Source organism: Acomys minous, assembly GCF_964271855.1.
Source record: "Acomys minous genome assembly, chromosome: 9".
NCBI classification, from domain to species: domain Eukaryota; kingdom Metazoa; phylum Chordata; class Mammalia; order Rodentia; family Muridae; genus Acomys; species Acomys minous.
The window spans coordinates 95,006,798-95,150,976 of NC_140490.1; the positions used below are offsets into that span (position 1 = coordinate 95,006,798).

The 144,179-nt window shown below is 41.0% G+C and overlaps 1 long non-coding RNA gene across 7 annotated transcripts; it reads right to left on the reverse strand.

Annotated features, from left to right (window-relative positions):
* Positions 1–8,988: 8,988 nt before the first annotated feature.
* Positions 8,989–102,077, reverse strand: LOC311604725. 7 transcript variants are annotated; one of them, XR_014781624.1, is made up of 14 exons: positions 101,393–102,077; positions 98,882–98,941; positions 73,244–73,387; positions 72,553–72,695; positions 71,799–72,042; positions 71,034–71,214; positions 70,512–70,634; positions 70,012–70,130; positions 40,234–40,440; positions 22,003–22,222; positions 15,433–15,546; positions 13,425–13,589; positions 13,079–13,322; positions 8,989–9,249 (listed from the first exon to the last, which is right to left on the reverse strand). It is a non-coding gene; the product is annotated as an uncharacterized lncRNA (long non-coding RNA). The 7 variants fall into 7 exon arrangements; XR_014781625.1 differs by lacking the exon at positions 15,433–15,546 and having other exon boundaries at positions 101,393–102,074; XR_014781626.1 differs by lacking the exon at positions 22,003–22,222 and having other exon boundaries at positions 101,393–102,072.
* Between the last annotated feature and the right edge of the window lie 42,102 nt (positions 102,078–144,179).

Sequence of the window (144,179 nt, forward strand, 5' to 3'; positions counted from 1 at the left end):
AGTCATTCTTCATTAATCCTTAGACTCCTTCTAGGATCCTTAAGGAATTAATATTTTTTTCCTTAACAGAGGCTAAATCGCTTGGTCAGGGTCACACGCAATGACAGTCTTCTGAAGAAGTTTTCTATGTGAGCAAGAGGGATTCGATTAGCAAAGTGGCTGAAGGCAGCTGGGCAGCTGTGCTCTGATTTGTACTTAACCTTTAGAGGGAAGCCCTTGGCTTGCATATGTGGAGATAGGAAATATATTGTCATCCCCTCAAGGAAGGAGAGACGTGGCTGCTGTTTCACACCTGTCAGGAGAAATGGAGCTATACCTCCATTTTGTGTCACTGTGATAAGACATCGGGCCCTGCTCAGCTACTGAGGGGGGATCAATCAACATGGAAAAAGTACCTCCCTTTGGTTAAAAATTCCTTTTAACTTCACTTTCACGTGTGTGTGTGTGTGTGTGTGTGTCCATAGACTGAACTGCTTTGAATCTTTAAATAAAGTAGGGTATTATGTAACCCAGTGGGCTATGAACTCTCTGCATCCTGGTGTCTGCAGTAAGCAAGCCATGACCTTTACAACCAAGTGTCGTGTTTTAGACATCTAAGGTCATCAAAAGCTTATGCATTTGGAGGCACGGCCCTCAAGGCAACAGTGTTTAGAGGTGGGGGCCTTCGGGAGGTGATTCGATCACATTTGGTAATCAAGTTGATCAGACTCAATGGACCAATCTGCGTATGGACTCATGGCGTAATGGGCCGCTGGAAAGCTGAGATAACTAATGTTATCATCTGGATAGGATCTAGAGTCATCTAGAAGAAAAGCTTCTAGACATATCTGTGAGATAATAGCTAGATTCAATTAGCCTCTGACCACGCCCAAGGGACTATCTTTATTACATTATTGGTGGTAGAAAGAGGAAGAGCATCTCAAAAGTGGCCAGCACTGCTCTGTGAATTTGAGTCTTGAACTTCATATAGTGGAGAACCTCACTGAGTGCTGAATTCATCACTCTCAGCTTCCTGACTATGCAACATGCCTAGCTAGCCTTCTGCTCCTGCTGCCATGGCCATGTTAGATTATACATCTTTGGAAGTAGAAGCTAAAATAAACCCTTATTGTCTTAATTGGTTTTGTCCAGGTGTTTTGTCACATCAGTGATGGGAGTAACTAAGACAGAGGCAGTAGAAACTTTAGGTGGTAGAACCCACTTGAGGAAAGTAAGTCACTGGGCATGCTCTTGAAAAGTATGTTTTGTCCGTATTTTGTCCCTTCCTCCCTTCCATCATTCTTTTCTTTCTTCCTTTTCTTCTTCATGCTTCCATTTTCCAAGAGTTGAGTAGATCTTTTCAACAGCACGTTTCCTTCTCTTATAATTTGTCTCATAGCAAAACCCAAAGCAATGTGGACAGATCATCATGGTCTGAATCTGCTGAACAAGCTCATCTTGACTCCTTTGAAGCTGTTTCAGGTATGGTGTGTGTGTGTGTGTGTGTGTGTGTGTGTGTGTGTGTGTGTGTGTGTGTACACATGTGCACACATATGTGTGTACCTTTGTATGTGTGTTCAGGTGTCTATATATGCAAAGGTGAACATGTTCCTGTATGTGTGCACACGTGGAAACCAGAAGATGATCTTGGATATCATCCCTCAGGTGCTATCTACCTGTTTTTAGAGACAGGACTTTCTCATTGGCCTGAGCTACCAAGTATGCTAGGCTGGCTATCCAGACAGTCCTAAGAATTTTCTCATGTCCACCTCTTCAGGGGTGGGGTTACAAGCACTTGCCACTCTACTTGGCCTTTTTTTTGTGTGCAGGTTGTATTTATAGAACGCAGCTCTTCATGCCTGCAAGGCAAACGGTTTACTGGCTAACCTATCTCTCCAGCTCTGCCTCACAGATTTTGTTCTAAGGATAGAAAGCTAATAACACACAGGGTTAGATGTCACTTCTTCAGGATACCTTCTTAGACCTCCCAAAGGTAGCTCCTTCCCTTGCCTTTGAATTCTGCGTATCCATCCCACCCCACCTGCCCTGAATAGCCTTTCTAGTCTCACCACTTGTTCATTCTATTTCTTTCCATTGTGTCATTAGTCCCTCCTGGAGCCTGAACCCCCTCTCTTCTTGCCAGTCTCTCCAGCCTCAGGCACCAGACACAGCACGTGAATCAAAGCCTGAGCTTAGAATCTGCATATTAAATTTCAAATAAATCTCCTCTCGGCCTTGAGGACCAGCATCCTGGGTACAACTCAAATGGAATGACACGTTTGTATTTTACTTCACTTCGTGAACTAATAACTGTGCAGAAGTTACACGTTCACGTCCACAGTGATGTTGCGGCTTATCTAAAACATTTCAGGAGATTGGTGTCCCGAGTCAATGCTCAGAACACCTTAAAGTGGTGTGGATGGAAGTCATTTCTGGATGACTAATGCATTTGATGAGAGTAAATGACCTCGTGGACACACATCCAACAACGGGCAGAGTTGAAACTTATAGTCCTGTTCTGCTGTCTTGTTCCCCTTCTGCCATTGTCTCCTGTGCTGTGTGTTTTCCTATAGAATGTTCCCAAGGATCTAAAACAGCATTCAGGAGTTTCTGAAGTTTCTTTTTCCTTCCCTTGAGCTTTTTTATTTTAGAGCAGATGTACTATTCAATTCTAAACATCCTTTTAGAATTAGGATTCAGGCCTTCTACAATTAATTTTGCAAAAGGAGGTGGGGTTAAGAAAAAAAAAAGACCCCAAGAAGATCCATTGAATCCTTGTTGGCCTTGCAGGATGTCAGCAGACAGTGGGCCTTGATAGGGCCTCCTCTGCCTTCTCAGGAGCCATTTTGGTTTTCAGCGAACAGTACAGGCAATGGCTGACAACAAAGGTGGAAAGACACCGAGGGGTTACTGAAGGGTTTCGGGTTCCCCTTCTCTAGGTAGTGCCAATCATTAGATGCCATAAACACGTGGGTTTACTTATGAACAGACACAGTGAGGTATTGCTCCTTGATCTTAAACCACAGAAAAGGAGGAGAAGGGTCCTTGTTGTGTAACGGAAAGGCAAAACACACAGGCAGATTGGAGGTGAGAGATGATATCTTGAAAGCTACCACATTCAATAAAAGCCATGCCTTAGGCTTGAGGACTGACACCAGGGGCAATGTAGGAACAATGACAGAAGGAACTCAATTAATTACACACGGTATCTCAGAGCCTTGGTTTCCAAATCCTCTTATTTTTTCTTTTTTTCTTTTCTTTCTTTCTTTCTTTTTTTTTTTTTTTTTTGGAGCATATAAACCTGTTAGTGATGTTGTTGAGAAGATGAATCAGAGTCATGTGTATGAATGACATGGCTTTTAACACATTGTGGATAGACTGTTGCTTTCTTGGTGCCTATGCATATTGATGGAGAAGCCTGCAGAGATGGAGTGAGTGGTATTGAAGCTACAAACACTGAAAGAGAATGCTGATTTCTAGACTTGACAGACTGGAACTCTTGACAGTTATTAGGAATCCAACTATCTTTCATAGTTTGGATATGACAAAGCTAAGAAAACATGTGCTGAAAATACATCCTATAATTTTGATAAGAACAAGGCACAATCAAGAAATATATATTTAAAGCAAGGGTAAAATTTGTAGTAGTTTTTCAAATCCAAGTTGTTTTTTTTTTTCAGGTGCGCCTGTGTCTTTCTGCCCTTGAGTTTCAAATCTGTTTAGGTTCTTTAACCAAACAGGTAGAAACACACATGCACATGCACACACACACACACATACACACACACACACATATACATACACACACATACTACACACACAACAGACACACACACACACATACATACACACACATATATACACACATACACAGACATACACACACATACCACACATACACATACACACATACACACACACACACATACACACATATACACACATACACATATACACACACATACTACACACACACACACACACACACATACACATATACACATACACACACATACATACACACATACTACACACACACACACACACACACACACACACACACACACACCACCTGTCCACACACACAAGCATCATAAGACATACTTAAGTCATTTCTCATAGTTCCTGATGGAGTTATACCTGTCAGTTTCAGTCATTTGTCTTACCTGGGCTCTTACATTTTCTTTGGAGACATTAATAATGGTCAGTAAACAATATTGTGCTCTGTGTAAATAGTTTAGAGTTTTAGACCTCTTGCATTTAGTGCAGGCATGCAGGCTAAGACTTACATGAATACTCTGTGGCTTGTGTGAGAACACAGTGTCCTGGTTAATCTCTTAACTGTTTCATTCTTCATAATCTCCAGACACAAACAGAGCCTATTAACTGTACTTAAAAAAAAAATCAACCAGGTTAACTGCTATTTGGCCTTCTGCCACGACATTCTTATAATAACCTAATATATGAAAAAGATAAGGTCACCGTAACTGAAGAGAGAGCATATGAAGATGTGAAAAAAAAAATGGGACAAGGTTTGAAGATTTCAAAAAAAAAAAAAGACAAACTATAATTCCAAGTGTGGTGCTGATGTGTATTTCTTTGCATAGAAATGGAGGATTATGCATGTTTATCTCTGAAAACAGCTTCTGATATCTCTCCAACAGGGTATCTAAACAGACATGTGAGCTTAAATACTCACTCCTCCAAGAGTCTCCAAATTACAATTTTGCATTGACTGCAAAAAAAAAGCACAGGTTTTTCTCTGTAGTAAAAAGCTCCACTTATTTCCTGCATTTGAACTCAAAGGCGTGTGGACAACACTACCAGTGTCGTAGTTATCTTCCTGTGTTAGGAAACTCAGGAAGAAGATACATATGAAAGAGACAAGACGTGTAGGAGTCTGAGACAAGGAAGGGCAGAATTCATTAGCAGCAGAAACACATAATGTGGCTTGTGTGGAGTTACGTCGAGCGCACCATGAACACACTCCATCTCTCAGCATCAAGGGATAATTCTCTGGACACCGTGACATTCATTTTAATAAGGGCAGGCAGACACTGATGTTGGGGGAGGGGCTAACTGACACATGGTTTCCACCATTTTCAAGTGCTGACTTGAGTCGGCTATCCTAAGTTCCATCACTCTGAGTCCTGGTCGCCAGCAGAACGGCGACAGGCTACAACACCTCAGGTAGATAACAGGGGCTTCGGGGGGCAAGGTAGAGGGGTGCTAAGAAGTAATCTGTGACTTTCTTTGACTTCTGAAAAAAAATTTCTTAATTATTTCTGAATAATTTCTTAAACTGAGAAAGTAAATGAAAACATTATAACTTGATGGGTACGCCTACAGAAAATGAGTCAAAGGATAGAGCCAACAGGAAGATCGGGAAATTTGGCTAATTTTGTTGAAACCAGCATAGTGTTGGTATTTACGTAGTCAATGGGGATTCCCTGATATCTAACTTATCTTAGAAATGGAATTGGTTTATCACACCTGGAAAATAGTTTGGCCACAGTGTGAAGAGATAAAAAAATAGATATCTAATTTTATTTTATTTTTTAGACAAGAGCTTACTATGTAACCCAGTCTGTGTGAGCCACAAAAAAAAAAAAAGAGTATTAATGTTTTTAGGCAAGAACTTGATATGTAGCTCAGATTGCCCTTGAACCTATAAATATGGGGGTTCTCCCTGTCTCAACCTTTTAAGTGCTGGACTTACAGACATATGACACCAACCTGTTAACTTCTGATTCTGATCTTATTCCAAGAAGGAAATAAATAAAATCTTGTAGGCAAAGATGAATTAGAGCAGTGCTCTTAAGTGGAAAAAAAAAGTTGTATGTGTGACAAGATACATGGCTAATTCATGCAGCAAGAAATGTAAATACTTCATTACTGTACTAAATACTAATAGGATCTAGAGTTTTGAGGGTCAGGCCCTTTCACCTATGTGGTAACTTCATCAAATATTTCAGAGTCTATTAGATGTGGATATGATTCTAGGCTCTGGGGAAAAACAATCGTCAACAGAGGCAGGTTCATCCCTGGACTCCTAGAACTTAAGCTTTCCTCTTGTGAAACAGCACACAAACAAGGAAACAGGCAAATTGTAGTATACTACTAGATGGTGAGAGCTGAAGCAAGGTCAGTCTTACCCATAGGAAAGAGCCAGTTAGGATTAGGAGTCTGGAATCCAGAGAAAACTGAGACACGACTTAAAAAAAAAAAGACAGCCAGGGTAAAAAATATGACCAATGAGAGAATTGTTATTTTTACCTCAGAAATGACTGTGGGTAGCATAGGTAGGCATCCCAAAAGAGCAGTCAGGAGAGGGAGCAGCACCCTCAAAAACTTTGGAGTAGAAACCTATTTGGTACATTGCCAGAATCAGGCAGCATGAATACATGAGCTGGGAGACAGTGGCAGATGAGTTCAGAAAGATGCACGACTGCAGGCCATGTGGGCCTGTGAGTGACTACCGGGACTTGGAATTCAAGCAGGAAGTTAAGGTGTCAATGGAATCCCCATCGTGATGCCTGATTTTAGACTACAAGCATGCTGCTTGTATATTCTCTACTAAAACACACTCTGGTGTGGTTCTCATGTCCTGCCTAGAAGTGTTTTTTTTTTTTTTATTGCTCAAACACAAGAATGAGAAAAGAGTTAATGGACTCCGACAATGATGCTACCGTAAGCCAGCTCTATATTCTTTCTGATAAGGACTGGAGGTTAAGTCAACGTTGGGAAGGCCGGGACATCGCCACCTTTACCTATGTTTGGATTGCCACAAGTCTGTGAATTTTCTTCGTGGGAGGTTACAGGGGGAAGGACCACCTAGTTGAATGATGACAGATGTTCTTAAGCCTGACCCTTCTTCACACTGTGGCCATCAGCATGTCCACTCCAGGGGTAGTGTAATCTGCACTTTCGTGACAACCCTCCCTGGATTCTAAGCTTCGGTTCTGAGGTGGAAAACCTGGACCCCATGTTCAGGAGTCATGTTCATTGTTACACCCGGCATTGTGGGGTCCTTACTCTTCTGTGTGGATCGCCTTCTCAATATAGAATTGCAAAGCCCCCTCCCCCACCCGTCATGCTTCAAAAGCAAATGGAGGTGATGTTGGTGAAAAGGAATCATAAAGAGAACAAGACTCTCTCTCTCTCTCTCTCTCTCTCTCTCTCTCTCTCTCTCTCTCTCTCTCTCTCTCTCCTGTGTGTGTGTGTGTGTGTGTGTGTATGTGTGTGTGTGTGTGTGTGTGTGTGTGTGTGTGTGTGTTTTGGCAGTAGCCTCTTCCCACCTGTGCAAAGACAAGCTCCTAAGTGAGGCTCTTTTGTGATTAAACAGACCAGCCTCTGCTATGGGAGGCCTGAAGTCAGAGTTTATTATACAATCAAAGGAAAAAAAGAATTCTGAACTCTTTATTTATTTCATCTTCGTAGGAGACCCCCACAAACCCATGGCCCCATTTTTGGATTGTAATGCATTGGACAAGGTGTGTTTTCTTGAGCTGCCCAAACCCAGACCCACAAACCCATTCATCATTACGAGCTGGTAAAGCCTCTGACGAGGAGGGACATGTACATCCTTCATGCTTTCCCATACATGATGTGTCTCCTGCTGGGGCTAAGACCCTGGCAAGGTGGAGGCATTTAGCCATTCATTAGTAAATGAGATTGCTTCTCTTTGCAGCCTCTGCTCTATAAACCCCTTAAGTAAGGCTACCCGCTGAGATCGACGGTCAGTCCATAGTTCCAACAGGGCAGTGTGGAGTGAGAGGCTCTCCTTAAAGATAGTCACTTTCTCACAAACGATCTTAACTCCTCCAAGAATTAGAGTTTAGATACAATCACACAAAACCAACCAGGTGTGTATGTGTGTGTGTGTGTGTGTGTGTGTGTGTGTGTGTGTGTGTGTGTGTGGTGTCTGTGTGGTGTGGTGTGTACACACAAACACATGGCTACCCTTTAACTCTTGGGCACTCTGGCAGCTTAGACTCAGCCTCTCCTGCAGGGTAATAGCTAATTGCAGCCCACTGAGACCCAGCAGTAATTAATTAATCTAACAGTGTCCATTAAAATCCACTCTCTGCCTCTTATGATACTTGTGAAGATTTTTAGAAGTAAACATGTTCTCTAGGGTAGGATGCTTTGCATGTTGGAAAATTTTTCCAAGACTCATTCATAAAAGCTTTTCACAGATTTCTTGACAAATTAGTTTCAAGTCTTTGACTCTGCCCTATGGACAGCGGTAGTTGCTCTAGCTTCTAATATAGATTTCTAGGGAACTTCCTTCATTTAGACCCCACAATAAGTTTGTCTGTGACATTTATCTTGAGTGGCCTAGCGTTAGCTACTCTATTACAAACTTCCACTCTCTTCACTCTTGCGGGTGCTTTTCCTGCCTTCTTAAACAAAACATGTTTCCCACATAACTTAATCTCTTAGTCCTTTAAGGCCTCCCATTCTTCTTTTCCTCCTCCTCTCTTCCTGATTTCTTCTTTTGCCATTCATTGGTTGGCCAATGTTTGAATACCTCATACATATAAGCCATTAAATAAGAACTGAGGTAAGAGCAGGCATGGATCTAAAGGAAAAACTCAGCGATAATAACAGCACCCTGGATGCAGATCAGGTGTCTCTGGTTCTTACTATATTCTGTTTTGACAGCAGTGCATTTACTGTGGAGTTTTTAAAAGTTTCATTATGTGTGCTCTTTCAAAGTTGTTTTTTTCTTACCTACGATTATTGTACAGACTTTGGTGGTTTTCAAAGTCTAAATTTTAGTTATTTGAAAGATAAATGATCATCAGGGTTACAATTACCCTGGCATTTCCCCCGACCCCAAACTGACAGACAATGAACTATGAGGAAAAGGGAAACAGTCTCATGGAAGCCTTAGTGAGTGACTCCTAAGGAGAAGTCTCGCCCACCCTCTCACAGCAGGTGGACCCTTGTCGAACGCAGGACACTATCTCATTGTATAGAGGAAACCAAAGAGACAAAAGATAATAACACAAATAGGCTTTTATTAAACTTCTCTTTTAAAAATTCAGGATGACTAGGTAGTTCAACACTCAATATTAAATCAGTTCAAGCAAAAATAAATACACAGGAGACAGGAAAAAAAACCCGACAATAGTTGGATAGTTCATATTAAGCAATTTGGGTAAAAGGTAATTAAACCAGATGTAAAGGGGTCTTTCACTGAAGTCTTTTCTTTCTCAAAGGTCCAGCTTAGATCCAAAGGTGGTGTTCTAGATAGACTAACATCTGAAGAAGGAAAGAGTACAGGAGGGGGGAGAGAAAGGAACAGGAGGTGGGTGGGGGGAGAAAAACTAATATTTCATGAGCTTTTAAAAACAAAATCAAAGGCCAAATACTTTGTTAGGTAAAGTACAGATATATTAGTTCATTTAATCCTTATAACAATACTGGCACCACCCCCCCCTCCCCATTTTTAAAGAGGAGAGAGTCCAATAGTTTAATTCATATGACCCTGTCACATACCTGACTTGGTGAGCATATCAGAACCCAACCCCCAATCAAAGCTTTAAAATACCATACCTGTAGAGGGGAAACAACTTTTATGGGCCTTTGGATCTAGGTATGGAGCTAGCCCATGCAAGATATACCTTTATTTTTATTTATTTATTTTTAGATTGGGAGTAGAGAAATCTGGACCACACTTCCAAGAGGACAAATCTGGTTCGTCTATTTCATCTTTGTTTCAGAAGAAAGACCTCAAAAGTTATCAGGGGAGGCGGGAGAAGTCACAGAAGGTTTGAATGCTGCCTACAAATGGGTGGGCTATTAACATTCTCCCACAGCATGTTCGTTAGTAGAAAGAAGGAAGCAAGCAAAAACAAAAACACAGAGGGGAAAAAATGTATGATAGACGGAGATGCGCAAAGTCAAATGTGCATGTTAATCAGTGTCAGGAAGATGGAAAAACTCTTGCAACCTCCATTCCTTAGCTGTCAACGCCTAAGGATGAAGACACTCAAGGAACACCAAGAGAGTAGCAGAGATGTCCACTAGCTCACGTCTCCAGCACATTCCACAGGCTACCGTTCTCTATACTCACGGCCCCTTCTTAGTTGATGAATTTTCACAATGTATTTCATGGCTTCCATCCCTACATGAGACTTTATTACGATCACATAGGAATAAAAAGCCATAAAGCACTAGAGTGAATTTATCTTGGTCGGATGTAAAGCTTATTTTCTTCACACGACTTCACAACCATTTCCAAGCTAACCAACCGCTTCATGCTATGTTAAGGAACATTTGAAGCTACACGTTACGTGACACGGAGCACACTTAAGCTGTAACATCACAAATTAACAAGATTTTTTTTTATCCTTCAATGACATTCTTAGCTACAAGGACCAGAAACAAGACCAGGAGACACTCAGGAACATTCAACTATCGAATGTCATCAGAAAACAGAGGACACTGGGGGAGAACTCCTGAAGAAAAGACCATCACTTGGACATTGGACTTGGAAACACGTAAGGAGAGACAGAAGACAGACGAATCACCGCACAAACTCAAGCCAGGGGAATCATTTCAAGCCTCCTGTTTCTACTTTTTCCCACGGGATGCTTTCTTACACACTCCCTGTCTGGGTTCAGACAGTTCATGTGGTACCAAGTAGAAAGGAAGAAATTTAAGATCTGAATGTGTGATGTCACCATTAAGACCCCTACACCCAAATAACAAAAAAAAAGGTTAAGAAAAATGAAAGACAGAAAAGAAGGAAGGGAGGGAGGGAGAGAGGGATGGAGGAAGAAAGAAGAGAGAGAGGGAGAGAGGGGAGAGAGAGAGAGAGAGAGAGAGAGAGAGAGAGAGAGAGAGAGAGAGAGAGATCAAACCCATAGTATTAAGGGTCCACATGGGGTGCCTGCCTGTCCATAGCTTTTACAGATGTTGAGGGCATTCCCACACTTTTCTATGGAAACAATTTTCTAACTAAGCCAGAAACAGTGCTGGGTGCTGATGTCTCTCAAAGATCTAAGTAACACAGGTCCAAACTCCAAGAACACTTCTCATCTGCGTTCAAGTGGCCTTGTTCCTGCCATTATGAAAACACTTCCTAGTGGCCACACCAAAGCCCCAAAAGCTTGATGTTGGAAATTTCCTTATTTTTCTAACCTTTCAAAAATAAATCTGAGGTGCTTAGTTATCAACTCCAGAAGTAGCAGCATTCTGCACTGTTATCAACTACCCTCTGCGTTAGAAAAAAAATAAAACAAAAATGTGCTGTTCAAATTCGAATGCACAAAACCCCAACCACTTGAGTTTTTTCCCTTAGGGGTAAAATGCTAGGCAAGCTTTTTCCACCCAGAAATCACTATAATGAAGTTTTGGTTTATATGAGTCATAAGGAGACTGGAAATAGTTAAATGACAGGAGGTGCATACATAAATTCAATTATCATGCACGAACATGCAAACGATTTAAGTGCTGCATCTGAAACTCCGGTTGATCGTCATTAATCTCAGGTTGCACTTTTTGAAGGGGAAAGACATGCTAATTGGGTCCAGATTAATGCACTCCCAAACCTCTCCAATTTGTTTTTAGGTGAGGGTTAAATGATATGTATTAAAATAAACACAGCTGCTCATCTGCCTCCACCTTTGTGTCTCTGCTTTGCCTCTGCCTCTTCTCCCAGCTGGCTATCTCCCCTGCCTCGCTCCATTTCCCCAGCTGGCTCCCCTCCCCCACCCCCCACCCCCCCCACCCCCAGCTGGCTCACCTCTTCTCCTATGCTTCTCCTTCCCTTATGGAAGATATCAAAGAGCCCTGCCTGCCTTGTGCTTTTTGAAAACACATGGAAGAATGACTCTTTTCTCAGTCACTTCAATGCTTTCCCTTTCATCAGAAGCCCCCTGCCCTCCATCAAGGGGATCGTCTATATCTTGGACCCCAGCGATGCTTAGCTTGGGTACCAAGCACATACACCCATAAGAAAGCAGCCTGGCATTTTTTCTCAGATAATGCATTCTTTCTACAAGTCTGTGCCATGGCCCTTTGGGCCAGGATTGAAGGGTAGTTTGAAAGGTTCCCTCCTCAGGATTTGCTGGGAGCCAAAATCGCTTCACGTTGGCATGGCGATCCCTTGACTTGGTTGTGTGGGAAATCAAAGACTGAGACTAAAATGGGGGCGGGGCTAGTCTTTGCTGCATTCTTTCTCTGTGACTCACCAAGACACTTGACTGTCCTTACTCCCTAGCAAAATTAGTCTTACTAGAAAAAGAAAAACACTATCACTCATTTGTTTTCTTATCTTGATGAAACGTTAACTTGGCACACAAAGAAACAATGTTTGGGGGAGAATCGTGAGTAATGATGGTCTTGGAATAGTAAACTATTATTTTGATCTTTGGAAAAATGAAACAAAGAAGAGATACAAGGTGCTGGGGATGATTTCAGGGGCCCCTCCTTTAAAAAAAAACCATAAATATCAAGGGATTAGGGCAGCCATCATAAAGAAGGGGGCTTCCAACTAATTTGACACTGAAGGTGATATTCAATTTGAATCCTAGTTGCTTTGTCACGTGATGACTCATAGCCAATTGTCACCCTCCCTTTCAGTATGAATTGAACATGGTGCAATACATGTTTTCCCCCCTGTTGCAAAAGTCAAACAAAAGTCTTGGGTCTCATCTTTTGGGAATCCTATTGTTAGTCTAATTCTCCCAAAGCACACTCACAACAGAGAGGAGATGACAAGGAGGGCACACACACACACACACACACACACACACACACACACACACACACACATACACACACACAGGGACATAAACTACTGGACATGCCACACAGCACAGCACTGCACATGAAGACAGACAGCTAGTGACAGACGTTGCTCTCGGAGAGCCTTTCCACCCAGATTGATTTCTGCATATTTATAAATGTAAAATTAGTCTTCATAAATAACAGCAAGGGCGAGGCTGGTATTAAATCTGTCAACATTCTGACAAATGCCCCAAGCGTTGCTTGGATGGGAAATACACTTAGGATCGTATTCGCTCCTAAAAGAGAAAATGATTATACGCTAACCAAACCCTAAATACAAGCTAAAGATATTCACCTCATGAAGCCAGTCCTCAACTAGCCCCTTGGCACTCGCTGGAATTATTCGCAGCACGGTCTCTACTTTCTCATTTTCTGCTGTCTCCATGTGGGTAATTTCTTTCTCATGATTAAAAGTGAGCTTGGCAGATCCTTCAAAGCGTGCTTTTAGGTGTGGTGGAGCTCCAAGTGCATCCTTTGTCTAAGTGCAGGATTCTAAGGATGGACTTTTAGATGGGAAGGCCTCACCAATATTCACGTACCTAAAACAATCGTTGTTTTTAAGGCAGACTTTATAGATATCTTTATAGGAACATATTTTTGCACTGCAAACATGCAGCTGACAGATGAAATGAACTGTTTACCTTTGAAAGAGCAGGCGGGGGTTTGTCTCATCCCAAGAATCACTCCAGCCCTTTTGAACGTCGTCCAGAAGTGATGCTGCCTCCTTCGACTTATCCAGCATCTGAGGTTGAAAGATAACCCATGTTGCACTGGCCTCCTTCCCTGGCCCCTTCATTGTTAGCCTCCTGGTGGGTGAGATAGAGTACAGTGGCTGTAATAACCCTACTCCACACAACAGACTCACGCTCTCTCTCTCTCTCTCTCTCTTTTAAATTGAAAATCCCCTTATTACAAAACAAAGAGGTGCTCTTTTTTTCTCTTCTACCTTTAAGTAGGAATGCCACATTCATCGAGTCTTACAAAAACCGCAGCTGCTTTTTAAGCTACAGATAAATAGAATGTGTTAGGCGGTAATTCGGCTCAGTCTGAATGCATTATTTTCCAGGACACTTTGGCAAGGGGCTTTTTATTATAAAACTGGAAAGACCGAGGAAAGGCCTTTCTCTCCTAATTACGGATGCGTTTTGCTCCCCACTATTAACCTATGATGTCACATTGATCTTCTTTTGCTGCAGTCAGTTCAATAAATCAACCTTTTTTTTTTCTTCCCAGAAAATCAGAGGGCTAATGATTAAGTCTTCGTGAACCTTAATGATATAAATAAAATTAGCACAAGAGAGAAACAGATGCTGAAACCAAAAATACCACAATGGGCTATCCAACGAGACCAAGGGAACAAACCTTGTTTTGACACCCAAAGTTAAGAGCAACAGGACTGAATTGTAAACGTTAACTAATTTAATTTTACTAAAAGTAAGGCTTTCCAGCCATTTTGCTATGCTGGCTCAAGTTGAAGGGGGGGGGGGCGGAATACACAACTATAAGACTGCTATTTGCACATAAGAGTGCCATACCACTTGTGTTTATTGCGTACTGGTTCAATATGGGTGGCAGCTGGCAATACTGACAGCTACTCTTGTGTTTCAGTCTGGTCCATGCAGTGAACTAAAAAGCTAAAGCCAAAGAAACTCTGACTAAGTGATCAATTTGAGCTTCCACTGTGCTGCTTCAGCCCAGAGATGAACACTGAGAAAAATCATGAGTTCCTAAGTCTATCCAAACCACAGTCAAAACACTAAACCCATTAACCCAGGCTCTGGTTAAACCTTGATCCCAATGTTAATATTTCTGAACATAATATTACAACTGACTATGGCAACAGTGCTAGAGGTCTGTGTGGATATATTGCCTTGCCAAGGTGTTGAGGGGGGGAGGGGGAGGGGAATCCCACAGGGTGCCAATGGGGTTCCAATTAAAGCAAAATAAATACTGCCGCCACAGCCTGACAGCAAGCCGAAATTACCAGCAGATCACAGGCCATGGGCAGGTGTGCCACTCCGGAGCCACAGACTGAGCGATGCTGTCAGCAAGCAAAGTGCGGAAGATGAGCTGGGTGTAGCAGGTGGCCTGACAATGATTTGTTTTTGTTTGCTCATATGATTTTGAGTGTGCCTCCAAGAAGGTTGATAGTGACAATCAATGGGAGATCTTGTGCAAAGCACAAAGACGTCCCTGGACCCTGAACTAAGCCTGTATGCATATTTAAGAGACCTTAGACCCAAGGGAGGAGAGAAAGCAGGAGCAAGGGAGGGACAGGGACACTTTGAAAGTGCATTTGCATTTAAAGCCATCCTGACTCTTTGCATGTAGGTCTGTCTGAAGGTAAGTTTTCTAAAGGGGCGTGTGCGTTTCCAGCGAAAAGCTGACTGAATCTTCCAAGCACCTTCTTTAGGCCAAGTGTGCGCGCAGTGAAGGTTGGTGACAGCCTTCAAGATCCAACGACTCTGATTAGATTTGAGTCAATTTCCCATGCGCTGATATGCTTGGAGACACACAATGTGCTGGGCAGGTGCCCACCCTGGTGTAGGAGCCTGAGTGATGCTGTGCTAACCGAAAGAGCCCAGTTTGCCCTACTTAAGTAACGGAGCCCCGTCCCTGCGCCACGTCGTGAGGCATGTCAGACATTACCACAAGAGGAAAATTGAATCCCTGAGTGTCGATATCTCCATTGAACAGACAGCAGACAGAATAACAAGCGTGCCTTGGCAATGCAGAATGTTTGTTTTTATTGTTGCGGAGATGCTGGAAGCAAATAGAAAACAAATTCTCCACTGTATGTTTGAAGGAATGTAATATTCCCGAGATAGCCCAATAGACAAACATTATCCAAATAAAAACAGGTTGCCCCCTCATCTCTCCTTGCCCCCCCCCCAAATAATGCCTCTGAGCCACAGTCTTGCATCAAGTTGTTTCCCACACCTTGCCCCTTTTGACACTGGGTAGATGTTAACACAAACCAACATGGGCGAGGTGAATGAAAGCTTGTGAGGATAAGGCCTTCTGCTCCTCATATTGTTGTTCTAAAGTAATAAGAAAGGATGTGCTGACAACAATCTTCCAGTCACAACTTTTGGCCACCATGAAAGCTGGTAGCCTTAATGAAGGCATCTCTTTGATTGAGGAAACATGGCGGCTCTATTTTTTTTTTTTTTTAAGCCAAAGGGATGCTTCAGCAGTGTAATCTGGTTCTGTCCTCCCTTTGAAAAAGAGAAAAAAAGGGAGGAGAAACAAAGCAAGACAGAGGAAGAGAGGAGATACAGGGAGAGGAGAAAAGAGGCAGGAAAGCCAAAGGACCACTCAGCACCACAGAGTGACTTTTGTTCTTTCCCACGTAAAAGTATCCTCTTCTCATCTTCCTTCTGCCTCCTCAAAACAAATCTAGTTGTAAATCCTCTCAACCTCACTTCCTCCCCTCTGTGCGGAGGACTGTGGTCCCCCCATCTTACTGCCCACCTGACTGTCACGATCTTTTAAGAAGTGGCAAGCATTGGTGTTGTTGACATTGTTATCCGGGGTTCTTTTGTCCCTTGTGCCCCTCCATCTAAACGTTCCTTTCACATTTCAGCCTTCCAAAGGTCAAACGAATAAACAGTACAAACCAGTGGTGCATGCGCAACCACCAGGGTTTAACTCTGGTAGATTCAAATCACTTTACTATTTCAGTGGCAAGGCTACATAGTGGCTTCACTCTATTTATGGGTCCTGAATGTAGGAAAAGTAATGATGCTTTAGGACTGAGAAGAAGGCCACACCAAGTACAGGATGATGGCATGCACCCTGGGTTCTCAAAGACGAGGCACAGCTAAGTTTCCAATGAAGAAAGAAAGGGTGGGCATCCATAGGGAGAAGCTAGAATCTTTTGAAATGCTTGGTTGTTGCCTTCCAAACCCAATTGGAATGTTAGTATGCACGCCTCTCACATGGCTGCACACACATATACAGACGTGGATGTGGCCATGGACACCTGCATTTGCGACTCTTCAGGTGTACCATAGCTCCCCTCCATGAGGCAACCTTCTTTAATTACCACATTAAATTAATTTACTCTTCAATTGGTGAGAAGACACTAAGCTTATTTCAAATAGTGGGGAAATGCAAATTTTAAGAAGCTGTCATTCCCCCTTTTTACTTGGTGTCTACTGAGGTGCCAGCAAATCCTGTCCAGGCTATCAAAGGATATCAGGCCCGAAGGCCACTAATAAGATGGATGAAGTTCAAATGACAAAACAGCCACTTACACTTAAACCCAATCACAACATAACCCAAACAACATTTTACATTTTACCAGAAGAAAGCCATACTATGAAAGATGAACCTCGGCATAAGGATGCCTGGTCTAGTTTTTGGAAAAACAAACCCTGCTGCTGTAAATAGAAAGTCAGATTCCTTCATCCCTTTCCCCTAAGTCGGCTTCCTAAATAGGGTTCTTTGGAACTATCGAGTTTTAGGAAGCCATAGACCTAATGTGATTAAAAACCCAGCAAACGATTACTCAAGAAGGAATCGACTCTGAAAGAGGCACCTGGAAAAGGCCATCCTTAGCCTAATGGCCTGGTTACTTACTCATGAACTTGCCTCCCAAGTTAGAAGGAGGCTCTGGGACCCACAGATCATGTGGCATTGCAGCCAAGAGTCTACTCTCCTCAGAAAATAGTCTAGGAAGAGGGAATTGGACAGCTAAGCACAGTGTGCTGTTGGCTCTGGAATGCCCTGCACACCAGAGTTACACTCAGTGTGCAACACTGTGACTACTGGAGTCAGTCACAGGAGCTCTTTAACTGCTTGTCAAGGCTTCCTGACACCAGGAGCTTTCAAGGGGTCAGAAAAAATGTGTCCCCAGCTTCTCTTTTTGTTCTCCTTCAAGGAGCACAGTGAAGAAAGGGGCCACTCAGCTGCCTTTTAACGTGTCACACTTGGGTAATTCCCATCCTTTCCAGGGAGCTTGTCCCTTCCATTCGGACTCATGGAAGAAAAGCAGAGATCGATTCAGAACAAAAGAAACTCCCATGTCTTTTGGCCTCTTTTGTATTAAAAAAAAAAAAAGAGTTTCCTCGAGTGTAGTTAAGTTGAAGAAGTTTTATTTTTTAAGGCCACTGAGGCAACAAATTACATAGGTAAAAAATAGAGATTTAAGATAGAATCAAATTAAAAGCTAATTGGATCCAACAAGGACTACTTAAAGGGCCACGGAATCAAACTCTTGTCCTTCTAACATTTTGCTTTTGAAGAGGGTACTAGGAGGAAAGCCGGCACAGTTGTAGATTCCATACTGTGGTGAAAGGAAAAAAAAAACTAAGTTGGGGTGAAAAAGATGAGATGCATGGGTTTCTGTAGCGACTGGACGCCAAGGCCAGAATGCAAGGGATAGATAAGTTCCCGCTCCAAAGGAACCAAATTTGAAGGCAGGCAGTAAAACGGATTGAACCTTATTACCTCGAGTCCCTGAGAAATTCCCAAGACAGTTGGATGCAATTTGAAAAGGTCAGAAAAATATTTCCTGCCCAGCACTGCTTTGCTTCATGGTTTAAGGGTGTACAGCTGTGAGATGCCAACTCTAATCATATTTACTGACTTTGCTTTCTCCAGACAGACAGATAGACAGACAGACAGACAGTCTGGGAGACAAGACCAGCAGATAAGAGAAAGGCAATCTTACAAATGAAAACCGCTCTTACTGAGTCCTCAGGCTCTTGACTGTGAAAAATTCCAAGTCCTGCCCATTTGAAGAGACATCACTAAGTCTTCCCTCCGCGGGCTGACAAAATGGAAGGGCAGCCCAGGAAAGCATCCGTCGAACTCCAGTGAATCCATTTCCTTTGAACTGCTATTTAGTTCATTTCTACTATATGCTAAGAACAGGGAATCCCATCTGATACTATGCCTCAATCCCTGAAAATGATGAAGACGAAAGGCCAGGAAGCACAGCGGTGAGTGAGCATCCATTTTTCTCCTAGCATATCTTTTGAAGGTGGTTGTGGGGAAGCAGGAAACCCACAGAAGAGTGGAATTAAATAAAGCACACAAATGTCCAATGAAAATATTATACTACTCAAGATTTATTGTCATTAAAGTCCTCTCAAATACAACCGGGAAGACAGAGGTTTCCCTCTTTAAGGAGACTGGTAAGCTTTGTTAGCAAATACATCTGTGGGTCTTTTTCTTTGTCTGCCTCTCTCTTCTGTTTTTTTTTTTTTAAGTTGGCATCCAATTAGAAGTTAAAGCTGACTTTTCAATACAGAGTGCCACGGTCCTTCCCAGCCCCGCAAAGTTTTAATTAACATCTGACTTCTCTTTCTGTGGGGAAGCAAACACAGGCTGGCTCACTCTTGTTTAGCAGCAGAGCTAAACTTTTGAGTGGCCCCGAGACCTGTCTGCACGCTTTCCTAAGATGTCCTGGACCCACTGGGGTGTCTTGGCAGCTCACTAGAGCCTTTCAACCAGCAAGACGTCTTTTCCTATAGACAGCCTTCATGCCGAACAGTTCTGCAGCCCTGTTATCCACAGACCATCACAACCAGAAACGAAGGAAGCCAAGGAGGCTTTGCATAATGTCAAGTGCTCCTGACAAAGGCAAGAGCAAGCTCATTAACTGGACATCTGGGTTCTTGGCAGTGAGGGCAGGAAATTCTTCCTTGTAATTGCCTTTTTTTCTTTAGGTGTCACCTCAGTACTGGTTAGAGATAAACAACAAAATTTTGGTGGAATTTTAAACTTTCCACCTCATACAACATCTAAGAACTTTAAAAAATAAGAAAACTGATAGACCTTTGTGTTATAGGTCTCCCCTAAGTCACATTTAACGTATGAAGCTTCCTACATTTTTATCTTTATCATCTGTTTCATTTGCAAAAACAAGGTTTTTGTATCCTTTATCATCAGCAGCAATAATATCAAGAATCATTCATACTAAAATAGCAGTAATAATAGAAGATAATATTTAAGTATAGAGTCCATTAGTTGAACACTTATTATGTGGAACATCCAAATGATACATTATCTTATTTAGTCTTTACAGACAATTTAAGTAAACTGAATGTGCACATGGGGCTGAGAGAGGCCAGGCTCTTTGTCTAGATTTGGAAATGTGGGGGCTGGAGAGATAGCTTAGTGGCTAAGGGCACTGGCTGCTCTTCCAGAGGTCCTGAGTTCAATTCCCAGCAACCACATGGTGGCTCACAACCATCTATAATGCAATCTGGTGCCCTCTTCTGGTGTGCAGGTGTACATGCAGGCAGAACATTGTATACATAATAAATAAATCTTTAAAAAAAGAAAGAAAGAAAGAAAGAAAGAAAGAAAGAAAGAAAGAAAGAAAATGTGCTGGTATTGAAACTGGGACTCCGACTGAGACTTGTTGATATCTTACAAAGCTCTAAGCTTTGGTCCATGCTCCACAAGCAAGGCAGACCAGGAAGTATAGTCCAAGTCACACTGTACATGACACACCTTGGGGGCATGCTGAGCTAGCATTTCTGATCTACCAGACTAAGCCTGGGCCACTGAAAATTTACCTCAACACAGCCAATTGTAGGCAGCTGTGCATAGCTCTAGAGCTGTGAACCAGCTGCTGTTTTTAGATTTGTTTCCTGTCCTCATGGAACTTTTAGCCCACAAGGAATACAACACATTCATGGGCAGAATTTATCAGGTAAATTCTGGTGCCTAATGACACACAGATTGCTGCTCTTATTTGGGTTATCTTTGAATTATGCACTGAAAAAAAAAACAAGGAGATGAGGAGGAGAGAGTACCTCTAAACCATGGCTGTGTTAGGGCTAATGCGTTAGTTCAGTGAATCACTCTTGAGGCACAACTTTGAAAGGGGAAATGTGCCGCTATTTTGTTATTATCTCGGGTAAGTAGGTAGAATAAAAAGAAAATAATAATGGGTCACTGGAGTTTAGCACACAAAATACTACAGCTCTTTGACTGCAGCAAAATGTACGATACATCCTCAGATTTCAACAAAATGCTATTTTATCGTTACTTGAAAAACATCTATTTTAGTTGATTTATTAACTATATCCCTAGCCGTGGTTCATCTTGTTTATAGAGATTATGGCTATAAATGTCAAAATACTGCTTGGCTTTCTGGTACTTGTACCTCTCAGTCTTCACCTGCCTTGTGTTGGCTTCTTCCCTCAGATCTCCCTCTATCTGAAGACAGCTCCTCAAGGTATAAGGTCCCTTTACAGAAAGGGACTATTCCCCCCAGCCCCCACGTCAAACCTGAAAAGACAGTTTCCTATTGACAAAGGTGTCATGGAACTCAAAGACCATTCAAATGAGTGTGTCAATGGTAGATATACCAACATCTGGGCCACACTTCTGGGCAAAAGGATGTTATTTCTTAAAGGATAACAGTGAAAGCATTTAAAATACAGGAAGGCATTCAGGCACAGCTGCTGAAAGGTGCAAAGACGAAGAACCAAAGATGAGGCTGATCACAGAATGAGCTTAAATTTGCACGATGGTTACCTTCCCCCGAGTATTTCAGGCTCATGGCTTTTCTTCAGTACAAAGCAGGACTGAGGACAATATGGTGAGTGTAATAGGGGATTTTGGCACCCCCAAAGTGCATCGAAACAAAAAGAGTCCAATTTCCAACCAACAAGGAACGTAAAACACCATCCCAAATTGTCTATGTTCAATGCATTTTTGTCAAGGAATTATATATTAAGCCTATCTATCTTCAAAAGAGGAATGCCTTGAAAAATATTTCAAAGACAAGCTAATTGGCTAATTTAATTTTTTTCCCAAATAGCAATTTGCTCTTAAAACAAATGACAGTTTCATAAAGAAAACTTCCATCATGAGAGTGCTGGGAGAACCATCAGACTAGATCACTGTACGAGCTTCTTGATTTACCTGGTCCTTCCTGTGTGCACAGCCACAGCCACAGCCACAGCCACAGCCACAGCCACAGCCACAGCCACAGCCACAGCCACAGCCATCAACACTATTACAATGAACTGTTTAGAAACAATGTCAAGGAAAGACAGCACACAATTACAATGTGACGTCATAGCAAGAGAAGCAGAAACACATCCCAGACAAGGTAGAGAAATGAAGACCCGCCCTTTCCTCCTCCCTGGATCATGCTGAGTACTTCAGTGACTCCTCAAAGCATATTATTAGATTTTCCTTCTCATCATTCCTCCAACACTTCAATGTCAGAATGTTAAATGCTTTGTGTACCTGGCTGTCCTTCTCAAGAGGACTGGGGTAGGTACGAGAACAGAAATGTTAGCCCAGTCCATTTCCTGTGAATTAGAGGATTCTCTGGAGCATATTATTTCTTGGGTTGGGGGAAAAAGCGTGGTTTGAATTTTTTTTTTCCCCTGAATACATTTTCAAAATCAAATTTGAAAGTTTTCATGAGAGATGATCCTCCCTGGTGGGTGATGTGAAACAGAACCTGGGGGGGCAAACATGAAAATAATTAGCATAAAATGTATTAGCATATAGATGCCTTTGAAATAATAAACGGCTGAAAACCCAAATGCTTATCCCCAAAAGAAAGTGAAGAGAAAATACGAAATTAGCGTATTCTTCGTGCATGACGTCTCCAGCCTGAAAGCCAATATGAACACTCTCATTCTGTGAGGGGCACAGTGGCCAGAGAGGTGGAGAAGTAAAGTCCCAAGTCTTACCTCTCCTTCCTTGGCGTGATTTGGTCATTATGACCACAGGAATCTTCTCTACTTACCCTTTAGCCCATACTGCCCACCCCCTTTCTTCTTCAAACAGAAATAAAAAGCCAAATAGCATTCTTTTACTTCCTTTACAAGCCACCAAACACACGGATGTAAAGTCTATATTCTCCTTTTCCAACCCCCTCCTTTGATCTGTCTTTCCACAGTTCTGTAGATGGCTTAACAAATTATAGAAAGGGTGGTTCCGTGAACGAGAGGGCAGAGAAGCCTAGTTCTGAGAACTGGGATAATAATATTCTGTGTTTGTATTAACAGTGCTCCGTAAACTCGAATCAGTCCTTCTTTTATATTTGTAATCGATGTTCCTTCTGAGGCGGGGGAATGGTAGACTCTGGCATGGCAGCACGAGCGTGGGCTTTGGAGTCAGTTGAGCTAACTGTGAAAAAGATGACTTACAACCGACTCGGTCTTCTCTTTTTATAAAACAGTGATAATTCTGTGATGAGTCAAGGCTATGATGGCAAGTATAAGAAACATATGCAGCTTGGGCACTGTAGCTCTGTTCGCCGTCTTCAACAACACAAATAAAGAGTCTACAATTTGTGATTGATTTCGTTTTCTTTTAACTTTAGGATTTAGAAGGTTAAATGCCATACCACCTTAACTTTGCATGCATTTAGGTAAGCGAGTGGTCCTAAAGACATTGAGGAAAGATACCATAAAAGACAATGGATCCACAATTACGTGACATCATAAAAATTTACTCCCCCATCCAAAAAGCAGTCAAGAAAATAAAGATTCTAGAATATGAATTCATCCCATAGAAGAAAGAATGGGGCTTCCATATGAGAGCTTTGTAACAGCAGGTAGAAATTTATGACTATTTTATAGACTATAATATAGAGGTTAACGAGTCACTAATCATACTTTATTTATTTATTTTGGTTTCTCAAGACAGGGTTTCTCTGTGTAGCCTTGGCTGTTGTGGACATGCTTTGTAGACCAGGCTGGCCTCAAACTCACAGAGTGCTGGGATTACAGGCATGAGCCACTGCACCCAGCTTATACTTTAAATTACCTAAATGAAGTGACACGGGTGTATCCCTCTAGCAAGAATCATGTTTTATAGTCAAAACACAATGTATTTATATGAAGAATGTATTGCACTATTTTGATTTGTTTATTTATTTTTTGAGACAAAGTCTCACTGCATATCCAGGGCTAGTCTGAAGCTCTTTTTTTTTTAGCCCATGCTGTTTTTTGTTTTTTGTTTTTTGTTTTTGTTTTTGTTTTTGTTTTAATCTTCTTGCCTTTGGTTCCAAGTTTTAGGATTTAGAGATCTGTACCACCATGCCAGGGTGCTCATTTTAATAATTAGCTATTTTTGAAAGGTGTTAATACAGCACTTGGAACCCTAAGAAATAGTGTTTCCACCAAAATATCATTTGATTTTTTTTTCTTAATTTTCCTTCAATTTTAAACTTCTGGTGCATGGTAATTGCTTCACAGAAGAGTGTTTTGGCCTCTTGGCATACAGAAGGAGAAAGGAAAGATACATTTCCCAGTAACAGATTCTACAGAAATTGGAAAGGCAGCCTTGGTTTGCATCTCTGTCCTTCCTGTGCGGCTCATTCCTCAGACCTGCCTCTCCTTACCCAACACCGCCTACATTTTGGAGCTTGTTGTCATGAAAACCTACCTTTCTTGAGTACTGAGGTCACATCAGTACCACACACTCCTGAACATCAGAATGAAATCAAACCAGGAGAGAAAAGCCTGCGTTTCTGTATTTTTCCCAATACATATGCAGCTTAGCTGTGTTTATGATTCAAAGCAGCAGAGCAAGTTTTAATTCCCTTGTATGGTCAGACTCATGACTCCATTTACCTTGTCCCTTTCAACCTGAGCTTATGGACTCTGCGCCACGAGACTGGCATCACATGCAGGGCATTCCTGCCCAGTGTCATTCAGTGCTCACCTTTCCTCTCCACTGGACCACATAGAGGCCTAGTGTATTGCATTTCGGGCTAGTTTGAAAAGGAGAATGGCAGTAAACAGACCCCAAGCTAGTATTTCATTGGCTGTCAGGATGCACAGACGTTATGATAGCTTGCATGTTGCTGAGAAAGCAATACTATGGAGGGAAAGGGCCCGTGTCATGAGTTCACTAAACACAAATGTATATAAAGGCCCCTCTACACACTTTGCAAGTCACTGGGAGAGCGAGCACATGACTCAGATAGCAATCCAGGATCTAGAAATTGGATCCACAAAGAATACTCTGCCTTCTCACACAGGACTTTGTTTTAATGCTAATAATGTTCAGATATAATATAGTTGGCCTATAGTTGTTTTTTTTTTAAAGTTAGACCATACAAAAAGAAGAAAATAAAAACAATTCTTCCCAGGCAATCTCTATTCATTGTTTTTAAAATTCACTTGGTTGCCTTCAGGTTTTAGTTGTGATGAACCCAGTTTTGCTTTCTCCCCCCCCCATTCCCACTTGAAAAGTGCTCCCAGGTATTTAGGTTCATAAACCCACATGGTGCCCAAAGTAATCTATATATTCAGTAAGGTACCTATAAAAATTACCGTGATGTTTTCCATCAAAATGAGGAAAAGTCTTAAAATTCACAAAGTAGCACACAATAAAATATTCTCTTCATTAAATACAATGAAGCCACTGGAGACATTAGAACCCCTGATTTCAAGATGTACAAAGTTACAGTAACGAACACAGTACAGGGTTAGCAGAAAAAATGGACACTTAGGCCAATGGACTATATGAGAAAGCCCAGAAATAAACTAACACTTTTAACAGTCAACTGATCTTCAATAAACATGCTGAAAATACACATTGTGGAAAGACTATTTCTTTAAAATATGATGCTGGGGCAATTGGGCATTTATGTGCAGGAAAATGAAACTGAGTCTGTTTTTCATACCATACAGAAACTCTAAATGGATTAAAATCTTAAGCTTAGGACCCGAAGCCGTAAAACTACTAGAAGAAAAAGAGAAAAATCTCCCTGATACTGGAATGAGTTATGATTCTTATTATTTATCTATTCTTTGAAACGTTCACAGTTTAATCTATCTGTACATTGGTTTTGATCACATTCACACCCAGATGCTCCCAGGTCACCAACCCACATTTCACTCCCAATTACGCATCTTCTTCTTCCCACCCCATATGATGCACTGAGTCCAGTTCGTGCTGCCCATATGCACGTGAGTGTAGGATATGATTGTTTTATGGCCCAAAACTCAGATAATAAAAGAAAAATAGACAAAAGGAAATGGCAAAAAGCTTAAAAGCTGTGCATCAAAGGACCCAGTCAAGAGAGAAGGGACCAAAAAAAAAATAAAAATGTGATGGGAAGAAATCTCTGTAAGCTACACATCTGATAAGAAGGAGTTAATATATGAAGAACATAAGGACCAAATAACCCAATAGCAAGAAACAGGTAACCCAAATAAATAAGAGGCAAAAGAGAGGAAAGAGATTTCTCAAGAGATAATACACAGATGACTGACAGGTAAATGAAAAAAAAAGTGCCCTCCTATCATTAATTACTGATACAAATTAAAACCACATGGGGAAATGACGCCATGACTCTTAGGATACTCTTAACAAACGATAATGCCCTGACAAGGATGAGAAACTTTGTAGGCCATTGGGGGGAGCGTAAATAAATACAGCCATCTCAGAACCCAGTCATTTCACACTGGGTGCAAATTACAAAAATAAAATAAAATTAGTATGCTGGTGAGGTACCTGTAGGCTAGGCCCATGCTCATTGTAGCACCCATCACAATAGCCCAGAGGAAAAGAATCAACTTAAGTCTCATTCAACAGAGGTGTGGATAAAGAAAATGAGATATGAATGAAAACTGAAATGCCATCAGCCTTTAAAAAGAAGAAACTCTTGACATTTGCGATAGCGTGAAATAAGCCTGGTGCAGGGAGATCTCTCTTATATATTGAGTCTAAAAATACTGAACTCAAAGAGGGCAACATGGACCCGGGGGTTAGGGCACATAGGGAATATGGTCAAAAGATACAACATTGATTTTGGCTAAATATGCTCAAGAGCTATGCTGTGAACCAAGTGACTAGAGTTTGTAACAGCACACACGCAGTTCTGAAAATTACTAAGACTAGATTTTCAATGTTCCCAACACACAGAGAGACGTCTGTGGGGTAGTACATTGCTTAGTTCAGTTGAAGCCTTCTCTGATCTGTGCATATTTCAAAGCATCATTTTATATATAAAACCTTTATTCAATTAGATTATAATGGATGTGCCTCTTTTCCCAGTACTCAGAAGGCTGAGGCAGGAGGATGTTTTAGCCATTATTACATCCTATACCATGGTCAGTTTCTGTATCCGAGAGTTAATGTTCATCTGTTTCTAGGGAACTTACAATTCTGTTTTGGCTTCCCCATTCACCTGGGACAGAACCTACCACACCATACCTGTTCTTTGCTAAGAAACCAACTAAATGATTTCGAAAATAGACCAAAGCAACCCAACTGATCCGACACATTTGTTCTTAAATGCAGAGTGTGTGCTAATGCTTCTTTTTAAATCTCCTTGGTCTATCATAATTTGCGTCAAATGAATTTGACTTACTATGAGTAAGCTAAGATGAAACCCTCAATACCAAATTTTCCATTCAGCCTGTCAATATGCTTTGGGCTTGTTAACACACTATATTAACCAGCACAGAATCCCACAGTGGTAATTTATAGCATCAATCATGCTGGGTTTTTTTTCCCTTTTCTAATGAAGATAAGGCAGACAGGGAGATCAATGAAGAAAGCAATTCAAAACAGGGAATATGAGTGCCTCGCTAGATAACTGCATCTCAGAGTAAGACTGTTCTCCCTCCGCTGCTGGGTTGAACCGAATAGCATATTTAAGAATGACTAGGAATGAATAACTCATGCTCGTGATAGGTTTTGCTAATTGAAATGGTGGATAAATTCTTGAGATGACTTACAATGAAACCCCAGAGGCCACATTTCAATACCGTGTGATGTACGGTATCAGGCAAATGGATCTCAACCTGGCTGCTACACAGGATGTTGTTTCAGTGCCCTCATTCATAAAATTGGGAGAACTGTGGCCCCCCGCTTCAAAGGTTTCTGTTTGTGGTAGAGGTAAAGTCCTGAGAACAGTGTCTAGTGGATAGCAAACATCACAGAAGTGTTAGGTAGGCACCGTCTTCATCATTGTTTGCAATCACACAAGAAACTTCCTGCTGTGTTGCCTTCAGCATGAGGGAGAACAAAATACACCATTTCATTATCTCAGTCATTGCCAATTTACGAGTCATTGCCAATTTACGCATTAGTACATGCCAGACATTATAGGGTTAAGTGGCAGAGGAAAAAAAATTGTCCTTAGAGTTTATATTGTAGCAGTAAGGTAGACAGGGAGATCAATGAAGAAAGCAATTCAAAACAGGGAATATGAGTGTATTTGCCATAAGTATATTGTGGATTGGTGACTGCTATGGAAAACAACCACCCAAAGTTAGAAAAAAAATGCACACAGGCCATTCATCTGCCCCCACATTCAGCTCTGTTTGACAGAATGGCTAGGCACAAGGCCCTGTTTACCCCTCCAGAAAAATTCTCCGTGCTGACATTCTACGTAAGCCATTTCACTGAAATCCCAACCATTTGAGTGCAACAGAAAGAATCCAACATATGAGCCCATCCAGACAGACATATGTACACTAGCTTTCTGCAATGCAATGTGTATGCAATCTGCCGAATGGCTGCCTGTCATGTCCAGCTGGTCTCATTTCCCTCGCACTCGGATGCCCCACCAGGATGGGAACCCTAAAAACTAGGAAACGGAATGTAAACGCTCAAACACATGCAAGGGTGCGTTTTCCAAAGCAGCGGACCTCAAGTGAACACCGTGGCTATTTCATTAATATCTCGGCTACAGTGGAGAGTAACAGACTGAGCACAAAGGCCACAGAGCATAAAAGACATTCCATTGCAGACCTCATTAAGTGAGCTTAAGATAAGCCTGACAAGCTAATGACAAAAATCTAATTTGGATTTTTTTCTGTATGTAAGAAGCCGGAATGAGTCCAAATGCACCCCAACTCTACGCTCTATACTATGAGAGGGGGCAAAAACTCAGGGTCAATTAGTCCCATGGAGTTCATGAATCAAAGGCCCAGGTGTGGCTATGGTCCTATTCAACCATGTTGAATAGAAAATCATGCCCTGTGTGTTTTGTTTGGTTTGGAGCTCTGGTCCTATTTAAATTGCACAGATGTCATAGGTCCCTAAATTAACAGTGGTTACTAGGGAAATGTTCACAAGACTGAACCCACTAAACAAAAGAATGCCTTGCTCTCAGCACCACACCGTACAGCAAGTAAGTATCCTGGCTATTGTTTGCCCTGTCTCTAAAAGGCCTTTCCTAGTTCCACAGTCTAGCAGCCCTGTGGAATATGGGTGGTGTTTGAGAGCACTTATTTATCAACTATATTCACTGGTTGTGAATGTAATATGTGACTATTTAAGCCCTCCAAGTACTTTTCCATCCCCGCCCCCCAAGTGTGTGCTTTGTGGTAGAAAGCTCCTTCCACGTGTTCGTAATCCCTATGTCAATCTTATCACTGTCAACTCAAATTTCCAGACAAGCGAGCCAAAAATTCATATCATTTACCCTGGCCCCTGGTTAGGACAGCAGCACGGGTAGGAACCCGGGCCATCTGTCTTCTAAGCTTACATGTGTAGCCTACTAGCCGACACATTCTTGTTGAACGGATGCAGGAATGGATGATCCTGAGTATCAAAAGAGGCAGATCTTACAGCTCTACCCATCGTCTCCTTGAAGGATAGGTCAATAATCACAGCTGGGTGACTGCTAGTTTAGCATCCTTAGAGGCACACTGCCTCCTACCCCCTCCCCCACCCCCATGATTCTACAGTACCTTTGAAACCACTTCACAGATAAAGGGGGCTTAGGCATCCCTCTCCACTCTCTCCCTCCCAGGTTTTGCCATGAACACTTGAACCCTATCCTCCTGCTAGGACCAAAGGCATGGCTCCTACGCCTAGCTATGTGCTCATTTTAAAAGACATTCTTAGACATTTCCTTCCCCATGTTGAGATGCCTGGACATTTGCCCAGGCTTAAGGGAGACCTCAGTTCCTGGTCTCAACTTTTCCAACTCTGACCCAGCCCATTTCCACTCAAGCCCTAATCATAATACAGATACTACGTGTCTAACAACTGCAGATAACGTGAGGGTAGTTTGATACATGTGTATTGGAGGAGGAGAGCTAAATTTTCTGCTTGTCAAGGTCTGGTGAATTTTCTGTCTCCTGGACTCTGACCTCAGATGCAGGGCTTGTTTACAGGGAACGCCCCCATACACATGCCATGTGTGCTGATATCCAAACAGTCTGGGAAAAGACACCAAGTGTATTCTACCTCAATTCTCCCCTCTCCCCTCCCCCATCTCTCCCCACCCCTCTCCCCTTTCATCCTGCACTAGGAGGCCTGAGGTAAGTTGCTATGCTCCATTTATAGGCGAGAAAGCAATGGCTACTTGTCCTGACCTGTTGCTGTGAAATCACATAGGGCAATAGGTACAGAATGGGTTTTTGATCTATGAAACGCTAGTGGTTAAAAATTAATAGAAAAGCAGGAATCCTGAAGCTCATGTGTCACATACTTTCAAAAGGCTAAGCATTTGATTTTATCCTTTGTTATACATATTTGAATAAGCACACATAGACTTTCAGACGTAAGACATGCATATAAGTTTACTCCATAGAAGTTTAAGTAATTTAGTGAGTTGCTTTTGTTTCTCTCTCTCTCTCTCTCTCTCTCTCTCTCTCTCTCTCTCTCTCTGTGTGTGTGTGTGTGTGTGTGTGTGTGTGTGCACATGTGTGTGTGCGTGTGTGCATGCTTGAGTGCATTCATGTTTACACATGTAAATGCATGTAAGAGGCCAGAGAATGATGTTGGGGTGTCTTTCCAAGTCACTGTCCACCTTGTTATTTAAGACGAGCTCTCTCTCTCTGAACCCAGACTGAGCTCAGTTTGGCTAGACTTGCTGGCCAGCGAGCTTCCGGGGTTTGCCTGTCTCTGCCTCCCCGGTCCTAGGATTAGTGACTTATGCCACTGTGCCTGGTTTGCGTGGGTGTTAAGGATCCAAAATCAGGTCCTCAGGCTTTCATTTCACAGCTTTTCCGACTGAGCATTTCCCCAGCCTCAGCTCTGTTGGTTTCTAGTACAGAATTACTGCACTTTCCCTAGTGGGTACAGTTACCATTTTCTTCATGATACTAAGTTAAAGCATACATCATACAAACATCTGCGACCAATGCGCAAAGAGTTAATATTATCTCTGTTTTGCATATGGGTAAACTAGGGCCCAGAAGAGTTTTTAAAAATTACCCCCAAGGTTATACTGTTCGCAAACTGCAAGTTGAAGCTACCTGAGCACAGTCCAAGCCCCCTTTATTTAAAATGTGCACTAACCTAAGGTAGCAAAAGCCACGCTTATCTGAGTTCACATTACTCACATCTGTTGGGAAATAGGAGCGTTCCTTTGGCCAGAATACAAACTAATCAAGGCTTTCCAGCTTCTTCAAAGATCTGGAGGCTTGAGAAGTTTTTCAATGTCCCCAGAACGCTTGGCTCCCTAGGCTAGGGACACAGACCTTGTAATATCGTTACTCAGGGGTTACCAATAGGATTAATGGTCATGGTTCTTAATCTGGTAACCAATAGTCACTCCAAGTGCACTTAGAGCACCTACTGTGTGCCTACTGCCTCTTAGGAATAAAGCTGCATGAAGGGCGTGAGAAAGGCTTACTGAGGCAGAGGATTTCCCTCAGGGAGCCTTGAATCTACCCTTTGGGAAGGGAGCCCCTAATAAGTGAGTCAGTAAGAGTCAAATTAATCTTAGAATAAATTAGCAATACTGAGAAGTAGTCAAACTAAATCAAAATTTCTTCAAAGGATTAAGTCTTTCTCTCTTTGCCTCAGTCAGACCTGCCTCCCCCACATGCCCATTAGAGTTCAAAGAAAAGATTCATATACCTCATTTGGAGATCAGTTGAACCGTGGGCACATGTGATAAATCCTTAATAAGTCAGAAAGATAGATATATTTATTCTTAAAATTAACTGCTTTTCACACCAAGGTTAAGTGATTTGCCCCAAGACAATTTACTGGAATGTCTGATAAGACACCACAGTCCCATCTCTCATTTGACATCCGTGACCCCCTTTCCCTTGTTAAAAGTGCCCCTGCAGAAACACTTACATGTGCAGCCAGGGACTCAAACACAAAACACGCTCGTGCCTGCACATGGAAACACAGGAAGAAAAGGACAGTTTTCACTGAAATATCAGAGAGGCTCATGGACAAGGAGCAGCCCAGGTGCTGCTCTATAGAGAATGGGGAGCTCTGGGTTTAGGGGGTGCTCCTTCTTAAGGCTGCATCCTGTCTATCGTCCTGGGGTTTCTAGCAGTGTCTTTAGCAAACCCAGAAGTACAGAAAGAAAAAAAAATCCCTCCCAAATAATTGAACGAGTTAGTCAGATACAACATCCGAAGTCTTTGCTTGTGTAGTGTGTTTCTGAGTACACACACACATACACACACACACACACACACACACACACACACACACACACACACACACACTTTAAATCTGTAGCACTGAAAACTCTCAGATCAGCCATACATTCAGCAAGTTGCTTTCAGCCATTGGTAAACACCAGGCACCTTTAGAGAGAATGGTAGTTAGGAAACGGTCAAAAGCAGGAGAAGTCTAAAAATACAGCAATGAAAGGTTATCACTATGACACATATGGATTTCATTTGAAAGCTTACTGAAATTATCTGCATTAACTAGATTGTGAATAGCCAAAAAAAAAAAAAACCCGACAATTATATTCTAGCATTGGTATTGATATAGAAAATGGAACGTTTAATACACATTGTCTTCCCCACACCCTACATGCTTTTTGTTTAAGCCTGTGATGTTTTCCTGAGCTTCACAGCACTACATTTACATTTTGATAGCGAAACTGTAGCTAGAACAGAGTCATTGTTTCATGTTTTTTATTCTTCCCATTAAACTCCATTATAATTTTGCTATGTCTCAGTCTGCCTTAGAGAACCCAAATTACACAAAACTTTGGGGATAGAAATTAGCATAATTGAAATAATTAAATTTTTGGTAATTATAATTCTCACTTAAACCTAAATTAAATATGCCAAACTATAATTATGTTCAAATTTGCATCATGAAAATTATCCCCATTTTGCTCTCGGCATCTTAAAATATCTAACAGGGAATCTTAAGCCCTTCAGGTGGAGTCAAGAGGCCTTATCTGCACAGCCTTTGGGAGGACAAGATATCATGCATTAGGCACAGTCATTTAGCCTCTTGGGAGAGGGAAGATGGTCCATTGTTTCTTCACTGTGACATGTAGGGTTGGTACAATAATCTTCGTATACCTGAGAAGTACAGTGTCATTAATGAGTGCTGAGAGCTGTAGCAGACGGTAAAATATGAATGTTTTCTTTGGAAGGATGCCTTAAGGTCATGTTTTAGGACAAGAATAAACAAGGATAAGGAGAAGCAAAGTCACACACAAAAAGGCTGTAACATTTTGAACCAGACACCAGAAAAGAGCCACTGTTGCTTAGCCCCTTTAAAAGGACTCAAGACAGAGACCATGGACAGATAAGGACCACTCGCCTTGTAGACTAGGAGACACTCAAGAATTTTTTAAGAATCCTAAGACTGAATTCTCGTTATTTGGGATGCAAAGATAAAGGACACAAATAAAATGGTGTAAGCTAGTCTTTTTAGCTAGGCTTTTCTGTGCTAAAGTTAAATGAACTGAATGGTGTGACTGAACTTGCAAGATGGTATATTTCCCTTCCTCTTTGGAACAGTAGGAGGATATAATCTGTGAATATATTGGTCAAGAGAAAGACAAGGCTCTGTGTACAGGGTTGGCACACCGTCAAAGCATACAATGAGTTTCTTGCAAAAACATATGAATATAGCTCCAGTTGAGTAAAATATTCATGTTAATAAAGGAATAAGGCAGAAGAGGCCTGGCTGACATCCCATCTGTTCTTATGAATTAAATTTAGCAATCATATGTGATATAGACATTTCTGTCTGAATACCATAAAACCCTGACATATCCAGGCTTTCATTAGAAAGCTCTACAATGTGACTTGAATAACAATCTGTCTTAGCTAATTAGTATTTTCACTTTAGCGTATTCACTCCCAGACATATTGCTGTTTGCACATGGTAATTTAGGTAAACAGATCCCATCCACAGCTGCATCAATTAACACTGCTAATCAAAACTGAATTCAGGTAATTAGGCACATTTATGCAAAAAAATGTGTAATTTTGGGGGGAAAGCTAGATTCTTCAGTAATATGTCAATAAGTTTTTAAAAATTTCATTTTGTTTATGAAGATGATGGATGAGGGGAGAAAATCGTCATTAATATATACATCTTGTAGACAGAGTAAAATTCTGAAATTAAATCTCTGTCTTTAATTGGCCTGTATTTTCAGAAATTGGATCATATTTTTCATAAATGTTTTCCTCAATGTTTCCATATAGTGAGGTTGATTCATATCTGCCTAAGAGTACAATCACCATAAAGCAAGATGCAATGGTTAATGAATCCACAAGGATTCACACAACTTGAGGGTGGGGGCTCAAAGACTGAGCTCAAACCCGCTAATCTGTCTTGCCTCACACGTCCAGGCAGATCTCTTGGTGACTCATTCCACCATACACTGAAATCTCTCTGCCAGGAGTCCTTTTCTTTTACAGCTTGAGTCACAATCGCACCCCCCACCCCTCAACTTCCATGCCAATATTATTTCAGGGTTAGTTCCTAAATCTACACAATGCCCTTTAGTAAGGTTTTTGAATTTGTTTTCAAAATTGATACGGTTCGTTCTAATCTTGACTTGCCTCTTTATAGACTTAAACCAAACTGATAATTCTGAAGAACTGTTCTGATCTGTTGAGAGAAACTGGTTGGATTTTTGGTAAGTAATAAGTGGCTAAGAAGTGACTGAAAACCACCCACCCACCAGTGAGACCGATACTCCAGCGAGCGTCTCCCACATCTGTCCCTCCCACTATTCTCTCAAAGTCCTTTCTTCCTCAGACTGCGGTGCACTTCCGGAACACCTGCCCTTTCTAAGGAAGTCGGACTCCAGTCCCCTTAGCTTTATCTGAAAGGTACAGGAACTTTCAATTTAATTTAACTAACAGTTCCGTAGTTCCTGCCACGGATTAGGAACTTCCTAAAACCCTGAGGGAGGATACAAAGGTAGGCTTGGAGTTCTTATGCTTCTTTGGGCCAACTTCCGACAGTTTATGTACCAACAGAATCGACTTTCAAAGGTGGGCAAGTCACTAGGTAAAATTGTGTCTGTGCAATGCCAAGCTTGGAACTTTATGGTCTAATCTTACAGAGATTTGCTCTTTGTCTAACTCAGAGTAATTCTTTTTCTTTGCCCCTAATAATAAGTTAGAGAGTGAGAAAAACAAAACAACAACAACAACAAAACAACAACAACAAAAAAACACTCTCTCACGAAGATGCATGCTATCTTTTCTTCATGTTATAGGATTCCAGTGCATTTTTTTTTGCTCTTTTAATGTTTATCAAAATGGTACTTTTTCTCCCACATCGCCTTTAGATAAATTTATCATAAACAACTAGACAATTTCCTACAACACAGAAACATGACAAATGCTGTCCTTAGGACACAATTTCAGTAATGGGAGCTATCAAATAGAAAGGCACATTTATCAACAGATTGTCAGAACGCAATCACCAAGTGGTGTAAAGAATGCGTGGCCAAGACACTTCCTAGGTAAACAAAGTTACTTATGAGCTTTAAATGAAAGAGAAGTAAAGGCGAGCATTCTAAAGACAGCATTTCATCTGTGTGTGTCTGTGTTATATGTGTGCGTATGTTGTATGTGCTCAAGTTTGTATGTGTTTGTGTGTCAATGTGCGTGTCAAGCTATATGTTTGGAAGTCAGAGAATAGCCTTGGGTGTCAGACGAAGCCATTCTACTTTGTTTGAGACAGTGTCTCACGTTCACTTTCGTAGACCCCAGACTGGCCACATCCCATCTCTTGCTCCATCCTCCAGATAGGAGTGATCTGGTACTCACACACATTTGTGCCACTGTGTCAGTCATCTCAATGGTTTTCAGACATTGTAACGCCTAGGTTTTCAAGCTGTGGAACAATCTCTGTACCCCCTGAGCTATCTTCCCAGCCCTTGCAGATAAATTTTTAAGTGCCTACTGCCTGTCAACAAACTAAACAGTGGTAATTTTAGTACAAATTGCACAGACTATGTCAAATAGGCCACACCCACCTGACTCTACTAGGTCAACATCATATGAAAACTAGAATTAAGGAATTAATGACTCTATAATCTGAAAAGTTAATACGGGGTATTTGTTATTTCTTGAGTATTATCTTCTTTTAGAGTCTATCAAACAGATTACAAAAAATAGTTCATTTAAGTGCTATCAGCCAATACATTTACTCTCCTGTCTGTTGAAGAGAATAACATCTTGAAAAAGTTGTAGGTGACAGCATCTTAGCTATGGAAAGAAAATCCTGAAATCCCTTAGGTCTAAAACTTTCTGTTTTTCTTTTGTTTGGTAAAATAAAACTACTCATGAAAGGCATACTCCTGATTTCTGTGAATTTATGTTCCTGACGCAATACACAGGAAGGAGCAATAAGCAATGGATTAAATACCATCACTGGCTGCTATTTAAATGTCTGAGTCTTTAAGCAGAAGGACTCCAACTCAAATATGTAGTCCATACAAATATCACATGGATTAATCTTGGCTCCTTAATGGCACAAGACATTATTTCACAACTACAGAGGGAAAATGTCAGGGAAGAGTTAGATTAGAAAGGAACTGATTGCCAGAAAACAAAGGCAACACACACACACACACACACACACACACACACACACACACACACACACACACACATGCACACTTGTTGATTTGAGACATAACGACGTACAACCTTATTTTCCCTTCCATTTCCTTTTCTACCAATTAATTCTTCTATATTACAAAATGCACATTTCACCATCCCAGCTCTGATTTTCTTACACGAGAAAAGACTCCTGGTTATTAGTGCTAGCACAGTGGAAGACAGTGTCATTACATTGGCCCCTTAGCATTTTGTGCTCACAGAATGCTATTATGCTTGCAACAATGTCTCACATAAATCTATATTGGTTCATTCTCATAAGAAGTCAAAGGAGAATATTGCATTTATGTCTGAAGAGGGAATAGTGTGTATTGGGGGTAGATCTTAAATATCAGAGGGTTTTTTTTAAAAAAATAAGAATTCCTTTAATAAGCAAACAAGCATTAGCATAGAAAGAATAAAAGTTTAAACCTTTGACAGTTCAGTGTGCCAAAGCTAAGGCAGATATTCTGCATCTTATCAGAGAGTAAAGGACAACACATTTGTCTATAATTTATGGTCAGTCTTTGTCCCCATGATTAAAAATAGGAAATTATCCTCACAGCAAACAGACTCTAGTTAAACATATTGTTAATCTATGCCTTGAGGCTCTATAAGTCTCTGGAAGCAGGAGACCAGGGTCATTCTGCCAGTTGATTTGTCTCAGTTTCTTCTGTGATTTCCTTCCCAGGCCTACTGTGGACGCCTGTCTTTGAGAAGAAGGATGTTAAGTGCACACATGAAAAGCATGTGCAAATATAAATGATAACACCTCGGGCTTCTTAATTTTATACTATAATGCCTTGGATTTTTTTCTACCTTTACACATTCAGAGTGGATTCTTTGATGAAAAGAGAGAGAAATGAAATGCATACTGTACGAAGGAAAACTTTATTACCATTTTAATAGTTCACAGACACATAAAAGGGGGATACATTCACTGCGAGGAAGGACCCAACACTAAAGAGATCCACTGACTTAGTAATAAGAAAGCATGGTCTGGGGAAGCAAAATCGTTTTTGAAGCACTGTGGCTATGCAAACTTTTCCACAGAGGCTTCCAGAAAACTTACCAAAGGGAAATGAAACAAAATCATTTCATGGAATTCCAAAGAGATGGTGTTTACCTGGCCTGTAATGCTTTTCGACCCAGTAAAAATACTGACTACAGCCATAGTCTATAGGAGATCACAGGGCACAAAATTCCAGGCATCAGAACCCAACTTTCAGGACTGCTTAATCAGAAGTTGCGGGTTAAGGCATAAGCTTTAAAGAACCACTGTTTGTGCAGGGTTCGTTGCTGCTTTGGGCTTAGGGCCAAGATCTGGCTCTATGGAGAGCATTTATTTTCAGCTGGAGAGAGCTGGCCTTCATGCTCCATGCCTTGGGTGTGATAGAAACTTTTAGGTTATGCAGCAGATAGCTAGTACTTGGGACCTTCCCTCCGTGGCTCCCCCATTATGTATTCATTATTTCTAGATTTTTCTGCTTGAGCAATGCTCTTGCCAGGGCTCTGGCACTTTCCAGGCAGCATATCATTGAGATATGCAAAAAAAAAGAAAATTAAAATACAAGGGTTTTATTGTTATTATTATTTTAATGACTCGGGGCCTGCTTGATGTTTGCATTTAAATTAGACAGACTAATTCAGATGCAGCTTTTAATTTCAGAAAGGTTAATCACCCTACCAAAGGTCAGTCAAACTTTAATCTTCAGTAAAATTGCTATGGGCCCAATCACCTGCAGGACATTTATTATACTCCTATTTCCATGCGAAAGAACACATTTTATTCACTTTGTCTCACTAATCTAATATTCTCTTTACATTACCATATTCAATGAAAATATATTAAATTCTTTTGGAACTCTGACCAAAGTTCTTTTCTACATATTAAGAGAAAATCACATTTTTTTAAACAACCGCCAAACAAGGCTATCAGCTGAGAATGACTTCTCTACCCCTTTCTAAACTTTTAGATACATTTGCCACTCCTTAGAGCTCTTGTTAGGCTATCAAATCTCAAGTACACAAAGTAATGCTTCCATTAAAAACAGCACACACATAAAACAGTGTGGTCGTGGGGACTTAATTTTCCACTTTATTGTCTCGGACTGTGCTAATCATCTGTTAGGTTCTGCTGATGAAGTTTATTAGGAAGCACACTATGGATTCGGAGGAAGTACGTGTGAACCATATTTGAAGAAAAACAGAATTCTTAAATTCACTTAGCTCAGTACCTAACTGTGTGTTGAAACATATAGCGAGTGTCTTGTCTGTTGTGTGGCAAATCCAAGGGAAGAGGATTCGTATTTAAAGAATAAAAGGATCTCTGCTATGATACATTATACTGTGAAAACAATCCTCAGAACATAACAAAACAGTCAAAATCTTCACTTTCAGGTTTTCGGATCAGATTCATTAAGCTTTAGTGAAGACTTGAGAAAGCGTAAATCAACTTACATCACCATTTTGGTAAACAGTGCTTAAAGTTATCTGCACACTTAAATATCTCAAAACTCATAATTCTGTGGGGTGATTCATTCCCTATTCTGGTAATGTGATATTTTATTATCACAGTTTCAAAGCCGTGTACTGAGAGCATAATGCCTTTTAAGGCTAGGGATCAAATCATGAGAAAGTTGAAATGGGCACGTTTAAAACACATGTGCTGCGTATCCGTTTTTAAAAAGTGTGGTAGGCTTAAAAAATGCTATTCAGACAAAAGACAACTGTGATAGGCAAAAGTCAGAGTATTGGTTCTCATCATGATAAAATGGCCTGGATTAAGGTTAAGTAAAAGGAGCCTTAATGTACATCCCCCACACTCTATTGCATAGCAGTCACCGGGACGTTATGGTGGTGGTGTGTGTGACACAGCATAAATAACTCAAACTTGCCGTTTGCACAGCCTTGAGACCCTTCCCTCCTCCGTCTTCCTACTCAGATAACGCGTGCAGGCAGATCCACAAAGGCACATGGCTCTCTTCATCAATACTCAAACTCATTAATTAACAATATGTGAAGGCTATAGTTCGAGAAACATCCCCAGAGCTTGAATATTCAATCAAGCCAAGAAAATCACGGTGGGGGAAAAAAAATTGCAGGTAGGACAATCAAGGACTTGACTGATGGTGGAGAGTTAGCCCAGTGTGTCAGGGACTGTTCCGAGAGCCGCGGGGGGAGGGGGGGGAGTGGGACCACTCACTTCATGTGTGCTGTGTGAAGCACAAAGCCCACCCCCTCTCCTTCATCAAACTAGGATAGACTCCCCACACTCTGGGGCAGCGCTTGCCCTTCTGCCCCTTTTCTAACTGGGTTGACACATAAAAGAAGGTAAAACAATGGCTTTTATATGGCTAAGCAAAAACCTACAGTGTACCACGGTGTAAATATTTGATTGATAACTGTTACAAAATAGTTACATTGAAAATGATAAAAAAATTTTTTTAGTTAGATAGCAAAGGCAAAATATCATTCTATAACCCATCCTCGGTATCAAAAGCTAATTAATTATAGTTGAATTTTCACATTTTTGAAATATAAAATCCTGAAGCTTTTAGAGAACGTCATATAAATGATCAAAAAAAAAACCATATGGATCTTTTAATAAATCAGCCATGAAACAGGAAGAAGCCCACTGACCTACCATATAACAAAATCTTAATAAGACAGCCCTGGATGTAGAAGTATAAAGGAAACATACCTTTGGCTGACCAAGTTCACAATTCCTCATCTCAGCTACAGAGCCTTGCCGTTCCACCTGGAGCAGAAGTCCAACTCCGAGTCCCTTGTGATCTTGGTGACAGTGCCATCACACCACTGGTAAATTTTTCGATTAAACTTTGCAGATGTGGTAGCAACTTTGTTAATTATGATATTAGCCGGCTGGCAGGGACAATCAGTCACCCCGCTGTAAGGAAGCCAGACAAAGAGACATCTAATCATTGCAACCGGGGCAGATAAATTTTGTTCCCTTCTCACAGTCTGTATCCCTGCTGACCCTTCCCTCAGCTGCCGGCTGTCAAATTTAGATTCAGCGAGCTCCCGAGCTCCCCTTTATCCCTGCCTCAGATCTGAAACTCCCTGGTTATCAGGGAGACACGCTTCACTAGCTGTCTCAGCGCAGGAAAGCAATCAGGTGAACACGACTTATTATCTTGCATTGCTTTCCGAGGACTGACAAGATTGATTTGAGACCAAGAACATGTTCAGATCTCGGACATGTAGTTCTGAGGGTTTTGAGTTCAGACAACAAGCTGGGTGCAAAGTTTTAACAGAGGGAGGGACCCTCCTCAGCCCCGGTGCTAAGACTACAGGATGATACACATATAGCTGGATTAAAAAGCACCCATCAGAGTTTCCCTTTTCAGATGCCCTTCTGTTCTCCTTTCCTACCCTATTCTGCCTTTGGAACGTGTCTAAGAGCAGAGTTGTAGGGGGGATCTGGCTTCATAGCTGGGTAGCCTGAGACCAACCCCGTGGAAGCTATGTTCTGACATGAAGTCATCTCAGTCCGTTCTCTTTGCTCATGAGGACATCACCATGACAAGATTCAACGTCTCTACATTTGGTTTATTTAGTCTACAAGCCTAAGACAATAAGATCAAATATTTTTAATATAACTTAAAGTATCCGATGGGAAAAGGAGGATATATCCATTTGGGGTTGGGGGGAGGGGGAGGGGGGAATTCTAAAATCCCATCAGAATTAGATAGTAAGGACTCGGGAAAAAATTGAAATGTATTTATATATTCATGCCTATGTTGATCTAGGTTTCTTCTTGAGAGTACTATAATCTTTAGCCTTGATCTCTTGAGGCTGTCATTTTAAAAGAAATGAATCGTAAGAGGCAAAAGAACAAAGATGTCGGAGCTGCCAGAGGTTGAGGGTTTGTTGAGGCTCAGTTTCAAGGCGAGAAGCTTTGAGAGCCACTTCCACAATGCTTCGTTTGGAAGTGGGCTCCCACTATCCTGTCGCCTAATACAGCCCTGACAGCTCCTTGAGGTCCTAACACGTAGTATATACTCCAATCACATACGCTGATACAGAGTGGCTACTTAGCCTATGCGCACCACCTTAATAATGCAGAAGAAGTTCACTCTTCAGGCCCTGTACTGATGAACATGCATTAATTTATTTTTAAATTTATATTTATTTAAAGATGTTTTTAAAATGTATTTGAAGATTTTTTTAAATGATGAAGAGATAATTCAAAAAAAAGGGGGGGGGAGTTAAAATAGCCACTTTCAAAAACAAAGCCAAGTGTTTCAACAATTCTCCCGTGAAATGATTTGAACTCAGGAAGTCACAATTTGTCTAAAAGACCTTAACTCAGCCTGAGAACGTGATCTTTTCCCTCTTAGAAAATTTAAAGAGAATAAAAAATGCTACACGCAAATATTTTTCACTGCTGTAGGACCTATAAGAAATGGAATGAATTATATGTCCCCAAAGAAAGAAATTAACAAATGAATGTTGGCATTTGCTCATGAGGAGTCATGATGTGTCTATGAGGAAGACTGAGGAAATTGACTTTTTAGGATGAAAACTGATTTTCTAGAAGGAACAATGCCTATCGGGAACCAGAGCCTCCCTCAGCCACTCCTCATCAGTCATGGTGCAGGGGAGAGGGCTCGTCAAGAGCCACACTGGTCACGTCCATGTTTACGTATATCCCATACAACCCTCTACTCCAGACTCTGAATTATACTCAAGATAATTAATACACTGCAGGTGCCCTATGAAATATTTTCTGGTTTCTAATTCTGACAGCACTGCTCTGTCTCTGAATATCCCAACCCGTGAGTAGTTGAATTCGCAGGCACAAGACTGGCAGATGCGGAGCACCAAGCATGTTACAGAGCGTGAGGAAGGACTGCCTCTCACCACGGCAACCGCTCATCCTCAATGGCCCGGCAATCAGCTTGACTCTATGGTAGGACTTTGGTGTTCAAGCAGATAGTGTGTGTAAAATCTATTGCACGTGTTCCAATTTTCATTCTGTGGCTTATTATTACTCTTATAATCACCATATAAATCATTCTTACGTGATTTTGAGTTTTCTCTCAATCCCTATGAAGCTAAGTGAGGTATTTTAAAACAAGGAAAATGTGGCATTTTCAATCCGAAACACCATGCGCAGATATAACCGAGATTGCAAAACTTGCAAAACGAAACAAAAAATGTTCTACAGTAAAAATACTAATAACAGCTCCAAAATATACAAAATTTCATGGACAAATTATAGCATCCTAGACAAGTTATCAAGGGCACAGATCCCATTAAGAAGGCTGTAAAAGGTTGAATTCACCATGGCTGCCTTCGCCACGGACACGACATAGAGGAAACATGGCTGTTACACCACAGACGCGACATAGAGAAAACATGGCTGTTACACCACGGACATAACATAGAGGAAACATGACAGTTACACCACGGACATGACATAGAGAAAACATGGCTGTTACACCACGGAGACGACAGAGGAAACATGGCTGTTACACCACGGACACGACATAGAGGAAACATGACAGTTACACCACAGACATGACATAGAGGAAACATGGTCATTACACCACGGACATGACATAGAGGAAACATGGCAGTTATACCATGGACATGACATGACATGGAGAATGTCCTAGAGAAGCCACGTGTTCCTGTTCTGCTTGGCATTCATATCACCTCATTTGACACTTGCTGATCTCTGTTCCCCATGACCACAAAGTCCAACTCAGAACAGAGCCATCTGGTATCTCTCATCACGATGGGCTGTTGTTGTTACATAAACACGACACAGGGATGTGGGATTCTTCTAGAGGTTGAAGCAGTCAGTGAGAATGAATCACTCTCCATTTAAAGATACTCTCCTGGGACCCTTTGGGGTCTACACAGGCCACTAAGGGTGACTCTACTGTATATGTTCTTGCTGGGATGCCCTGAATCCTCTCCCATTGGCTCCTGGGACAGCTCTTTCTATTTAGCTCTCTGATGGCTTTTATATGCTTAATTCTCTCTCTCTCTCTCTCTCTCTCTCTCTCTCTCTCTCTCTCTCTCTCTCTCTCTCTCTCACACACACACACACACACACACACACACACCATATATATGTATATATACACATACACATATATATTGCCTTTGACTGAAGTTCAGTGAAAACACACACACATATGTTGCCTTCCAGAACATTAAGCATATAAGTAAATGCCTGGAATTCCCCCCTCCGGGGTCTGAGGTCCTGTCTTCTTGCCATTCTTAGATCTTAACTTATCACCTCTGAGACTTTGGGAACGTTAAACCTCATTAGGACTTAGTCAACAACCACATACTGTAATACTATGACAAAGGTTGCACATGCCAGCTGCTTAGCATACAGTTGGTATCCAATAGATGTCCCATCACTAACCCAGCACCTACAGAATCACTGGGAATCGACTCTGTATTTTAAGAACTGCAAAGGACCCAGGGTTAAGCTTCATGAATCGACTCAGAGGCTGTCTTTCTCCATTGATTAATACCAACAATAACACAAGTGATAATATCTAATTCAATGAGGAATAAGAATGAAAGGTGTAATTACAAAGTACCACATAGTAAATGATGTAGCCAATTATTATTGCTCTGCCTTCCAGGCTAATTGGTTAGTAATTTGCTGGTGTTTAACTCATTTCAGTCAAAACAAATAAGGACCTTTAAAGTGAAAACCTGGGAATATGCAGACACAGTGGATATATATGGCAGGTGTAGATGTAACACATGAGCTCAATCTACATATGTTCACATGTGGTTGGTGATACATGGGAAGAGCCTAGATGTAGGTTACTAAAATAAATTAAGACATTCTGAGATGAGGCTCTTTATATGATGCATTTTAAGGCAAAGAATGGCACAGAGCCATGCATGTAGTGTGCCGTTTTATTGTATAAGACTATTGTATAAGACTATTTGGGGCCTGTGTAGACCCCAAAGGGTCCCAGGAGAGTATCTTTAAATGGAGAGTGATTCATAAATATTTAATTTATATATTAGGAGATGATCTGTAAAAATTATGCCAGGAATTGTTTATGATGGATGCCTGAAAAGGGAAAGTCTTGGAATAGAAAGAATTACTTTTCTTTTCTTTTTTTTTTTTTTTTAAATATTTTTTTATTTAATCTTAAATTTATGTGCGTTGGTGTGAGGGTGTCAGATCTTGGAGTTACAGACAGTTGTGAGCTGCCATGTGGGTGCTAGGAATCGAATCCGGGTCCTCTGGAAGAGCAGACGGTGCTCTTAACCACTGAGCCAACTCTCCAGGCCCAAGAATTACTTTTCATAGTGTGTATATACTTCCCAGATGTACACATTTCAGATATAGATAGAAGATATAGATAGAGATACATACATATACATTTTGTGATAGATTATAGCTGCATACACACATATGTGTGGTTTTAAAAATATTAACATGTAAAAAATTGTAAAGAAAGGCCATTGTTCTTGCTTGAATAGGTAGTTCATTTCAATTTCTATATAAATTGTTCTAGAAATTTCCATTCCCATAACTATGAATGGTATTCACAGTTTGCAATGAAGAGTGCCTGAGTGAAGAGCAGGGCACAGAGCATTTTATGTCCACTTGTGCCACAACCACCTCACTGCCTCTTGTTTCCAACCCGCATTTCAACACTATTGTCAATGCCACTTGTTGCATGGGTTGGCTTCCTTCATCTACTAAATGTCAAAATGTTTACATGCCTGCATCATGTCCTCTCTCCAAGAATGCCTTTCTTAGACAAGATTTAATTCAGAGTGAGGGATTCAAACTATATTCCCATATTCTATCCAATTCTAGAATCATACCAAGTAAGGAGCTCTCTTCCTGTGTACAAACATACAAATGTTTGCTGTCAGAGAGAGAGAGACATCAGAACATCTAGATGCCAGAAGAATAAAGAGCTTAGGGCTTCTGGTGAGACAAATGACACATAACACATGTTCTCGGTACGCGATAAAGCGTGAAAGGGTAACTTCAAAACTTGGCATGCACTTAAAACCCAAGGCTTCCCTTGGTTTCCCAAACATGCAAATCTGACAATGTAACGCTCATTGCAAATATCATCTCAAGGTCCCCTGGTACTCACCTAAGAACACATCAAGGATCACATTTTCCACCATTCAAAGGAAAAAAAAATGTGTTTCTTAATTTTTAAAGGTACAACTACCAATTCAACTGCCTTGGGCATAGCTGGTGCTAACCATTGGAAGACCCAGATTGGTAAGAAGCTACGGCCTTGGGTAGCCCATTGCTTCAATTGTCTCATCGCAAAATATCTACAGGGCTTAAAGGAGAAAGGCTGTTGCTAAACGCATTAGTTCACAGTCGAGGTGATGTGGTCAATACCTGAGGGTACTTGATAACTAATGGGTTGTCGCGGCAGCAGTAGCAGCAACATTGCCATCATCCTCCCAATTCATTCTAAATATCAGTAGGTATTCGTGCCAGTGGTAGAGTATGAAAAACCGCTACGGCTTTCAGTTTTTCATTCAGAGAAAAACTCCACCCAAGAGATGGATACAGTTCCATAGGAACACTGGTGGTGCACATACCATTTACCCGTTCTGCTCAAATTTAAGTGATGACGGAAAATACTGTGACTATTGGTAAGGAGTGGATTTTTGACTCAGTAGATCTAGATGGAGCTTTACGTTCTACGTTCCTGCCAAGCTCTTGGGTGGCAACAGATATTCTTGGGGGCCATGGGTATCAAAGCTATATTCTACCATGGACACTACGGTGGGTAAGAGCGGCATGCCTGGTAGGTAACCAACACGTGAATGTTAAAGGATAAACTCATACAAGGCCAAAGAATATTATTTTTCTCCTTTCCCACTTACTTTGCTGAGCAAAACACAGCCATTTTCAGTCCTGAGATTCAGTGCAAAGGAAAGAAAAGTAAATGGTTATATAACTCCTAATGAAAAGAAGGGTCACATCTTCAAAGCTTTTTTTTTTTTTTTTTTTTTTTTTTTTTAACCAGTAAAGACACAATTTCTTTTAACCTGGATCTACTTTCTTCTTGTAACACAGGTATGGAGTTACAGTTTATATTCATCATGTTTGGCCCAATAACAAAACAAGGTATTAACACAATCCTTTCACCATGATCTCTATGCTTCTTTTATGCAGCTAAATATTCATGCCTTTTCTTTATGTAGCTGCATAAACCTAAGTGGCTTAATCAGTAAAACCATTATAAGTAGATGTGGCATAGCTTGTGATAATTCTAGAAGCAGTTGCCAAGCTTCCATGATTATTTATTTTTGCCAAGAGCTAATTCCCTTGATTTGCTGGAGAATAATTGTTTGAAAAAGAGAATGGTTGAAATAATACTCTAAATTTAAAAGTCTAGCATTAGGGTAAAATCTTGCAAGAGGGCATATAGTTTGATTTTGATTTTGTTCCCTTTTCAGGATTTCCCCTGCTGAAATCCATAAGAGAGCATTTATAATACTAACAAGAGTAACATAGACTCAAAATATATTTGTAGAAAATTATACCCATGAAGCAATACTTTGCTTCATATAAACAGTGCTGTCTGATATGTATAACCTTTTTATTACTTACTTTAAATTATTTAGTGGAGTTCAGGACTTCTGTTTCCATATGTGTCTGTGTCTGTGTGTGTGTTTGTCTGTGTGTGTGTGTGTGTGTGTGTGTGTGTGTGTGTGTGTTCATGAGGGGGCAGGTATTGCATGTATATAGAGGACAGATTGAGTTCAGGGACCTTGCTTGGTTTCTTGAGCTTGTATATTAAGGCAAGATCTATCATTTGAGTTCGGAGCTCACCATACCAGCTACTCTATTCAGCTAGTTTGCTTTGAGGATTTCCTTATCCCTGCCTTCTGAGCACTGGAAATACTGGCACCATCAGAAGGAGTGCTGGAATATGAACTCTGCCCACTGGGAATACAGGCAGGGCTTCACGTCCACCAGACATGTGCGTGGGTGCTGGGACCTGATTTCCAGCCCTCATGGATGTGTCGTGGGTACTTTACCATGTGAGTCATCTTCCCAGACTCACCATGACATTTTAACTGGTTATTCATATTTGTGATCTTAAAAATGACAAGCACTTGGCCAACTCTGGGACCTGAACCTGTTCCTCTGAAAGTTAATCACTACAAAAGAGGTCCAAAGAGTGACACTACAATGTGACAGCAACAGGACCGAAGGGCGTCTGTACAAGGGCACCCTGGTGCCATCCTTCAGGAGAGACCATCTCTTCATCAACAAATTTGATAAATATGTTTTCCCTAGCACCTTTTCCTGGAGATAAATGCAAACATTGGGAGGCTTAGAGTAATAAAGGCGATTTTCACTGCTCAGTTACTACTAGGAACTAATAAGAAAGCAAACGAGGCATGAAGTAGGTCAGACTTGAGTAAGCACATGGGCCTACATAGAACACTTTATCATTTTTTAATACAAATTCTAAGGTAGGAAGTTCTATTTACCTAAGTGTTACATCAATAGTCTGAACGGCCCTTATTCCAACATGCTCTCAAGACCATATATACAAGAAAGCACCACACACACACACACACACACACACACACACACACACACACACACAATCCCCAGTGACTTAATCTGTCTTGACCAATTTCACGTGGGGGAGGCCAAAAGTAAGCCTTTAAGATGTTCAAACAGCTGGGAATCTTTATCAGCTAGGATATGGACATGTCTTCTCACCATTCGAAAAGTATAGAAATCAGGTGTGTGAGTTATGAAACCAAGCAAGAAAAGGTGTAGGAAACTGAGCAAAACACTGAAATCACAGGTCTGTGCTTGACCAGGGCACAGATCTTTCCTCTCCAGGTGAAGCATTAATTGGCTGAATAAATAAAACTGTGTCTCGGTGGGCAGCAAGACGGACCCAGTAGAGACAAGAGGGAGGCTGTCTTCGGTGCGTCTCTGAGCAGTTGTGCCTACAGAAAGATTGGGTGACCTTTCACATCTCCTTCCTGCAGAGTTATCCTAAGACTCCATAAGAGAACTGAAAATAGCCTTGCAAATCTGCATTCAGACTTGGCAATTTCACAGGAGCTTGAGGGTAGACCACAGCTGAGAGAGCTATAAAGACAGTAGTGTAATCATGGGCACGAATCAAATTCTTTATGAGTTTTGTTTTATCGTCTAGTGTTTCTAAGGAAGATGTATATCCACTAAGAGTTATTAGTAGGTTTCATTCCCATATGTTGGGATAAATTCTGCGGTTAAACAGAGCAGACAGAGTGGCCAGCCACATCACCATCTTCCTCTCTGGGAGACATTTGCATAACGCTCAAAGGCCTCTGGCTTTTAGGAGACATCAATTCTTTGCTCAGCTGGAATTATTCTGACAGCTTCAACATGACATTATCGTCACAAGATCATGGAATACTTAAAGAAAAATGAGGCTCCACAAGGATTAAAAGTAAAAATAATACAAGTCTCTAAAAGGCTAGATTAATATCAAAGTTAATTCACATAAAAGTTGACAACTTAGAGATCTGCTAGTCATCATCTGTGTTTTCAGGGACATGACCAAAACAAAACAAAACAAAACCCAAAAACCTATATTATTTCTCAACATTCCTCAATATGTCTCTACTCCCACTTCATACCAGAACATACACATTTCACTTTAAAGATCTAACTTGGAAAACAATGAGCTTTTAACATCCTATCCTGAAACTGAGATTTCTTTGGATCATTTGTTCTGATTCAAATGATCTTCTGTGTACCCCAGGTTTCCTCATTCTCATAAAAAGGGGGAGTAAAAAATTTTTTAAAATTAAAAATAAAAATAAAAAAGGGGGAAGTATCCTTTGATCTTCATATTTTTGGGGTAAAATCTTGAAGTAGGCTTTGCTTTTTTCCCCTACAATGTGGTCGATTAATAAGCTTTAATGCTATTATACCAACTTACAAAATTGCAAAGACTGATGATTGTGATTTCTTTGCGTGGGACCTTACTCCGTCCAATACATACCTACCAGTTGGTACCTAAATACTCTCAAATCTGGTAGTCTTGTCCAGAGTAGTGAATTACATTGCCTTTTTTTTTTTTCAAAGAAAACTCATCATGACACAAAGGGGGAAACGGGGCTTTTGTCTGAGTTTTAAGTGGCAATGTTTGTTTGTTTGTTTTTGCTTTACAATTATGGATTTACTCAAGGAATGCCAGCTAGAATTGGAGTTTGGAAGACTGCATTAGGAAGAAAGATGAAACAGATGCGATACACAGCTAAGATCAAAGAGCCCCATCAATTCATTCCCAGAGTCAAAATCCAGCTGAGCCTTAGAGCCCTGTCTGCATAATAAGAAAGGTTGCCTAAAACATAAGGATTAAGCAGATGAGCTGTCTCCTGCAGAGGCACGGGAGGGAAGCCCCACTGAGACCCGAGTAAAGACACTCTGGAAGCTCACACCTGCTCCTCCCCAACCAACCAACCAACCAACGGGACCCTAATGTGGTCAAAGACATCACCAGCTTTAAAGAAAGGGAAAGCATGTCTGGTATACTTCCTTTTATTCTTCCAGACAATTTCATCCCCGGCAAATGACAAATTAATAAATTGCTTCCATTTCTCCAAGGTGACTCACTCAGTGCCTGACTTTCAAAATAAGAGAGAAAATAGATGATGAAACGTGCCTTGAAATCTTATTGGGAGAGGGCCACCTTCGTGAACTTCATCTTCCTCAAATGAAATGAGTCTGTGTGTGTGTGTGTGTGTGTGTGTGTGTGTGTGTGTGTTTAAGACAATCTTTTTTTTTTTAAAGATTTTATTTATTATTATGTATATAGTGTCCTGTCTGCATGAACATTTGCAAGCCAGAAGAGGGCATCAGGTCTCAGTATAGATGGTTGTGAGCCACCATGTGGTTGCTGGGAATTGAACTCAGGACCCCTGGAAGAGCAGGCGGTGCTCTTAACCACTGAGCCATCTCTCCAGCCCCGTTTAAGACAATCTTACAAACGTTGCTCAATAGAATTCCATTTTGCATCTTCAAAGAGTACTATTTTTAGTCACACGAACAAAACCTCAAATGTTATATAAATACATTGCCAAGTTCTTATGACAACACAAATCATGTAACTTAGTTATGCTCTGAGAATACTTCACAGGGATTAAAAAAAATTGAGTCTATGCCTGTGTCCTTTGTTCTAATGACCTTAGTATAATGTTAGCTTTATAAATCCTGATGAATTATTCTGAAAATTAAAATAATTTTCTTTGAAGAGGACTGAACCACTTTTAGAAAGTTCAGCAAGGTAGGTCTTTCGCAGTACAGAGTGACAAGTGGATGCTAGTACTGATTTATAAGATGAATTTCAAACAGCATCTAGAAGCTCCATCTTTGGTGCTGATTAACTTTCACAAGCACTGAACATCCTGTGATGTAAATATGCAGCTAGCACACTCAATAAAAAAAAATTGGCAAGCATTAGCTTTTGTTGTATTCACCAAAATAAGGAACGTGCAATTAGAGGCTAGAGCATCCTGGTCTCCCTGGAGTGGGACTGAAGGGCAGGCTTTGGCTTTCTGTGGACTGTGTCATTCCTTTTCTCATTCAACCATGTTTGTGGAGTGGACAATGTGAGGGACATAGAGGAGAATCCCACACACAACACAGGCAACAAAGTGAAACCCTGAATGCCACACATGAAACAAGAGACACTTAACAATAGTAGCCCATTGTGGGAAACATACAGTGGTCACCAGTAAGAGGTGAGATTAGGTTTAGGACTCTGTAAGGAAAGACAGAGGCTTTCCTAGTTGGGAGGGATAAAGATGGAGTGGACTACACTTTACATGCTATGAGCGAGTCGGTGACTCTATTTGACTAGGAAGTTGAGAAAGAGATGTGCTCATCGAAAGATCACAAACTTTAGTACAAGGAGTCTTCAGTACTCTACGGGCAAATTAAATTTTCTTTCCAAGTCTTTCTCAGTACACACACTTGGGATTCATCTGGCAAGCATTTTGCTCGGATGTTCAAGTTACAGGAGCTACTTCATCAATCAAGACTCTAAAGCATTAGAGATTAGAGATTTGAACACATCTACGGGATACTTTATTTTAATTTCTCTGAGGCAGCAGGAAACCTTAAGAGCATTTTGTAAAATGAGCACTAGAAGAGTGAAAAGAGAGACTCTGAGCAAAAGTTACAACCTAACTCCTTTCTTTTATTTAGATCTATAGTAGAAATAATTATTTTTGCCTAAAGTAAACATCAATATTTTCACTTTGCTTCTTAAAGGCATAAGCCAAAGTCTCATCATATTTTTTTTATATGTTTGAATGTTCTGGATTATTTTTAAGAATTTACTTTGTCGGTCCTATGCCTCCCGAGTGCTGAGAGACCCTGACACATCAACAATTGGGACTTCTGGTGTGTCAGTAATAAATTTTACCTATACCTCTCAAAATAATAATAATAATAATAATAATAATAATAATAATAATAATAATAATAATAATAATAATAATAATTACTTTGTCATTCAGCTTATGTCAGCAGAAATTTTTCATTAGGCCATATTTTAACAGAATATCTTCAATTCTGCTTCTCATAATTCTAGTTCAATTGCCATTTTCAGAAGCTATACCTTAATTATGACCATTCACAAAAATAAATGTTAGGTTGGGAGACTATTAGAAAAAATAGCAAAGTATCCATAACACTCTCAGGTGGTTATAAGAAAAGAAGTAATATTCAGTAGGGGTGAAGACTCTGGGATGGAACAACCCATGGAAGCTTTGGATGACCTATGACTTAAACAGTCACTTAAGATTCCCATTGTGTGTACTCTACAGCAGCAATAAAGCAGGGAGTCTCGCCCACATTAGAAAAGCAGCTACAGTGTCATATGATACAACACGATAGGCAGATAACCAAGGGTACATAAACATGTAACATGGGAGACTATTAACAAGTACAGAAGTATGGCAAGGGAGACATCAAGGCACACACCAACATTTAAAATCTATGCAGTGATAATCTCAAGTTCTGAAAAAAAAAATCTGTGCTACTGTGAAATGATGTTCAAAATAAACCATTGATTTGAAAGAGCAAATTACATTGAACTTTGCCGTGTGACTTTTAAGGTCCACAGTGATATGTTCTCAAGAATATTGATATCTGAGTTTTAGTTTTTCAGAAAATCCTCCACTCACAACGGACACAAAGAAAGGAGCAATAATAAAACGTACCACTGCAATTGCATACTACAATATCATTTTAATTTCTTAATAATGAAAAAATACTTTTGCCTCAAAAATAAACTTAAAAATAAAAACATGTTGAATTTCAAACAGTTTTATAATGTATAACTATTTGAAAAAAATTAAATTGTCATCAGGGACCTTCAAAAATTTCAGACAATTATGTCACAAAGATGAGTAGAAGGGGAGCCTGGCATCTCTTCCCTTTGTTTAATTAAGCCTTATATCCTAACGCAATTATAGCCTTTAAAAATCCTTTAGGAAAGTTAATTCACATACTGACTTCTACATTACAGAGAGCCTTTTATCCTAATTAATCTATCAGTCTTATCATTGATGGAAGAGACTTTGTGTTTATAATTCTCAAGAAACAGAATCTGAAGTAAATGCCTACGTATGGTGCCTGAATTCCTAGACTAAATTCTACCACATAACCATTTGATGAATAAGCTCACCCTCTACTCATTTCCTGACTTAACATGAGGAGGCATCTGGTTCTCATGGGATACTGTTGCTTGAACAGGAAGTAGTTAATAGCAATTCATCCTGAATAGGATGTTCCATAGATATCATTGAAACCAGTAATTCCTCTTGGGCAAGAAGAACCTTTCTCTAGACTCATCATAACAATTCTTAAAGAAAGATAAAAAAATGTGTGAATTTTTAAAGTTAGGAAAATGTCTTTGAGAATTTAAACATTTTTCATAAAGAATTTAATTCTGCTGTGAAACACTCATTTTTTTTTTTTACATTTTCAAGTAGTTGGTTTTAATCAGAGTTTAGTTTGACTCCAATGTTAAGAAATTTTGACTTAATTTACATCATAACTACTTGATAATTAGGTTTTCCTTCATGTTCAAGACAGGGACCAGCTTCACCATGCCTAATCAGGAAACACTGACAAAAAAAAAAAAAAAAAAAGGTACAATTTCACGGTTCCATAGGGTAGGACCACAATAAACACACTGCCTCAACATAAATTACTTTTAAAGTCATATTTTAAAATGTGGGCATACTTGAGCAAGTGCTCTTCATTCATTGAGTTATTGGATAAAGTTATTCTCCCGCAAATGTAAAACCTGAAAGTTGAAGAAAATGAAAAAGTAATAGCAAAGGTGTCTGTAAGCACAGGATAAAAGGAAATAGTCAACTCTAGATTCCGCCACAAATCGCTAACAAATTGATACCACATCTCCCTGACCTTTCAGAAAGTCTTGGAATCCAAAAGAAAAACCCTCTGATGTTTCTTCCTCCTGTACTTTCCGTATATATTTAAATATTTTTCAACCTCATCGACGCCCCTTTTTCTCTACTTATCCCAATCCTGGGGTTCATCAGATAAGAGCTGTAGCATGCAGCATCCCAAAGCACATATAAGTAGATCAAGACTCATCAGTGGCCGTGTGCTCTGCTAGTGGAGAGTCTTCTGAAAACTAAAGCTCAGTCACAAACATGTACAGGAACACGTCACTGCTCATCTTGAAGTCAGGTGACATAGTTTAATCTAATTTGTTCTTTCAAAAAAGATGGTTTATCTTGAACATAAGATAAGCCATTTCACGGTAGCACAGATATTTTTTTCAGAATTTGAGATTACCACCGCATGGATTGTAACGGTATGTGTGTCCTGATGTCTCCCTTGACTTACTTCTGTACTTACAAGTTGCCTCCTACGTTTCTGCTAGTGCGTGCTTATGTGAATGTATGCCTTTTGTTATCTGTATATTGTGCATTTTATGTAACTCTGTGGTTGCTTTTCTAGAGCTCACATTTGCTCACAGTCAGGAAAGTGTGTGCTCATTTAGCGGATATTTGGGGACTTGTACTATGTGTTGTATACTATATTGGGTACAATGCTAGTTGGTGAAGATAGGAAATAGATAAATAGGTACATTCCTAAGAAAGCATAGACAATTCTTTCCTTCCTTTCTTCCTTCTCAGAGAAAAGAAGGCTCTGATATCTCCTGTCAATGTTTCTCCCTCTACCACAGTTTGTTTCAACATCTCAAACACTATTTGCTTCTAATGTCTCTTTATTCCCTCCAGTGGTCTATATAACTTAAGTATACATTTTTTATGATATAAGCAATATCCCTTAGATGTTAAATTAAAGAACATCGAGCAGCAAGGCAGAATAATAAAAACATATTAATGCCCGGTCTAGCTCTACTTAAACTATTAAAAAAAATTAGAGTGAAAATGAGACCAGTTGAATTTTAAATGTATGCTGCATAAATCACATTAGAAACATTGAGTACTCCCCATAGGCTTGTAATATTTCAAATTAGCTTTCCATTGATCTTGATTTACTTCTGGTCTAACTGAAGCATGCTCAAGTAGGCTGGGGGCCATGTCATAGCTTGAGCTTTGAAGGCTATGACTACTAACTTGCTTAAAAGTTTTAACAAAAGCAGAACCTCTCCAAGTACTGAAATCTGTCTAGTTGTACAATGTTTGAGCTGCTGCAAAATGTTTCATTCTTTCTTGTAATATGATTTCTACTTCATCAGCAGCAAAAGAATTCATTAGCTTCATTATTAATTCATGTTTTATTTCATTTTTGTAAGGCCCATGTTTGTCTCACTGAGATCAGCTCTCTCACTGCGTGTGTTCCATAAAATATAATCAATCTCTATTATGGTCATGAAAATGGTATTTGTCACTTTGCTGAGGAAAAAAAAAATCAATATATCATCCAAGGCTGAACAGGCATTTAATGCAATGAATTGGAGACTATTAGAGAAATTTAGCTTGCCAAGAGTTTAGGACAAACTAATCGAAATCCAGAAAATTCACTCAAGGGTTTGCTGATGAAATACACAGATACGCCATAGAAATTACTCCCGGGCCATTAGAATAACCTGTCATTTCTAATCCGGGCAAGAAAATGGATTTAGACAGTCCAATCTCTAAGGACCACCATTTAAAAATTAAATTCACATATCATATACCCTTTTTGTGAACAATGCTGGTAAATAAGAAAAGGTTTCATTTCAGTTCTCTGTAGAATCTACTGGGCAGAGAGGTCATTCTAAAATTGCAGAACCTGAAATGCTATAACCTATATGTGTATTGTCATGTAGGAACTTGTTGGCTCTGGGGGCCTAGACAGGTGGGCTCAGTCAGTAAAATGTATTGTTATGCAAGACTGAAGAGCCTGAAATCCAGAGGCCACGTAAGAAGGTTGAGGGTGATGACGCTTGCACTCCCAAGAGCTAGAGGATTCCCATTGGTCAGCCCATCTAGCCTGCTTGACGACTTCTAAGCTAGCGAGAGATTCTGTCTCAAAACCAACAGAAGACGTCAATGGTACCTAAGGTATAGCATCCGAATTTTTCCTTTGGCCTCCCAAGGACGTGCATGCATGCACACACACATGCAAACCCATCCATATACCCAAATGTAATAATTAATTAACAATTAACTAATTGTCTCTGAGTTTTGAGAAGCTATACCTTATAGATCACAAATGGTCTTAGAGACTTGGAGACTCTCAGGCACACGAGGCCCACTCTCCACTCAGACACACCCTTGACCCCGCCCTTCTGCCGTTGACTTAATTACTTTCAGCAGAGACGAAGCTGGTTCCCCCTTAGACATCTTATTTACAGAATAACTCTTATAATCAGAAGAAATGTACCAATTTTTAAAAGCGGCTACTCCTTAATTCTACTCTTATGTTGTAATTTCAGAAACTGGGCCCATTACTTAGCCATTACTTCAGCTGCTAAAAGGCCCCAGTCAAGTGAGATTTCTCCTGACTCTTGATGGACGCCACCTGTCAAGTTCTTTCACCCACGACTTACAGACAATCCCGCCTTCCTCACATTCTTTGTTCAGGAAATTACTCCTTAAGAATCTAAACAAGAACATTTTTTTGTATGTGCTGGATATTATCTTGTTGGTTTAGATGAAGTTTCAATAGCTAGCGTTACATTAAAAATACATAAACAGTAGCGCGTTGAGCATTAAGGAGTGGCCTCCCTTAGGCTAGGCCTCCATCATGGATTCAGTCACTTTACATTTGTCGCTCTATAGAGCAGTGGTTCTCAACCTTCCTAATGCTATGTGACCCTTTATACAGTGCCTCATGCCATGCTGACCCCAGCCATAAAATTATTTCCATTGACACTTCATAAATGTAGTTTTGCTACTGTGATGAATCATAATGTTATGGTATTAGGCAACCTCTGTGAAAAGTTTGTTCAGCCCCCAAAGGGGCTGCGACCCACAGGTTGAGAACAGCTGCTCTACAGTTTTCAGCTCCAAAATAAACACCACTGTCTATAGGTTAATCAACTCTGGTTTGAATCTTATGGTAATCAGTTATTTCATTTGGTCTTCTAAATAGCAGCCATTCCTCCAGGAGACAACTGAGGCCTGGTAAGACAGGCGTTATGTCTTGGATAACATCATGAGGAACGTGTAAGATCAGGTGTCTTAGAATTCAAACCCTAAATTATTTTCTTAATGAATCTCCAGTGAGGTTTTAATTTGGGATCAGAAAGCATACACCAGACCATAATTAAAGTAGTCTTTCCTTGAATATAAAATAGAATAGAAATTATTACCATTATCTAGCATTCTTTGGTCTCCTTTTTAGAACCTTGTATTAAGAGTATTTTCTAGAAAACTCTGCTGTTTAAATAACACGAGGTCGGGTTGAGTTTTATGAATGAGAATTTATTTTTAAAATGAATCAGTCACCTGTGGTGAGGCTCTGCAAGTCCTATAGTCCTTTCACTAGTCCTTACAATTTTTCCTAGATCTTTGTAAGGTAGTGTGAGAAGCAGCCAGAAGGAAAGCCTTTCCTGAGGAAGTGACAATTTCCCTCAAAATTCAAACAGAAAAAAATAGAAAATGCATTAAAAAATTGAAAACCTACATATTTGCTTGATGGAAGTGATGCCAACAGACCAGTGATGAATTAAAATTTTAAGCATCTTTTCCATGTCACTGCAGCAGCTTTAGCCTACTCCTATTCAGCTGCGGGACTGGCAGGGGACACATGGAGTGAACATTCCTGATTAATATTGATCTCACCTACTCCTCTGCAGCAAGTAGAGCATGGTGGGAAAAAAGATTCAGGATATTCTAACTGAGGAATGCAAGCAACTGCCATTTGCGTGAAAACGCCCCTTGCAGACAGGGTGGGGGTGTACTGAGAGAAGCCCAATGGAGACTTTGAAAAATGGTATTCTCTTAATGATCGTGGAGAACGAGAACTTCTTATTAAATAACAGCTCATGATAGTCCATCTTTATCTGTGACAAATGCTGTGGCTGCTTGTTTCATTTTATGGCTTGCTCAATTACAAAGCAAATAAGTGACTCACAGAAATCACTCATTAGATGACAGTCATTTTTTCTCTGTGAGCTTCATATGCCTCTCATTTTTATAACCCGAATTTCATAACACCTTCATCAACTGCTGACACCATCAGAAAACTCTTCTTTGTGGAAGTGTACCTAGAAATTTGCACCAGAATTGATTGTTGTTTTCACTTATTAAGCCACGGAAATGAAATACATCCACTTAAATGAATTTCTTTATAGTCAACACGATGGAAAGTTACAAGAGCTCATCCTTAAATATGGATCCTTTATTATAAGACTCAGAGTAGCATTGAGTGTACGTGTATACTGATAAAGCTTATGCAAAAATCTTTACTGACTACCCTTTCTGCATCTGACACTATCCAAGATGGCGGGGACTTGACTAAATGCATCTTGATCCCCTTGTTCAGGTCACTGTAGCTTAGTTGGCAAGTCAAACTGAAAACCAAAGCTTCAGTACATTGGGATGACAATAGCATCAGAAACTGATGAATAAGCCTGACCTTACTAGCGTTTGTCTCCAGAATGATCTGACTTCACTCAGTAAGAGAGGGATAGCAGGGGCAAGGAAAGAGATGGAGGAAGGGTTCAGTAGAAGGCTGGGAAGGAAGTGAGGCAGAGGGAAAAGGTGGGTGGAACGCTTGGGTTGTTGACCTGTGAGGATATGATTGTCAGATCATTTTTTCCTAAGTGGAAGGCTCTCAGTCTGAATCTGGAGAAAAACACAGGTATTTTTATGAGTATTTCACTGAGGCTCTGAGGTACAACGTGGTGGTGTATTTGGATTTAAGTGTGGCATCTGCCACACTGTATCACACCGCGCAAATCATATTAATGGAAATTCTTTTTATACTCAAAGGCCCACAGTGGGATCTTCATAAGTAAATTGGTAATGACCTCTCCCCAGAGGTCAGTCCAGATTATCCCATACAACAGCACACAATGGGAGATGCAAGCAATTTCAGAGATAGCTGTTACCATAAAGGGTTGATGATGCCCTGGCTAAAAGCCTATTCAGAGGATGAATTTTCTGAGAATTCATTTTACCGTAAGATCTCAGAAAAGGTAAGCCAGAGACTCTTGCTTTAGTTCATCGATGTTGCCTTACACAATGAAGAATCTAGTAAAGAAAAAAAAAAAGAAAGAAAGAAAGAAGAAGAAAAAATGATTCCTGTCTAAATATTTGCCTTCTTTTAAAGCTGCCTTGGAATAAATTAAGGCATCCTGCCTACATCTCTGAGACTAGAGAAGGGGAAATTGGGGGCAAGCCTTGAGCATTTGTGTCTCTACTCACCACGGCATGCCCTCTACCTTGCTCCTCTCCTGTGTTTCTGTTCTGCCCCATTGTCCTTCTGCCCTGCTTCTGATGAGCAGCCCACTCTGGGTAAATTGACAGAAGCTCTTCTCTCTACTTCTCATGCCAAGCTACTCAATGATGCTGCGAGGAATGAAGTCCTGGCTAGAGGTTGCCACCGAAGAGGAATGGCCTTGGGTTTTAGTGTGACACTGCGCTACTCCCCAGGAATGGCTCCATTCACATCTCCTCAGTTCCCTTCTATGGCCCTGGTCCTCAAAGCAGATGCTACACAGGTGTCTGTAGTAGTCTTCTCAGGGCTCCGGCGGCCATCTTTGCTTCCTGCTGCCCGAGGACCAATGAACTCTAGAGGTAGATTTTTTTTTTAAATTAAATTTACCCACTGACAAATTTACCTTCTCTCTTCCTGTCTTGGAAGAGAGAGAGATAGTCCCATTTTCTTCCAAGGACCCTCTTCTAGCTCTAAGTAGCCATGCAGATAATGTGTGTTTCTTCTCCCATTCCTTTACAAGTACCTTTCTCTAGGATGGCCTCCTGTTTTTTCCAAAGGGCTTCCTTTGGGTCTTATCGCCGCTTAACACTCCCTCTCCTTTCTGTATTTCAACACCAGACTAGTAGAAACTGTAAGCTGCCCGCCACTGCTGACTCAGCTTCCTCAAGTCATGACATTATTCCGCCGCTTTCCACTAATTCACTTTTTCTGAGATAAGCATAAGCTATATCATTTCTCACCAAAGCCTGGTGCTACTTATGTCTGTCTTTTTACCACTTCTAACCTAGTGAACCTTGACACCAGAGTTCCTCTCAGCATAACAGCCATTTTTGTTTGGTTTCCGTGTTATAACTCTTGCCTAAGTCCCCTTTGGCTTCATTCTGTACCCACTGACATACTCTTTTATTTTATTGATCCCTTAGAACTGACAAGGGTTCCAACATTCCAACAGTGCTGTGGTGCATTCCTCATGTTCCTATTCATTCTCTTAGAGTCTGGGTCAAGGAACACATGGCTGGTGACAAGCACCAATTCCTCTACTCAGCAATGAGTTGGGAAGCGGAAATGAGAAAGCAAAGGCTATGTGCTGGTAATTCTTTTAGGAAAATGTCTTAATGCCATGCTGCAAATGTTGACCTAAATTAAGAAGCACATTTTTGAGAAAATGGATCTTCAAAGTTTAGAATAAGACTAACTGTTAAAATGCGTGTCTAATGCATTCATAATCAGGTACTAACATAGACTTCCAGTTAGCTTAAGATCCAGCGGGTAAAACCATAAACAATCAACAAGTTTTGCATTTCTTGTTCAGCTTAAAATTCCTAGCACTCCATTACAGAATTAGGCACGAGAATTGTAGTTGTCTGTTTGTGATTTGAAAGAGGTGCCAAGCATTGAGTAGCAAGAAAAAAAAAAACGAGTTTCAGAAGGTTCAATTTTTACATCAAAATACAGAGTGGAATGGGTAGATGGGTTGAGTGAGAAAAAAGTCACAGCCCACAGAACTGTGCCAGGCTCTGGCTTGGACCCCAAGGCTGTATATGAGGAGCTGCCTGAATATTTTAATAAGGAAGTGGCACATTCAGTTCCGAAGTCAGCAAATCTGGCTCTGAGGGTTGCATTAAATTTTATAGACGAGGGAGAAAAGATGAGAAAGTAAGCAGGTTTTAGTGAGGAAAATGTCTCAGCTGTCTAGTGAAATGGAACGTCAAGTCTACCACCCACACCACTCCGTGTTGTAGCCCCGTGTTCGTTTTGTATTCCAAAGAGTACGGTTTACTAACATGACGATGACAGTTCAAATGATGGGGGAATATATGACTGGCTTTCCCTTATTTATCTGTACCTCAAGGTATAGTATATTGGTTTTGGGTATGTATGTTTGTGTGTGTGTGTGTGTGTGTGTGTGTGTGTGTGTGTGTGTGTGTGTGTGTGTATTTCACGTTGATCCATAATTTTCTTGCTTGGTGTTTGAGCTAGGCAGATATATACCTGGACAACAATTTCAATTTATAGCTTTAACTTGAAATCTTTAAAAGCTTCGGCCCGGCCCACGACAGTGCCAAGGTTTTGTTTTAAAGGCAATGCCGTTTTAATGGTGGCAACCTATCTTGCCAGATAAAGAGCAACTGACATTGACCAAGGCCTGTTTATTTGCACCGTCCTGAGCATATCTCTATTTGTGTGAAACGTGTGGCCTTCTGGGTGGAGATGGAATATATGTCAAAACCAAACACTGACATTTGACATCTACCCAGCCTCCCTCTTGGCATATCAGGAGTTTTGCTGCCTTCACACTTCAGCTGGCATTTCCTTCAGTGTTGGTGTTTATGACTGAGTCTTTAATTCTGTGTGTGGATCCACAGGCAACATAGAATGGCTCATGTAGGCACATGTTAAATATTATCTCTTCTCTTTCTGGACCCTGACTGACTTGCATTTAACAGTGCCAACTTAGTCTTGATATCTTGCAACTTTTGCTTATTTGTTTGTTTGTTTCCTCCTTTTGTATTTGTTTGTATTTAATTCTCTCATCTACATTGCTGGGAATAAAACTCAAGATCTCTTGGGTAGCCAATCGCTGAACCACATTTTCCTCAGCTCCCTGAAATCTTTTTTTTTTTTAAAGAAAGAGAGGAGGAGGATTCAAATTATCTTATTTGCTAACTTATTTTCTTTAGACGAAATCCCCCTTTTATCAGATTGAAGTTGATTGAAGTCTGCATAAGCTTGTGGTTTGTTTTTTTTTTTTTTTTAAGTTAAATGTTAGCTACAGTACCATTTGACAGTTAGGAAATACTAACTACTGATCAAAGAAGAGGAAAATAAAAATAACCAGCAGGTTCTGAGTGTTTGAAACTAAAAGGAAACTGCCATTATCTGATATATTGATAGGTGGTAATCAGGTTACCTATACCATAAGTTAAGTTTATTTTTACCCACACTGACTCTTAGCAGAAGATGATGTGGGAATGCAAGAAAACAGCGTGAAAATTTCCATAAGCACAGCCACTGTGCTGGGTGACAGTCCCAGGGGACAGGATGTGCATAAAGTATCCATGCACAGTCATCTACAACTTGTTAGGTTCTTTTTTTTTTTTTCCTTTTTGTAATTTGGCTTAATGACAGCCTGTTGCCGAATCATTTCCTGACTCCAACCACCCAACTTTTGTCACTTCTACATTCACAGGGACAATCAGGGTCTGTAGGATAGCAAGTGCTGTGAGCGCTACCCTCGCCAAACACTCATTTATGGTGCTGAAAACAAGTGTTCACAATTGTAACTCACAGATCTTAACCCCCCACCCCCAATGGGACCTGACGTAGACTGAGTGTCCCAGAATCATATGATTAGTATATTTTTGTGTATATTTGGTTTCGATCGCAGATTAGGTCTCACAGTAGAGCAGGGTGTAAGAAAGGGAATGCATATGAATTTCAGGGTCCTAAAATGGTCCCTATATATATCTTTGGCCATCGTTTTTTTACCATATCTGACTGCAGAGGAAGCTCTACACTGACATGGATATAACACATGAAACACAATGAGGGGTCCAAACAGAACCTCCAGTCAGCTGTGTCTTCCTTGAATCCCACCTAAGACCCAGAGTATCCTTGGGATGGTGTCACACACACATAATCACAGCACTCGGGAGGCACGGGGCTAAGGGCAGAAATATTGCCACGAGTTCAAGGCTTGGTCCACACAGCAAGAACCCGTCTCAACAAAACAAACAAACAAAACCAGGAAAACAGAAGGTTCTCGAGGCTAGCACGATACCATGGATACAACATGACAGAAGTCAGTGGTGTGCTTAGACGAGTGAGCAAAGACAAAAGAAACTAAGCTACATCTTGACACCTAGGGCATTTGCTGCTAGATAAACATATAAGCATGGGGCTGCGACCTTTTTTTTGTTTGCTCACTCTTCTTCTCGTCAGTTTTCTGAGCACAATTCTGTAGATGGAAGGAACATTGGTACCTGCCCTAGGATCTATCTGTTCCATACTCAAGGAGATATGAATTTCCTATTTACTTTCATATTGCTTTGAGATTTGTTTGGGGGAGCGGTACAAAGGGTACAGAGGCTAAATGGTCTTGTTCTGTCCAGCAGTCCACAGCACGAGAGGATTTCTCCTGTCTTCTCCCATTGCTGTGGGAAACACCTCCAAGGTTTGCTTTATTTCCCATCTCTAGAAAGCACCTCCAAGGTTAGCTCTCCTGTCTTTGTTACCCACTCCTTTGAATTTCTTGAACCTTCCTAAATGCAGTGGGAAAGAATGTTAATTGAGCAGCAGGGCGGTGAGCCTGTCCTCAGAGAGGACAGCTATGTCCCTTCAGCACAGTGGCAGGCCTATTATCTCCAGGGAACTCATTTAGTGGGGAGTTCATTCCTGGGCTACGTGAGTCATGGGAGAGCAGGCCCTAATAATAGGCACACACAACACAAAATGAATTTAATTCTTACGAGTATACTTTTAAGACATCGTAATTAATTTTGGATACATTTAAAAAAATACAAAAAGTATGGAGAGTGAGTTCTAACTGTATTTTTTTTTTATCTATTTCCCATTTGGGTGTAACCCAAGTATTGTACCCAGCCAGCTTCTGCTGTAAATATTAAGTGTTTGTTGGGCATATGCCCACCCAAGGGTGGTACAGCTGTATCTTGAGGCAGATCTCAGCTTCCAGAGGAAGAGTGATCTCAATAACCGCTGTGCCCCTCCTACCAGTAAGACGTGAGCATCCTCCTTGTGTGTGCTCCCCACATCCTCACCAGTGTGTGCTTGCCCTTTGTTGTATTGGTTCCCACCACTCTGACCTGTGTAGGATAAAAGTTCTTCAATCGCACAACAGACAATAATATAAACGGAGTTTTGACTTGCATTTCCCTGATGGCTAAGGATGTTGAGGATTTCTTTTAGGTGTTTCTCAATCACTTGTGTTTCATCTTTTGAGAACTCTCTGCCTAGTTTTATAGGCCATTTTTTTAATTGAAATTTTTTGATGTTAAGGCTTTTTTTTTTAAAGTTCTTTATATGTTTTAGATACTAAGCCTGTATCAGATGTTTAATTGGTAAAGGTCTCTTCCCATTGGGTAAGGAGATGGGAGGGGTGTAGGAGGAATTGGGGGAGGAAAAAGCATGATCAAAATATATTGTATAATTTTTTTACTAAAAAAATAGGAAAGAACATTACATATATAATGTATGTAAGCTCTTATCAAACTCTTTTAAAAAGTTGTATTTATTGCTGGGTGCAGTGGTGCACGCCTATAATTCCAGCACTCAAGGAGGCTGAATCAGTCGGATCTCTCTGAGTTCAAGGCCAGCCTGGTCTACAAAGGCTACACAGGACAGCCATGGCTACACAGAGAAACCCTGTCTTGAAAAACCAAAACAGGTTTGTATTTTGTCTTTGCCATTTTAGCTTTTTAGTAATTTCATTTCATTTTGCTTGAAGAACATATCAATTTAGGGTGAATTATATTAGAGACAAAGGGAAAAACAAAACAAAACAAAAAAGCAACTGTAAAAGGTCCTTTCTGGGAATTCGAGTCAGAAAGGCAGGGGTGGTACGGAGTGACCTCACTGTTCCAGCTCTTCCACAATAAGCAACGGGAGCAAGCGACATAAATGCTCAATGATCTCAACTCTCAAATATACAAAATTATATATATATATATATATATATATATATATATATATATATATTTGTATAATAGAATCTTTGGGACATACTTAATAAGTGCTGATCTGTGCATTGTTTTTCTCTATCATATAAATATCACAGGTTGGATAAGGAACATTGATAACTCATATAAATTGGTGCCTATTTAATGCCCAATAAAAACCCCAAATTAGCTACACTACACTTACTATTGCTACATAACAGTGATTACTATTATACACGTCTCATATATGATAGGTACTCAATAGAAGTTAACGGTTATCTTTTCTCATTTGTGTAGAACATTTTGAAAACAGCATGTCTTGTAGCCTTAATGCAAACTTCAGAGTGGCCTGGGCACTGAACATGTGCGGGCCATTCACAATGCTGTGGACCCTGGTGTGGCCCGTCTGTTCACAGCTGGACAATTTCCCTCTCTTGGATAGCTGCTCATTAAGTACAAGTATTCTAGGGTAGACATTGGCACCTGTGTTTCAGGGTGCCACAGAAAAGCTATTCCAGGCAATGGGGGGATTTAAGGAGAGCTCATCCTACCTAGTTTTTACAAACTACCAAATACACTGACTCTTTCTGAGCCCTTTCTTAGAAACTACTTGAGAGGGTAGCTGATAGAGAAAAATAATTTTAGTCCTAAGTGTAGACCAGGTTGGCCTTGAACTCACAGAGACCCACCCACCTCTGCCTTCTGGGTGCTAAGGTGGAAGAGGTGTACTATTTAAAAACAAACTGGGAACAGTGTGTGCACCACTTTGGTGTCTACAAAATGCAAATGATCTGATTGGTTCTTACAAAGAGGGGGAAGGTCCTTTTATTCTGACTCCAGGGATAAACAAGGCAGTTAGTAAAATCTAAATAGGCTTATCTCTCCTTAAGTTGCCCCCATTAACAGAAAGGGCTTTTCTGTGGCATCCCATAACAAAGGTGCATTGGCCACCCTAGAATTCTTCCACTTAGCATATAGATGTCCAAGAGAAATTACAAGGCTATTGAAACATGAGCCTCTAGTGCAGTTGTACCTCTTAAACTCCTAAAATGTGCCTACAAATTGCATGAAAAACCAAAAAGACTATTTCAGAAGAAAGTGTCAGGAATACTGCCTGATGCATGAAAATCTTTCAACCTTGAACAAAAAAAATCTTTGTGAGAGAAATACAATGGGCAAGCATGAAAAAAACATGGATAGGATATGGGGAGGAAAAGACATTTATATCCAAACAAAAAGAATAATATTGGGGAAACTGTTGAAAGTTCTATAGCTTGTGCTAAGGCACAGCAAAATTCAAAACCCACAGTCATAAATGAAAAGTGTGTGTGTGTGTGTGTGTGTGTGTGTGTGTGTGTGTGTGTTAAAAATGGAAAAGCTGAAAGACATTCCTAAATGGCCCCAGGCTTAGAGAGAGGCTGTCTTTGAGAATGTCAGGCAAACCCCACAAAGTGCCCCAGCAGGCACCTTCAGCAGCTGAACTAACTTCACCCCTTGGCCCAGTTAACCATCCGGACTCTGGGGACCATTCCAGAGGGCAGGCAAAGACTGCAGTTAGAATAATTTCTCCAGCTGCTCCCTGTGCCAGCAATCTCCTTGGCTCAGTACTTTGTCCCTCATAAGAGGTCAATGACCTTTCTAAGGGCAGTATGGCAAATGTGTTCGGTCACCTCCACCTTTGTGTGGATGAACTGCAGGCTCTGACTCGAAAGAATCTGCCAGCAGAGAGGAACAGAGAGAGAACAGGCATTGGGCACTGCGACTGAGTAAGAAGAGGATGCACCTGCTCAGTGGAAGATGCCAATGCTAGTGGCAAGCAGTGCCTTTTCACGACTGACCCTCAAGATTAGCCAGTCTGCTTCAAGTAATAATGTGCTGTGTTGAAAAACATGTAGATGGGTTATATGTGTGCGCTCGGGCACATAATAAATGCATGGAAAAGGACTACTGATGTGCTTTGACCTTTTACCACACACTACACATTGCTCTTGGGTTCACTGTATCATTTACACTCTGTTGCCATGCTATGGGGGCAAGCACAAGGGTGAATAGCCTCATGGTATAGGTGAGGAAGCAGGCTTAAAAGCTTTTCATAGAGCTAATGACTAGAAAGGCAGGAATTCAAACACTCAAAAGTCATTTCTAGTTTAACCAGTACATGTGTGCACCAACACAAGCTGCAATGTTCCCTTTGGATTACACACATACAGACACACAGACACAGACTCACATGCACACACGTTCTAGATCGATACCAAGGAAGCCAAATCCCCCTATTCCAAGTTCCCTTTTTTTTTCTTGTTTAACGCAATCTATTACACAAAATTTGAGGGGCCAAGAAGAAGCTTCTGTATCTTTAAGATGCTGACAACAGAACTGCAACCTCCTAAAAGCCCAGAAGAACAGATTCAGTTCAACAGTTTTGCAAATTCCCAGGGAATTCATTTATACTGTATGAGGATGATCACCTGAAATATCTGGGTAGAAAAGTGTATTCAGGTCAGTGAGCATCATTTACAAGGCACCTCTCTGTTGCCAACTGTGTGTCACAACGCCGTGTCTCTCTAGTATGCATATTTTCAAACTTGAATAAAGTGTGTGCTCTGTGTGTTAGGATGCCTGGCATAAAACTACTTGGTGGAACGCGGGAGATACCCAACAAAGGTCTACCAGAGTCCAGAGGAGAGGAGATGTCAGGCCCATTTCAAACACCCAGCTTTGCTCAAAGAGAATCCCATTGAAATGTGTTTTAAACAATGAAGTACATGTGATGCAGCTAGAATGTGCCTTTCTAAAAATAAAGTCCAAACTTGAAATTTTAAAATGTCCTGTTTGGGGCAGCACTGCCAGACACTAGGGTCTCCCTCCCCTGCCCTTTTCATTACTTCAGAAAGATGTGCCCAAGGAGGTATGCATGAAAGCACAGGTGCAGGCATTTGACCTGAATCATGGGCCACTGGGATTAATAATTAGAAAGGAACCAGATCAAGGTGGACCGTTATCTTTATGCAACATTAGACAGCAATGGTACATCTTTTTAGATTCAAGTTCATTAACGGCTTATTAGCCTAGTGGGCCCTTAGGGACCATAAGAGATTACTCCTTCTCATTACAGGTGTTGTACACTGTATTTTATTCAACGATTTGATGCCAAAACAAAGACTTTTTCAAGCATTTTAAAAAATTTAACACATTAGAATTCAAAAATATTAAATAAACCTTTTTGACATGTTGCTTTTGCGTTCTCCCATTTCAAACCTTGCCCTCACATATAACTATGCTGTAAAGCCATCTTGAAAGCCAAAGAAATCAAATGAACAGATGTAAGGCATCCTATTGATAATAGAAAATGAAGTCACCACACGCCCTAGAGCACAGAAGAGATGGCCTTGTCTACTCTCTGAATGCATCATGCTACCTCCAAGGTTCTGTTGCCATTGGCAAGCAGAGAAGTAACTCTGAATTGTTTCTTTTTTGGTTTTTCAAGACAGGGTTTCTTCATATAGCCTTGGCTGTCCTGGACTTGCTTTGTAGACCAGGTTGGCCTCGAACTCACAAAGACCCGCCTGCCTCTGCCTCCCAGAATGCAGGGATTACATACAGGCATGCACCACCGTGCCCCACTTCTGAAATATTTTTTAACTTATTGATCCTGACCCCAGATCAAAACAGTATCCAACAATCCATGTGGACCCTACACAACATTTATAAATAGAAAAATAAATCTTTGTCGGCCTTGACAAATTGGCTAAAGGAGCTGTCCAACTGCTGAAGCAGAAAGGACCACATACCTTTGGCAAGATTCTAGGCATAGCCACAGTGCGGGCATCCATGTCTCATCAGATTTCAAAAAGGGGCCCTGTGACTTTTCCACTGGACCCACTGTTAAGATTTGATCTAATCTGAAAAGAAATATCTACAGGATGCAAAACAAAAATGCCAGTCAGACTCCAAGGTAGGATGAAGGTGGCACACGCACAGGTGATAACACCAGGAGAAGAGGCTCTGTAAATTGACTTCAATAGGCGTGGATTTGGACTCCAGTTAAGGGACTTTTGATTCAGAGAGAGTAATGGTCCCATCCCGGTAATCTGCCATATCTCAGAACTTCAGTCCTCCCACCATAAATGTGACAGCGTTACACTCATCTGTCCCAGGTGACTCGAAACGTAAAGATCTAAACCTAAAAGTATAATCAGCATGAATGCAAATGGATTTTCTTTATCCAAATTTTACCAGTCGTGGAGGGAACTCCCACAGTCTACTCCTGCTCAGGGAAAAAAAGCCAGTTTTGTTTCATTCTACCACCACACAGGCTCCTGCTTGCAGGAATGTTTAGGACAGGGGGTGAAAGGTCACACGGTCAAAGGTCAGCATACGACTGGCTTTGTGATGTCTGCTTGATAAGGAATCTTCACCCAACATGGAAGATGGCTCGTACTTACCACTTAAGGGGTTGTAATCAAGTCAATAGAACAAAGTGAAAGGTGGCTCACTTGCATAAATCACACACACAAGCCACACCATTGTGCACGTTAGGCACAGATAGACACATGCAATTAGTATTTTTACTCTGCACATTTAGTTTCTAATAACCCAGCAGCTAGCCGAGAAACACTTTGCAATTCTTCCACTATATTCTGTTTAGGGGGTGGTGAGAAGGAAGCGGTCCAATTTCATGCTTTGTGGAAGGGGAGGCCCATTTGAGTTGACAAAATTCACCATAGTAATCCTTAAAAGTGAAATTTTCGTATCCTGTAATCAGGAGTTGCGGGGCATTTGATTAAATACCCCAGGCACTTGATCCCCAGCTTACTTCCATCTCTCCCCTGACCGGCAAGCCAGAAAAATTAAACCAAAAACTCAGAGAAACAAAATGTATATTTTAATACAAAAATGCTTTTACCTGCCATCCTGCTGTGAATGAAATGGGCCGAGCTCTGAAAATGTTTGTCAGCTTAACTCGCAGTTGGTGGCACTGTGAAAATGTAGCCAGGCAGCCTTATTGCTACTTCTGTGCTTTAGCTGCCAAGTGGAATACAATAGAAACATCAAAGAGAAAGGGAAGAGAGGGGAGCCCAGAAAAATCCCCAAAGGATGATAAGAAACAAGAAATAAAATATTTCCAAGTCAAACACATTGTATTCTGCCATGTTGGCATCCCAGACAGCTCACACACTCGGGGTATGTATGCCTCAGTGAACTGCCACTCTCCCCAAATTATCTAGGAAATATCCACCTACAATAAAAACCCAGAAGACACACTTAACTGAGAACAAAAATGGCTGCATCATACTGCTTAGATATAGATAACAAAAATTCAGCATCTCATAAGAGATTCCAATTTAATGTTTTTGATAGACATAGAAAAAAATGTTTTCATTTTGGTCTACATAACATGCATACCAAGTGAAGAGATGGGTGCTGGTGCTCCCTGAATCCTGTGCACAGGCGTCTACAGTTGTTCCCATGCCCAGGACCTGCATTGTCTCACCTTGGTGGTTGTAGTCTCCTCAGGCAGACACTCCACTATTAAACCAGTGTACATATGGTTATCACACATCACAAGGTCTGTATTTCCTATTTTAACCTCAGAGCGCTTGAAAGGATGCAATTGTCTTTGGCTTGTTCACTTTGAAGAATTTATACACCAGTCATTAAATCTCAGCAAAGAGTAGAAAATGGTATGCCCTTTGCCCCCATAACATAAAATATACCATTTACACTTTTTTTATATTTTGCATGATATTCTGATTTATACAAGCTAGTGAAGATGAAAAAGAGTAAAAAAAAATCTGACTTCTATAACCATTCAGTAGACTAGTTTTAAATACTTCAAAGGAGTCTCCGTTCAGATAAGGCACAGGTACCATGATGAGACAGTGATGAAATCAGATGCAGTTTCATGGCACTTGATAAAAATCTTACCTCACTAAGTGGGAGATCCAAAGATTTTCACTGTAGGTTATTTTATGAATAATTCTGTGTCCTTCCAGTAAACCGTCACACACAGAACAGTGACATGAGGTACAGTCAGTGTCAGGATGCTGTCTAGGCAATCCAAGTTTGTACATAGCCTCCAGTGTTTCAGCTCATTTAAAAGTTTAGCCTAAGGAAAATAGAACAAATTGTGTTTGTTTGTTTCGTTTTGTTGTTTGTTTTCTTGCCAATTTAAAAAAAATCAAGATCATCACATTCATTACTATGAACTAGCAAGCCTTTTGTATTTTGACATTTTATAATCAATTTCTGATTGCACAAATGAGTTTGATTCAGACGTATCTCTTGCTAGCCAGATTAAAGTAGTAATTTGGCTATTTTTTTTTAATTTTTAAGCACAAATAACCCTTCCTGGATCATCAACTCTGCTCAAATTCATTATGAAATAAAAAATCTTCCACACCCCACTTCCCATGAGGAAGAGAACACTGCAGAACCCAGACCCCAGGAAAAAACACACAGGCACTGCCAGAGACAGACAAGCATGCCCCCGTGTAAGCCAGCAGCTTAGTCACTACAATTATGCTTTTAGAAAATAAATTGAGTATCTTCCGTTATAACTCGCAATATATATATATATATATATATATATATATATATATATATATATATATATATATATACATTGGAAGCAGTTTGCCCAACATGCAACATCCTCTGCCTCTTGCAGTCAGTTCACAATAAATCTCTTACCTTGTCGAGAGATGGAAGAGCAGCAGGCTCATAATAGGATGAGCGATGCGTAAAATGTTCTCCAGTTGACTTCCCACAGGATTTATACCTCCCAAACCAGGAACACCTCTACCTCTGCCTGCGCAGATGGACTGCTAGGCAATGTAGTAAAACAACCAAGGAGTTAGGAACCGGCTTTGATTTAGTTTTTGTTTTTTTTTTGTTTTTTCCTCTTCCCTTCTACCCCTCAGACATCCAGAAGAAACTGAAATGTAAACACACAAGCAAATGAGTATGTGTCTAAAAACCATAGTGCAAATTATATGGGAAACACGGTTTAAGCATGAAGGTTAGTGACAGGCTCCTATTTTTAAGTGAGACAACATGCATAATGGGGTTGTTTTCCCTAGAAACAGAAAGGTTATTGCATTCCTATTGGGAATGAAAGGGAGAGACTTCAATATTACATGACATAAATATTCCACCAAAAACAAATTAGCTGAATGTGCACTACAGATAAAAGGCCAAACGATTGTGCTTTGTCTTGTAAAATTACCAAGGGAAAAAATTTTAAAGCGAATCTAAGAAACCCAAAAGAGGGCAATTAATATGCTCATGTCATTACTACATTTCCACACTTATTGTTTGGAAAAGTTATTGCATTTTTTTTGTAAAGTGTCATGTTGCACTTGTTTTCAATCTAAATTTAGTCTCCATTCCTTGTGCCATATTTCCTCAGGCATGAGCAGAAAAAAAAATCAATGGCCCTACTCACCTTTGGAAGAATTTCACTGCCAAGTCTCCACGGTTCTATGGGATCCAATAATCCGTGGCTCAGCATCGATTTTCCTTTGACACCTGTAGAAACAGCTTCTCCTTCCTCTCCAACAAAACACAGTGACAGGGACTGTGTAGGTGCTGAACGAATTAAGCGTATAGGCTATTAAGCACAACTTGATCTCCAAAGGAGACACAGCTTGTATTTTCTGAAGCTGTTAACGTGGCTAGGTTTTTTCCTGAACCACTTAACAACCATTTAAAGATAATGTGAACATATATCTTTAAAGAGAATTTGGAGGTAATATTTTCCTTAGAGTTCTCACAGTTAACTCATATCGCCAATAACACTTTTTTTTTCCTCCCGGAGGAAATAGACTATTAGTTAAAAAAATAAAAATCAAAGTTCAAGTTTCAATTTTTTAAATATAGCTCCAAAATCAAGTTGTTTTTACATATGAAAAATATGGTTATGCTTTTAAGATTTAAAGCTCGGAAGCTTGTTGAGATATAGAGGGTCTTGGAAAAACTGAGTTGGAGCAAGTCAAATCCTTGGAGAGATTACTTTGGGTGTTAAGGTATGTTTTTAAGGCTTAAGCCACCAGCTTCCCTAATTTCCTTGGTGGGCCTAAGTATAAGAAAAGGAAATTTTTAGGCGACCGTTAAGGTTTCTAGCAGCCTTCACACACCTGATTTAAATCTGAGAGGTGGCTCAGTCACCCTGAGCAGCATCTCTGGGGACCGTGTCTGAATACACCCCCTGCAGCCATCCTGTACAGAGTGCAACGGCTGCTGTTAAACCACTTCCTCACCGAGGCCGTCAGTCTGAGAATCTGCAAAATAAAAGTGCAACTGTTAACAGAGGCAGCTCCTCTGCATTTGCTAGTCCCAAGAAAACAGAAGGAGGCGAACACAAGGCTGCTCAATTCTCATGAGGTAGGTGACATCTTGGTTAAAAGCGACGTGACCAGGCAGCACTCTGACAGGTTTGGTGTTAAGGCCTGACGGATATAAGCTGGCAAGACCCTCCCTGCCATGCAGAGTTAAGCTCACGGTGAAATCTTTGATTTGATAGTCCCTTGATTAACTTTTGCGGCACTCAGCGCTGCCCCTTTCAAGTTCATTATAAATCAGGCCCACTCATCACATTACAGTCAATTTAGGATCCATTTTACTAGAATGCGGTCATTTCAACCATCCATCAAACCTGTGCACAATTTTCAGTTAAAGGATCAGATCAATCCACTTTCCAGTCCTCAGGGCATGGGCTCCATTGTTTATCAGGCCATGTCTACACTGGCTGAGCAAAGCGCTCTGTTCAGAAGGAGAAGCGCCTTTGGCAGCTAGAGTCCACATAGCTGACCCATGGATGATCTCGAGGCCCCTCCTGCACCTAATTATCCAAGTGCAATGACATCACTAAGCATCACATGAGAGTGACCCACGACAACTCCCCCCCCCCCGAAAAAAAAGTATGGCATGATTGTTGTTCTAATGTATCCACAGTGCTATCATCTACAGTGTGATTCAAGGAACTAGACAAACACGTGCACATTGATGGCTACGGGGATGAAACCACTTGATGACACCATAATGGCTGATCATGCTCCTATTTTCTAACCAATACGGCAGTGGCACACTATTCTGTAAATAGTTAGGATTAAGTTCAGATTTTACATAGGGAAATCTTCACAAAAGGCAATTTTGCTCTTTAAAAAAGGACAAAGAAAAAAAATGGGATAAAAGTTAATCGGTATCTGGGATCAGTATTTACACCTTGATGACTTGTATTGTCAAGACTTAGTACCAAGTTTGGGGTGGCTTCTATTCTGGAGGCAGAGTGGCCTAGCATTGTCCGGAGTGCTGGGATTCTTACAACCAATTTTTAAGAATAAAAAGAGCGTTAGCAGAAATGCCTACTAATCGCTATGAATGTCTACTAAGAGCTATAAAATTATAGGCTTTCTCTCTCACCCACCCAAACACACTCCACTGGGTGAAATAACAGATATAAGACTAATCACCTTTGGAATTTTGCCAACCTTTCCCATTGGTGAGCTGGCAGAGTTGGCCAGTCAGCCTTAAAGGCATAAAGCATACCTCACCCCCATGAAAGCCCTTTAAAGACTTCCTGAAATACAATCTGAGTCTTTACAGAAAACAGAAGTGAAGACCTAAGTGTGTGGGAATCCTTCAGATCTACAAATGTCCCATACACTACAGTATTTTCCCAAGATGAATTATCAAGATGAAAAGCTACATTTTAGATTCTTAATCACTTGTCCTTTGCAGGTAGGAACATTACCAACATTCTGAAATATCAAGTGTGTGTGTGTGTGTGTGTGTGTGTGTGTGTGTGTGTGTGTGTGTGTGCGTGCGAGCGCGCGCGCGCGCACGTGCGCCTAAGAGCCTGTTCACCCATATGGTTGAATGTATAGAGGTTAAAGGTTAGCGTTACATATCTTTCTTAACCACCATCCCACCTTATTTTTTTAGAGAGAACCTGGAGCTTACTAATTTGACTGGGCTCCCTGGCAGAAAGCCTCAGAGACCCTTGTGTCTCTGCAACTCTGTCACTGAGATCACAGGTACATCTTCCACACCAGTTTTTGGGGATCTGAACTTGGGTCTTCACGCCTGCATAGCAAGCACTTTGATGACTGAACAATCTGCTCAGATCAACATTCAGACTTCCAAAATAAACTTTCAGTCTCTGTTTCAGTTAGAAAATCATGCAATTTATATGTTATGTTAAATCCCCTTTGGCTAGGTACAGAGTTGCAACTTAGCACAGTGGCAGGCAACATATTGGCTGATCAGTTTTTCATTTGCAACTTCAATGAGATAAAGCCAAAGAATTCTAGAGAGGTAGTTCTCAGCCTTGCTAATGCTATGACCCTTTAGTATGGTGCCTCATGTTGTGGTGACTCCCCAACCATAAAAGTATTTTGTTGCTACTTCATAACTATAATTTTACTACTGTTATGAAACATAATGTAAATTTCTGATACCTGATACGCGACCCCTGCAGAGTCGCGACCCACAGGGTGAGAACCACTGTTCTAGAGCAGCTAAAGAAAGGTCATAGTCAGTGACATTCATCTAACAGGAGATGCATTTTATATCTTCTGCTCTATAAAGCCCTGAGAGTTAAATACATAAAGCCTCTTCCACTGCCAGTATCTTCATCTCATCTCCTGAGAAGACCATGAGGATGACTGGAAAACAAGTACCCGTATAGTGTGCACTTAGCTCTATCGTAGGCACTATTCCAAATCTGCCTGCCTGAGCTCTTTGATAGCGCAATAGCCTTGTAGAGCGAAGACAATTACACTCACTGTACAGATGAGACAGAATCACAGAGGCAGCAAGCCTTTTGTCTGGGTCACATAGCTTCCAGGTGGTGGAGCTGGGATTTTAATACAGGTGGTCTGGCTCCCTGCAGTGTCTGTGTTTACACGGAATTGACATGTGCCTGTCTGAGCCATGGGTCACTGACCTTAAAGTTCTTGATTCCTGGAGACTTAAACAAAAATGGTGATTTTTTTACGTTGGCTCTTTTCTTCCCATCTGAATGAAATCAATTGGCTTGGGAACTAACTTTGATGCATCTGCTCTGACTTCCAGGCTTATTCGTCTATTTCTCATTCACATCAAAATGACTCAATGGAACTTTTGAGAAGACCATCGACCTAAATGTCGCCTATGGAATCAAGCCCCCTGAGGCCACATCCTGGCTCTGTCCTGGCAAGTTAGGTGTGTTATTTTACCTCCTCATGGATTGGCTTCCTTGCCTACAAAACAGGAATAAAAATAACCATACTGAGACTTAATCTGTGCTGAATGCTTCACTCAGTGCAGGGCACATTGGAGAACGTTCAGTTTATATGCATGCACCCCCAGCTTTGAGGAGGCACCTACAACGAAAAGCTGTCCTGTTGCTGCGAAAGCAGTACACACTTTTAGAAAAGGTGCATGTGGACACGGGGAATTCCTTTCAGCACAGGAACAACATGGCTTTAAAACTGTATCGTCATCCAAAGCCACACATAACTTTATTCTGCAGGAACATAGGAATATCATGGAAAATATGTCAAAATCAGCTAAGGATGCTAGACACTTATCTCACAAGCCAGAGGAAGCCGTATCTATATAGGAAGGGATGCTCTGAGGTACTGTGGCAGATGTTAGCACACAGTCACACAAGTCCATTTGGTCCAGATATCGGTGACACAATTTTAACCACTATTCAACTTGGAAGTGGGGAAGCTGCCTGGGTGCCCTTTATACCCATTTCTACACTGCTAGCTTCCCTTCCTGAAACCCTACGTCAGTGGCTCTCAGCCTTTCTAATGCTGTGACCCTTCAATACAGTTCCTCATGTTGTGGTAACCCCCAACCATAAAGTTATTTTTGTTGTCACTTCATAACTGTAACTGTGCTACTGTTATGAATAGTAAGGTAACTTTTTTTTTTGAGCTAGATTTGGCAAAGAGGTGGCGACCGACAAGTTGAAAACCCCTGCCCTAAGTGCTTGCACTTCTTTGAGGTCACGTTGATGTCTTCAGAAAGGCTGCCTAGGAACCTCAAATAAAATTCCATATCTCAAAGTAAGAGTAATACAAATTTTAGGAGAACATGGTAGATTTGGTGCCCATTTCTATGACACTGTACAATAAGTAAAACACACACACACACACACACACACACACACACACACACACACACACACACAGAGGAATGAATTCAACCTTCTTTCCTTTTGGTTCTAAAATGACATTACCACCAGAAAGCATGAAAAGCTCAAAGGCTCAGCGGGAGATCCAAAGAGAAGCTACGCTGAGGCCACACCCTCAGGATGCACCAAAGGGCTAATGTGGACTGCTTGCTATCAGATGAGACAACCAGTCCCTGGTCCCCAACAGGCTGACAGTGAGAGACCCCTATATGTAATTTTTCTTGCCTCAGAGACTAGACACTCTCTGATATACCTGAGAGAAGGAAAACCTGGAAGTACAAAGCATAATCTTGGTCCAGGATTATGGTTTTGATGGAGGGATGTGTGAACAGCCTCATCTGAGATGAGCATTGAAAAAAAGAGACGGTGAGACAAAGGCCATCCAGTCTCCGTTTTTATCCTACAGGCATCTCTGCACAAATTCCTCACCATCAGCATCAAGGTCCCTCCTCAGATAGAAGGGGCCTGTCACCTCATGTCCTAAAAGACTCTCGTTGTGAAATGAGGTCTTGGTAAATACTCAACCTTTAGTTTTCTAGACGAGGACCATGTGTCGCCAAGGTATCCAGCGGCCAATCAAGGACGGTTCTAAAATTAGAACCCTGGGGAGGTCAAGAGTGGCTAAGGTCTTAGGAAAACACTACGTTCCCTGCTCTTCATTTGGCACAAATACCTTAACCTGGCAGGTGATGACAGCATGCACCACTGGGAGAACAGACGGAGATAAGGGAAATGTCACACTGGGTGATGGGCAACCAAAAAAGTTGCAGTGAAGAGAGGTTGAGCCTCCCACCCAGTCTGGCCTCCTACTTGTAGAGATTAGTCATCTGTACCAGGCAAAGTATATCCTTCTTTTGATTCTGAGATAACTCGAGCCGAGTCTCTCACTTTATCTCTGCACATCACGGGGCCAGACATGACATAGCCTTTATTATTATCTTCAGAAAACACTGGTAGGTGCAGCCTCAACTGAGGCCACTTCATGACTCTTCTCCCCCTGGGTTCTCCTCACCTCAGCTTCACAAGATCACTAAATATGCTTTTTGGGTTTTCTTTCCAAACTGTGTAATTTTTTCTTTTTGGAAGTTTCTTTTTCTTTTTGTTTCCCCCTTTATTAACATATACTTGGACTCCATGGAAAGGTGTTGATAAACTTTATTCTGTCATTTGTTTTAAAAATTCTACTTGCTTTATCCCACACACAGTTTCAGACTAATTTCTTTAAACACCAAATGAAAACTCTGGGTGTGTACATGCCTTTGTGTGTTTGGATGTAGGCATGTGTGTGCATGCCCCAGTATATGTGTATATGTATGCATATCCCCATGTGTATGGATTTGTGTGTGTGTGTGTGTGTGTGTGTGTGTGTGTGTGTGTGTGTGTGTAAGCCCAAAGACATCTAGTGTCATTCCTCAGGTCCCACCCACCAAGCCTTTCATTGGCCTTGAACTCATGAAGTAGACTAATCTGGATAGCTAGTGACTCATGGGGTTTCTCCTGTCGCTGCCTCCTCCACAGTGCTACCATACCCAGCTTCTTCTTCTTCTTTTTTTTTTTTTTTCTAACATGGGTTCTGGGGATGGATAAGAAAGTCCTCATACTTGCAAAGCCATGACTTTATTGACTGAACTATCTCCCCAGCCCACCAAAAATAAAAAATAAAATAAATAAAAATAACAGAGAGCATGAAGAGGCGCTGTTTTACCTAGGGCCCTTCTCCCTGGCCACTGCATTTACCTGTTCCATTTCTCATTATTCATTTTTTTTTTTATGCTTCCACACACAAATTCAACCCAGGTGATTTGGCTCTTAACAAAATGAATGCGAATTAATTCCGGTCATACATTTTAATGAGACAACGCTTCAGCATCCCTCCGACGTCCCAGATGTAAAAGTCACCTCTTTTGTTGCTGACACTGAAGTTCCCTTTCTTAAGAAATCTGACTTGTTTAGGCTTTGCTCCTTTTCCATTATGAAAACGTTTGCACAGGAGCCAGGTTAGAGGAGAGGAGATGGGCACCGGGCCCTCAAGTGTCTCACGTCCGTCCTCACTCCAATGCCACTGCCACCCACCTCTTATTCCCCTTTGTTCTTAAGTTTTAATAAGTCTTACAGTGTGACATCAAACTTGATCTTGTCCTTATGCCTGACTTCAAAATTACACTATTCTAGAATAATGGCAGAATTCCTTCCATTCTCTCCCTCCCTCTCTCTCTCTCTCTCTCTCTCTCTCTCTCTCTCTCTCTCTCTCTCTCTCCCTCCTCTCTCCTCTCTCTCTCCTCTCCCCCTTTCTCCCTCCTCTCTCCCCATCCTCTCTCTCTCTCTCTCTCTCTCTCTCTCTCTCTCTCTCTCTCTCTCTCTCTCTCTCTCCTCTCTCGTTAAATGATAGAGTCATGCTTAAACAATGATGGTTCCTGGGCCACTCATTCAATTCTTTAAAGACTGATATCATGCTAAAATTTTATTCCCCTAATCTTCTCCAATTCTATTCCCGCTACACTTGAAATGTCAGAAATGATTATAAGTGCTTAATAAACACAGAAGACATTTCTTCCATTTCTTTTTAGTATTCCTGAGCAGAGAAGCACACAGCATTGCTTTGTTAGCAGCTTTCTACAAGCTGGCAATTTGCATGTGGAATCAGCGGTCCCTCATGAAAAAAGTAGAAGTCTGCCCAGTGTTTTGGTTTCCTCGAGCTCCGTGTGGCTTCCCGGGGACTGTTCGTTCCTTACACATAATTAATAACCCACGCTTGGCTTCCTCAGAGATGTCCCTCACCTTCTCATGGCGCCATGCAGATGAGCGCGTTCGACGCAGTGACTTTGCTGTGTCACCTGTTAATATCAGAATAGCTTGTTTAAGGACAGGTTCTGGTTAGATAGAGATGCTCATCCGGAGGCCTGCGTTCAAAGCTATCTCTTATTTCAGTCTCTCCAAGAAGAGCAGGCACCTCCTGTTCTGTTCATCAGACAAAGGCAGAAAAACCTGTTTTGTACCCAAGGTAAGTGAAGAACTCCTATGCCAGTTTTTCCTTTCAAAGCTTCCTTTTCTCACACATGGAAAAAAATGATTACAAAGGGCCCTGCCATGTCACGGTCTTGTTTCAACTCAGAATAAATAAAACCATCTCCACAAAACGATGCATTGGGTGGACCTCTCCCAAGGTGGGTGCACTGTAAAGGGCATCACTGGGCACTGACGACCAAGAGTACAGGAAGGTGCCTCTACCTCCAATTTGCTGCTTGACATTACCTCCTCTGACAGGCTGAAAAGGGCCAGCCTTCATGTGAAGTGAAGAGACTCGGGCTGGCTGAAGCTCCCAGCATCGATTTTGCAAGGCTAGTTTCTGACATGCCTGTGGTTGGACAGGGAAAGTTTTTGACTTGCGCGGTTGGGGTTTTGTTTCTCTGGCACTGATTAGTTATTTGGCTTTGAGCAACATCCTATGTTCCCTGGAGCTGACTTTACAAGACGCTGGGAGTGATACCTCCTGGGTCTTATCTGCTATCTGATCATGTATGTGGCCTCACATGATAAAGCCTCATAATGACACCCCCACCGCATTGTTTTACTTCTATAAGGGCATATAGATAATGAGCCAATAAGTCAGAATGATTGACATTAACCAGAAGCATAGGGGAAAGCCCCCTATATGATTTAATTGCATTCAACACTGAGCATATGACTTTCTTTTACAGAAATACTATCGTGAGAAGCATTTAATCACATGCACAGATCACATATATAGGTGACTGATTCTCAAGAAATGACAAGGCAGTAAAATCCTTGAAACTGTATATCAAAAAGACATAGACTACTGCCTCTTAGTAATTAGGAGGTATTTTATTGTCTTATGGCACCTGAGGGTCATAATTATGATTATCACAAGCTAATTTGCAAGAGAAATGGATGGAACCCAAGTGACTCTCTGATATAAGTGAGAATAAATTTTTGGAATTAATCCATACTACCCATTTTCAATGCTGTCGCATGTCTCCACAAAAAAAAAATAGCATGACCTCAATAATTTTAGTTATCTGATCTTGGGTTTTTAATGATTTGAATTATCTCTGGGTAGAAACTAACTGCTGTGTGCTGATTTCCACATATCACCCAAGTAGGACGGCCAAGCACTGTGCCTTCTGGGAGGTGTGCATGGCTGGTTTTCTCCTGTGTCTATGATCTGAGGTACCAGGTTTAGAAAGAACAGCAGGAAGTACCTGAGGGCTGGGACACACAGAGGAACTAATAAGGTCTGTGCTGGCAGATTGACAGCCTGTCAGAGGATGAAATGAATTAACAGGCAAAAAGGACTTTGGAAGTTATGTGGTCCTAGACACATGTAAGGTGTTATTATAACTAATGATAACCTTAGTCATTTACAATGGGTAAGTTATATATAGCTGGAATGAGAAGAGTTCTTTTTCAAAGGATGACACATTTTCTCCTTCGTCACCCAATTCTTGCTCTCTCAGCTTATCTCTCAGCCAGCGTGAGTGACACATTAGTCTACCCCTGTTTCTTCTGTTTTTGTCATAGTTTGACACAGCTGAAATAGATGAGGAGATCTCAGAGCGAATAAGGCTGCAAGCAAATCCTGAAAACGTAAAAATAACTATTGCCGAAGAATGGAGCTTAAAGGTGTCTGTACCCAAGAGGCTAAGGGTCCTTTGTTTATGTGGCTGCAAGCATGTAGCGATTACTATAAGGATGGTAGAATATTCTGGAAACTCAACATCTGTGCACAATCTCCACTTGGATGCCATTGTCACAACGGATACAATCAAAATGATCTCCATTTTGTGAGCTTGGCTATTTGAACTGTCCCCTGTATGTGTGTGTGCTCATGAATATTTGGTTGTATAGTTATAAACCTTTGTAATTATGCACAGATACACACCACCATAAGACTAGAGGGCATAGGCAGGAGAGTGCTGCAAAACTCTGCAATATCATTAACAATCACTTTTGGATCATATAAAAGTAAAATTAGTGTAATACAAAGCAAATAATAATTCCTTGCCGTAAGAAAGAGGGTTTTTAAAAATCTTTATAATTTGCTCATATAACGTCACTTAGAATATTGTCATGGGCACAGTACCTGCAGTACACGGTGCTCAAGCAGGAAGAACTAAAAGTGTAAAATGGTGATAGACAGGGCAACATCCATATGTAGAACAGGGGCATCTAGAGAGATCTGCTGGTGAGCAATTATTGAACTGCAAATGTTAGGTGGAAATGAAAATCAAGGAACATTAACTATAACATAGTGCCAGGTATACCTTGCCTACACACAGACAAGCATACATGTGGAGAAGTGTAAAACTTAAAAAGCAAAACGTTTAAGCTGTGCCTGGTGACACAACTTGGCGGGTCCCAACACCTGAAGAGTAAAGCCAAAAGGATCAGGAATTGAAGATCATCCTGGCCTAGATCAGGAGCTGAGGCTAGCCTGGGCTACATGAGAGTCCAAAGAGGGGGGAAAAAATCAATCTGTGACCAATCTAGGCTAGATAGTGAGCTTGAGGCCAGCCTGGGCTACATGAGAGTCTAAACAAAAGAAAATCAATCTGCTCACCTCTGTTTTAGGCAGGAAAAGAAGTGGAAGCAAAGAGGGAAGAACAGGAAGTAGTAGCTAAGTGTTCCTTTGTACTTCCTCATTTCCACCATGGATAGTATTAGCTTTATAATGACATTTCTGAAGCAACACACAAGGATTAGAGGGCACAGCAATTGTGCTCAGAGAACACTGAGTGTAACTCGAGTCCTTGGTTTACATCTGTCCCTGTGATCACACAGCCCTGTCAGGCAAATATTTGTCCCTGACAAGGCTAGAAGTGGCACTTTCTCTGGCCCATGGCCACTGACCCTTCACAGGTCCTTCCCAAGCTCCATCTAGAACATGATGCCCATGAGGACGTTCAGTCCAAAGAGTAGAAAATAGCAGTGAATTCACCTTACTCTGAACTCATGTTTACAGCAAATGGGATTTTAACCTACCATTAAAAAAAAAAAAAATCAAATACAAGAAAAGAAAATCCTAAACCCCACCAAACATTCCTAATCATTAAAGAATTCAAGTGTTTATTTTGAATAGTTTTACTCAAGGTGGAGTAAATATCTGTCTTCTATTTCACGACTTTAAAACCAAAATCTAAACAAGAGTAACTAGTGGAAGCAATGAGCCAAACGAGGAAGTGGCAAACGGCAACCAGGATGCTGTCTGTCTGTGTACATAAAGTTTTATTGGGACACATATTATGTATCTAAGCATCCCCTCTGTTTGCTTTAGAGCCACAGCAGAAGAGGCGACTCTTCACTGAAGAAACCACGTTCTCCATGAAAGCCAAAATGCTCACTAACTGTACTAACTAACTAACACCAATATGTTAATAATATGTTGATGAGGTGCTTTCAAAAAGAACCATACCCATGTGTCTAACTTCTTTCTTTCTTTCCTTCCTTCTTTTTTTTCTTTCTTTCTTTTTCTTTCTTTCCTTCTTCTGCTCTTTGGGAGAATCCTGTTTTGAAAGAGACTTCTAATTTTGAGTTCTTGAGGCATGAGTATGTGTCTGTTTCCCCTGGTACACAGAGGAACAGAAAGAAACAATGAATACATTTCATTTAAAAAAAAAAAGCCTCCGAAGGAAGAATGGAAGCTTAAATCTGACTCTTGCCACTTCATTTACATTCCTGTTGGTCCTAGACCAGAGAGTCTTGGGTTGAGCGCACAAAGGACAGGCCTGGGGAGAAGGACTGAAACCCTAATGGACCCTGTTTTATGTGTCCCCAAGTGCTTCTAATATTGTGACTACATCCTCAATTCCTGAATGCCCCAATTTTATCCTGAAAAGAACCTGGCCAAAAAAAAAATTATAATTGCTTAAGCTCAATTTTTGCAAAACATTTGCATGGATGGAGCAATGCAGGCTACCGCCAACGCTGCTCTGATTCCATTCTGCCTGGCAAGTTGGCTGCGTTTGTTTGGCATTTCATTAACAAAAAAAATAAACCTCACTTCTCTTCCTGAGAAAATAGCATGTGTAGTATTTTGGGGACAGCAACACTCAGTGAGCTCCTGTTTCATATTTTAAAAAACCATATTTCTGAAATGTGGATGAATAAAGCTTTAAAAAGCCTTTCTCTGGCATGGTAACTGGCTACCTTGGGAGCTCCATGTTCTAGGTATGTGACTGAATGAAAGTGTTTGGAAAATACCTTTAAATGTTTAAAAATCACAGAGAAGCAATGCCTTATACTATCAAGGGGACTGAGCTGGAATCCAGAAAATAGATCCCCATGAAGCTTTAATTATGATACTCTCTGCAAGCCAAAAAGCTAGTCTTTTTGGCACCTCTGAGAATAAGCCTTTCATCATATGTAGTGTATATGCTTGGAAAGAAGGTAGAATAAAGATAATTTTAACATGTGACTCTGTTACTATTCCTTGATGGCGTGAGAAAGAAAATTAGAGGTAAGTACATTTTTACATAAGCATTCTAAAATGGCTCATTTATCAGTAGAGGATTGGGCAAACATTGTTCCAGTTCTGGGGTAAATTCTTATTTAAGAAAATCTTGATTTTAACGAAAGGAAGCAAGTTGCTTACAGCTATCCAGACAAACTGGAAAGTCATATAATCAATGCACAGCCTGGGTTAGGTATAGTATATTGATAAGGCTTAGTACAGTTGGGAATGGTAGGAAGGCATGCCACATAAAGTGGAGGCCCTCAAGAATGTGACCACTGTGTCAACTAAAAGAGAGTTGGGCACAGGACCAGAAAGAAGGGTGAAAGGGGAGCTTGAAACAGCATAGACAGCAAATGCACACAAATAGTGTTCATATGGATAAGACTATATACTGTTGTATATCAGTAGAGATAAAAATTTGAAATAAGACCTGAGTGGTCAGAGGGAAGAAAAAAAACAACTAGAAAGATGCAGGAAGTGGTAGATTTAAGGTAGAATGTAGGTTGGAGCTAATTTGTTCTTATATCTGGCAGAGAGTGGGAACACTGAAGGCCTTTAGACTTGCCAAAGCCAATCTACCGTCGGTTCTGTATTGGATGGACTTGACACTAATGGATCAGACACTTAAATGGTTTAGATGTCCCAGCAGGAGACAAACCCCAAGAGGCAATAGTTCTGAACTACAAATGGTGATGATAATGAATGATTATTATAAAGGGAATCAAGAAATATTTAGGACAGAAAATTAACTAGTTCTAGCCCTTGATCTGAAGTTCAAAACAACAAAAATGGGGTAGGGAGAGTAAAAAAAAAATGACTTGTACTTCTACTTCTGATGAATAAGTGGACAATGATGTCACGGAACCCAACAGAAAAATGTAGAAAGGGAAACCAGGGGAGCCGTGATAAGTTTGTGCATAATTGAGTTGTGGGTGCCTGATGCCCAAGGCTGTTGGGAACTCAACTCCGAATTTCATGTGGAGGACTTGAGTGACATGTATACATTTTAGGAGGCTTGTAAATCGTGATGGAGGATGACAGCACAGGGCAAAAATGTGTGTGGTATGAAGGACCACAGGCTGAGGATGAACTTGGAGAAAGAGAGGGAGCCAAGTGCATGACAGAGACAGATAAGCAAGATCAACCCTTTGGATAATATGGTACCATGAAGGCCTGGGGAGTGGAAACTTTCAGAAGAGAATGGATCATCAGGACCAAACACATAGGGAGGGAAAGCTAGGGAGGAGCCAGCAACCCCAATTGGAATTTGCTATCCAGAAATCTAAGGGGCCATTCAGTGATGCCTTAGGATTAGGCAGGCACCAGGTCCTAAAACCTGCAAAGCAGCGATGAAGACATACCTCAAGGAAATAGACATGAAAGTTGCATGCTTAAATAAGATGGAGAGACCGGAATGATTATGGGGAGGAACCATGGCAATTTATTACAACTTAGTCGTGGGACCATCTCCAAATTCAGATTTCATTATAGCCATCAGGCTATCTATCTATATTCTTATTTTACTGATAATTCCCTCTTCCAAAATTTATAAATAAAGTAAAATAATGATAAACAGCCTAGCAGTGCATTATAAGAGCTAGGAAATTGAATACGAAAATGTTTCATAGGTAGGAAGCAACTACTGAGAAACCCAAGGGTCATAAAATCACAGTGTATGCGTAAGGAGAGTAATACTTGTTTATAATAATTAGAAAAGATAGCTCCATGCACTAGCTTTTCTTTTCCAAATGAAAAGCTCATTTGAATCTCACAATATTTGTCTTTCCTTTCAAAATCTACTATGAAGGGTCTGATGACAAATCAAAGCAGTATTGTTACAGCCTCAGTACGCATGCCAGCAACTCCAAAAGCAACATCAGAGTGACAGTATCGGGAGACAAGAATTCATTTCTGTCTCTGCTCTGCTCACTAGAACTTAACCACAGTAGAGATTCAATCTGAGATTCAGAAACACAAAAATCTATGCACTCAGTCACCACACAGACAGCTGTTTCCTCCTGTAGAATCCCCACAGACAATGCTGAACAAAACGGCCTCAGAGAACTTTAGAGTAAAGAGGCCAGGCAATTAAAAAAAACTGCTTTCAGCTTTATGTAAATTTGAGCAACACATACTTGGATCTTGGAGACCAACACGGGGGTAAATTAAATTGCAAGGAATTATCCTCATGTTCTTTCTTCTCTCTTCCACAGACCAACAGAAGGAATCATGGCAGTAAATATAATTGGTCCTTTTTCTAGACTATTCTGGAAGGTTGCATAACCTCAGCCAGTCAAGCAATTTTTAATTTCCTCCCATCCTTGGCTGCTTTGATCCCTGATTCTATAGTGTGCATCCTGCCAATGTTTTATGTGATTTTTTTTATCCCGGCCAACTCCTGAGTTTAGTTCTGTTTATCTTAAATTGTACCTATAGCCTCAATCCAAGACTCCTTGATCACTGCCTGGGTTCTTTTGACCTTTCTGTTTTTAAATCTGGTCCTGTACTTTCTGGGAGTTAAGAGACTTCCCTGGCATCAGTACTCTGTAGACTGGCAGAGTTATTCCCCAGGACCTCTCTCTGGACTCTTTTGGTGTCTACATTGGTATCTCTCATAGGTGGCTCTCCTGACTTCCCAGTGATGTGAGGACCACCCCACCTGTGCCACATCTTTCTTACCTCTTGCCCCTGCCATGTCTCTTTCATGCCCACAGCCCCAACCACTCTTCTCTCGTCTCTATTACCTCTCTCTGCCAGTATACATCCCGAGCGTGTAATGTTACCTTCAGCCTACTCAGCCTGCCCTCTGTTGCCCAAGACCATATCTGGTCTTTGATAGAAAAGTCAATCCTGTTAGAAATATCTGGAAAGCAAATACCCCATATTTTACTCTGCCCCTTTTTCTAACATTTAAACTGACCTTAGTATATAAATGTCCCACGCCTTTGTGCCTTTGGACTATTTTCTTTCTGTGAATTGGTTATGTCTATATCTCTTCCACTGGATTTGAAACTCGGGTGCAGAACCTTTTTGTATATTTAGAAATTTACATTTGACACTTCTAATTTTAAAATAGAAACTCTAATGGTGACAGTGAAATTAAGTATTATGTAAATTTGTCTGTTTGGTGAGGCAGGACACCGATGAATAAATCCACCCTGGTAGCCACATAGCTCTATCAGCTCCCCCACGGGCCATCAAAACACTAAGACTGTTTCTTACCTTGCTCTCTGTCCTGCGGAGCTAATCCAACCACAGACTTGCTTTTGAAGTCAACTGGAACATCATGCATGGGTGAGCTCCAGAGAGCACACAAAGGCAAGAGGAGAAAACTGACATGTTATTCTTAACTAAAGAGACTGACTGTGCTATTTTGGAGTTTCTGTACACACTTGGGCATCCCACAGACTTCAAGAGCCTGCAGATGCAGTAGGAGAAAACGGAGCTTTTAAAAGACCTGAAAATGGGCAACAAATAAAGCCACATGAGAATGAAAGATTTACATTTTAAGCAAATGGTTATCTTTCTTTCTTTCTTTCTTTTTTTCTTTCTTTCTTTTTTTCTTCATCGGATAATATAAATCACAGCCAGAGAAGTCTTTAAGGCTACGAAGACACTCTCTGGAATGCCAGGCTTTTCTGCAAATGGTAACGCCATCCCATCGTAGGTATAAAAACTGCCTTGTGGACTCCCATGCAGTTCCAAGCAGTGGACATTTGTCTACTACTGAGGCCATCAAGTCCGTCAGGCTGAGAATTCCATCAGCATCTTCACAAAGAAAGGCAGGAAGCAGCTCTCGTAGCACGCAGCCACAGCCACTTCAAAAACACATCCTCAGATAGCTTCAGTGTGAGGAGGTGTGGACACAGGGGTGAAATATGCATTCGGGTTTTATAATATAGTGTTAACACCACAGCATAATGCTAATCCTATACACAAAGGCTTAAACTAAGTGACAGTCTTGGAATAATTGATTTACATATGTAGCTTTTGATCCCATGGTTTTTTTTTTCCTGAAAGCAATGCCCACTGAAGAAAAAGAACCAAGTAATATGAATTTAACATGTAGTAGTTATCTGGTGGTGTTTTTCTTTACCACTCCAAGCCTCTATGTAGATACTTATAGATGGCATATAATAACATTCACCTCATATTACATATAGCTATGGTGTCTGACATGGAGGAACTGGACAGGAAGATGAAGCTTTATTTACAGAAAAGGGGCTTCTAAGGGCTGAGTCATGGTCCAAGGTAATAGTAGGTCTGGAACTCTGATTTAATTTGATCTGATTTTGAGCTGTAGCCATCATCTGGCCATCAACTTCCTGATTCTCTTTGAGTCTCAAAGTGAACAAAAAAAGGAACTATGCATGAGCTGGACAGATCCCCTACCATCATCACACAAGGACAGAGGCCTTCCATCAAGCCTGTCCTCAAAATGTATGCTCAAATTTAGGATATCAGGCTTTAAAAAAACATTTAATATTCTCAACCTAATACTAAAACTCCAATGTAAAAAAAAATGGCAGAAACCCCCATCAGTTCTTTCATGTTCAGAGAAAATGAACATGCCTGTGAGAATAAGCAATGCATTGATTACTGAGAAGAAATGAATTCACTAGAGGACCAAGAAAATTGCTCTGTGCTCTTGGACATTGACACAACAATTTAACCCGATTGCTTATTTAAATATTTCAAGATGAAGCCTAGAAAATTGCATTTGCCATTTAGAAGACTACTATTCAAAATAAGTCAGCTACATTATTGGGCTAAAGACCTTGATGGTGATAAGCAACTATGTCAAAATTAAATTAATGTGAATAAGCACATTGGAGACCCACCATAGTGGCTTCCCGTCTCCTGTGACGGGGCAGTTCGTGGATGCCTAACCCAAAACACATTTACTTCAGAAGGGCAGCACTAAAATTAAAGACGAACAAGAAACTGAGTAGCACAACCTAGTGAGGCAAAATAAAATGAAAATAACCGACTCTGTAAATTGAACACTTGACCCTTTTCTTCAAATACTGTTTTCCTCTCTCCTGATTTACAAATTTAAATACCTACCGTATTCTCCAGTGTAGCACTTGGGTGGGCTCAAGTTTTGGCTGCTATGATTTTTCTTTGCTTCAAATACTATGAGCCTAAAGTCGGACACAATGCCTCTTGCCTCTAATGTTTATGTTCTGTATCACCATGTGGGGAATAGAGATGTGAAGAAAGAAATCCCACTGAACGATTGATTTCTCCACTGTACCTTTCACGTTGTATAAAGTTCAAAGGTACCTTCCATAACAGCTATCAGAATGAAATACAACTCAAAGCAGATGCGAATGAGTGAGCATCTTTATGTGGGAGGCCCAGAGGCAATCTTAGTCATAGGCAGAAGGTGTGTCATGTCTCCGCTTAAGTATCTGTTTAGACAGGTAGACGGTGAACCTCGTCTCCTAAAGATACAGAGAGTCCATGTCCTAGAGGGTGCTGCAACCCATATTCCAAGTGGTCTCACAAAGCTTGCTTCTAAGTCTCCTTTCACAGAAAGGGACATATACTTTGTCTCTCCCCTAACCCCGAATAAAATGATGTTTGCCTTCATCTTCTTTGTTTGTTTGTTGTTTTGTTCTTGTTTTTCAAGACTGAGTTTCTGTGTGTAGCCCTGGACTCACTTTGTAGCACTGGCTGGCCTCGAACTCACAGAGGTCCCCCTGCCTCTGCTTCCCTGAGTTCTGCAATTACACCACCATGCCCTGCATGCCTTCATCTTCTTAAATAGCAGCATATGTCATCCGTAGATGAGTCACAAGAATAGGTGTGTTGTTTCCTGTCCAAACCTTCCCCTACCTAAGCAATGAAGACAATAAAAAACACAACTCTTCTCTCTCAAAATTGGCTACAAGGAAAAGATTAAGTCATTACTGGGTGTTTGCTTTTCAACACAAGGAAGCAAAGCCATACCTTTAAGTTTTTAACGAGCTTTTGAAACATTGTGGCTGACTAATTTTGATTTTGTGGGAAATTGTGACTCGTGTGCATATAAAGTCAATTTTTTTTACATCCTAAAATTTCATACTTAAGATAAAAACTAAGAATTCAAGGTTAGCTCTTAATTATAGTGGTATTTTTATCCAAGTGGGGTGAAAATAGCATACTATTTCTGCTAGAAGATGAAGGTGTGGATAGGGTATCATACATCTGTAGATTTTAAAAGGCAGTTTCACAGATTTTTCATCATAGTGTGTGAGCTTCTCTTCTCAAGAAGGAAAAGAAATTGAAGCATTTCAAACTGTAGAGACACCAGCAACCATGAAGAGTTTTTCAAACATTTCAATTTATATTTATGTCCAAACTTCTGAAGAATATCCTAAATTATAATTGTGGAAAGAGTCACTTTTACTAGCCCCTCAATCCACAACACACACACACACACACAGACAATACACACAACACACACACACACTTTTGTTATGAGCCTCCAATAAAGCATGGAAGAGCTTAATAATGAACAATATTACATAATTAATCTTGAAAGTTCTGATGAGACAGACATCTTGTGTTTTTGCTGGAAACATCAGCTAACAATTCTCGAGTCTATTTTCCTTCCTTCTTTTTTTTCCTTCCTTCCTCCTTCCTTTCTTCCTTTCATTTCTTTCTGTGTAGCCCTGGCTGTCCTGGACTTGCTTTGTAGACCAGGCTGGCCTTGAACTCACAGAGATCCACCTGCCTCTGCCTTCAGAGTGCTGGGATTAAAGACATGCGCCACCACCACCCAGTTCTCAAGTCTATTTTCAAGAGTAAGCCTTCCTTCTGCCTATTTGTATTGCCAACATTCTAACACTGAAGGCTACATTTAGTTGTTAATGCTGCTTTGTACCTGGGATGAAATAGCTCTTCCCTTCCTAGTGCTAAAGTAAATTGCTGGAGGGTAATTTCATTATATTAGACAATTAGTTTCTTAAGGTTCCTTTTCTCTCTCTGATTATTACAGTTGATGAAGGAAAGATCACATTTCCTCCTTACATAAAACTCTTCACATAGTCTTAGCAACACTAGTTAGATGAGATAACCAAGGAAGAAGAAACGTCAATAAAATGAGTGAAGAAATACCTATGTCTTCCAAGTCTATGATACCAATTGCACTTATTGAATCAGGGAGATAGCATTTGAGTAACCAAGGTCATACATGACACCAACTTTCTCCTTATTTGAAATAAATATTAAGTACTCTAAACCCTAGAGAAATGTTAAATTTTAAAAACTCCATTGCCGTTTATTTTTTTCTTATTGTCTTTAGCCAACAAAAAGGTAGAACAACAAGAGATAACGAGATGAAGATATTTATAAATGTTAGAGGCCCACGAGGTAGCCAAGTGAGCTCAAGTTGATGGGATGCCCCCGCATGGAATTATGGGATGCCCCCGCATGGAATTATGGGATAAAGATGAGGCCTATCGAAGGATCCAAATCATTTGGCTCTTTGAAAATGCTGGACTTCTTAAAATTATTTAAGCTGATAGCTTCCTCCCTAAAATGGTTTTATTCTAGAGTGTTTGCTCTTTGTGGAACATAATCAACACTGAATGAGAGCCACCATTGTGTCTCCACCAAGTGCATGCGCACACCTTGCAGGTAATCGCCTTGCCACTTGAAAAGTTTCACCATTCTCCATATATCTTTTAAATTAAAATTAAAAGCTGCTAACATAAACTATTTTTGTAAATGTCACCGCATGGGATTTCTTTTAAAGATCAACAGCATCATCGTTCAACACGCCTAAAAACAGGATGGTATTATACATGCGTCACTTCCAGCCTTTTTTCTTCCCTTCTTTTTCCATCTTAGTTCCTCATCCATCCCACAAAGTAGAGGCGGCAAGGAGGTTTTCTTGGTAATCTTTTGATAAACTAAATTAGCTATAAATACTGTATTTCTAAAGTATCTTCCTTATACTTGTAGATTCTAATTAATAGGCAATGTCACTAAATTTGTGTATTTTGAATTCAAACGAGAGATGATCAAAACTTCAGAGTGGCTGAGGGACTTCTGACCAACTTAACTCTTTGAGGATGCGCTGGGAAAACTGGCTAATTGAATATTTATTATTATCTGCATGTGGCCTGTCCTTATGGCAAAGTCACAGGGGCTAAGTATTGTCTGCCACCCGCTACTCCCTGTGGTACATCGAGGTGGCCGCCAGATACCAACAATCACACACTCTAAGTACCAGGCAGGGTTCATGCCTAAGATTAATGTCAAAATGAAAGAACCATAGGAAGCTGGGGCTAAGCAACCCCAAGTTCATCCTTTGCCCTTTATCAACATCAACACACTGTATGATGAGTGTATGGAGCACGGTTTGCTTTTGGAACCCCAGTGTCCTGTTCTGCGGAAGAGTCTCTTGTTTTTTAAAGCAAGGCCTTATAGCCAAAGTTTAAACATCCCCTGTTTCAAAGAAGAAGGAATCTCCAAAGCACATAGAAGTTCCATAGGCATGCATCCCTAAAAGTCAGGAAGGGTATATCTCATAATATAATATGCTCAAATTTTCCAGTAAAATTTGCACATGGTATATATGTATGTATGTATGTTTGTATGTATGTATGTATGTAGATATATGTGTGTGTGTGTGTGTGTGTGTGTGTGTGTGTATGTGTGTATCCTTATTCATATCAACATATATATTGGCTATCATGGGCACTAGAATAGCCCCAAAGCAGATAAGATACATTATCTTCTTTTAAAAATATCAATGCAATTTATACCTTAATAACTTGGAATGAGACAGCACAAAAATACAGAAGTGGGTCATTGTCTTCACGTGTCAAGGCTATTCTTTTTAATACAGTTGAAAAAAACCATAAATAAAATAACCTCAAGACCTGGTTATTAGTAGAGAAGATTTGCATAATGCCCTTGAGGATTGGATTTGACTTTTGTTGAAGGTAAAATCTACCATGAAGAGTCAACTAGAAAAACCTTATATCTGTTAAAGAGATGGCTCTTGGGTGAGTGTGATGGTGGGGAGTGAGGAGCAACTTTTATAGTAATGAAATATGCCCCAAATAATAGAGGAGTAATCATATACAGTGTAAAACCAGGAAGCCAGTGACATCAGTTTGTGTCACCTGCACTGTGGACTGAAAGACAGAGTACAATAGCATTGCCACTACTGCACTTTTCTCTTAGAGACAACAGATGTCCACCTGTATCAAACATATATGTTGCTTTAAAATGGCAGCTTATCCCAAGAAGAAACAAAATGTAGCTGAAGATTATTGCATTGTATATACCTGTACATTTTTTAATGCCACCAAGAAACACGACATAAACATTTGAATGCCTTTAAGGATGTTGAGTTCTGAATTTGAGATGCCCATTTCTGCTACATCTCCAACAGTGGTCAGTATCTCTTCTCTGTCTTTCACCCTCCCAACCTAGACAGGATATGTACTCAATTGCTCAGCACTGCCAGGCACTGTGCTTGGCAACAAGGCATTTAGTCCCGGGCTTTCCACTTTTTTTTTTCATTTTTTACTTTCTTCCTTTGCTTTACTACCATTTTCTTGAAGTCTCTGCCAACTTGTCAGCTGGGCAAATCCACAAACACGGACACCAGGGATGAGAGGGGCCTTCTCCAGTTTCGTTTGTTCCTCAGTTGTTGGAAATGTCGTGGGTCAAATGATGACAGCACATAAGAGGATTTGAGGGTTTCGTTTCTAAGATAGGCTTCTCGGGCTCCAGGAGCCTTTTCTTGGGCACTAGAGAACAGGAGGAACTGTTTAGGAGGAACTGTTTGGAAGGGCACTGGGAAAGTGTTTCGGGTGCAGGGATAATCAGAGAAAACGCCAGAGAGGCTTTACTAGGGCAATGAGAAGATGGGCCTTCTGGTGTAGAATTCCTGTTTAGAAACAGGCAATGATGCGGGTGGGAAGGAGGACAGAAGCTACATGGCAAGAGATCTAGAAACAATTGGCATTTCATAATTGCATTCGTTTGGCTCAAGGGGATCACTGCATGTTGAGGACATATCATCATTGCAGCAAGGTGGCTTTGAGGCACCTTCACTCTGTAGGCAGATGGGGCGACTGAGTCCAGGGGCTTTAAAGCCCGCTGAGTCTACAGCTTTAATTTGAGTGTCTTCAACAAGCTTAAGATATTACAGGGGCTCGGTAGTATTTGCTGAGCATCTAGAAAAAGTAACAGAACCCGGAGTGTCTGGTCTTTAACGTGTCTTAGCTGTTTATTAGCTTTGCGACTTTGGGGGAGGTTATTGAACTTTCCAACCCCCCCCCCTTTCCTCATTTGCAAACAGGAGTGATCTGACACCATTCTTAGAAAGTAATGAAGAGGATTGGACAATGAGAGAAAGGGGCTTAGAGCCTCAGATAGCACACAACAAATAGGTGTTAGCCATTAATAACAAGAATTCTAATTTCTTTAAGTAGTAGATTATGGTGTAAACTTTCAACATAGTGTAATAAGCATTGGAAGAGGACAGGAAGAAGAGCCCTATTTATTGTGTGCTGTATCTGGGAAAGGATGCTCTTAGATGATATGTTTAAATATACATCAGTAAGATGACCCTTTGAAGTGCATTCTGACTGACCTATCCATGCATTCTTCTAAACTGGTGTGTGTGTGTGTGTGTGTGTGTGTGTGTGTGTGTGTGTGTGTGTCTGTGTCTGTGTGTATGTGTATCTGTGTGTGTCTGTGTGTGTTGTAGTTTGTGTGTGTGATTATGGGTTTATTTGTATGTATAGTTTGTGTGTGTGTATGTGTGTGTGTGTGTGTGATTATGGGTTTGTATGTGTATGCTTGTGTGTGACATGTTTAAGCCATTTAAAACACCAACAAGAGCAATATGTTCCAAGATGATAATGTATAGATTTACTAAGGTCCTTATACTTATCAAAACCAGATAAAGATCATTGAAAACTTAATCAGTAGTGACACATAAACACAGTGTAGACACTTAAGAATGCTTTCTGAAGATACAAACACTTTCAAAATTCATTATGGAAGGGGTATTTTTAAAAATATGTCACATTTCCATGCTTCAAACTTCTAGTAAATTGAATTCTTCAAATACTTCCTGAAAAATCAGTATTTTAAAAAAATGTCTACAACAAATTATGTTCAAATCCTCGAGGTTTTCATAATTAACTACATGCCATATGCTCCTATTCACAACGCGTGACCTTCTCTCTCTGTCTCTAAGGAAACTCCTAGCCTACTAATTTATTTCAGGATTTGCATTTGAACTGTGAACTCTATTGTCAGGAAAAAAAATATGCAGGAAATCCAAGGATTTATATGTGACAAATGCACTGTGGCTAAATAATGTCAAGAAACATCAAGGACATCACTATGTGACTTAGAGACATTACCAGGGATGCAGAGAGGCTCTGTGTGCTATGGCGTATTATTAGAAAATCATAAACTCTAGCACCTTCAGAAGGACTCAAGGTCATTACAAGTGTATACAGGCCATCTACTAAGAAACAGATCAGGAGAAAGGAGTCACTTAATCAAATTAGCAATACCATTAACACAATCTATGCATTCCAAAAACAAACTTTCTTTCTTTCTTTTCTTTTTTAGTAAGTGGCAAACAGTTAAGCTTTGAATATAACCTTTATTTCCTTAAACCATCACAGTGTGATTGACGGCCTTGTAAATTAAAACCTGTTGTGGGATAACAAACATGATTAAATACAAACCAGTAGAAAAAAAAAACCTTTATTATGAATCCTTGTCTACCTTGTAGAACAGTGACTCGGATAATGTCTTCACGACCTATCCCAGAAGGCCCAGGCCCTGTTAGCTAACACTCTATAGAAAATGTGCTGAGTAATATTGTTTAGAGAAAGTAAACTGAGGTTGCTTAAGGAAGTACTTGATGGAATGACACAAGAAACTTCCTTCTGGCAGGAAAATGCATTTCATGGACCTTTTGAATAGCAACATCCTAAGGCCAACTCAGTCCTTTTAATAATTCAAGCTCTAATGAAACAAGTTTGGGGCTGGTTTTTTTTTGTTCTGAACTCTGACAAATGGGCTAGATAAATAGCTTCACAGTCAATACAACTTTCTCGAAGACAGGTAATAATCATACATCAAGGCAAAAACAAAACTAGAGCAGGCAAGGAGAAAAATAGCCCTTTAGTAGCCAGCTGCACTATGACGATGGTATTTGAAAAAGAGTATTATTTAAAAAAAAATAAAGCATATACCAGGGTACTTTCAAATACACCAGAAGAGTAGAATAATTTAAATCAGATACGAGAGTTCAATTCTACTTTGATGAAAAAAATAAAACTAATGGTGTATTGATTCAGCAGGATCATATTCTGACTTCAGATATTCACTCACATCAAGTTAAATTGTATTTTTAATTCCTAATTAGCATTTAGAACAATGCGGTTTGGAAGCAATTGACTTTGTGTAACTTGCACGGGAGAATTGATGTAAGGATTTCATTTGACTTCCACGAAAACTGATCCACTGTGTCACAACTTCAGTTCCCAAAGGATTTTTTTTTTCTGTAAAAGCTATGTGATTAACTCGACTTGTGTGTACAGCTCCCGAAAGAATTGAAATGCAAAGATGTCCCTGGTAACGTTAACTGTGATTTCATTAAGCTGATATATCTGCATTTACGTATTAATAAAAAAAAAGCATATGATGCCTGCATATCTATGTACATTATTTATTAGCCTAATTAAAATTTTTAAAAATATGTACACATCAGTTATGTCTTCTGTGTCCTCAGTCTCCTCTGACTTGCATGCCATTTTCTGTCTGTTCCTTAAGCCACTGGTTATCATCTTGAATATTCCTTTCTTTGAGACCCAACAAATCATCCTTAGGATATGATAAATGAAAGCAGATGCAAGCTGGAAATACTCACTGTTTCATCTCAAGAGTTGAGCTGAGATAAAGGCAATAAGACTATTCTGAGATAACTTTTACATAAGGATAAAATGATTCCTACACACACACACACACACACACACACACACACACACACACACACACAAAACAATTACCAGCCAACATTAATAGCATCAGAAAATGGTAAAGCTAGAATGAGCAATAAAAACGTAGCATTCGGAGTGAGATATTATTGAGTAGCTATTAAAATATCTTACTCAATTTCCATTACACCTTAAAATGAAAGTCATCAAAATGTCATTACAGGCCTTCCCGGCCCCCCCCCTCCCCGACTCTTTAGAGTGAATTGGATCATTTCTGGAAATTGAGTGCTATCCAGGATTCACTTTAGATCCTCTGAAATAACAGCAAAGCAAAAAAAACAACACAACATGAAATTTATGACATCTTATATTACAATACGCAATCCTCTCACATACGTACCAGGGCGTATTTGACTTCAGATACCTACAATTAAATATTCCTCATGAAATTAATGACTCACAGTAAATGTTGCCTTGGAGAAGACCTGAGGCCAGAAACCCTAGTAAAGGGAGCCAGAGTTCAATTCTGTAAAGCTGAGGTTCACAAAGCACACATAGAACAGAAAAGAGAAAGAGAACAACAACAACAACAAAAACCTTGTTGGGGGGGAAAAATCAAGTATTTCAAAATTAATTCAAGGCACCATGTATTACCTAGGCAAGGCAGCACAGGACTTCTGTGAGCTGAACAACTACAATTAAACAATTAAATCATCTTCACTCCGGCTTTTTGGGAAACTAGGACCCTCTAAAGAATTTTCAAGCCTTTGCCATACTGTAGTTCTGGTAGAAGTTTGCTAGCTCTAACAATGAAATCTACACACTTAAAGATTATTTTTACTGGCATCGTACACACACACACACCCTCCATGAGGATGGCCACCAAAGCAATCAGCCTTCCTTGATTCCCAAGGTTGGAAAGAAACATAGGAGGCACCTGATTGCATTGGTTAACAAAAGCTAGGCAGTCTCTTGAAAATGACTAACAATAAAATTCTTACTGGTTCTCTTCAAACCTTACACGCTAAAAGAAAACAATTCAAAAATTTAAACACTCATATTTAGAAAACAGCTTTCCAATACTCCTGGAAAGAAGCGCATGCAATGTTTGAAAAATGTTATTATTATTATTATTTTCTTTTACCTTTCAGTTCGAGGAGGGCATCACTTCTCCAGGATCCCGTTTTCCTGAGGATAGTCAGGGCTGGCCGATTTAGAATAAAAATCATTAGCATATTTAAAAAGAAAGGATGAGAAGAAAAAAAAAAAACTACCAAGCCGCTTTGAGAAGGAAACTAGTGGTGCTGGTGGCAACACATTTCCTTTCCTGATTCCTATTTCGCCCTCGCGGTGTCTGTTCCCTACAGCTTCCATCAATTAGTAGTTTTTAAGAGAGCAGGACCGTATTCGGGCTCATCTGCTGAGTCTCCATAGCCTCTGAATCACCAGGGCTCCTTTCTAACAACGGTCTAGAAAGCAAGCGACCAGGGACCATTCAATAGCACACAGATAACTTCCTGGGTATCGCCGAGATCAGACCCAGCAACTTTCCCTCAATGAGCCAGCCTAAGACTACTGGTCCCCAGAACGGAGGCACAGCACGTCTGCCTGGGTGTGTGCTTCAGCGCTTGGGCAAAGCGATGCTCTCTGCTCGCGAGGTTAGGGGAACTAATGCTGACTTACTCGGTCCTGGCGAATGAGGTTACAGGCTAGGCGGTCCCAGTTGAGAAAGTGAGGATGGCGAAACACCCTTGCTGGCTCCCTCTGTCCACCTACCGTTCTCATCATGCGACTCACAAATGAAATGCTAATAGACGCGAGGACTGATGCCAATTTCCTGCACTTTGCTCAGCGTTTCCGCGGCCCCAGCACAATAAAAGATAGCTGTTTGTGGAGAATGCCTTGTTCCATACCATTAACTCCAAACAAAACATATTTTTAGTGGGACAGCGGTGTTTACTCGTAAGAAATGATGGATTGTTCTGCACCATGTATCACCCGAAGACAAAGACGTTCAGCTACAGTTTTGGACATAAATCAAGGTACATGCTCCTCAATTAAAAAAAAAAAAATGACTGCTTAAGTCCCTCAAACCGCAGAGATTGAGGTCAGGCTGGCCATAGCAACCACAAGCACAACTTAGGCTTCCAGAAGGACCTAGCAACCGGTAAATTGAGTTCGGATCCCTTTTCATCTCCACTAGTGTGAAAGCCAAAATTAAAAAGATTAGATCACCCTGCACCCATCACAAAAGATGCCACAATGAAAAAGTCATTTCCAGCCTTTGGGTCGCATCAAATAAATAACATTCTTCCTGGCTATAATGAACAACTTTCAAAGTAAATTGAATCCCCATAGCTCCCCCCCCCCTTCCCTGGTCGAGCAGTATTTACATAACAATATATCACAGGAAGACCAGAATGGATCTTGTAAATGGGAAACTGGAGATAAAAACATCTTTAGCGGGGATTACTCTTGTGTTCGGACTACTTGGTGGTGCCTTTCATATAAACAGTGTCTTGCACCACCAGCATTAACCATGTTTTAAAATTGTGGGAAATGAAAAGTTCTTAGGTACATTTTTACATGCAATGCCTGGCCTCACCCAGTGAACTACCTTTGTGGGGGCACGAATGAAGACAAAACAACAAAACAACAACAACAACAGCAAACAACAAACAACAAAACCACTTACTGCCCCTTAACCCAGGCTCTACACTCATTTGGGGACAAAGAATTTTCACCTGTGTGGATCCTTGCTTCTTTGTTCCTACCAGCAATCTTAGATCCTAGATAGCTGCTGAGTTTTTCAACATGGCACTTCGAATAAAAACACATTTGCAGATTTTTTTTTTTTTAGTATGTGCCTCATTCATCATTTGCTGGTTTCCTCGAAAGTCTAAGGCACCCTTCCATTGTCATGACAATAACGTTTGTGAAGTTTTAGGAATGTCTCCACACAGTGTCCATCTCCAGCAGTCTAAACGAGGCGCGGCGTCTCCTGGTCACTAAACAATAAACTGAGGGCTAGTCTCCAAAATCACATAAACTCCCAGAAACTATTGTGCCCAGCATATGTTTTCAAATGGCATGTATCCAAACTAAGGCAGCCAAGTCTGTGGCAAAAATGTACTGGCCTGATCTTATCTCTTTGTGGCGGCTCACATAGATATTACTATTTGAACTCCACAGGGAACCTCATTAATTTTTAAAACTCTCTGACCTCAGTACGGTTGCGTGTAAAAATAATTACAAATTACGAAGGAAAGAACATCGCTTGAATTCTGCACAGCCATATGCTCCGCCTTGCATAAAACGTTACTATCGTCAAACAGAAAGTCTACCTTTTTTTTAAAAAACAGATATAGATTTAAACAGCATGATAAGTGTCACCACACAGCGACATAAAAAGCAGCTCACCCTTCCTCTGGTCCTACTCACACCTCACCTCTGAAGATCCTAGTAACACAATGCCCTGAGTGAACACAGACAGGTTCCACAAGCAAGGGACAGTGAGAAGATGCTCTCTCAAAAAAATATTTACCTATAAAGGCATCCTTTTTTTTTTTTTTAGCACAAATCTTCTTTATCACAAATAGTTCTTTCAGTCACAAAGATACAGAAATGCAAGGATCATATACAAATATTTTCTTACCTAAAACTTGTGAGAAGAATGGTTTTTGCCATAGTGGTCATCCCCTCCGGCTCCCCCTCTTGCCATCCTGGGAATTGGCTCGGAGATGTGGATAATTTTTCCGTGCCTCAGTTACAGCTGTGGCACACTCATCTGCCTGCATTGAACCTATGAGGGGAAATGAGAGAGGGAGGGCAGCAGAAAGAGAGAAAGAGAGAGAGAGAGAGAGAGAGAGAGAGAGAGAGAGAGAGAGAGAGAGAGCGCACTACAGAGAGACTAAGAGAGAAAGAAAGCGAGCGAGCACACAACTGCTGCCTTGAGACTAAGAACCTAAAAGCCTTAGCCAAATGAATCCTGAGCAAAAATTATCAAAGCTTTGTCCTTCATCAACAGAGTAAGACAGCTATTTTTTTTTCTCCTCTCCTCTCTGAAAAGTAGGACTGTCATTGGCGAGTCTCACCGGGAAGGCGCAGACAGAGGCAGACCTTCTCCAGAGCGCCAGTGCTGCCCATCAGCCCGTGCAGAATGCAGGTAGCTATTGTTGCAGAGACAGTTATGTAGCCAGCCAGTCAGCCTCTGACAGATCTCAGCAAACCAGCGAGCCTGCCTTCATTTTAACTCCTTCTTTCCTAGTGCCTTTTACTGAGAAGCAAAAACAGGTCCTCTCATCACTCATGAGAAATAAATGGGGCTGAGGCGGATGATCTCATGGCAGGAACTAAGCCTGCATCGTTTACAAAGAGGGACTCTAGCTACTAGTCCTGAAATGTTGCATTTGAAGGTAAATGCCTTCCCTCTCCCTCTCTCTCTCTCTCTCTCTCTCTCTCTCTCTCTCTCTCTCTCTTCTGGGAAGAAATGAAGTGTTAGGTCAGAAGAGGAAGACTTAGTGCATAAGAGAAAACCGTGATGTGCAACATGAGCCGGGCTGCCAATTTAATAAGGAAGAAAGATGAAAATCAAGGTTATTTTCAAATACCCTGCCTGTACATACATACGTCCCAAGACAGATGGGGTCCTCCAAACCAAAGAGTCCCAATCTTGGGCATAGGGGTAAAGCCCATTTAAATTATTCTCTATAAAATGCCAACCCAGTAAGCCTGTTTCCCTAGGGATGGAACTCTCTTTGCGCCTCCCCCCCCCACCCCCCGCCCTGTCCTTTTTTACAATAAACCCTGCTGCTGTCTCTAGACTCCTCTAAAGGTCTCTCATCTCCAGCTCCTTCCCAATGCCTAAATCTTGCAAAATTACAGAAGCTTAGAGGGGAAAAAAAAAGACTTATTCTCCATTCTTGTGGGTCGGTCTGAAGATCCAGAGAGAACATTTGATTCTTGAAATTCCTGGACCTCAACAGATCACCCTGTGAGTCTAGTTGTCAGTTCCTGTGTATTCACTGGATGGTTTTCTTTGACAGGGTGCAAGAGGAGGCTTTGCTTTTGGTTATATGACAATAATAGAAAATAGAGGCTTAGAACAGAAGAAAAGTAGCTTGCCACTGGGTTAAGGCAAGAGGTGAACCAGGGAAGATGCACTGTGTGCACTTGCCTTTCCGTAGAACGAACACCATTAATTGCTGCCAGGATTCCCCCCCAAGGGAAACTGTGCATATTCTGAAACTGTAGGTGTGCTGCAGAAAGCAGAGACAGTTATGAAGTTCCCTTTGTAAAATCCACACTCAGGCATCACTTTACAAAGCCAGAGGGGTAAATACTCAACGCAATAGAAGAAGGTTTAGTCATGCTTGACTCTTAATGATAACGAGACATGTAGAACACAGCTTTGCACTGCTGAACAATTTCTCCCAAGTAGTTAGGTTTGCTTTATTTATTTACTTTTTTTTTTTTAAACAAACCAGTACTAGATTGTACCAGGGTGTTTCAGAAAACTGCACGGGAGTGGGTGGGGGACACTAAAGAATACAATGTCTCTTGTCCTAAATTCCAGCATTTTGAAACCCTTTGAAGTCCTGCTGAGTTAACCAGGACTCTAACCAATTAATATAGGCTTTAGAAACCCCAAAGTTAAAAATTGCTTAACTTGGTGACATCTGAAAAGGCTTCCTTGTGCTCCCTGCACACGGAGAGCTCCTATTAGACTCAAGATGTCACTGACTTTTCCTTGAGCAAAGAGAAAAGGTATAAACACGTTACCAAACACACCTCATCTTAACGTAGTAAGCAAGAAGAAAACAAGAGGGTCTTGTAGCTCATTTTCCCCTGTGCATAATTGGATTACACACACACACACACACACACACACACACACACACACAAACACACACATTTTAAAGGATGCACTTTCCTGTCAATGGGCATCTTTGTTTCAACCATCTTAATAGCAGAATAGCAGAAGCCCATCCAATGAAAGCAAGGATGAAGAGTTACAGGACCTTCTACAGAAGAGCCCTGGATCTCAGTAGAGGTGACAGCAACAGTTCCCATGCCCGAAGGCTACAGTTTCAAGGGTACATGTAGCTTCTCACTCCTGAGCACATGAGAAGACTTGGGAGTAAACACGTTCACTTGGAGCATTACCCAGACCCCATCCAGATGTTATCTTTTATGCCCTCTCGCCTTTTGATCTTTCTGCTTCACTTCTGTTCTCTTCAGAAGAACTGAGCTTTGGTGTGCCCAACTGGTTCTTAAGCACTCAGCTCTTAACATGTTTGGATATAGACAGTTCTCACGGTCAGGAGGCATCATTCTCTGGGTGCATGTGAAGGGAGCCATCAACATTAATGAGAGTCATATGCACATGGAAACACAGACCAGACATGCCACGGAGAGTGTAGATGCATATGTGTGTCTGTTGTGCATAAATGGGTTTCGGTGTTTGTGCAGGCTACACACTTTTCTATGTAGAGGGGAAAAGATCTTAAGTGGGTTTTTTTAAATGACGTTCCCACTCCAGTGCCTCTGTCATCCTACAATCCATCAGTGTAGCTCTAAACTTATAATTCACACCGGTCTCCAATTTGCCAAATAAGTCACTTCAAGTAAGAGTCCAACAGGATGTGCCAACTGTTTTTTTAGAAGGCAAAACAGTCCTGTGCTGTCTTTGTAAAGTCTAAACAGAGGAGACTGTGGGGCCTCTTTACCATCCACAGAAGCCAGAGGTCCCCTAGGTCCTCTGATACTCCCTGGATACTTAACCCTTTTGTCTACATAGCTTGATCTGAGAGACTCAAAATGGAGTTTCCTAGAAGAGATGTGGAAGGAAACATAATGTCTTCATTATGTTAGGGAATATTCCACATTGTTAATAATCCCCCCCCAGGAAATGCCACAGCTACATTCAGTTATTCATTCCCACAATATGCCCCATGCTGGTGGAACTTCTGAGGGACTCTTCGGGGACCCTCTAAGTAACTCAACTCCAGTAAAGTTAAAAATAGTCTTTCTACAAAGTTAAGCATTATCTACATTCTCCATGCAGCTATTAGATACACAGAAAATCACCTCTGTGCACAATCTGCAAGTGGCTTAGATTACATATTAAAATTCTAATTAAAAAGTCTCCGTCTTATCTACACTGGCTGATTTGAGATTACAAAGCAAATTCTGATTTGGAGTGAAAACTTGTGAGGAATGGTGATTTCTGACGGGTGCACCTTAGTGGCAGAATTCTAGAGATTTTGTAGTAGGAAGAAAAGTAAAGCAAGGAACAAATTCGAAGAATCTCTTAAGAACATGACAACCTTAGCGTCCTGACGAGCCCCCGGTTACTTCCACTCCCCAGAACTTTACTCTCTTGAATGTTAGTGAACAACCGTCAGGAAAGCTATCATTTCCTCAAGACACAAGGGGGAAGCATTGGCATAAATAAGATTCAAAATGGGGGAAAAAAACCCTAAACACATGACTCTGTACTTCAGAGAACACGTAAGAAAGTATAGATGGAAACATTGCAGGGTTTCAGATCCAGAATGCAATATAAGCTGGTTATCTGGTGAACTCACAGATGAATAAAGACACTGTTTCTTAGAGTTTTGTTTTAAGAGGTCATGGATAATATAATGGGAAATATTAGGAGGTACCTGACACCCTCCAACGTGTGCACTCTTTCTACTAGAGGCAAAAATTACACATTTTGCCTCATTATTATTTCACTATACCACAATTTGATCTACTTTGTGGTGTGGCTGATCTATTCTCTGCCCGAGAGTTTAAATGAAATAACTGCTTGGCTTTAGAAAAGCCCTGTGAGATATTTTTATTCATCAGTTAGTAAGCAGTAGGATGCTTTGAAATAATGGCAGGGGCTCTTTTGCCTTCCTTCTCCTACAGTAGCTGCTGGAAGTCAGGTCTGAGAGCTCGCACACAGGCAACAGAATGTTCATGTTTTGAGTGGCAGCAAAAGGAAAGCATTTGCATTGTAGCCTGTGTAAACGAAACAATATGTTGTTCTGTGTTCCTGCAAATGCGTTTCCAAGTACTCTCAGACTTGCAGTGCCATGAATAAGAAGTCAACACGAAGCTGACTGATGAGAGTTGATACCCAACACAAAAGCATTTCACAGAAGTTAGGAAACTCCCACAAGGGGATTAGGCAAGGAGGGGAAAAAATAGAAAAGATTTTCTTACATTTACTTTGCATCTTTGAATGATCCCTTTTAAAAAGTAGAACATCCTAGAACAAACATTTCCTTCAGGAATCCCAATTTGGGCAGTTTGTCTTAATAGATAGCCATTACTCTATAGTCAGATCCTTGAGTGAAATAGGACATACCTGGCTTCTCCAAGAAAGAGCTTTACAACAGGGGTGTCCTAACATAGGAGGAGCCCCACAAGAAATGCTGCTTTCTTATGTTTCTGTCCTGTGCAGTCTTTCACATCCTTTGCTAAAAGTCAGGATGAGGCTTGATTTATGCATATGGCAAAGTCATTACAATATGAACCAAAATGTTATTGGACCTTCCCCTAGCCACTGCCATTTAAGGAAGTCTTTAAAAAAACAATTTCGTTCCATTCCACCCAGTCAAGTTTTCTCCACAGATAATTGACTTTCATTATATGCACAGAAAAGCATCAGTGAAGTCAGTATGCATGAGGCATTTAAATATTTTCAAATGAAAGCACGTCTGTATTTATGTTCCGGTGTCCAAACACGCTCTCATTGGATTCTGTGTAAGCGATCATTAGCACTCCTCTAATGTAAGAGAAGGCACCCAATGGAAACTGGGAAGGCCACATCAACTGCTGGGCTAGTCTTTAGTCAGAAGAGAAGTGTAACTGTTAGCAAGCAGTGTGGACTATTTTAAGCCATGTGCCTTCTGTAGTAATCATGCTGACTTTTTGGCAGCCTCCAACCTAGGAGAGTTCTGTCCTGATCTCTGACTGTTTCTTGTTTCCTAAGTACCCTTTTAGGATGTTAGGGCTTAATCTCAGGATACTCTTGTCCCATAAAGTGTGTTTGAGTGATGCAACACGTGATCGCTAATTGTCCAAAAGTACCTTGAAACATTAGATTAGTAATGTTAATAATCATTTAAATACAGCATGGCAATATGAAATCAATCCACTACCAGGTATATCAGTCTCTGATATTTCCCCACTGTAGGAAAATTGCCATAGGGTTAAAAAAAAAAAGCAACAGCTACTATTAGTGAAAATTAAACTTATGAAATAATACTCAAATGCAAACATTGGCAAAGTAAGCACAGTAGCTATGCTAAAACACATTCTACTTACTTACATATCCATTCTCTTCTGAATTAAGAATCTATCCTAGAAGTTGGAGATTTTCACCTTTTGAAAACTCTTCCACATCCTCTTGACCCCACTGTCCTCTTCCACTGCTGAGCTATTATATAATAATAATAATAATAATAATAATAATAATAATAATAATAATAATAATAATAATAATAAACATATTTCAATAACAATTTAGCTACCTTATGAAAGCCATCAAACTTGAGAGCACAGGCTTCTTCTATTCGGAAACTCCTTCAAAACACAAGTGTCTGCTGCTGTCCAGTGTCAGATTAGTGTCACCAGAGCTCTGCAGTCAAAATTCCATCCACCGTGCCTGTACCGTCTTCCAGGACACAAAATAGAGAAGGAAGTGGAAAAGCTTCTCCATCAGTGACTTTTCACTTGATAGGGAGGAGAGGGTTAGCAGCGTTCAATACAAGATCAAAGCCTGCTGTGCAATGGGAAGAAACAGCTTTCTAAGTTAAATTTGGGTACCAGACCTTTATTTCTCAATGAATAAACCAAAACAAAAGGCAGAAAAGAAGAGATTTTATGGACACCATAAAGGCACTGCCAATCAAAAGAAAAAGAAGAGCAGGCGAGAAAAGAAAGGAACGTTCTAGGCAGATGAGTTCCTTCCTTCATTCCCACACTGTGCTCTCAGCTCCTCCGTGCTCCCTGTGGTCCACAGTAGATCCTCCTCCTGTTGAATCCTCACTATTCCCGAACACAGGACACTTAATGAGGCAGAGGTCAGGCTGTGTGGATTTGGCTTTTACAGCGACAACAAATCAGAAATGATAGCATCATAGAGATTTATAAATTTTTACCTCCATAGTCACAAACACCCAGACATTTACTTTATAAAAAGAGCTTTTAGATCCTTCTCGCAGTTTCCATAGTGATTTCATTTTTTTCCCCTTTTATCACAGATTGGCTGCAGCATTGCTGCCCTTTGTGCGTTAAAAGGCTTGTGCTACCAACTGTCGGTATAAAAGGTAGCTGAGGCAGGGACGCAACATATACTGCCAAAAATAATTGAAACAGAGACACGTTGCTGGAAGGTTCCAGAAGACTTTTTTCCCCCCTGTATCAATGTGATAGTACAGCAGAAAAATAATTTTGCCTGAACTCTCATAATTACTGTGAGTTAAACGTAGTTATATTTTATGCAGTGTACCATACTTATATTAAAACACTCATCATACGAAACCTAATCCCTTCATCAAAGGCTTTAATATCACTTACAGGGTTCTGAGTGTCTGGGCTTGTTAAACATAAAAGTTCACAATGAAAACATTTAATTTTAGTTACTTTAGTTTTTATAGCAGCGTGTAATCCAGCACTGATTCTTCTCTTTTACTTCTCAGCTTACTTCTTTTTATGTGTATCCCCTTCTCCCTATTGTTGTTAAAATACGTAGCATTTTTCTAATGAGGGTACACTATTTACTCCTAGTCCAACAGCAAAACTTTGCAAGAAATCAAGCATTGCTTTTAGGCACCTATTACAGCAAGGATTTGGTCATTGATGGGTCTGCTCTCATTACATGTGGTTCTTCTTTCTATTAAAATTGTGTACTTAAATACATTATAAATACTACACTGATATTTTCTTCTAGCCCTCATCGTATTTAATAATGTTGGTGCCTGAATAATCCTAGTCAGATGTTTCTATACTCCCCAGGGAAACGTCTGCTTTCTAACTACTTATTAAATATATTGAATTCTTGTCACAGAGTTGTGGATGTATGACAAATAAACTTTTAGCACCAAATAATGCCATTTCAGATCATGAGAAAGTGAATACCACTGTCGATTATTACTGTAGTGAGTTTTCTTTATTTCTATATGTTACTATATGGAGATGGCAATCAATGTAAGAATAATTGTCACTTAAGAAAAAACACTTCTAGGAAAGTAGTAAAGATACATATTACCATATGCTTCCTATTAAAAGCTAATTTCTCTATAGATATAGAGACCCCATGAGCTTCACTTTATGGTTATTACAATCTATACTTTATTTCATCTCATAGTTTCTTTTGTTAAAATCTCTAAGGGATGTTCAGCCTAAATTGGCTAGCTAATATCTGAATTCTTAGCATTAACAAAATTACGTACCACAGTAAGATTAGTGCTGCTTTTTGTAAACTCTATTATCATCCTGGTTTTGAAAAGTCTACTGTCATCCTGGAAGTTATGTACAAAATGGGATTTAAAATAAAATATAAGGGCTGGCATGTACCATAAGAATTCTAAGACCTATTAGGGCTGGTAGACATAGTCTAAAGACTACTTTGACAAACTTACTTGAAGGTCAAAAGGCAGGGATTTCGTATACTCTGGCAAGGAGCATAACTCTAAGAAAGTACAAAGTAAAAATTAACACAGAGATCTTGTACCAATCTTCAGGGTACTTCTAAACTTCATGGTCTAAGACCAGACCTATCTATCATCTAGATAGAATCTATCTAAACCCCAGGATCAATCATCTAAATACCTAGTTCAGTTACTGAAACTCTTCCTAAACTCACTACATGGCAGACTCCTTGGCAAGACAGAAGCATGTTTCTTGAATAAAACACGTCATTCTCGCATTCATAGAACTTCCATTTTGCCTAGGAGATGCTGGAGTGATGGAAAATTGGTTAGCTAATAAAACACTTTTTTTTTTCAATTAGGGAAAATAGAAATGTCTTTGAAGCAGACGTCTGTAATCTGAGATGTGGGTTGTGTGGGAGAAATGTTCCAGACACAGCAAGATCCCTCTGTGTCTGAAAACAAAAAGGAGAAGAATAACTGTCGTAGATGCAGTGAGGTGACTGAGGTGACAGTTAGGGAAACAAAAACTAGGGCTCAGGCCAATTGTGTGCCAGCTGCAAGGGTCCTATCTTTGAAGGGGCTTAAACAGGGGGAAGACACAATCAAAATTTAATTCTAATTGATCATTCTACAAGCTCCGTGGAAAGTAGATTAGAGCAAGATGAGTGTAGAACCAAGAAGGAGTTAAGTCCAGAGATGATTGTTTGAGCCAGTAAAAGGAGCTAAGGGCCAAGATGGAGGATTGCTGTCAAGACAATGAAGATGAATTTGAATGGAAAGTGGTAGAACTGTTGGCAAATGAAGCAGGACAGACTGTGGTGATTGGAGGAGGAGGGGGTAGTTTTGAATGGGGCTGTGGTAGTTACAGAGGAAAGAAAATGATTGTCTGGGTTGAACATGCAAATCTGTATAGTGTCAACATAGAAATAGCATATAAAGAAACTTGGTTTTCCTTTTGAGTAAAAAGAAAAGAGTCACACACAGAAACTCTGCCCAGACTACAGAAAATGAGTTGGAAAGCTGGAGATCTGAGAAGGTCAGCATTTAAAGGAGTGGACAGACAAAAAGGCAGTGAAGAAACAGTGACTGGTGCTGCAGAAACTCATGAAAGAGGCTGTCTCGGGAGGTGGCCCCACTGTGTGTATGATTGCCAGAGGTCAAGAAAGAAGAAAAAGAGCCCCATGGGCTGAGTCATGTGGAATTCACAGGTGGCCATGCAGGATGCTAGAAGCTGCAGCTCCATCATAACAGACTGAGGGAGAAAACTTAGGAGTACGGAAGTAGAGATTTTTATGTCCTGTAGATATTTGAAAGTTTGGTCATGAAAGACAGCAGACGATCCAGTAGCTGTGGGGACATGACAGATTCCTGTGTTTGTGTCCAAGGGACAATCTTTTTCTTTCTTTCTTTCTTTTTTTTTCTTTTTTGTTGCCAGAGCATATAAATGGTGGCAAGGTTCATCTGTCCATGAAATGAGTATTTACTAGGAAAGTAATGGTATTTACCAGGAAAGAGAGGAAAAGGAACAACAAAATCCTTGACAAAGGAAGGAGAGATGGGATATGGAAGGTAGGTAGTGGAATCAGTCTTGGCTAGGAGGCATTTCTCCATTGTAGAAGGAGAGAAGAAAGAGAACAAGTGAAAAAAAGTAGGAAAGTACATAGAGTTGGTCAAGAGAAAGAGCCTTCACTTCATGCAACAAAGACTACGGAAGTAGGGGTTGTGCTGTGGAGACAGAGTTCAGTTAAACTCAGAACATGAACGCCAAGGATGGAAGTTGGGGCAGTGAACGGAAAATGCTAAAGAAAACATCAGGCAAGGGGAGATTTTTGTCTTAGTAGATTGGACAGGAGCTAAAGGTAAGCCAAAGTGGTAAGATAAAATATTAAGGGTGGGGATGAGGACTTAATTGACCAGATGTGGAGGCTGATGAAACAATAGGGTGGGGAATTTTCATTCCAGCATTGTTGCTTTTAAAATGTACTTCCTGTTCTAGGAAAGAACTCATGGGTTGGCCTACTTAAGAAAATAGTCTCAGAGGAGTCCAGTCAAGGAGAGATGCTTCATCAATTATAAGGTGGGAATTTGGGCTTCCTAGGAGAGTATAGAAGGCTGGTCAAGCCCCCTGAGCTCCCATTTGAAGTCCATGACTATAAATGTAAGGTAAAGCACAACTTTGGATTTGGGTTATTTTTTTTCTACCAATGAAATTGAACTGGACATTAGGAACATTTATTTGCTGGACCCTGTCTATATTAGTGGGTTAAAAAAGGACAGAAGAGCCGGGTGTGGTGGCACACTCCTGTAATCCCAGCACTTGGGAGGCAGAGGCAGGCGGAGCGCAGTGAGTTCGATGCCAGCCTGGTCTACAAAGTGACTCCAGGACAGCCAAGACTAACACAGAGAGACCTTGTCTCAAAAAAAACCAAAAGAAAAAAAAAAAGAAATTCAAGAAAGGACAGAAGAAAAAATCTTCCCAAAATGGAACAAAAATGGAACAAGACCAGGCTCAGTGGTCTTGAAGAGGTCTTGAGGAGGTTGAGGTTGAAGACTCTGAAATATAACTAGAGATGGGAGGGAAGGAGATGAGAGTTTGAAAATGAGGTGTCATAGGCACTTTTGTTTCACTAAGGCCAAGGATGATGGCTCTTACAATGTCTCTATTACTTGTGGTTTGTAGCAGTCATGAGAGGGGAGTATGCACTTTGCATGCAGATTTGAGAAGGCTCCTAGTAAATGCAGATGGATGCCTGTGCCTCCTTTCTAGGAGGAATAACAAAAAGGCAGATGCCTTGAGGGCAAGGGTTGCCTATTAGAACCTCAGTTCTGGAAAAGAATACAGATGATAACGACAAGATCCCAAGAGAAATTTGAAGAAAGCATTACTGTTCACCAAGGCACACTGCAAGCATGTTGAGTAAAAGCCTGTAAGCAGGCAGAAAGAAACGTACTTTGCACGGATGGGTAAAGCAGGAATGCAGAATCAGTCCAGGAGAAAAGGCAAGAATGAAGCAAGCTATGTGAACGGCATTAAAAAAATAATAATAATAAAGGGTCTCTTTAAACCTGTATTCTAAGAAAGAACAGGATGATCAACTCCCTACTTGGAGCAAATGAGGTCATCTGTTCACCCATGAAGCTCTTCCAAGAACTTTCACATGAATCTCTAATGTGTGCTGGTACATAAAGATGGACAGCATCCAGAGATGCCCACAGCAATGACTGTTTTAAGGTAGTATTGACAGGTATGTGAGCATATCCTCTGAGCTAGGCCATGCTTATGATAGGTTCCATGAGCTACTCAGTCATGCTCTAACCTCCGTGGGGAGTTTGCACCACTGTCATTTCCATTTACAGGAGGATATTCAAGTGGTCTGAGGCAATGTTTGTCAACTGGATTGTTCAATATCTCACAGTTTATAGAGATAAGAGAAGCTTTCAGTAAAAAAAAAAAATATTAGGGTAAAAATTCCAGATCTTAGGCTGAGAAATTGTTCGCTCAAGAAAGGGCTTGCCACCAACCTAAGAGCCCTGAGTTTGATCCTAGAACCCACATAGGAAATCTTGGTGTGGGTCTGTAATACCAGAACCATGGAGGAAGAGAAAGTGAAATCGCTGGGATTCCATGGCCAGCCAGCTTAGCCTACTGAGTGAGCTCTTGGACAACGAATGATCAATTAACAAGGTGGATGACTCCTGAGGAAAAGCAGAGGAAGCAGAGCTCTAACCTCCACAGAACACACACACACACACACACACACACACACACACACACACACCCCATTTAAGTTTCTTATCAGAAATCCCAGAAGCTAAAAACTCCTCAAAATGTATTTCAGGACTATAAGAAAATGAATATACTTTTTATTTCATAAAAGCATCAACTCCATAATCTCAGGAACTGGTTATTATGACTACATCACATTTTGGTGGAATTTGTGTGTGTGTGTGTGTGTGTGTGTGTGTGTGTATGTGTGTGTTTAACTCTATGTGATACACTATGGGATAATTTAAAGATTGTAGACTTTACAGGTATAAGTTCATGTTAGCTCTTGAGGCCAGAACAGTTTTAGTAGCAACATGGAAAGAAGGCAGTAAAAGGAGGAAGTAAAGTGCAAAGAGAAAAAGAAAGGAAGGAAGGGAAGAGGGACTCAAGCTTGGTCTCAGCTCGCTTTCAGTTTCGGAATGCGATAATGGATGGTGGGTGAGGCTACATTCTATAGAGGTCACAGATGAGGAGATGGTGAAATTAAAGCCATTTAATGATAGCATACTTGGGCAATTAACTGGGGGAACTGAAGCGAGCACTATGGGAGAATCCTAAAGGCCTCTGCCATGTTATGAAATAACCTCTTAGTTGCTACAATCTTTTTTAAGACGTCAAAAAAAAAAAAAAAGTCAGAAGGTGTCTTGGAGCTGCCAGTAAGACAGCATAGGACAACACTGGGTGGAAAGTTGACTTTGAGGCAATCGCTTTTACAAACAGCATTGAACAGTTCCCTAGACTGCGCACCAGTACCTTGGAGAGAGACCGTCACACTCAGAGTGGTGCAGCAAAAACAAGAGCAGTGGTTACCTGGCTGCAGTGACACTTTCTTGGACCCACCAGCTCTGTAAATAATGGCACAAGACTTTTATTATAGTTTAACACTTAGGCCATTTGCTAGGACAGTCTCCCAGCCAGCTCATCTAATTTAACCAGACTATCAAGCCAATGACCTGCCAAGTAGCTCTATACCTCTCTGTTTCGTAGTGGTCTGTATTGCTTCCATCCATGTAGGCACCTGCTTTCTTCTCCCAGCATCCCTCTCGTCCTCCCTCCCTCCCTCCCTCCCTCCCTCCCTCTCTCCCTCCCTCCCTCACTGCTTCCCCCCCCCCCACCTCAAGTTCTGCCCCCTACTTCCTGCCCAGATACTGGCCCAGATCTTTATTGCAACCAATCAGGAAAACTCTGATACATTTCTAGATTGCCTCTAGGCATAGAGGATTGTCTGACCTTCAAGTATCTGAGCAGGTGTGGAAGGACAATTATTTACAAATATAGGGCCAGTGATGGGCCATGAAAATAAGCATACCAAGACCTTGCTAGCTCTTATCTCAGAGCCTGAACAGAAGTAACAGTTGAAAACACAGAGACAGGCCTTCGCGCAATGTGAAGAAAAGGCTACCCCAACACATGGTAGTTAGTGGATTGTCTGGGGAAGGGAATAAGTGATCAGACAAGTGATGATTGAGGTCTTGTATGTGACAAGTGTTATTATAAATATTTGATGATTTAGAGAATACGGATTTACTCTTCTTAATAGCACTCTGAGGGACCCTAACAACTGTAACCAGTTCATAGATGAGGAAACTGAAACACAAAGCAGCTAAATATTTTTGTTACTAGCTAAACAGGCACTGGTTAGTGGATCTATGATCTGAGCCTTGGTTTGGCTTCCAAGTTCACAGGTGAAACCACAGCCCACGTTGTATGTATGCACAACTTTTCACATCTGCATGCTGCACTGAAGATCTGATCTCGAGATCATGTCTCACTTACTGCCAGTTTCCCTGCAGAGCACCAGGATATACAGTTTCTTTGTTTTTTTGTTATAATTATTATACAAACACTGAAGGAGATGTAGAACAGTTAGGAATACTGAAAGAAATGCGTCCACACACTCAGTACAGTGTCACCAAAGGCATAGAAACCTGTGTCGTCAGCAGCACCCACTGTGGTTGTGTTTCACTCTCAACGGATGAGGGTTCACATTCAAAAGTGCTGAACCAACAGTAGTTACAAACGCAACACATCAGGGACATCACACCAGGGGCATCACTGTATGAAAACCCAAGGAGAGGAAAAAAAGTAGAAAGTAGGACAACAAGAAAGCTGATGCCCGGCCACAGGCTGCACGTTCAAAATCTGAAAGCCTTAGAATTGAATCTTGGCTTAGAGACATTAAAAGATAAGGTGTGTGTGTGTGTGTGTGTGTGTGTGTGTGTGTGTGTGGTGGGAGAGTGCCTGTTTATTGGACTGGAACTTAATTAAGATGCTAGGACGGCTGACCTTGAAGGCCTGGGTATCTGCCTGTCTCAAGCTCCTTAGACTGGGATTCAAAGCAGAAGCCACCACACCCAGCCTTTCCTTATGGACTTTTCACTTTAGTAGTTTAAAAACTTTCCCAACTCAACCACCTGGCCCAATCCTTCCTCCTTCTCCTCCTCCTCTTCCTCCTCCTCCTCCTCCTCCTCCTCTTCTAAAAGAACATCTAGGGGCTTTGTGGAATAATTGAATCTTGCGGTAAAGGGAGAAGCAATAATAATCGTTTTGATTCTCTTCATGCCAACTGAAGAATGTGGAAGAACCCCAAGTATGAAACATGGTAAATAATGTATCCATGTGATGAAAAAGAAGACTCGTTGACTCTTCAATCTACAAACCCGTGTGTGTGTGATGCCAACTCCTGGGAGAAATTCTAGTAAGTATGGTTGGGCACATTAGCGCAGTAAATAGCAAAGAAAGCATAAATAAATTGAGCTTCAGGTTCTCAAACTTGTGTGATTCTAAGCCATACTCACTTTGTTTTTGTCAAGAGTTAACTTCCTTGTCTTACGTCGTATCTGAGAACACATGGAAGCCTGTGGTGGATCTGTAGCAGAGAAATCTTTGCCTCCGTCTCCTCTTGCAAATTGGTGAGGTCCTTCAAAGAATATTATGCACAAATGCAGGAATGCAGGCTACGGCCAGGGACCCATGAACTCATCTAGATCAATAGAGTAACTTGGCACTAACTTCAAATTACTTCATTTTATATATAGCAATCAGGACATTTTGGCCTAAAAATTGGCAAGGATGAAAACAGATTAACAGTATGTTTTCTTCCAGGGCTTTTTGGTATGTAATTTGGAACAGGAGCATTGTGTATACAAACACACAGGCACCTATCTGTAATGAGACGCCAGGCACTAGACCCCAGCACCTATGAAACGGTGTAGTCTCAGATTGCTTGTGTCTCTCCAGGCCTGTAACCACTAACAAGGAAAGTAACATGGCTTTATCCAACACTGTGATGTGCCAGTAGAAAACAGAGTTCAAGTTCCTGTTCCCAGAGCTGTTTCAACAACTCTGCAGCACCCACAATCCTTCTTCGTGGTGCTTAGGAGTAGAAGATTATGTTAATTACCCTGTTAAACTCAGCCACCTCTTGCCCCAAGGCTGTAGCACTTTTATGGAAAAAAAAACCCCGTAACTTGCAGGTTTGGAACAACATTTCTGCTTACTACGTTCTATTATTTTAGTGTCACGGAGCTACTCTCCCGTCTGAGGGATTCAATCTGCTTCATGAGGCAGACTGACTCGGAGTTGCTGCCTTTGCACTGAAGAAATAAAACTTGTTACTCTCCTGGTTAATAGTCAATTTTTAAAGTGACAGAAGTTGGAAGCAAGTATGCAAATACTGTCCCCATCAACACATTAATGGAAGTTCCGTGTGCCTGTAGCTGCAATTTTCAATCACAAGAGCGTGAAAGTTTGTCTGTCATTTACAACAGCAACCACCACAGGGGTCATTTTATAAGCCACTTAAATACTTAGTACAGGGGAAAAAAATCAGCCCATGTTCCATGTCAGGTAAGGCTGACATGATGTATTTCCATGGTGCTTTTCCTGGGAGTCCTCAATAGCTTTCTTACAGAGGATGAAAGAGCCAGTTCCAAGCTAGCAAAGACAAGTGGAGCCATCAGCCTTAGGACAAGGAGGATATGCGATTGAAGCATGCATCTTTAATATGCACACATAATAACGTCTGTTCCTTATAGCAATACATGAACTGCTTAATGTAACAATCGCCCGTTGTCTGTATATAGATTCACTGGGAAATGAGTTGTCTAGGAAACAGGTACCAATATTCTAACTTTGACGATACAGAAAACAAGACTCTGAGGCTGGAGAGAAGGCACAATGGGTCAGGATGCTTGCTGTGACTACATGAGGACCTGAGTTTGGGTTCCTTGACAGCCATGTGAAAAGTTGAGCATGGTTTAGGTGCTTGTAACCTCAGCACTGTAGGGGACAGAGGCTGGAGGATTGCTGGGATTGGATGGCCACCAATCTGACTCTAAGTCCATCAAAAGCTCCATTTAAGGGACTAAGACAGAGAATAATAGATCACAACCTTCAGTGTTCTCACTGGTCTCCTTACATGCATACGGGCATAGACACACAGATATTAATTTGTGCACACAACACACATATGTAGAATGTATAACACACACACACACATACACATGTACACACATATACACACACATGCTCATGCACACACACACGTGTTTAGGGACCATGGACTTGAAAACTGATATGTATTAATGACATTATTTTGGCACTTTTATAAAACTCATTCATTTTTTTTAATGATGTTCCTCTTCTTTCTCTAAGCCAAGGTCACGAGAAAACTTGACTGGACACACATCCAGTGCAGCCTTGGGTATGACTCCTGTCTCTGTCCCAGTTTTCTCATCTGCAGGAGGAATGCGGTGGAACAGGTTACACATCCCCTTTCGTCTCCTTCCACTGTCCCCTCCCCATTCTTCTCTCACCAACCCAAAGGAGCCCCGGAAAGAAGCTAATATGATACATTAATGCTCTGTGCTTGTAACAGACGCATCCGGTTCCAGCACACAAAGGCCTAGATCACAGTGCACGCAAAACTTTCAGGTACTCTTCTATGAGCTGCTTGATTTAGTATTAGACCTGGGGAGGGAGGTGAAATAAGAAACGTGTGGGAAGGTTTAATCTGTTCCTTGTAATTCTAACTCAATTAGAAGCAGAAAAGGCCAAATACATCTCCAAAAATGCATTTTAAAAAATGCTTCTTCATTTTTATAACTTAAGAGTTTGGGTAGTTTGGATGCAAATTCGAGGCTCCTGGGCATCTTCTGTATTCAACCAACACATGAACTAAATATGCAAAACTTTACAGCATCAAAAAGTTTCCTCAAGGACCCTTAAACAGACTCATTACCTTCTTTCTATTTTTCTTTAAAAATATCTTTGCTTTATTTCATCTTTTCTCAAAGAAATGCCTGTTTGTGATAAATAAGACAGACGGCTGGTACAAATTAGTTCTTGGTGATAGCTCCTTAGCTAATTGTTCCACTATTGATTCAACAATTATTTATTAAGTACCTGCTATGTTCTAGACACTGTGCTTAGCTCTGGAAGTGAAATATTGTGCAAACGGGGAGACTCACAGAGCTTGTCCTTACTACAGGGGACTTGAAAACAAAGGGAAAGGTAGATTTGAAGAGAAGAAAGGGTAACTCAGCTAGTCAAGAAGGCCAGGGAAGAATCCCTGAAGAAGAGACACGTAAGCTGGGGCCTAAAGGATGCTACTACTTGATTAGGAAAAGACGAGGGACAACTATCTCTAGGCAAGAAGATAAGCCTGTGCAAAGGCCCTGAGGTGGGGGCGCAAGCCAACTATGATGGAGGTAAGAATTGTTATCCTAGTAAAAGCAAGACAGAGGCTAAATGAGAGATAGGGGTGAGCAGGAAGGAAGGAGGTGACACACAGTAGGCCAGCCTCTGTGTTAAAAGTTCCAAGTGATAGTCTAAGAGAGATAGAAAACAGGCTTAGGTAGCTGGGACAAGGAGGGTAACAGGTCTTGAGTTTGGAAGTCACAGCCACATTTTGGATGTCACTTCAGAGGATCCTTTTTCAGTCTTTTCTCCCATAGCAGCAATCCACACAACTGAATGGTGGTGGTGGTGTTGATGGTGGTAGTGATGGTGGTAGTAGTGGTGGTAGTGGTGGGTGGTGGTTGTGGTGGTGGTGATGGTGGTTGTGGTGGTGGTGATGGTGGTGGTGGTGGTGGTGGTGGTGGTGGTGATGGTGGTGGTAGTGGTGGTCATGGTGGTGGTGGTGGTGGTGGGTTAGCCTTGGCTACCAACTCAGTTGCCCATGGAATCAACTGCAACCCAAACTGCTGGGCACTGCCGTGAGAGATTTTCCTGATCAGATTATTGAAAGCAAGAAGACCTCTCCTGAATCTCGGTGGCATCTTCCGGTGGCAGGTCAGATAAAAGAACATGGAAGAGGGAAACTGACTTTGCCTCCTGGCCCTCACTCTCACTTGCAAGTTCATCTACCCTGCTGTTGTGACTCTCCTACCCTGATTTTAGAACCTGCTTCAAGATTCCAGCATAGACTGATGACCTGAGGCTCTCAGGGGGTCCTCCAGGCCTTCAGCACCAGACCCGCACCGCAGAGGCATCCAGCTCTGTGAGCTGAATGTCTACGGAATCCTCTAGTGTGAGGCTGCAGTTGTTGGCTCACCTGGACCATGTTCTGTAAGCCAAACTAATAAACCCCCTTTTACTAATGTGGCGGTCTTAATGAGACTGGAGCTGGGAGCCAACTTGGAGGTTTCAAAAGTCCAGGCCATTCCTAGTTATCTTTCTGCTGTTTAATTGTGTCTCAAAATGCGAGCTCTCAGACACTGCTCCAGTGGCTTTTCTCCCTGCCTGCTGCCACCATCCCTGCCATGACGGTCATGGACTTTAATACCCTTGTACTGTAAGCTCCAAAATAAATACACTCCTATATAAGCTACCTTGGTCACGGTCTCTTATATCACAGCAATATGAAGACAGCTCAGATGCATACACATACACACATGCATATTTTAAGGGACATTTGGTTTTATTTGTTATTTGATTATTATTGAAAATGATCACGCATAATGTATTGATTATTAAAATCTGGTTGAAAGAAAAGTGAGTACAATAAGTGTCTAGTAAATGCAAATATTCCTGTCATCCCACTGTGAGACGTGACGAATTCTGATCGTAGCTGGAGAGCATTACCAAAGTGCCTTAAATAAGTGTTTAGATAAAATTAATGAATTGGGAACATTTCAAGTTCTAGTATGGTAAGTTACTGTTCTGTATTATACTTTATAAACAAAATATAAGTAGAAGACCTAAGTAGTCTACCACGGGAGATGAAATAGGCACAAGACAGGAGGGTCTTGGGACACCTTATTTTATTTTTGAAGGTCTTCCTGTGCAGCCTAGGCTGGCTGTATTATTTTCACCTATGCTGCTGTGATAAAATACTCTGAGAAGAGATGACAGGATTCATCTCAGTTTACAGGTTGCAGTCCCTATTGAAGGACATCAGAACAGGAGCTCAGGCAGGAACTTAAAAGGAGAAACCAGCTGCTTACAGGCTGGTTCACAGGATTTTTTTTAAAATGGTGTCTATATTGGTGTATGGATATGTGCACACCAGTGCAGGTGTCCTAGGGCAGCCTACAGATGGGGTTACAGTGATTTGAGCTGCCTGGAAAAGGTGCTGGGATCCTGGGATCCTAACTTACGTCCTCTGCAAGAGCCATTCATACTCGTGATCATTAAACTACATCTCTGGCCCCTTTAGCTAGCTTTTCCATACAGCACAAGACTACCTGCCCAGGGAATGGTGTTGCTCACAGTTGGCTGAGCCCTGATACATCAATTAACAATCAAGACAGGGCCCACCCCAACCCTTCCACTCAGCGGCGACTACTCACACACACACTCTCAAACATGTCTGCAGGCCAATTTGGGCCTGGGATATCCCTCAATTAAATTCCCTTCTCAGGTGGTTTTAGACTTTGTCAAGTTGACAGTTAAATCTACCACTGGCCTTGAACTTGTGACCCTCCTGGTTCAGTCTTAGAAGTGCTGAAACTGCAAGCCTGTGACACTAACCCTGGCAAATCCATGGGTCTGACTTGTTCTGAAAAGTAAGGAGTCGAGCCAATAAAGAATAGAACAAATAAAAGGTCAGTCATGCTGGCCTCCAGCTTGTGACTGTGGGGAGAAAAGAAAGTTTGCATTGTGAATCATTTCACAGTTGGATCTATCTCTGATCTACGGAGCTATTTAAAAATCAAAACAAATTTCACACAATTTTTTAAAGAGAAAAAAAAAATCATGACCAGCTAATGCAAGGTCTTGGGGGTCTCCTCCACACAGAACATCCCCTATTTCAAGACCAACTACTTAAAAATGGAATAAATAAGAATACTACACAAAAATGCTACAATAAAAAAAATTAAGGAGGAGAAGCATGGACATAATGATAGATATTTTTTCCAATGAGAGGGATTGAAACTAGGATCTTGTGGGAAACTAACAGCCACTGTGCCCACATCCCCAGCCCTGAGGTGTAGAGAGTTAACAGTGTAAACAGGGTAGATGGAAATATAAAGATTATGCTTAACTGTGAATGAAACAATAATAAGATTGCCTCCATGGTGCACTACTGGGCCCCGGAAAGGGGCCTAGATAGAAAACAATATGAGGTAAAAACGCAAGCTTCTAGAGAACAAAGGAGAAAGGGAAAGGGAAAAAAAACCCAACAGCAAAAAATCATGAACCAAGTCAGAAAGAGGCATCAACTAGAGTGTAGGAGTATGGGCTCTGCCAAAATCACACCAAGCAGCCTGAAGAACGGAAGTAAGCAGAGCGAGAGACAGCAAATCGAAGGGAAGAGAGTGAAGGAAGGAAGAGAAGAGAGATAAAGGTATGGAAGTAAAGCAGAAAGATGGCGCCTAAGAATATTTACACGAGCAGGTACAGGAACACGCTGAACTCATAGCTGGCATCTCGGGAGAAAGGGATGACCCAATGAAGCAGAACAATGTTAAAGCATATAAAGAAAACATTTCCTCACTCAGCTATTAAAAACAAGGGATTCTAGAAATTTGTGGACAAATGGATTGAACTAGAAATAATCATAACGAGTGAGTTAACCCAGAAGCAGAATGACTCAAATGGTAGATACTCACTTATAACTGGACACTAGCCAAAGGGACATGTCCCATGAAAGTCATCACCTACCAGGAAAGTGGGATAGATGTGAGGACATCCTACTGGGACTCTAGGTGAGAGAAGTATGGGAGAATAGGGAAATAGAAGGATCCAGAGGGTCCTAGAAACCTACAAGAAGAACATTATGATGGGCAGATCTGGGTCCAGGGGTCCCGCTCAAACTATGGCACCAACCAAGGACAATACATGCAGTAAATATCGAACCCCTACACAAATCTAGCCAATGGACAGGACATTCTCCACAGTTGCATGGAGAATGGGGACTGACTTTCACATGAACTCTGGTGCCCCATATTTGACCACGTCCCCTTGATGGGGAGGCCTGGTGACACTCAGGGGAAGGATAGCAGGCTACCAAGAAGAAACTTTATACCCTATGATTATATACAGGTGGAGGAGGTCCCCCTCAGTCACAGTCAGTCACAAGGGAGGGAAATAGAGTGAAAGTGGGAGGGAGGGTGGAATGGGAGGATACAAGGGATGGGATAACAATTGAGATGTAATATGAATGAATTAACAGATAATAAAAAAGTGAAAAAAAGACAAAAAAGGAAAACATTTCTAATTTTAGCAAAATTTACTAGTGTGGTTCTCTTCTTCCCTGGGGGGGGGGGCAGGGGGATGTTGGCCACCAGCCCACGAAAGCAGGAGGAACAGAAGGCCGTGAGCATGATAGAGACTGACCACTTTGGGACCCACTTCAGGAAGCTGCTTCAACTTGACTTAAGGAGCAAAAGGTATATATAGTCCTTGAGGGGTGGGTGGGAAGTTTGTTGGGTAGGTGTACATAATTGATTGGAACCAAGCACTTTTAGGATGCTTGATTTGCGTTTGGCAGCATGTTCCTATCATATGAACAGGAACACCAGTACCTAATTATCCTATAGACGCAGAGAGGGGAGAGCTAGCAGGGAGCTGTGTCAACGGATATATATCAAATGCGGTTAGGGGCAGCTATGTCTAAAGACACACTCCAGATGAGGTCAGGCAGAGAGCAAGGAGGCCCTGCTGGGGAGAGGGAGTCCGGCATCTAATGCAGAGCTCAGAATGGCTATCCAGGCTGGGAGGCTTGCAACCTCAAACTAGTCTTCCTTATAGAAAGGTGCTCCATTCCTGGCTTGTTAAGGGACTGTCTCCAAATTCCCAGTCCCGATGCATCACTACAGGACTCTAAAGCATTCTTGGGTAGCCAGGCAAAGTGATGAAATAACTTGTAGAAATGAAAACGAAGAGCATTGATTCCAACCTCCCTATGCAATGAATAGCCTGTAAACCCCTAAGGAACAAACGGTGCCATCTTAAAATATCAAAGTGGTCAAAACTCCACTCGGGTCCCAAGAAAATCATTAGCCTTAAATATTGAAGAATTCAAAAAGTGTTTTATATGAGTACTTTGTGAAGAGTCTACTAGGCAGTAAACATATGCCAACAGAGGACTAACTTAAAAATATGACTGCCATAGATCAATGGTGGACATTGATCTATTCCAATGTAGGGTTTGTATTTAAGCAAATCCTGGCATGGTTTTAAAGAAAACTCCACACTGAGAGAAACATAGGGAATTAGAAGTGTTATGACCACAAAACTTTGAGACTATAAAATGGAATGTGAAATGCTCACTGTGATTTTTCTAAGATTTTTCACAGACGGAGACCAAAGAAAATCAATTAAAGCTGACACACAGTGGAAAAGAAGGAAACATTAATTCAATGTTGCCAAGGTAGTTATAAAAGATAAGAAATGCTTCTACCATGGGATAGGAGAAAGGCAGAGGGAAGGGGGCCAGAGGGAAGCAAAAGCCTGTTATTGTTACTCATGGTAGGGGATTAATGTGTGGGAATAATTGACATCATGAAAAGTTGTTACAAAGATAGGTGCACACACACACACACACACACACACACACACACACACACACAAACATACAAACACATTCACCATAAAAGGTTCAAACTTTCTAGAAAAAAAATATTTATATAAATCAATAAAATGTGAAAAGTAGTTACAGTAATATAAGCCACACAGACAAATCTTCAAACCTGATAGAAAAACATACAAATAAAGCAATAAAGGAGAAATTAAATGTGAAATATGTAAAAAATGGTGAAAACAGAAATCAAACATTAAGTAACAAACTTAAGACCAACACATGTGTCATATTGCTACTCAAAGCTAAGCTAACTTCATAAAAAAGAAACACGTCTGTAGATCTTCATCCTGTATGATGTAGTAGACAGAGGCATCTGGGCCTGGTGACTTACGTCTTAACCCCAGCACACTGGGACACAAAGTAGGCAGATCTATATGGACTGAAGCTAGCCTGGTCTATGTATCAAGTCCTGGGCCTGCTATATAGTGAGACCTGCCCTGTCTCAAAATTTACAGTAATATCTCTGGCGCCCCTTTTCTGACCATGTCCCCTGGATGGGGAGGCCTGGTGGCACTCAGAGGAAGGATAGCAAGTTACCAAGAAGAGACTTGATAATCTTAGAGCATACATAGGGGGTGGAAGTCTCCCTCAATCACAGACATAGGGGAGGGGAGAAGGGGGGAAGTGGGAGGGAGGGAAGAATGGGAGGAAACAGGGGAAGGGCTAACAATCAAGATGTAATATGAATAAATTAATAAAAAAATGGTAAAAAAATTTACAGTAATAAAAGGGAAAGAAAATGAAAGGAAAAATACAAAGCGATTAAGAATGCTTGAGAATAAAATGACAAACAGGCATTGTAAAATCAACCAAAGCTTCCCGTATAAAATAATAATTCACCAGTACCCTGAAGGTACTCTATAGTATTAATGGTGCAGGGTAAAAAGGGATTCTCAGTACGTGTTTACCAAAGAACACAGCAACAGTTGCGGGGTCCAAATTACAAGTGATACAATGTGAAATAGATGAGACTGGGCATGATCATAACTCCAGCCCTGGGAAAGCAGATGAAGGAGGATCAGAAAGTCAAGGTCATTTTTGGAAAGACAAAAATGACACTTTTGGAATTTTAGGCCATCTTGATAAAAGAGTAAAGAAAAAGAGTCCAGATATGGTGGGGCATCTCTTTAATTCCAGCACCCAGGGAGGCAGAAGTGGGCAGATCGCTGTGAGTTCGAGGCCAGCCTGGTCTATAAAGCGAGTCCAGGACAGCCAAGGCTACACAGAGAAAGCCTGTCTCAAAAAACAAAAACAAAAACAAAACAAAACAAAATAAAAAGGAGACACATTAATATATTATACAATATGTGCACTATCTGTAATACATGATTATGTGCACACATGTGTCCCCAATGCACACAGAAAGCCTAAAAAATATAAATATATTAACTTAGTACACATATATAACTTTTCTTATTTTGAAAACAAAATGTTTCTATTTTCAGGTATCTGATGAATAATCTTTTAAAAATAATAATAATAATAATAATAAAAAGACCTCATTTAGACCACAGAGAAAAGATTTATAAAAGAACTTTAAGAAATAAAAGTAGGACTGAAAATGTTGCCTGGTCCCAACTCAGTGAAACAAAACCAGAAAAATCACCCATCAGCTGAACGTTTATTTAATGGCTCCCTATCAAGCAGCCATTCAGTCAAAGGGGGATATCAGTAAACTGAAATTACAGAACACCTAAAATCGACAATAAAAATTCTAATGACAAGAACTGATGTGATTCAGGTAAAGCAGGTGTTTGGCATTGGTGATCCCACCCTTCAAGAATTATATTACTAGACAAGAAATAGAAATAAATGCACTGATTACCAAACACATGCATTTAGAAGCAGATCAGTCGCACAAATGTGAGGAATCAGACGAGGGAAGACTTAAATAAAAGTCAGTAAACTATAGCATAAAATATGCTGCTCTCCCACTTCCTATCTCAGGAACAAATACATGCATAAAAGAGACATGGGCTAACAAATACATGGCACATAAAAGACAATGACACGTGTAAAATGCACTCGTATTTATGTAGCAGCTGGGGCAGGAGAAAGAGGAACAGGGTCAGGACAAAAGAAGGGTACAATATGCACTGATTGTAGGTAGATACGCTATTTCTAGAGACCTAAGAAGAAAGTATAAGACACACATGAACACTGTGCAAAAATATATTAAAATATTGGACCAGCACTATGTCCTTTTCAAATCAGGTGACAGAATAAAACTACTCCAGAAGATGCTTTCGGATAATGTGGCTTAGTTCATATCTCAGCTTTCAGCAGGTTGATGAGCTCTGCTTGGGGCTCTGTTTTCTTCTATTGTATTTTCCTGACCACTACCTAGTCTAGCCCCTTTCATGGAATGGGCTGGGTTTGGCCTTTAGTTTTATTCAGTGGCTCCAGGCTGAGCTTATCCACTCCCCTTCAGTGTAGTGGCTACTTCAGATGCCAACCTCCACTCCATGATGCCAATCAGTGACAAAAGCTCAAAGCTGCTGCTTGACCTAGAGAGAAAGAAGCCAGACTTCTTGCTGGTAGGTACAGCTTTCAGGCACACACGCGGCATTCAGTGCCCCGTTGTGTAACAGCCATTTCCCCATCCATGCACCTGCTCCACAGATGCGCAGTAGGACTTCCGTATGCCTTCAGCTTTACTTTCCTAACTTTTACTCATTGGAGAATATACTTTCTTGGTGACGGTGGAGCTGACAGGGGAGTGGTTACTGCAGCACCTAAAACCCTAGGTCTAACTCCCCGAAGGACTCGTAGACATTTTACTCACACTCCTTCCCTTATGCCATCCTGCAGAAGATTACGCATCATTCATAATGGAAGGGGCTTAGCCAGTAGAGCAGGCATTGCTCTTCAATGTCATGAGCTCCGCTGAAATGTTAAGAATGATAAACTTGTCGACATAAGGATTGAATTTAGAAGCAGACCATTCTAAAGCCCAATATTCTTCCTCTAATACCTGAGGCCACAGGTTTCCCATGCCAGACACAAGCAGAAAAGGAGAGAAGAAAGAAGCAGGAAAAGGCAGAGGGAAGACGGGAAAGAGGAGGGGGAGGGTAGAGAGAAGGAAAGAGCAGGGGGAGGACGAAGGGAGGGACAGAAGCATGCACGCAGGGAAGACGACATCACACATGGGAAAAGACCAATAGCTGAAATGACAAAAAAGAACGTATGGGGAAAAAGCTAAGACAACCATTAAATGGACTGGTCATACAACGTTGAAGACCTCAAGGTTGTTTCACACATGCAGCTGCCCTGGACTCTGCCATGTATTTAAACATCGGTTAGGTTCTCTCCTACAGACTGTGACCAAAGACTTTTGACTCTCTCAGAAAGAGGGGGAGATTCCATTGACTGTTTGCTCCCTGCTTCCTTTCACAGCGCCGAAGAGTAGGAACATAAGAGATAAACTAATGCAATATAGTTAATAATTTAAGTTGCGCCTTATTCTTTACAGGCAGTATTTCTTTTGACATTTTCCTAAAGAAGAGGGGAAAAGAGTGAACAAAAACCTTGCCCCAGGTCTCGAACTGCAGGTGGCATCAAAAGAGCTAAAAACCAAGAGGAAAGCTCCATTTGTCAGCTTCCCACTAGGCACTTTTTTTTTTTTTTGTAATAAGAGAGCCCTTGGAAGATCACTGCAAGACACAACCGTCTACTTTTTCATACTGGTTTCCCTGGTGGCAACACAGTTGATTTTCTAAAACATTCTGATGGCTTTGGGGGCCTGTAAGGTGCCGGACAAATGGAGGCAGTGGTGTCAATGACAGCTCTCATTACTAGATAAAGGTGGTTAAGAGGAGCAACTCTCAGCTAGGAAATTTCAACTTCCAACAGGTGTTTGCCAGTGTTTGAAGACACTTTCGGTTGTTGCAGTTGTGGGTAGTATTAGTCTTTCGTCTAGCAAGTAAAGGTCAAGAAGGGTGTTTGGGAGAAGTGGTTCTGGAATTACTGAGACCAAGATTTGAATTAAGAGGATCTGTTTTCAAGTGGGCGTGGTGGCGCACGCCTTTAATCCCAGCACTTGGGAGGCAGAGGCAGGCAGATCGCTGTGAGTTCAAGGCCAGCCTGGTCTACAAGGCAAGTCTAGGACAGCCAAGACAACATAGAGAAATCTTGTCTCAAAGAACAAAAACAACAGCAACAACAACAAAAAGATGATCTGTTTTCAAGGCCCTAATTCTTTCTATTATAATATGTGGATGTTGAAGTTTGAGGTTTCAAAAGGGGGACAGAGAGAGAGAGGGGGGGGGAGAGGGATTAGAAATATGCTTTACAATCTCTCACAAGAAAACATTCTGACCCAAAATGTTAAGTGACAAAGTCGGAAAACTTTTGTTTCAAGAGAGTGAGGCCCTGTGTGTTGTCACAGTGAAATGGTATTAGAATGTGACATGATGTGATGTCATGGGGGGGGGGGAGGATCTGTAAACACCATGCATTCTCCTCCATTACCCAGACATCACCATGCCTAAGCCTACAAACATTTGGCCAATCAAGTCATCATCCCCAGTGGAAGAGAAGTCAGATGTCCTGTTGTCTCGATACTCCAATGGTAAACCTCAGACTAGCCTCCATGCTTGTCACTGCAGTATGCTCAGGTGGGCTTCTTTGGTTTCTGCAATCTGGGCAACACGTTTTCAAAGTCTTTCTGGAAGTTACTGTCATGTGTCAGGATACATTTTATATTCTGTCTTCAGTGTTAGCCCCTGCTTCTACGATGATGGAAACCATTCTCTTTTAGCCTATGTTGCCTCGTGCTAATTTCCTCAGCTTTCCTGTCTCATCTCCTGTATAGCATGTATTATTCTCCCATCACTATTAATAAGTAAGCAATCTTCCAAACCACCTGTGGCCGCACGTCGGCACACCTTGAGAGACTCTCAGAAATTGCATTCTAAACAAACTCATCAGCAAAATGTATATAACCAAATAACACGCTAAACACAAACCGGAAAGAGAAGAGAGAGGAAAGGGTGGCCCCCCACTAGCAATTCTCTCGCCAACCTGGAAACTCCTTCACATTAATATTAAAGACATTCTAGCCAAGTCTGAGTGCTCACAGAGTTCCATGTGGCAGCCAAAAATGTGGTTCCACGCTATTTCTAAAAAACTAACCTAAAAAGAGGGTGAAAAGATAGGCTCCCTTATCAGCTCCTATAATATTCACTGAGCCAAGTTCCGGGCGGCAGTTTGCAGTGAATCCTTCTATGTACACCCGTCGTGTGTGCCACCGTACTTTTCCATTGTGTACTGTGTGCCTGACTACTGCGGTTATGGTGGGGAGAACAGACAGGGGTTCAACCTATATGCTTCTGTCATAACGAAATAGAAAAAGACTTAGGCTTAGGTGAAAATAAAAGGATTATGAGCCATGATCATTCCCAAGGAAGAAGAAAAATACAAAGTTGGCAAGGAAAATGCCTAACTATATCAGAACTAAGGGAAGCAAAAGCCTCAAGGATAAGAAAAGGGTAGCAGAAAAACAGAGAAAATCTGCAATCCGTTCTCATCAGTTAATGTATAATCGATGTTTGTCCAGTAGTTCCTAAGGTGGCACTTTCTTTTAAAATTAATAAACAGAGAGCACTTGCCTATGTATCAGCTGAGGCCTGAGAAAGTGACTTTAAGCAGTACTTCAGCCTTTGTGGTAGAATTTCAATTCAGCTGATTAATTGTGGCTGCACCATAGTCTACAGTGCAATCCACTAATGTATATTTAGTTTGGAAACAATAGATGGCCATTTTGGTTGCTTCTGGTCTTTTTCTGTTACAGTCAATGTTCTGGAAACATCTTTATGATATTTTCATAAACATCATGTAACATTAAATATTTACTATATGGTAACAGAATTATTAATGCTACTAAAAGAATCCTCACGCTCACCCTTAAGGATGTGTAACATTGTATAATACATCTGGGATCATGAGGACCCAGATATATTGACTATATAATGGGAAAGAAATGCCTGCCCATTGAAACAGAGTCAGAAGCCAGGATCTGCTTTCCCTCTTCCTAAAGGGTGGAATTCTAAATTTCATATTCTGGTTATTTTTTCCAGTGTTCTATTATTTAAAATTTAACACAAATATTTTTAGCAGTGCATTCTGGAGTTAAAAAACCAAGTAAAAGCAGGCTGTGCTCATGAAAGACTCTGGTGTGTTCTAGAAAAGGGAGGACGGTAAAGCATCTAAGTCCTCCGTCACCCTCACCATTGCCCAGGAGTCTGATACACCAGTGATATATGCAACTTCATGGTCTCCTGGCAGCAGCTTAGAAGCTAGAGTTTTGGCAGCTGCTCTACCCAACACGTCTCCCAGAAGCATAAGAAACTCAAGTAATTGTCCAGAACATCCTTTCCGGGCATTGTCAGTGTCCCAAGTCCTCCAATTTCAAGGTGTTCATTGAAATGTTGGGACAGTACACATGTCAGCATAAAATACAGGTTAAAAACACAGGCTGTGGAGCAAGGCAGGCCAGGGTGACATGTGTAAGACCTTGTATACAAGGCTGTTTGTTAATTCCATCTCTTGTAAACAGGGTGCTACATCAGGGCTTGGGGAACTACTCCACAGGTGTTAGGCAGTGACTATAAATGTATATTATTTAATACCATTAAATCACCCAAAACAATGTTGTCAGGAGTAGTGTTATGTAAATGGTATTTTGTATAGTCACCTTTAGGTTTCTGTAAGCTTTCATCCTAAGTTACAAGTCAAATACCGGAAGATATTACTCAAGGGAACACAGCAAGCCTTCCATGAATCAGTTAGCACCAGTGTTCTATTCCTAGGACAATCAGTGTGATTTCTTTTCCATTGGCATCCCCATGTTTCCTATATCATTTTATTATTTATTTAAAAATAGCAATAAAACGACTCACCTTAAAAATAATTTTTACTATTTTAGCTGACGAGAGAAAGATGAATGACTAACTCTAAGTTGTAAAAATAGATGTCACCAATGTTATTCCTGGTGACTTCACTCTAGTTCCTTAACCTCCCTAGCCTGAGCTGTGGCCACCACAACTATGAATATTGTCACTGTCATCCTTGTCAACAAATGCTACTACTAGTGTGATACCCAAATCTAAGACTGACTACATTGCAATGATACTCACTTCTCTCCTGTGTCATGAAGGCTCAATCGTAGCTGCCCAATATTTCCTAAGAGAAAGAGACCTTGTAAATTATTTCAATGGAATAATGAGATCAGCATAGATGCACATTGTAAGCAAGCTTTCAATAACAGAATTCTCATATATGTTTTATATTGTTTTTATTCTGAAATGGTAGAAGGGCACTCTTACCCTTCCCAAAGAGTAAGGAAACTGAAAGACACAGCATTAACTCACACACTGGACAGTAGTAGAGACTAAAGAAAAACTCAATGACTTGATGCTCAATGGTTTCTAGGCCCAGCGTTTACCCTCTTTCATCCAGAGAAAGGTTCCTTCGGCAACTGTCAGGCTGTATCTCGCTACTGATTGCAGAACTACTCCACAGCAAGTCTCGGAACCCTGGGGGATTTTTCGAGCCCTTTAGAGATGAGGTGGACTCAATGACCTTTCAGTCCAACAATGCTAAAAGGCAAGCTGAAAAGGGTTTTTGAAAGCACAGCGAGAAGCAAGGTGCTGCCTGCCACTGTTGCGCGCTCGGCAGTTCCACTGCACCTCGTTCTTTCAAAAATCCAGGCTCTAAATGTTGTGGAGAATGGGTTTCCAGTGCTGTCTGCTTCCAATATAAAATAAAGTAAAATGGAGGCTAGATGTTTAATTTGATTGACAGGTAAGAGGAAGATGTGTGTGTGGGGGGGGACTTAATATTAAGCTATGATTAAAAGATCACAGTTAGCTAATGTTTGACTAGTCAGTGCCTCAAAAATGAGACTGCGTGATTATTTTGATCATGGTGGAAGGGATTTTTTTTCAGAATTTCTTCAAGGAGCTTAGAGTATGTTTATGATCACGGAGCACAGGAAGGTGTGGTTGTGGCTCTGCGACAATGATGCCATGGTGAAAGTCCAGGAGGCATTGCAGTCTCTCTACTTTGAGGCACTGGCCTTGGTGGTCCGAACCTTTTGAACTCATCACTGAATCTATGGTTGAACCCTTTGCCTTGTGGTTACTTAAATAAGTCTGTCCCTAAGCCACATTAGCTGGGAGGTGACACTGGTACCAATGAAGCCGGACAGGCAGCTTTCTGGGAGTATATGAGGATGGAAGTGGTTTCTTCTTAAGGCAGAGTCCAGACTTTTCTCCTTTGCTCAGGCTCTTTTGATATTTAGATGCAGAGGCCCAAACCTTTACCCAGTGAGCCATCTCTCTCAGCATTTTTTTATGTTTTATTTTAAATAGAGCTCAGACAACAAAATGTCCAAGAACTACATCTCATATCCAAAAACATGCTTCTTTCAATATGTTAGGTATAATTATGTAGAGTTTTTTTAAATTTGGATTCCTCAAATGAGCTTCAGGTGTTTTGTGAAGCTGCTTGCTTTATGATAAACTCAGTCAGTCTAGAGAAAAAGCTGTGATTTTTGTTTATAGTGTGTAGCCTTTTTAAAAAAATGGAGAAAATAAACTATAATTCCAGCAAGAGGCGTGGAGAATGTAGACCAAATTGATTAGCCTCATCAGGCACTTAATAAAATTATAAGACAGCAACTGAAAGCTGTGCGCAGACCCCACTTTGATCGCCTTGGAAAAACAACTGTTCTTACAAGGGTTTCAAACCCTAATCACACTTAATGTGTCTTTGAGCAGGGGATGCACGGACCAATGGAATGTTCTTTCCATTCGCCCGAATCTGGGTTACGTGTCACACGTCTGTTAATTAAAAAGCAGATTCTAACCATCTACCCCATTTCAGTAATGGGGTAAATGGTTGGCGTAGAAGTTGGAGACCAATAAACAAAGTGCTTGCCATACTCCCAGTGCAATCTTTTCGACATTAATGCTGCCAGTCAGGCTGTGGGAAGACCAAACACAACAAAGAAACATGCTCATTAGCCTTTAATGATCGTAGCAGACAGATACCATGGCTTTAAATTGCTTTTCAGAGTCTGAATTCTATTTTTATAATCAATGCTCTAGCTAAACATTCATCATTATGAAGACAAATCTTGTAAGTCACACACATATTTCTGTCTCCTTATGACAGACATTGATTTAGAACGGAAAGACTAGATCCAACTGTCAGGAAACAGCTGGTCTCCTTAGATAAGGATGCCACTGAGCTGGCTTTTAATACTGTAGGAAAAAAGGGGCGAGAAAAGGGAAAAAAGAGAGATTTACTGTATGAAAAGACAACAAACACCTGAACTACCTACATGAGACGGCACGCAATGTAATTCACAGAACATAGCTTAATTATTAATTTCTTGATAGCTGGCTAGAAACTGGGCATTTTTTTTCTTTCCAAATCGGAGCTACCTGCTTTTTGATGCTGATAGCAAATTGAGATGCTCTGAGAAAAATGGCAGGTGGCCCGAAAAAAGAGACCCAGAAAGCCTGCGATATAAGCTGCAGTACCTGGTAGGCAGCTCTTGAAAGTACAGGTAACATAAACAAATAAGCCCAGAAAATGCTTGGTTTCCTGTTTCAATTAACAGCCCCCATGATTGAATCGGCACAGATGTACCAGGCTCCCAGAATTCCTGCCAGTTTCCCAGAGTGACTTCTAATGGAACACTGTTTGCTCAGACTTGAGTTGCAGAAAGGAAGGTGTGTTTTATTTTAGTTGCCAAGAATATCCCTCTTTGAACAAACTTCAACTAGGATCGTCCCCCAACCCGCTTTGTCTTAGAAAAAAAATCTCTGCTGGATCCTGCATAATCTCAAGATTAACAGAAAACCCACACCATCTCCTCTGTATTTGAAGGCAAGCATTACCTTAAAGATGAAAATATGCACTGATGAAATGTCTCTGAACTGTTTTCACAATAGATTTGTGGGCAACAACTTTAAGAACCTGACTAGCAGAAGTGATGATGGGTCTCTAAGGATGGAGCTGGCCACTAAGTGCATGGAAGGGGATGCTGATTTTTTTCCCAGTGCTGTGAAACAAATACGGGTCCTTGTGCATGACAGCAAGCAGTTTGGTACCCATCTACATCACTGGCCCTTGTTCGCCTACACAGGCTTTCACTAAGTAGTCAGATGAACCGCGAACTCTCAGTGTAGCCCAGGTGGGTCTCAAATGCATCTCCTTCTTGTCTCTGCCCCTGTGATTCTGCACCATCACACCCAGGCAGGAGAAACGTTCCTTTCATACACACTGGATCCTCACTGGATCCAAGCTGCCGGAAGTCAATAATGAACAGCACACGTTCTGAGTCTCTGTTCTCTGCTCTTCATCTCAGTATATATATTTGTCCTCATGTAATAGAAGGGAGTTTAGGCAACATGCCTCTAGGATTCAACACAGCCAAATATTAATTTTTCAATTAGCATCGTTTCTGCATGAAGCAAGTCATTGGCATTTATAGTATTGACCTGAAGACAAGGCCCAAATCCTTAGTTTAGGAGGGGATTAAACTGCATTTTGGGATGTTTTATTATAATTCTGATCATTCCTCCTTACTGCTGTGGCAGGTTTGATTTTTTCCAGGCTACACATCAATGGGAACCTCTGAACATATTCAATGGTGAGAGAAACTTGTGTGGTCTTTGGGGGAAAAAAACATAATAAAATTATAAATAAATACAAAATGGAAATACTGATTTAGAAAGAGTTACAACTGAGCACTCTACCATTATGTCTTATTGAAAACAAACAGCATTATAATGCATTATTAGTAGGGTAGTCATAAAATTATCTGTAATCCTACCATGCAAATACAATTACTGTATTTGCATTCAAAATCGCAGCTCGCCGCCTGTGTGCATTCTGAATTCTGATACTGACTATTTCCAAAAAATGAGAAGCCTGCAGACAGAGTTTGGAAGTGATCCGGGAAGAAAAAAAAAAAAAAAAAGGAAAAACACCGCTGATAATGAATGAGAGGAAGAGGAGGGAGATGAAGGAGAATGAGCCATCTAGATACATGGCAGAAAAAGATGTGGAGAGTGATGGTAAAGGCAGAACTACGGAAAAAGTGAAGGGAACAGAAGTGAAATGAAAGACCCCCCCCCAAACAAAGACTTAAAAATTTCAAAACATCTTGGCTATGTGACTGGTGAGGTCACTGATCAGGTATAGGAGCTTGCATGCATGTCCAGTGATATGAATTAGGTTCAGGATCCCACAAATGGGCAGGAGAGATCCTAAAATCCATGAATTGTCCTCTGACCTCTATGTGTACACAGTGTCAGGAATGCACCTGTACACAGACACACATACACATACACACACACACACAGAGAGAGAGAGAGAGAGAGAGAGAGAGAGAGAGAGAGAGAGAGAGATGCATACACGCACATACACTACATACATACATACATACATACATACATACACATACACATACACAGAGAGAGAGAGAGATGCATACACACACATACACTACATACATACATACATACATACATATACACATACATACACATACAATGTTTGGGTATTAGTAAATAAAGGATCCCAGATACAGACAGACAGAGCTTCATGGAGGTACTTTTAGCTCTCTACTCCATCATCCCAAGATATGGCTTCCACCTCAAGATCCCACACACTGCGGTGTGACTGGGTTAGCATTCACATTCAGGCTGTAACTCTGTCTGAAAAAGAAGAGGAGAAGCAGAAAGGTGAAGGGAAGGAAGCTTCACCCTTTGGCCAGCTATTTGAATTGTTTCCCTGAGATCTGGCTGTGGGATACCATCCTGTATCACAGGAAGAAAGCTGAACATCAAACTTCTGCCACACTGCGGATGTCTACGTTCACAATAGTGTGGTCTGTTTGGAAACAGCGCTGTGAACTCAGGAGTGTGTCTTAGGAAATCCTGGCTCGGCTTCTGTGATCCTGTGCGAGGTTCTCGGTTCTGCTCCGAACTAATGCATGCACAGCATTTAGACACAGTGCTTGGCACAGAATAAACACAGAAGGCACAGTGGGGAGCACCTTCATTTTCAACTGTTGGTTTATTCTAGAAATCATGGCATATTGCTCTCTGGGATTCTGTCGGTCTTAGATACGGATGTAGAAACAAATCAGACTTATGCCATTTCTTCAGTATCTTTGCTGTGTTGTATGTAGCAAAACCAATCTTCTACAGCACTGACGTTTGAAGGGTTGACATGTTTTTATACTCTTGCTGTGGTTTTGTGACAGTCCTCTGGTCACCTTATCTTTGCCATGTGAGACATTGGGTAGGGCTGTACTACTGTTCCGTGAAATCCAAAGGTTACACAATGTTTGAAAATTGTATTTATTTCCTATTTGATGAGACTTTTTAAAATGATCAAATTCACTCCTTTGTAACTGGGTTTGGGTCTAGTAGGAATAATGTTTGTAAGAAGAGTGAGAGAAGCCAGGCCTGGTAGCCCCTAGCTGAGATTCCAGTACTCTCTAGGCTGAGGCAGGAGGAATTTGGTGCCAGCATAGGCTGCACAGCTAGAGTCTAAAGAACAAACTAAAGCTAAAACAGGGAGGGCCAGAAATAAAAGGTTTTGGCGTAAGTCCCCTTTAGCACCCTCAGTATCGTTCTAACACAGCATAAACAAAGGGTGTGGTCTTTTCTCTGTGGCTTGCCAGGCCTACTTTCCATCCATGGAAGCCACGGTAGCATCAGTGGTTTGCTTGGCAATGTAACTCGCTTACGTCTTGTGTTCTTCCCATTTTTAACTTTAGAGAAAAGTCATGCTCAGGAAGATGCGAAAACTAGTCTGGAATCTCAAGCCAATGAGTTAGCTGCATTCAGAGCCAAATTCCATTCTGCCTCTTTTGCGTTCTGCCACCTCATTTAGAACTATTGATTCTACCCAACTCCTACAAATGAACTCAAACAATCGGGCTGCCTAGGAAAGATTTGCAGGCAGCGGAGGCAGCCTCGTCTCGCTGAAGGATCTGAACTTCGTCTTTGCTGACCGTCTTATTTGTGTAAGACTAGGAGGGGACGGACTAATCTTCCTGTCTGCAAGGTGAGTTTGACAATTGTTTCTGTGAGCAGTGCCCAGCATATCTGATGTGCACAGGGATTGGAGGGCTTGTTTTGGAGATGATATTGGGATTGTTTCAATTTTAGTGAAAGAATAAGGTTTTGCTATTATTTTCATCGATGCTGATGGTAGTTAGGGTGTGTGAGCATGTGTGTGTGTGTGTGTGTGTGTGTGTGTGTGTGTGTGTGTGTGTGTGTGAGAGAGATAGGGGGCACAGGAGGGAGGGAGGGAGGGAGGGAGGGAGGGAGGGAGGGAGGGAGGAAGCCACTTCCTTTTCTAATCATATCTCTAGGGTAAAGGCATCCATTGAATCCATTGATCAGGGAATATGGTGTGATGCATCTTAGAGTCACATATTCAGGTCTTGTTCTAATGACCTACTAGATTCCACAAAGTTAGGAAATATTACTAACAGAGTTGGATGGCAGTCACTAAAAAAAAATGACAGACCCAGGACGACTATCATCATTTAGGGACTTATGATTCCTCTACTTCTGTTGCTTAACATCGAAAAGACATGAACTCATAAAAAGTTCTCTCTAAAAATATGGCATTGGATGATCTGCAGATGTGTGCAGAGCCTATAGGTCCAAGTCACCAGCACAAAGCAGCCAAGTCACTCCCCAGGTCATACAAGTACCGAAGCTGCATCGGGTTTTGAAGCAACCAAGCCCAACTAGGACTGGGTTCGATTACATGCACGTGTGATGAGTGAGATGCTGAGATCTCGCAAGAAACTAAGGACAGGGAAGCAGTTGACACTCCTTTCCGTGTTACGTCTAGCTCTGTTCTGTAGCTTGTGCTGAACGACTTAACCTTGTTGACTGTTTTCCTGTCTCCCGTATATAGTCTTCCATAAACAATATGTATGTGCAAGGTAAATATCCTGCACCAAATACACCAGAAATTTCACGTGCAATTCATATATGTATATTTATACAATACTATTTGTGTGTTTCAAAGTTAACAAAGGAAATGCTTAAGAACTCATCAGATAAATATGGCACTCATGATAAAAAATACTTTTCAGTCTCATTATGAAAACAACATTTTCAGTCTGGTAATAATGACGTATTAATTACATGTTGCCACTGCTACCTTTGAAAACGTGAACTTGAATTCAGATGAGGCAAGCACTTTCAGTCACCCTCACCCCCACCCCTCTCTATAGTTGCAGGCAGGCCAGCTCCATCCACTTGCACTGCTGCCCTGGGCTCAGGGCTTTCCTTTGTCTGTCTATAACAGCCTGTGTGCATTCAGCCACCTAAATGCAGGAGCAATCAACATACAAAGTCCAGAGCTGAAAACCAGGAAGTAGAATGTGGGATTTGTACTATTAAGATCCTGCTTCCTGTTATAGCTATATTTCTAGACCCTGAGAGATTTAACACTTCTCATGTGAAGCAAAATAATAATGTTTTAGAAAGTGGGGGCACAAAAAGAACATTCTATCCCTAGATGTAGAAGGTTTTACATACCTACCAACTTTTTTTTGTCTAAAAACGAACTGTATATAACTTATCCCATGCATTTGGAATAGGGAGAGAGGTCACAGATTTTTGCAGGTAAAAGCTAATCTATTGAGAAAGAGAAAACTTGAGGGAAAAAGGGCTGTTAATAACCGTCCTTCATGTAACACTGGCTAGCACATCTAAGTAAGGTCGCACAGTTCAGTCTGTAAGTCTACAGATTCCCGCGAGTCCCCTGGAAGCTTCCGGTCATGGTGGCTGCCGTCACCATAGTTGTTCATCCAGTAGGTAGCACTTCCCACTGTCCACTCTGAGTCACATTCCCTCTTATTTCTGTTGCTGCGAGAAGATACCACGGCCGAGGTAACTTGTAAGGGGAAGCATTTGGTTGGAGGCTTGCTTACAGTTTCAGAGGTGTAGGGTCTATTTTCTTAACCAATATATTTTATTAACAACTTAGTGACCGAACATCCGTCACTTATAACCCGACTAACCAAAACAATAAAAAAAAATGAAGATTAATAGACACAATAACAAAACCTTAAGGATATCAGTTCCAAGGAACGATTCTCCGGACGTGAGCCGCAGGATTTCTTCTGCTAGAACCTGGGGTAACCAGAACCCAGAACCTCCACAGGAGCCGGAGCCCCAAAGCCTTCCCTCGAGCAGTTCTCTCTAAAAGTGTCTTGAAGTGGAGGGATGAACAGCCAAATCTATCCCAAGTCTCCAAAAAACCCCGCCTCCAGTTCTGGGCTCATTTATATATCTCCTCCCAGAGTCTGTTCATGGGATTTTTTTTAACTGGCAACAATTAAACTCCTACACGAGGTGGTTACTCTTCTAGTAAATTAACCTCACCTGTTCTCTCACGAGACCGTTCTGATCCCACACTTAAAATCCTAAACAAGAGATTTATCTCTCCTTCACAGAGGCTGACCACATGAGTGTCATCAGAGGAAACATGGCAGCCGGCGCGGTGCTGGAGCAGTAGCTGAGAGCTTGCATCCTTACCCACAGGCAGGAAGCAGAGAGCTGTGTGTGAGAGGGAGTGGCTTGAGCTTTTGAAACCTCAAAGCTCACCCCCCCCCCAGTGACATACCTCTTTCCAACAAGGCAATTTCTTCTAACCCTTCCAAAATAGTTCCACAAACTAGGGATCCAAAATCCAAACATATGAGCCTATGGGGAACATTCCTGTTCAAACCTATAAAACACACTGCACCACGAAGCAAAATGGTCAAGACTGGTTCATTGGGATGAGGCTGTGGCTCAGTTGGTAAAGCACTTGCCCAGCATGCAGAAGGCCTTGGGTTCAATCCCCAATGCCACAAATTTCTCAGCTAGGAAGAGAAAGATAGCTTGTTTATTTAAGTAGCTTAAAAGGTGATCAGTGGTCCTACCAAAGGAGAGATACAGGAAGGCAAGAACCGTTGTGCATCACTAAAGGCTTTGACAATGTGAGAGAGCCTCCATGGCAGATAAACACTCTACATTCAGTAGTTGGCTTCATAGTCTTGATATGACTCAGACTCCATCTTCTCTCCAGCATCTATTGTGTTTTTGCTCCATTCTTTCCCCCTTATCTGTTCCCTTCCAGACACCCTAAGCCTATTTATTGTGGATTTAAAGTATTTTTCATTCTTCTTTGTTTTCACTCAAGTAATGGAAGCTAATTAGTGTTTGTCATTGGTTTCCCTACAGATCCAAGAAATGTATAACAAATCAGAAAACCACGGTGAACACGCATCCATCTCTCCTCACTTTGTACCTTTCCTCTATACCATATGGTCCTCAGCATAGATGCTGAGCCATGGTGTGGCTGCAGAACAGCCAGTGTGGATAAGTTCTTTACTTCATGTGGGATGTTGGTATAGATGCTTTCTGCTCAAGCAGGAAGAACTTCGTAGGATGGCAGTTTACCCACAATGCTAAGGACAAGAAACACATCCAGAGACAAGTATGAGCACAGCCATTAGAGGGAAAGTATAACTTTTATTTTTAAGTTTCATTTCAGGCAGAACCAAGAAAACAACCGTTCAGCTAGGAGTTTTACCCAGCATGTTTAGTTGCAGGTGCTAAGGATAATGAACCACTTCTCTGTGCCTGTCGCTAAACATGGTCAAATCATTATAGATCTTGGTACTGCCTAATGGTCTGAGACAACAGGCTTTGGCAAATGAGCATTTTAGAGCTCAGTGACTCTGAACATAGGCTAGCCCATTCAGGTATTTAAGTGTTATCCACGGCCTCGTCAATTGAGCAAATGGCTCTATAATAATTAAAATACTGTAAACACAGTGACACAGTCCCTGAGCTTTTAAAGAGAGATGCTTCACTCCTGTGGGAAGGAAATGAGGTGGTGCCTTGTTAGGGAATGCACAGTTTGCCTGTGGAAGCAGCCTGGTGGGCTAGAGAAATCGCGTCATTTGTGAGCACACGGCCTCTTGGATGCCCTCGTCTGCAGTCCCAGAAGTGCCTATGACGGGGGCAGACTAGGTGACCACAGCTAGGCTCTCTCTACTGCTCCTTTCTAGCACTTTCCATCTCAATGAACAGGACTCTCACTTCCGGAGTCAGACTCTCCCAGGATGTCACCTCAACACAAGAGCACAATGCACTGGGGGAATAAATAACAGTCTCTATTTTTAAAATGATGGGGCCCATGTATTCCATACACAGTAGTGCCTCCCCTACTCCCGCCCTTTGGATGGACATTCTGCCTTCACAAGAGAAATTGTTGCTATAATCTCTTCTAGAAAGAGAGAACATCCAAAGAAGCCATTTTCATCCATGGCTGTCACCCCAATTCAGAGCACACGTGAGGGAAACGAAGGAACAGAAGCTGTATCATTAATTATAGCTCTGAAATATTTGTGTTGACCTTCTATGAAGGTGATATGAGGGGGCCGGAGCAAAATATAACAAAATGACACCCGAAAGTAGGTCGGGGGGTGGGGGTGGTCAGGTACTCTCTTGCTGAAGTTTAATTAGTTGAGGTTCTGAGGGCTGACAGGAACTATCTGCGAAGCACAATAAATTGGCTTGCAGAAAATAGGGGGAAAAAATCCTTCTAGGGACTCTTTCAAGAAGATACGACCTAAAAAAAAAAAAAAAAAAAAGGATGCAGTTGATGTTTGAGTGACTGTTTGGGGAATGTTATATCTGAAGGGACAAGGTTTGTGTCTTTTTTCATTAATTCCAGAGTTCAACTGGCCTCAGGCTCTAACCCGGTAAAGATTTAAACCATTCATAGATTGAGAAAAAGGGGGATGTTAGGGAGGTTGTGAGTCCCTCGCTCACAGGGAGGGTCTGATTCACAAAATTATATATTTAAAGGTGGACTCTTATCTCATCAAGATAGTCTGAAAATGTCCTTAAAGGCAAGTTCTTCCTAATGTTTCATTAGAAGCCCTCTTTGCTTGTCAAATGTGGGGGCTGAGAGCAGCTGCATAGAATTCTTCAAGCAGCACCAGCCACTCGGTCCCCAGTTAGGCAGTGATTAAGGCCGCCCTTCTCCCCAGGGTTTCACACCCCGGGGAGAAAAACGTAGGTCTTCACCTTCTCCTCACAAGACTGTTCCCCAAACCATTAATAGCATTTAAAAAGAAATGATGCCTTGGAGGTTTACTCCAAGCTCTCAACACCGTTCTTCGGTCAGATTCATGCTTCGGAAAGCAGTGCCTTTAGGGCACCCGTCCTCTCTCTGAGCAGAACTGTTCCTGTGTGGATTGAGTGACCAAGCATCCCTACCCGCCACGGACTGAAGTCGTTCTCAGAAGACAGGATGTTTAATGCTAAGAGCAGAAAAGACAGGATTTCGCCGGAAGGCTGGTCATCCTGCAAACGCAAGCCTCTGCTGTCCTGACTCATAGAGAGGTATCCGGGGAGACCCTAGGGCTCTATTGCTCTGTGCCACTCTTGGTATTTGAAGTGGGTTCTGAACCTCTTAACAAGGCCTAGGACCTCAGACTGAAATTGTGGTCCAAGGCTTATGTGGGGAATCCAGATGTACAACACTCTTACAGCTGCAGCTGTAGCAGCAGCAGCAACAGTATTACCATTTGGGGTGCAGGTATTCTTGGCATGGCATGGCCTTTGTCTTATATAGTGCTTTGCAATAAATCTGCCCTCTGCACACCCCACCAACAGTGATGCACCCCAAATAGCTGAGAGACCCTCTAGCTGTTTTCTTGAGCTTACCTTCTTAAAATCCTTCAATTCCCAACTCTCTTTTGCCATGAATTTTTTTTCACACAACTTTCAGTATAAACTTTATAGAATAGGTATACAAATAAAACATTTACTGATAGTAAATCACAATGAAATTGAAAACAATTATTTGGTTTACAAATATTTTATCATCTATTAAAGATTAAATTAAATTTGCATACTAATAAAATGCTTGCTTATTTTTGCATAAAGAATTACATCTTGGTTGAATATTTTGATGCTGTAGGATTTAGGGCCCCTTCAGCAGTTTTTTAAGACTTGGCTGGTATTTTGGCTTTATAGTTGTCAATGTTGAGAATGCTATTCTGCATAAATACTCAGACAGAATGCAGAAGTGTGTTCAGGACCATTTCAGAAACTGTTGAAAGTTGCGTTCTCAAGCCAAGGTCCTTTTGTTGTTGTTGTTGTTTGTTTGTCTGTTTTGAATAATTTATTTAATTTCATGTACGTAGGTGTGAGAGTGTCAGATCACCTGGAACTGGAGTTACAGACAGTCGTGAGCTGCCATGTGGGTCCTGGGAACTGAACCTGGGTCCTTTGGAAGAGCAGCCACTGCTCTTAACCACTGAGCCATCTCTCCAGTCCCTCAAGCCAACGTCCTTTAAAGCTTTTGTTTTACAGAAGCTATACTCTACAACCCAAATGGCAATTTTGAAAGTCAAACACTTTGACACAATGAAAGCCAAAGATATGTTAATGTGATGCATGCATGCTTCAAAACAATTACAGCAACTATGCTAAGTATTTTATTTCCTGGAGCTGGAAAGATGGCTCAGAGTTTAAGAGCACTGGTGGCTTTTAGAGAGGACCTGATTTCCATTCCCAGCACCCATATGGTGGTTCACAACTGTTTGTAACTCCAGTCCTAGGGGATACAATGCCCTTGTCTGGCCTCCTCAAGGAGCAGACACACATGTGGTGCAAAGACATACATGCAGGCAAAAAAACCCCAAAAAAACAAAAAAACAAAAACAAAAACAAAAAAACCCACAAACCTTACACACAAAATAGATTATTAATTTTCTTACATAATTAAAATATTATGTCCCCATAATAAGAGAAAATTTTATTAGTATATTCAAAACACTACATTCATAACATAGTCTCATATCTGAAGCCAGTATCTCCAAGAGCATCATATGGACATGTGCAATGCAAAGCTCTCGGAACTATGGCTGTAATGAAGC